The sequence below is a fragment of the Brachyistius frenatus genome, unplaced genomic scaffold (genome assembly GCF_029030835.1).
Source record: "Brachyistius frenatus isolate BFR_SWC_R1_liver_20210118 unplaced genomic scaffold, ASM2903083v1 Contig_70, whole genome shotgun sequence".
NCBI lineage: Eukaryota > Metazoa > Chordata > Actinopteri > Embiotocidae > Brachyistius > Brachyistius frenatus.
The window spans coordinates 1-129,262 of NW_027210669.1; the positions used below are offsets into that span (position 1 = coordinate 1).

A 129,262-nucleotide genomic window follows, 5' to 3' on the forward strand; every position below is an offset into this window, starting at 1 on the left:
CAGGTACAATTGTTTCAATGAAAACAATAAGTAATGCACTCAACCGCCACGGCCTGTATGCACGCTCACCACGCAAGACTCCATTGCTGAAGAAAAAGCATGTTGAAGCTTGTTTAAAGTTTGCTGCACAACATTTGGACAAGCCTGTGAAATACTGGAAATATAGCCTGGTCTGATGAGAGCAAAGTTTAACTCTTTGGATGCCATAATACACACCATGTTTGGAGGACAAATGTCACTGCACATCACCCTAAAAACACCAGACCAACAGTGAGGTTTGGAGGTGGGAACATCATGGTGTCGAGCTGCTCTTCAGCACACGGTACTGGCAAACTTCACATAACTGAAGGAAGGATGAATGGAAAAATGTACCTTGACATTCTTGATAAAAATCTGCTGCCATCTACCAGGAGGATGAAGATGAAACGAGGGTGGACATTTCAGCAGGACAATGATCCCGAACACACAGCCAAGGAAACCCTCAACTGGTTTCAGAGAAAGAAAATAAAGCTGCTAGAACAGCCCGGCCAATCACCTGAATCCAATTGAAAATCTAAGGAAAGAACTAAAGATCAGAGTTCATAGACGAGGCCCACGGAACCTTCAAGATTTGAAGGCTGTTTGTGTGGAAGAATCGGCCAAAATCACACCTGAGCAATGCATACGACTAGTTTCTCCATACAGGAGGCGTCTTGAAGCTGTCGTTACCAACAAAGGCTTTTGTACAAAGTATTAAAGAAATATCAGCAAGCGTGTTCAATACTTTTTCCCTGTGTCATTTCACATTATTACACATAACTTGATTTCTGAACGTATTTGTTTTGGTTTCTTTGTATGTATGGATTACTTGCGTTGTTACCAACATCTGGTGAAAATTTCAGGTCAATAGCAGCTTTAGAAATATATTTACTGAGAAAAATGGTGACATGTTCAATACTTATTTTACCCGCTATTTTGCCACGTCTTTTTTTTTTGTTTCTCAATCTACCCTGAAAATTTTTAGAAAGCTAAATGTTACAGAAAAAGGGAGACCAAGCGCTCTAGTGTACTCTGCACATATGGAAAAAAAATACATGTAAGGTGCGTTAATAATTCAATAGTTCAGAGCAACTATCAGATAGTATTTCTGCTTGAGAAGCCTTTTAGTTTTTCTGTTATCCTGCAACAAAAACATTACCTCCTTATGACCTTCGTTATTAGCTGGAAGTTAATAAATAAACTACAATGAGGCGGGTGTCGTGTTCCCTTCTTCTGGAGTTTCTCCACGCGTTGTGTCAAACATACTTAAAGTGACACTACTTGTTTCCAGTTCGCTGATTACAACTTACCTTTTTGTTGTATGGGTTGGTGATAACCAAAAAGGTGTCGTCCGACCCCGAAAGGATATATTCACCCGTGTCGTTCCAGGATATGGTGTTGACCTGCAGGGACACCAGACACACACACGGGAGGTATTTTGGGGGTTTACATAAAGGCTGAAACAAGTAGTTCAATAATGAATCTAACTGGCAAGTCATTTACTGAAGGAAAAATACTAAATATTTATTGCCTCTTCAAAGTGAGGACTCGCTGAACTTCTTCATTTTAGAAGAATGATACAAAACAGGCAGAAAGAGACGTCAGTGTGCAGGAAAAGAGTTACAAACATCTTCACCCTTTTTCTGACTTTATAACCAGTGACAGGTTGGAAGATAAATGTTTATTATTATCATCATCAGAGAAGAACAAAGGAAAACACAATATTTCCCTGCAAAAGGAATACATTTACTTGTATGCTTCGGCATTCTGTTTTCAGGTTTTCCTTCGTCTGTACTTAACAACGCAATATCTTAAAAACGCCTTGATGGAATTTCTTTGCAGTGGCACAAACTTTCACTTCGTCCCGAGGCAGAACTGATTACACTTTAGGGGCAAAGGTGAAAGGTCAAATGTCGAAGTGACAGTACGTCCTCCCATTCTCGTAAACGCAAAATCTCAGTAAAGTCTCACGGCACTTCCTGCAAATTTGGCACAAACGTTCAATTGGACTGCAAAGATATCCTGAAAAGACTTTTAGTTGAAGTAATGCAGAGCAAAACTGATCTAAAACCTTGAAAAACAACAATTAAAAAAAAAATTTGCCAAATTAAAGTCTTTTTTTAAATTTTTTTTTAGTACAAACGTAATGCATTAATTTACAAGAACATTCAAGTTTTATTCTCCAATTGAAACTACTTTCTTTAACACTTTCATTAGCTGAAATTAAGACTGAATTGCGGTCCCACAGTTACCAGTGGATCTCAAGATGAGCCCGAGAACAACGCATCAGCTCACCGGGCGGATCAATATTTCATCAACACCTGCAGCCTCGTTCGCCGTTTCTCCATCACACAGTCGCTCTGCTGCGATCAATGAGATTACACTGTGTGTGGGCGACTTCAATCCCACATGAGCAGCTACGACATCCTGCAAACTGAACTCGCACCCCAATCGTATAAAACCTTTCAACAGGTTTGATTTGATTTCTGAGAGATGAAACTATCTCTCATCTGATGACAGATTAACACACGGTGACGAGCAGATTGAGATGAGGCAGGGATGATGGGATTCATCATGATGACATGTTTTAAACACAGGTCTGAGTATCTTGTGTAATATGGTACAATGAAGACACACAACCGGCCAACGGATTCACAGTTTCCTGTTAATCGCTCATCGTTGGATCACTTACATAATCCAAATGTCTGTTCGCTTATTTTTGGTGCCAAAAAAATCAGATACTGATTCTGATCAATCATTTGGTCTGAAAGACATCTTCATATGTATTTTTTTTTAGTCCAGACAACAGTCTGTATTCATAACTATTCATACTCACTCATTCATTCATAATAATGTTGTAATCTCAAGGGAAAAGAGTCAAATCAACACATTTAGATGCTGCACACAGAAAATGATAAATGTTATTGTTCTATGATGAATGACTTGATTGATCAATGACTGAAGTAGTAATTCACTGGGTTTTTTTGTTGGTCAACTAATATTTAACAATCCACAATGTTAACAAAGGACATCGCAGCTTGTCTGTACATCACTTAAACAGATCACACACTCAGCAAATGCAATAACATCTTATTGTCGTATCAGCTGTGCTTATAGAGGGCAGTTATTAAAGTGCTCCTGCTTGCATGCTGTGGTTGATGTGGTGTTTTGGACGGACTGATGTCCTGGCTGATAGTGTGACAGAACGTGTGACCGTTGTGTCAGCCTCAGGTTTCTCAGAGGCACTAACCACCCGACCTGATGTCAAAGATCTGTCCGAGGCTGAGGAGACGCTACACGATGTACGTTTTCTTACGAGAGAACATGAACTCATAAAAAAAAAATGTATAAATAAATGAATAAAAGTGGGTCACTTACGCAGCCATCATGTACATTCAGTGTCGCTTCAAGTTTAAGCCTCTGGACAAATTCTCTTCTACCTGCGAAAACAGAAATATGCACATTTTAAACATCGTTTTCAATCCTCTTCATCTACCTACTGTTGATCTATCTTCACTTTAGTTAAGTGCAACAGGAGCGCGAGCTGGAATGAAATGTCACATTAAACATTAGTATCCGGTATTTTCGTAACCTGTTGTGTATTATTCATGCGCTGGAAGCCTGGTTTGCACCAACAAACAAAAACAGCAAAGTCCAGCAGAAACGATGCTCTAATCAGACTGTAAATACAAGAAAAGTGCTCTGGTAGTATTTTCTGTTGCGCAGCAGCAGTTCATGTCGGTCTTCAGTAACAAGACATTCAGATTTGATTTCAGTGGACATCTTCCTCTGAAGGTGCAAGTCAGTGAACAACAAGAGAAAACCTGCTGTTATATTATTACACAACTTCCTTTCTGTGTGAAGTGATCACTGAATCCAAATCAATTCAAGTCATTTCATAAAGAGGCCGGAGGCATCAGAGGGTTCGTCATATTATTAGAAATGATGAAAGCCTGGAAGCACCGACCGAAATGTGAGACACGTGGAAATAAATGAATGTTTATCATGTTATTCTTCAACTAGTTTGACTGTAAAAAAAAAAAAAATAAATAAAAGCTATCGAGATGAATTTCCTGCAGTTTTAAAAAGTATATTTGCTAAAGACGTGACAAATGTGAGCATTTAAAAAAGAAAAAAAAAACATTTGTGAGCAGTTCAATTTTGATCTTAGTGGGAATATTAAATTCATATTATTAGTCTATTTCATATGTGACATGACAATTAGGGACAGCTGGGAGAAGCTCTGACTGTTATTCACATGAATCACTCACAGACTTCCTGCAAATCTAATAAAAAACCTGCCGTTACAAGTCGAAGCTCTCGGTTGAACACACAGAACCGGAGTTTCACAACTGGCCTCCGAGACGTTAGGTTATACGTTTTCAAAACAGAAACGCAACATTTCCAGGTAGGACGAAGGAAGTCGGCTGCCGGTTTGGACGTTGATCATCGAGGACATTACTGCAGCGTTTCCATTCCAGCCGTCTTCAGGACGTGCTGTGCTCACAGCACGTCCTGAAGACAGCAGAGGACCGTTTTTGCGTTTCGTAAACAAGAAAACAAATATGTACTATTTTTGGGATGCAAGCTCTGATACCGATATCGTCCTGATACTATCTTAAATAGCTGGATCAGGTACCGGTCCAATACCGATGTCGTCTTACACATAAAAGAATGACTGCAGTCTCATTCACTCAGCGAGGCAAACGGTTCATTAATCAAACACCGGTACCGGATCAGCACATCTGTATCAGCCGGTACCCACAGAAAAAGATGCTTATTTATCTACTGATTAATTGTTTAGTCAATTAAGAACCAGAAGATGCTGAAAAATGGCCTTCACAGTTTTCACAGCCCAAAGTTCAATCTTCAGATATCTCAAGAAAATCAATCAGTTCTCGTTCATGGCATCAATTTACCTCGATGTAAAAACAGACAAAAGTAGCAGAACCACAAACAACTTAAACAATTCAATTGATTTAAAAAAAAAATAAAATATAAATAAATAAATAGATTAATCTAAATATGACAAGACAAATCCTGTGTTTGGCCTGTTTTAAATGGAAATTAGAAGATGATTTAATTCCGATATTCCAGATAAATCTCCACACAAAAAAAAAATCACCAAGATTTTACATTTCTACTTCTAAACCTGTCAAAACTCTCAGCTTCAACACATCTGTCCTACCTGTTTTATGTTTTACTTTGCTTCCTTTTGATTATTAATAGTTTTTTGAAGTCTTCTATCACCATGGAGACATCATCCAAATAAACAATAAACCATGCGCTACAGAGGAACTGCAACCCCCCCCCCCCAACCCCCACCACACCCCTCCACACACACACACACACACTTGTTACCTCCCAGCCCTCTCTGAGCTAAATATAACCTTAGAGAGCTGCGGCCCGCACATCACTGCATGTATCGTCTCCCTGCACACAATAACAGCTCCGACTATATCTCAGTCACGCTAAATACAGCACTGACTAAACCTCTGAGGAACCTGCTCCACCTCCGCTGCCTTATAAATCGTCATCAGCCGCTTGCGTGCTGCTGACTGTTTGACAGGACGTGGCGCAGACAACAAGTCGCTGTGATGAACCTCCCCGTCTTACAGCCCCGTTCTCCGTTTACGCTCACAACCAACGCACACACACGCAGAAAAATGACCACATCTGTGGTAAAAAAAAAAAAAAAACTCAGACCGGTCAGTCTGCAGCTCGGTTCCGGTTGAGCAACAAAGACTTATGAAACAAAAACCATCAAAATCCTTTTTTTTGGACCACATCGAACAGTCACTTTTACACATTCAACCCTGGACTGTGGATCTTTTAAGGCTTATTATCTGTGTGGAACATTTAAAAGGTGACACAAAGAGCTTCACACAAGACCAAAAAAAAAACAAAAAACAAAAACATAAATAGGTTTTAAAGAAGGAAATATAATTGAGCCCCAGCGATATATTAGCTGGGCGACTTCATTGGCCCATAGTGGCCTATTACAGATAAATCTGTATCGACTCATATGTGGCTGACATGAAGACTATTTTTACAGAATTATGCTGAAAAAGAGGCTTGAATTAGAAAGTCTTCTATTTGTGTATTTTTTATAGTTATTTATAATTATCAAACTCCCACTGAAGTTCACTGTTTCAGTGCACTGATGAATAAACTGTAAAATATCCGTCCTCCATTACCAGTCACAAGAGTCAAAAGTGTTTGATAACCACATTGAAGCAATCATTGAAGTGTTTATAAAGACTGTATATAAAAAGTTTATATATATATATATAAATAAAGCATATTAACAAACTTGTTTTGTTTTTTTTACTCCTTGGTATTGGCTCTGGCCCTTAAAATCCAATATCGGCAAGCCTCTTAAATATAAGATTAAAAAAAAACAAAAAAAACATCTAAATTAAGCATGAAAGTAAAAACAGCAGGGCAGCTAAAGTCTGGTGCAAACTATGAATAAATTAACCCAAATTTAAATTCATTAAAAGCAGCAGCAAACAGAAAAGACGTTAAATGTTTTCTGGGAGTTTGATCCTGCAGCAGAAACACTCGGCGCCGCTCCGGCATGTTTCGTTGTGACCGCGGAGACACCGAGCAGCAAAACACTCAGGATCTGGAAGCTGTGGGACCAATAATCAACACGCTTCCTGCTTTCGTGACAACTTTAGTGCCCTGCAGTGCTGTGACACAAATATTTTAATGAAGGGAACTCAAATGCTGCCGGTTTTACTTGCTGTAAATGTGTTTGACACAGCCGATGTCTGTGTTGAAGTTTAGAGCTGAAGCGTTCATTCAATGTGTGAATGTTGTGAAAAGTCTTTCCAGATATGTTGTTGCCTTTTTTTTTTTTTTTTACATGATTCTAGTCTTCTTACATTTTTTTTTAATCATTAATAGACTATTAAATTTTTTGTATGCGTCGTTCTATTAATACAGAAGTCAACGCTGGAAATCAGCCTTTTCTTTTTCTCTTGATAACGAGACAAATTCAAACCGTTATCAGGAGAAAACAAGCTTTTCTTTTCAGAAAAGAAAAAAAATAATCATAATTTCCTTGTGATTTCAACATTATGGAATTAAAATAAAATAATTGAGCCGTTCGTGGCTGCCGTACTTCAAGGTTGTGAAGCTCGTTTCCAGTTTAAACGCGAGGCCACAACTCAAACACAGGCTCTAAACCTGTCAATACACATACAGCGTGATCTTGTGTATACGTGATGGGATAAATAATCAATGCTAAAATATTGTGATCTTCTGTGACAGTGCTGTTATCAGTTCTGCGGATTCTTGTGGATTATACATATATATATATATTTACTTTTATTATCTCCTATTCTATTCATATTAATAAGCAGACTTTAGACAATATTTGAGTTCCTCTGCAACCATTTCTGCTAAATCAGCAAGTGTTTGACTTCTTTGTGGCTGTTTCACACGATGATGAGTCTGTTTATACCGTGAGCACTTTCTTGGGTGTCCTTTCTACTGTTCAAACATTGCTGCAGAACTGAAAGCACTTCATAAACACATTACACGACCGATCTCTGCTGTGATTACATTATATCTGTCCATTTCGTGGGCTATACTTCAGAGCTCAGCTGCATGTGCACCGCGTGATTGATTTGCAGCAAACTTGTGATTTTTTTTTCTTTTTCTACTGAAACTACATCTGTGCTGCAAAATAATAATAATAATATTTTAAAAAAAAAAAAAAAAAAAAAGAGAGAAATCTGCACGAGGAGATAAATATGACTTAACCCCCACAGAGAGCTGCTCCGTCCCGGGATTATACATAACCTTTAATCCGATCTATTTAGTGTTTGAGCTCTTGCAATCCGCACATCTCTCTCTCTCTTTTTTATTTGTTTATTTTTACATCATAAATTACACGTCGCCGGTGTGTTTACACCGCAGGAGAAGCTCGCAGCTCTTGTTATGGAGCAGGTAGTCTGACGGGGCCCCCCCCCCCCCTCCACCCCTCTACCCCTCCACCCCCGGTGGGATGATGGGAGGGTGGGGTGGTGGTGGTGGTGGTGGTGGGGGGGGGGCTCAGTCCAATCTGATTCAGCACCACAAACACACACAATGTTATATCAACACATGTTTTCTTTCTCTCGCATGTCATCGTTAGCATTTAATTTAAGAGGCTTGTTGTTGTTGTTGTTGTTGTTGTTGTTGTTGTTGTTCTTACCTAGATAGTTGGTCCTGATGGTGTTGGGCTCGTTGTATCCAATTAAGCGTTTATTAACGTCCCAAACCAGGTTGCCGGAGCAGGACATTGTGACCATATGTGGTGTTTAATTGACAATAACATTGAAACTAAGCTAACCCTTCTCCCGATGATGTCGCCGTTTATCTATCGTCGCTTCTGCTTTTCAAGCCTGATCAGATCAGTCCCCCCTTTTTCTCTCTTTTTTTTTTTTTTTGTGTGTTTTTTCTTTTTTCTTTTTTGCCTGTCGGGACGGCGACTGGCGTTAGCCGGCGGCGGCGCTCCTCGTTCGCATTGCTGGAGGTGAAAGACTCCGCTCCTGTCCGGTCTGCGCTGTCCTCCCGAGTTTACCCCGACTGTGTCCCTGCTCTCCGGGCTGCTAACTATCTGTCCTGCTAGCCTAGCCTGGTTTATTTCTGCTAGCGCACAGCGGTCAGCTGTGTCCAAACAACGCGATAAAATGCGTGTTTTGAAAAAAAAAAAAAAAAAAAAAAAGCGGAGGGGTGCATTCGTTTTGGTTACGGCCGGAAGCTGTCGGGAAGGAGTCTATCCGGGGAAGCTGGATTTTTTTTTTTTTTTTTTTTTTTTAGATTGTAATGCCCTTATTAGCCACAGTTTTGCCTTTTAATCAATTATTAATGATGAACAGCTGTGATGATAAACTAACCTTTACGTTGAGGGGATTTCAGGACATTTCTATTGCTGTGGAGCTTCTATTTCTTGTATATAATATATATAGATATATACTGTACTGTATATACTGTGCATTTTATATTTTATATTTTTTTACTGCTATTTTACTGCTATTTTATTGCTTTTTTATTATTCTATTATTATCTGTATCTATTATTGCTTCTGTATGCTGCTGTAGCGAAAAAATTTCCCCTCGGGGATTAATAAAGTAATTACCTACCTATTGCTGTTTCAACTAACAGGTCAGGTCAAGATCTAAGTCATGACAACACCATGTACGAAACACTGGAGAGCTTTTAATATGAAAATGTAAGCTTTTAATTTGAAAATGTCATGCAACCTCATCCTGTGATAGACTTTATAGTCAAAGGTCAGCGGTGGTTTGAGAAGGTTAGCCATATCAGTTCAGACAAAAAGAGGAAGAAGAGTTTCTAAATTTTTCGTCTTCTCATCGCATCAATTCTTTATGGAAGAATGCTAATTACTCAAACTACAATATGTGATATCTTGAGATCAGTATAGCAGAGGGATCTCGGAGGTGAGATTTTTGCCAGGATGTGATTTCCAGGGTTACAATAAGAGATGCAAGACATCCGTTCAAGCACCAGTGTGTGCACGTTTCTGCATGCTCTGTGGGAGTCTCCCATGATATTACCTTTTTTGGAAAGAGGAGCAAAAAAAAAATCTTTGAAGAGTGGCTCAGATAAACTCGACAAAATCCTAATTATGTCTGCTGGGGCGTGAAGCTCTCAGGCCACTGAAGCACAGTTTGGACTGGCAGTAAGAGGTTTTATTCGAGCTGCCATGCGTTATACCTAGAAGAGCCTACAGAGGAAAACAAAAAAAGGAGACCTTTGAAAGATTACTATGATTAAATGACACCCAAAGAATATCTGGTGATATATCCTGGTTTAACCTATTAAAGGTGTAAGATGGATAGATACGACTTTATTAATCCCCCAGTGGGGAAATTTAGTCGACACAGCAGCATAAAAACACAGTTAGGGGGAAAAAAGGTTGACACAATAAGAAAAAAATTACAAATACGTATACAATAACATAAGATAGATAAAAAGATTTTCTTAGAGAGGGAAACGGGTCTCAGGATATAATAGATTATTGGTTTTTTTTTAGGGTGGTTTCCTTTTCACTGTCTTTTTACCTGCGGGCCAAAACAAGCTGCTTCATTTTTATCCAACCCCTGTTTGTTTGTGCCGTATTTAGGCTACAGCTTTTGTTAGAATATTTCCAGGCTCTAGGTTTGTAGTGTGAAACACGTTTCTTCAGAATATGCAACGTTTAAGCACACATCTGAAACAATAAGCTCTCAAATTAAAACTAGATAGAGAAAAGGGAATCTCATCAGGCTCAACATCAGAGTTAGTGTGATCTCATGTGCATTAAATATTCTTCTGCAGCGGTGCATATGTGATAATAATGTTCTTCCACAGTCTTTTACTCATGCGGGAAAACTCATTATATCCCAATGACATACGGTACTGTTTAGAAAAGTAACACAATTTAATCTAATCGATAGCACTCGACATATTTCTTCCATAGTTTGTATTTTTTTTACTTTCATTGTAAAAAGCTGTAACATTGGTAAGAATTTCTGTTGTATTCTATATTCTATCAATATTATATATGTAATTTGCACTGCACATATTTAATATACGAAGGCCCTATTTACCATATAAAATACATAAGCATTGTTCCTCACAAATAATCTACTATATAAATCAAATAATCAACATTTAAAAAATAAAAAAAAATCTATTATTTTTAATATTTGTGGCGCCGCCTTTTTTTTTTTTTTTTCTTCTTCTCACTTTTGTCTCCACCCACTTGGTGCACCACCGGGCACGAAAGTAACGATCCCCACCTAAACCAATCACATCAGCGTTCAGACTAGGCCAGCCAATGAGAATAGTGCAAAAGCACGTAGCCCCGCCCCTCACGCGGTAGGTTGCGTGGTGCAGAAAGTCACCTCGTCGTTTCCGTCGGGGAGAAGCCACTGACGGCTAACGAGTGCTAACATGCTCACAGCACAGCCCGGAGAAGGTCGACAGTAGGACAGCGGCATCCTCCCCGAGCCTTAAAACCTCCCTGTAATTTATTCACACCATACCGAGGGACTAAAGCAAACTGTTTTTGTTGTTTGTTTGTTTTTTTAAAGTCTGTGTTTTTTTTTGTTTTTGTTTACGTTGAGCCAGCTGAGCTGTAAATTGCCGCTCTTCTCTTCGATCATCTCCAATCAATCATGGCTGCGCTGAGACTTTCCTACCACAGGATTTTGGACCGGATCGAGCACATGCTGCCCGCCAAGCTGAGACCTCTGTACAACCACCCGGCAGGTAATGCGCAGTTTTTAAAAAAATAAAAAAAAGACCCGAGCAGGCTGGGTCTTTGTTGTTGTTGTTGTTGTTGTTGTTGTTGTTGTGCTTTCGGGAGACCCTAATCTGGGGGGGTTAAAGCCCGCAAAAGCAGCTCAGTCTGTGAAGAGGAGCTGCAGAATTCACTCAATCTCAACCAACTCATTAAAAACAAACCCCACATGAAGGTCAGATTACAGATTATGTCCTTGTTGCGACTACAGCAACAAATACAACCAGCTCGAGGGGAGTCTTGACCCCCTGAACAGCAGGGATTAAGTTGAACGTGGTCATATCCATGATGTAGTTTTCTAATGACGTGTCATGTCACGGGTGACATTTCAAATGTCTTGTTTTGCCCCCCCCCCCCCCCCAAAAAAAATAAAAAAAATAAAATTGAAGGATATTCAATGTAAAATGGTGAGAAAATACTGCAAATACTCAGATATAAGGAGCTGAAAACAACATATGATATCTTGGCTTGACTTGGATATGATTCAGTTGTTAACTTATATACTGTATATACTGTGCATTTTATATTTTATAGTTTTTACTGCTATTTTAATACTTTTCTATTGTTCTTTTGCTTCTGTATGCTGCTGTAGCGAAAAAAATGTCCCCTCGGGGATTAATAAAGGAACTACCTAACCTAACCTAACGCCTGCCTTCCCCCATGGAGGGATATTTTGTCAACCTAATTTCAATCAATGATGGTATTGTAAATATAAGATACCTCCTAATAACATCAACTACAAACCGGTGAGAGAGCACCTCTGTAAAACTAAACATTATGACCTTCGCGACGTATTAGACTGCATCATTTTTTTTTTCCCCGTTTTGATTCACTTCATAAACTGAATGTTTATCTCCTGTTCGATAAGCACAACTTGCACCAGCCTTAAACTCTCCTCGATGCCGACATTAACCGGAGGGTGCCGAGACGATGGGAGCGCTCGGTCTTTTGTTTTGTCTGCGAAGGGGTCACGGGAGCTCACGAGGAGCTCTGGTTGTCAAGGACACAACTTTCTGAGCAGGTTTGAAGGGGCGGCGACAAAACAACCAACTTCCTCCAAAGGTGATTTGCGGTGACGGTCGTCCTAGTTTCTCTCTCGCCACCGGCATTGGTTTAGAAATCTGATTCCAGAGCAGCGGTTTTTCTTCTCGGTGTGGTCGCTAATTAAGTTTCTGTGATTCTTCTTCCAGGGACTTGGCAGCACTTAAAGTGTCTTTTGCACAAATAGTCTGGTTTTTTGTTGTTGTTGTTTTTACTGCCTGATAGGAATGTCAACTATCTCAGGGAGGAAAAACTCAGTGGATTCAGACGATATTAAAATTTCAAAGGGATGGGTTCATTTATTCATGTTCAGTGGTGTCCTGAGGATCTGATGTTTTTTGTGCCGTTGCATTGCAACACTGATGTCCTGATGTCGGGATTGCATCAACTTTACTGTGGTGTCGGGGGTTTAAGAGGAGTTCAAAGGTCTCGCCATAAAACATCCTATGTTTCAAACTAAATTCAAGCCACACATCACAAACACAACCGTCCTGTAGTGTTTTATAAATGTGTGTTAAAGGCTGCAGCTAACGGTTATTTTTTTATATTTGATTATTTGCTGACAACTTTCTCAGGCAACCAATTGATTTTTATTTTTTTTAGTATTAATGAAATGTTAGAAAAATGGTGAAACATTTTCACAATCATGTTTTTAAATGTCTTTTTTTTGTGTGTGTGTTACTAAGTGAGTTTAATTTTGATGTTTTCTCACATTTTCTTCCTTTCACTGTAAAGCCAATGACACAGACCTGATAGGTTTGAGGTATACAGGAAGTTTCTGTAGGTTTCATCCTCATACCAGCAGAAAGTCAGTTACCTCAAAGAGAAATCTTAAAAAGCTGTTGACGTTAAACGTAATGTTTTTATATCTACATAAGTGCCAAAAGTCATGCTTCTCATTTGTTTTTACTTCAGGTCCAAAAACCGTTTTCTTCTGGGCTCCCGTGTTTAAATGGGTAAGTGCGTTTTCACACAGTCCTAACTGTGAACTTTAAGGCCATTTCATGCTTTCTGTCCACGGGAGTCAGCGTGACGTGAATTTCATCATCTGGCCAAGTCTGCGAGGGTTTTTGAGGACTCCTCCACGTGGACTCTCTGCAGCCGTGTGCCAGCAAAACAAACACAAAAAAAAAAAAGGATCTTTTATTTTGTGGAAAAGCAATGTGAGCTTTCCCTCTCTGCCCTTTTATCAACGAACATGAACGTAAACAAGACTCACAGGCTCCTTTAACACTCCGCCATCGCTCTCACGCCCTGACGTCCACCGCTGTGAAGCAACGACGTGCGTCGCCGGTCCGTCTGTGAGTCAAGTAGTCGCTGCCGGACTTCGGAAGGGGCTTTGATTTGTAGATGGTTTCCTGCGATGTCGCCCAAACGTGCATCCGAATTGTGCCGAAATCCTGCGCTGGAAACGGGTCACTGTGGTCGGGACGAGAAAGTTCAGTCAGTGATGCAAAGGGGTGTTTTCTGGATACTTTTTAGGGGCCTGAAGATCCAAAAATGATCCGCAAGTAAAAAAAAAAAAAAAAAAAAATGAAGCGTAAGAAAGAATAAACATTACGCTTATGTGGAGGTAGAATAATATGAAGGACTAAACTCATCACCATTGTGTGATTATTGGTATTGTCAATTCAAATTGAAGCGTCAGCAGCTTTGACGGAGTAAAAACATGGCGGCCTCTTCTCCACAGGGTCTGGTTTTCGCCGGTTTGGCTGATATGACTCGACCACCAGATAAACTCAGCACCTCCCAGTCGGGTGTGTTGACGGCAACAGGTGAGACAAGATGATAATCGCTAACATCTGAAGGAAAGCTCATAAATGTGTGTTTGCTTCCAACAAAGGAAACGCTTGCGTATATAACTGTGTAACTCTGGATCACACAATTTCCCTTAGAAATGAAATAAATGTCCGTTTTAAATTGACACATGATGATGAATGCGTTGCTTTTTATTTCAAGAACTTAAATCATGTTAAATGGTAACTGGGGGCATATGCAAAAGTTTTAGTACTTGGTAACCAACGATTTGGCACTTTTTTTTTTTTTTTTTTTATAGCCGCGAATGAGTCTGTCTATTCTTTATTTAGGAGTTTTCTTCTTTGCCAATCACTTCAACTTCTGAGATATCTTAACTTGTAAACTTCGGACATTCCCGGAGAACAAAGTGTTCGTGAACTGCCTTGAAATTCTTTGTGCACGTTTTAAATTGGCGAGTTCATCTGTCCGGTGTTCGGCTAGAATCTGTAAATCTGTGCTAAAGGTGAGCAGCCGCATCGACTGTTTCAATATTGCTTCAAACAAATCTTATCTGTTGCTTTTCTGCCAAAACATCGACTCTGTTCTCGTGAATGACGGCGGTCTGCGTAACCTTCGGTCCTCCTGTCGTCCTCCTGCAGGGCTGATCTGGTCCAGATACTCGCTGGTCATCATCCCCAAGAACTGGAACCTGTTTGCTGTCAACTTCTTCGTCGGCAGCGCGGGAGCCTCCCAGCTTTACAGGATCTGGAGGTGTGTTGGGGGTTTCACTTACAGTAAAGACGGCTCGCTGGTGAATTTAGTGATCTTATCACCGTCGGAACCATTTCAATCATTTATAATTAGGAAATTCAAATTAAGTGGGCAGTAAACTTTAGTTAAGTATGTATTGGTTAGTCATTGCTGATATGAAATCATGGCAACCGGTTAATGTTTGACGAGGTGTTCTGGGTCTGTAGTAAATATAATATATAGTAGGTTTCACGTGTGCTTTGTTTTCCAATGTCAATAAATGAGTTGAGACATTTTGCCGCAAGGAGTAAAACCTGCTGAAGGACCATGAAGGCTTGAACAAGTCAGAGAAACACACACAGGTGTGGTGAATAAACTTAACTATGGGTGAATTATAATACATATGAGAAAAAGCTGTGGTCCTGTCTGGGCTCGGTAGCACCAGCTCACACTCGCTATGGCTATAAAGTATATGTTTTTATACATCACTGAGGTAACTAGTTGCTCAGTCTAGAGAGGTTATTACTAAAGATTTCTATGAGCTATCTGCGACGTTTTCTTGGCAAACTGATCCGACTGACAACACGGATTTCTCTCTTCTTTCCTCCCCGACAGACACAAACAGGATCTGAAGGCCGAGGCTAAAGAGGCTGCAGAGGCTGCAGAGTCCTGAGGGGCTCCTCTGCCGCCGACTCTCCACTGCAGTGGACTTAAAAGGAGACTCGTCATCATTTCATGTTGTCTCCGTAACATCCATGCCATAACCATTGTTCTACCACGTTAAGCCTGTTGTCCCTGTTGGAAATATTCACTTTTCCTTAAGATTTCAGATTTCCTCAGGGTGGAGAGAGAGAGAGAGAGAGGAGAGAAAACAAACAAACAAAAAAGCTTTTTTTTTTTTTTTTTTTTTTAAACTTGTTAACACACTCAAGAATGGTGGTCACTGACGCACAAGTACCGCTTTGTTCAGCAAGTTCTGTGATTGTACAGTGTTTAATTTAACGTCATGCTTTATTTCGCGTGCACTAGCTGGGAAGTTTTGCTGTTTCCATCGTCGTTTTTCAGGTGTAGCAATCAGTACCTCGAGCGAAAGTCTCCCACGACAACAACGTTACTCTGATTTGGTGTTTGAGCGAGGTTTAACGAATGTTTCCAAATGAAAGCAAAAAGGATGTCATCGCTTTTATGTTTTCATTTACTTATTTATAATTTGGTTATAGTCCAGGCGTGTGTACCTCAGCGATGATTAAATCATACCATGTAATGATTCCTTCCATTTTAACGGCTTTAAATCTTTTAATGTGTGAAAACAAATCCTAATTTATGAAACACTTTAAGATTTTAGCTTGTAGTCAAAACTGTATAGAAAATATTAACTTTTTAGTTCTATATCAGAAATACTTACACAAATGCCACATATTAAACATGTGCAGCTTTTTATTGATCATTACCAAGTCATTGAGCAAACACTGTTACTCGCATGCTAACGGTTCTTGATTCTCCAAACATTGATGTTAAAAGCCTTGTTGTTCTTCGGAAGGTGTTTTATATTTTTTTTCTGTGCAAGAAAAATGTTTTCTTTGACACGTTCCCACAGCATTTATACAGAATAATCTCCTGAGTAGTTTAGCAATAATTGGTATTATCACTTAATCTACTGACTGTTTGAACAAATGACACTTTGAAGGTTTGATCATTATGACTCTGTAATGCCAATAAATACTGTTTAACATTTACAGCTGATTTAAAGTACGAGCTTCCTAAAAGTATTTAACCGTTTGATTTTACACACCCAACATCAGTTTATTTAAAATAGTTCGTTTTACTTGGTTTGAAAACAGTTCATCAAGTCGGAAAAATGAGCATTTAAGATGTTTGGATCCAAGACATCTGGAGCATTTTGGGAGTTTGACCCAGATGAGAGACTAAAAAAAGTGGACATGGTGGACCCTTTTTTTAAAATATATATATCTATATATAAATGAATCTATCTCTCGGGTTCCCCAACTGTCTTAAAGGGCAATTATTACTTTGACAGGCAATTCATAGGCAACTGTTTTGATACGATTAATCACGAAGGTCATTTAACTGGCAGAAATGTTGAACATGAACTTGTTCCAGTTGTGCATTTCTCAACATTTTCTGCTTCCCTGTGTTTGTGATTCCACCGTTGGGTTTTTAGTGCGAATCAGTTCAAACAAGCAATTCGGGGTCATCAAGTTTTTTCTCTTAACTTTAAGAGTAAACATGAAATTCAACATCCCCCTTCCAGGCTGATGACAATAATGAGTTCGAGGCCTGAAAGGGTTGTTGGCAGCAGCAGCGTTTTATCAGTCAGTGTTATTTCTAGAACAGTCAACACTTAATGCAGGAGGCTTTGAACAGCTCTATTTGTGTCTCTGACTGCATAAAGATCCCATGAGCCAGTTTCCACTGGAAATAGTAAATATTTTCTCCACACAAGGTAAACTCTTGTTAGGAGACATGAAACTTGATCTTCCCCCATTTACACAGTGAACTACAAGGCAGACAAATCCATTTCAGCTGCACATGGAGTAATCTGCTCAAAGATTTAAAATGAAAAAGAAACAACTGTTACTTATTTAAAGATCAAAGGTACAGAAAACCCACCACTTCCATCTCAGACTGGATTTAGGATTATAGCCTCCGCGTCTAAAGACAGATTATGTTCAGTTTTTTCTGCTTCTGGGTTAAGTGGTTTGAAAACGAGATCACAATCACGGCACCTGGACCGGTGTTAGACCGAGCTCGGCTGCACAGGCGTTATGGATTCTGGTTTGATGGTGTTGTCACGGCGTCAAACTTTAAAATCAGGAGCCGGTGCGACAAATCTTAACAGGAGCCTGAGGTCACGATGTGTTTCAAACCGCAGTCCTCAGAAAACATCTAAATCATCCAAAACAACATCCTCATCTGAAGGGAGACGGCCAAACGAAACCCCGATGAACTCAAATCTTTTTAACTTGTTGAAGCACCAGTGTAAAATAAAATGACGTCAACAATGGCTCTGATCCGTTGAGGCATCAGTGAGCCCTAATCTTGCACACTGAAACCGACTGAAGTCATTGCTTTGGTTTTTTAACTACACGTGTGCTTTTCATGCTACAAACCGGTCTAAATGTTTGCTGTGAAAAAGCTTTAATTGGTATTGAACTCAACAATAAGGGCCAGTTTGTCAAAAATATCCACTGTAAACTAAAATAAAGATGTTTCTAAAAACAAAGAGGAAAGGATGGTTTACCACAAAATTTTATTCACAACCATAAACGCTGGGTCAGGTTTAGCGTTTTCCACCAACACGGGGTGCGCTGATCTTCATGGGCTTGGCGATCTTGGGTTTCTGTGCAGTCTTGGCAGAAGTCTACAAGAGGAGAAAGACAAAAGTATAATTTGAAAGTGACAATCAAGTTCCTGAAGAATGTGGTGAAAGTAATGCCATAATTTATGTGCAAGAAAACTCGATTACATGTTCAGAGAAAAAAAAAAAAAAGTCAAATTCAACTTTAGTGATTTGGTTAAAAAGTTGGAAGACATAAATGGACTTAACTAAACGGGACAAACACACAACGGTATATCTTACCTTTGCACTTGGGGCAGCGGGCTTCTTGGCTGCCTGCTTTGCCTTCTTGGCCTCCTTGGCAGCTCTGAAACAACAAAGAACAAAAATCAATCAAAACAAGCACAAGTAGGCGATACGGACGTAATCCTGTCGTGTTTTATATTACTGCAAAAAATGAACTCAGAAACTAAAAGAATAACTGCAGAAGTGCAGCCTCGAGCAATAAAGGAAATGAAATGGCTTTAAAAACAAAAAGGGACATCAGATTGATGACGAGCCTGAAATAATGTAATGTTCCTTTAACCAGTCAGACTTGCTGTGTGATACGGTGGCTCGTCCCCAAACTGCTGAAAATGTAATTTTTTTCTAAATTTACCACTTGGTTAAAAAAATTGAGATAAAGTGCAGATGTGTAAAATGTTCATTTAATTTATCATTTCAAAAATAAAAAAAATAAATAGTGGATGCACATGTTTTTAAACCAACAGTATCCGACTGGTTTCCAAGTTGACGTGTACCAAAATATTAGCTCACAGTAAAACAGGCTCATTATGGGCTGCAAACCACCAAGGAGTCGAACTAAAATAAGACTCGATGTCCACAACTGTAAGTTCATCATGTCGCTTCGGCGAACACTCTTTAAAACTCCCGAGTTTTATCGGATTTGGGAGGAATATCCCAAAGTAGCGGACACGGGGGAAGTCGGTCTCCTCACCTGATGGCCTGCTCCCTCTGGGCCTTGCGGACCTCGGGCTTCTGGTTCCTCTTGGCCATGATCTCAGCCAGGGAGGCCCCAGTGATGGCCCTCTGGAATTTCACTGCGCGGCGGGTACGCTTCTTTGTCACCTCTTCCTGTTAAAATACATCAGACGCTTGTTTCAATACACTTTTTCCCGTCTCTAGATGAATTATTCCTAAACATGAACTGAAATCTTGAGTTTTCGCACTTGTCAGTCTGAACCAGAGGTTCACGTCTTTGTCACATTGAACACTAAAGAATTGTGCACACGTACAATACGTTGCTCTACTTGAACTCTCCTGTGATACTTTGGTTCATTTTACTTTTAAGGATCTTTTTCTCCTTCTATTGTTTAATGAGCGATGATACTCGGCCTCAGTTTGCCGCGATTGGTCTGAAAGTCCGAACCATTTAAGAAGTGCTTTCACACCCTTAAACTACCTGAACCATGTTTCAGTTTGAGCCTGACCAGAACTTCCTGACTGTGGTCTGAAGGACCTTTAACACCTGCTAGTTTGGTTCTGACAAAACAGAAAAGTCAAGAGGTCCAGACCCAATAGGGTAGATGTGAAAGCACCCCAAATCTCCACAGTTACGGTTGAAACCATAAACTTCACAAGACTTGTTGTGAACCTTTGTTGTAACTACAATTTTCAGATATTGCCAAAAACCAACTAAAATTGTTCCTTAGCAACTTAAAATAAACAAATACAGATGCAACAGGATCAACATTTCTCAACAGCAGAGGAGTGTGTCTCAACCACCTTTAACACGTCAAGTGTTTTCTGATACCTTCTCATTCACATGGACATTAACAGTTTATTTACCCAAACAAACATCAAATATTTGATTTTACCAGCCACTAAGCAGGTGCCACAAATACAAAAACAAGTTACTGTTGAGTTACAATGATTAAAAGACAAGCTTGGCATAAAATGATGCCCTGCCGTACCCCTAAAATGCTGTATTTTACAAGTAGTGGCCGCAATGGAATACAATTACACAATACAGTAACGGGTGCGTCGGCATGTTGGAGAGTTTGGAGGCCGGCCGATGCCGAGATGTCAGTCAAGACGTCAAAGGCCAGTACTATGATCTCCAGTTTTTCTATGGCTGCAGGTGTGGCGTGAGCACTGCTGCCAAGCCTGCAAAACGCAGTCCAGCAGCAGCACATAACACGGACTAACACCGTGCACACCGTCCACCCGCAGCCAGGGGGGACATCGCGTTTAATTCAAGAACAGATCCAGCTAGGTTGTACTGCGGCGGTGCTTTTACAGAAGTTTACACTCGTTTAAACAACAAACTATGATGAGATATATCAAATGCCAGTTTTACAAATCAACCAAATATCGTCACGAGAAGTGGATATACCCTTAAAAAGGTCAAAGCGGCGTGTATATTTTCATTTTCACAGATATGTCCTCATCAACCATGTCAACAAAACCAGGCTGTTACTTACAGACTGGCCCTTCTTGTGCTTGCGTCTGTACAGCACAGTCCAGTTGATCTGTCTGGGGTTCCTCTTGGCCAGAAATGCAGACTCACACTTGGCGTTCAAGAACTGGAACACCTAAGAAACGCAGAAAACAACTAAATGACCTGCTGTACATTTATGTTGCGTACAAATCCCACGCTGACTCACACATTTGCTGCTCCCTTTAGACACCCGAGTTGTCTGTAAACAGATTTTTTTTTAACTTTAAAAAGGTTGCCGCATGTCTGTAATTTCTGCATTTACAATAACATTAAGTGTATTAGGTTAGGTAGTTACTTTATTCATCCCTGAGGGGAAAGTTTTTCCGCTACAGCAGCATACAGAAGCAATAAGATAATAGAAAAGCAATAAAATAGCAGTAAAAAATATAAAATATAAATATAAAATGCACAGTATATACAATACAGTATATATATCTCTATATATTACATACAAACAACCAAGAAACACAGTCAACAGTGTTATTGTTACTTGATGGATTTTGCCAGAGGTGAGTTGGGATTTGTTAACAGAAAGCAGCACGTGGCATTTAATTTGTGATCTGTGAAAGTCAAGCATTTAAAAAAAAAAAGTCTACAAATCAAACATGCATGTTATTTTCTTACATGTACTCAATGAAAAGACACATTTTTTTTCTTTTAACATCATATTTAAGGATCCTGCGTGGAGACAATTCAGCCAATACGCTTATTTAGTTATCTCTACGCCGACTTGGTAAAACAACAGCACCACAGTCATTGACTGCAGAGCGGCTGAGAAACAACAACAACAACAAAACTGTTGTTTTGTGGATGTTATCGTGTTTAGTTGCCAAATAGTGACGCTTAGCAGCTAACATTAGCAAGTTGAATAGGACTCGATGGAGCCGGCCGGGCCTACTCCTACTACATATACATATTAAACGGCAGACACAGTAAAATACGCGGCATTAAGTTCGAGGATTATAGTTCACACCGTACCTATCAAGACAGATTGCGTAAAAACCGTTGTGAGACTTTTTGTTGTTACCTTTCCGTCTATCCTGGCGTATCGGCGGCCATGGCCGGGGTATATTTTATACCCGCTGAAACTGCACAACTCGACCCTGAAAACGACAAATACGAAACATCAGCGAAAGAAAAGCGAACGCGTTCCCTCGTAGTGTCAGTAGCGTCTTCAGAAAGTTTGTTAAAGTGTTTAGATGGCATTTGATAGTATTCCGTACACTCACTTCATGATGGCTGCGAGAGGGCACAAAACCGGAAAGGAAGACGACGGAAGCGGAAACGGACTTAGAGACGACGCAATTCAATATTTAAGAACGAATAAACATTCAATATTTTTCAGTTACTTAAAATTTTGCTGGTTCTTAAAATTAACTATACCCGCTGAAGTTATTTTTTTTGAAATAGTAAAAATATTTTTTATTAAAATTAATACTTTGGCCAATCGTCACAACGTTGACGTCACTATCTGACGGTTGCCTAGCAAGTGTATTACTAAACTGATCGTCAAGCTACTTTCCGGCTTAATAAAAGGATAGTACAAATATGAAAAGACCCGGAAAATTAAATAATGAAATACAAAATAGTTAACATCACTTCCAGTACGTTTTTGTCGTTAACATTAGCTGGCTTTTTTTTTTTTTTTTTTTTTTACTCCAGCCTGGCTGGCGGGTTTGGGCAACGTTTGCGCGCTGTAGGAAAATTGTAGTCCTTTCAAGGCCCAAAGACACAGCACTTAAATGGGCGAGATAGTCTCTCTGAACTACATTTCCCAGAATGCCCTTCGGTTTCGCAGTTTGACAAGCGACAAGACGCTTCTCGTCTTTCCCACCGGAGCCTCTTTGGCTGACAAGAGTTGTCCGCTAACGTTTAGGTGGTGTCCGGGCCGACGAGGATGGGTGTGTCAGATTTACAATTTGACCCAAATGCTGGTAAGATGCCCGTCTGGTGGTTTTTTTTTTTTTTTCGGTCAGACAAGCCTGCTTTTGTTTAAACGTAGCTTGTTGTGAGGGTTCGTTATTACCGGCTGGCGTAAAGCTAGCTAACGTTACATGCAGATCAAAACATATAACGTGGTTCGTGCTTTTGTGTCGAGACTTACAGATTGTGTTCTTTGGGAGTTTAACAAAACTTCAATATCAAACCAAGTCTTTTTTTTTTTATTGTTTTTTTTTTTTAGGCGTGTTTATGTCCTTGCATGTCTCTGCAGATTGGAGCGAATATTAAACAGCATTTGTGCAGGATATCGATTCCTTTCTGTCCTTCTCGGTCCTCATTTGATAGTCTGCTTCCGTGCCTTTAGATCTCAAGATGTCAGCAATAACATGATGTGAAACGAAAGCACCGGTTAAAAGACTGGACATACTTTCTGGTGGATCTTCAGATGTGATTATCCAGAGCATGCTTGGAGCTTGTGTGCAGACTTCAACTAAAGTTGGTTGGACTCTAACTCTTAAAATAGATTAAAAAAAAAAAAAAAGGTCCTGCAGAATTAGATTGAGAATAAATCAAGCTTAAAACACACCGCAATTCCCAAAATGCAACTCGGTGCCCTTTCAAACTCCATACCAGCAGTTCATTATCCAACATAACCCCGTTACTGTACGTTATCAGGTTAAGTGTTTACCTAATGTGTGTTTCACTGATTTCAGATAAAAAAGACAATTATTGTGTTTTTTCCAGTCTGTTGACTGTCTTTTGTTCTTCATCCTACCAGGACCTGTGGCTGATCTCTCTGCTCGGGGCATGCAAAAGCTGGATCCCAGTTTTACCTGCTCTGAAGACACCCACACTCTCATCCTGGACCGCAACAACATCATGAAGCTGGACCACCTGGAAAGGAGCCCGGGCCTTCAGCAGGTACCGAGTGTCTCGGTGCCTAAATACGGGTTCCTGTTTCGATATGTTCACGTGACGTCTTTGTCTTTTCCTCCTCAGCTGTCTGTAGCCAGTAATCGTCTGGTGAGAATGATGGGGGTGTCTCGGCTGACAGAGTTGAGAGTCCTCAATCTTCCCAATAACAGCATTGGCTACATCGAGGGACTAAGAGATCTGCTTCATCTTCAATGGCTGAACCTGTCTGGGAACAATATTAAGGTGAGGACAAGAGAGATTCTCATACTTTACCCATATATTGTCATTTATTTACAAAATCAACTCGTATATAACACAAATATATCTTTTTTTTTCTTTTTTTTTTTTTGCAGGTCATTGAGCAACTTCACAACTGTGTCTCCCTTCAACACCTGGATCTGTCTGACAATAACATATCTACCATTGGTGATCTGACTAAACTGGTGGCATTAAAGGTCAGTGTTAAGAATGTGGGCTTAAAAATAATTGTGTTGGTTTTCTTTAACGTATCTTTAATTGATTTTTTTTGTTGTCATTTTCACAGACACTGCTGCTACATGGAAACAGCATCACAACACTTCGCACTGTTCCTGCTCACCTTCCTGCACATTTGTCCATTCTCTCCCTGGCAGAAAATGAGATAAGGGATCTTAATGAAGTAATAATTGTTTTCTCTTATTCAATACAACAGACTGATCTCCTAAGGATATTTATCTTTGACTGACTTCCTTAATCTGATTACTCTGTAGGTGTCATACCTGGCGTCTCTTCATGAACTAGAGCAGCTGTCCATCATGAGTAACCCTTGTGTTATGGCGACGCCCTCATTGCCAACTTTTGATTATCGGCCGTACATCATGAGTTGGTGCCTGAGCCTGAAGGTCCTGGATGGCTATGTGGTGTCACAGAAAGAAGGGTGGGTACATGCCTGTGATGTTCCAGTTTGGTAATTAAGATGAATTCAGGCGCATCATCAAAATGTTTTGATTGTGTGTAATTGTGCATATTTACAGTCTCAAAGCAGAGTGGCTCTACAGCCAGGGCAAAGGTCGCTCGTATCGGCCAGGACAGCATGTGCAGCTGGTTCAGTACTTGGCCACTGTTTGCCCTCTGACAGCCTCACCAGCCCTGGAGACAGCCGAGGATGCCAAACTGGAGAAGATACTCAGTAAACAGAGGTATAGAACGGAATTTTGCAGCACTGCTACATCACATGAACCTAAAAAAAAAAAAAAACACGACACCAACGATTATCATCATCCAGTACCCACTTCATAGCCACGGTAACATGCGTCATTTTTAATCCTTCGTAAAGGAAAGTATTCACTTGAATGTTGTTGACATTTTTGTCTCAGGTTCCATCAAAGGCAGCTGTTAGAGGAGACTCGGGGAGGCTGTCCCAGCCCTCCTCGTCCAACTCAACTAGATGTGGAGAGCCACAGTCCTTCACATGCAGCCCCACAAGGGGGAGCCAGAGAGGGGAAGAGAATCTCTGCACCTGGACCAGCTCCTGCTCAGTCAGTCCTAGAGAAGGGTAAGGAACTGCTTTGTCACTCAGTGGAGCAGTGCTATTTGTTTTTATTGTTTCTCTTTTCAGGTACTTGTAATGTAGAGCTTTCTTTTTCTGAACCTTCTGGCCCGTCTGCTTTGTGTAGAGCCGGTCGTGCAGTTCAACACCTGGGTGAGCTGTGATTCTTCTCATCCATCGCTGCCGGTAATTCGCAACTCGAGGCTCGGAGAGGAGCACATTTATTTGGAGGACGTACAGACAGATGAGGACAAACTCAACAGCAGCATGGTTTCCTCAGACTCCACCTTTGTCCCCTTCACATCTGATCTGGAGCCACAAACGACGCACTCCGACAGCGAGGACGAGACAGAGACGTTCGAACCTGATTCTCTGGCTCCAAAGAGGCCGGCGCAGCCCAAAAAGCACAACACGAGCAAGACGCATCCTTTGTCCCCAGCGGATAAGCACGAGAGGAAGACGATCACAGACGAAGAAGCTATTTCTGGTGTCGCCACAATAGCAGGATCGCTGGGAGTCCAAGTTAGCACGCCACAAAATATGGATCTGGAATCACCCTCAGACTTTGGTAAAGCAGAGATGAAAGAAGCTCCCGAGCAGGAAGAGGTCGGTGTGTGTGCCAGTAAATTAAGTTTGATGGAAGCCGACAGGGCTGCGATTAAAATACAGTCCTGGTGGAGGGGACAGTACACCCGAAGTTGTCACCCCGTGGCCAAAGAGGTGCGCAGTGAAATCCGCCTGCGCAGGATGCAAGAACACATCCTCTTCCTGTCTGACAAGCTGGACAGGTTAGTGACTGACCAACAATACCAAATACATCATTTCTGTCACAGCGTTGACTCGTTTTAGTTTTGGTTGTACTTCCACATTTGGTTGAAAATGTATAAATGTTAATTTAAAGAGCAATGTGGTGTGTTTGCAGTGTGCAGAAGCAGTTTGGGGAAGAGAGGTTACAACGGCTGGTTCAGGAGGAGGCTGTGAAGTTTCTGTGGAAAGAGGTCAGCATTATTTATTATTACCACACATTGACTATGCATATTTTACTATTCATAGTCAAAAATGTAGGTTATCTTTTGCATAATTTCCAGAGATAGACCCTGAAGCTCACAGTTTCCCTGTGCTCTCGCTGCAGCTCCAGTCTATGCAGCAGTGGAAGCAGTCTGTGGAGCAGCAGCTAGCAGCCGTCACTCAGACGGTCCCCCCGCCTCAGATCTCCTCTCCTGGACTTTGGAAGGAGCCCCCAACGGACGCTGCCAGCACCACCAACCCACCCAGCACAGATGTCTCCTTCCCAGACTCTGGCTTCCCGTCAACCAGCGATCATCAGGCAGCGCAGGAGGACAGCTTCCTGAGCAGCGGGACAGCGGACTCTCTGAAGACGGTGCGAGCGCTGAGCCCCGGTCGTAGCGGCTTCGCCGGGGCCAGCGACGGTGTGGACAGCGCAGACTGCAGCCTGCTGGAGCAGTACCTGTCCTCTGTGCAGCAGAGGGAGGAGGAGGCTGAGGACACGGTCAGCGATAGAATAGAAACTCCACAGCCGTCTTCACCTGGGTCACCCAGCAGGACAACACCGACCAACTCCCCCACGCAGAAGGCAGCAGAAACCACTCCGGGCCCCATTTCAAAGTCCTCACCTTAAAGGCACAGAAGAACCGAGTGTGTTATGGAGGTGTGGAGCTCCCTCTTGAGACTTAACAGCACTCATCTTGATTACTGACCCACATCTCGTATAACAGTGCTCTTAGTCTCTGCTGTTTATCAAGACTGAATCTAGAACAAGCTTGAAACAGTGAATTACTGTGAATGCAACTCAAGTTCTTTTATATTTCACTCCTTTGATCTGTTCTGTTACTAATGGACATGTTCCTCTCTCTATAGACAACGATTGTGACGTGGCTTCAGAAGGTACCAGTAATGCGAAACCAGGTATTTTATGCGAGTAGGTTACTACTGCTGCTGATAAATAAAGGCATTTTTTTTTTAACTTGTTTGTCAACATCCACTGTATCAAATGCTTGTTACAAACTACAAAAACTCACATTAGGAGTTGGTGTGTTTCACGCAGTGCACTTGTAACCACAGATATGCTATATTATACGTGTTGTGGCTCAACTTTAGGTTAACATTACGTGATGATGAACAGAAATGTTGTAGCATCCCTGTCTTTAAAAAAAAATGTAAATAAATCTGCAATTATACTTTTCTAAATCTTGTTTGGTTTAATGTGTTGAAGTTTTGTAAAAAAAAAAAAAAAGAAGGGCTGCAGCTAAAAGTTATTTTCACGGCAGGAGAAGCACAGTTGAGGGAAAACGTGTTAACGATGGCTCGGTTCCATTCAGTGTCCCGGTGGGTGAGACTGCACAATACAAAGATACTGGAAGAAGCGAAATGGAGTGCAGCCATTTCAATACGATGTCAGCTCTGTGCTGTTCCTACGACAACAAGCGAAAACATGTGCTGTAGAAGAGGTCGCACAGGCCGACCAGCAGCCAAACACACTTGTTTTCAATATACTTGTGAAAAAAAAAAAAAGAAATGCTGCGTTTAAATGGGATCGTATTTACTGGGTGCACGAGAACAGTTCATATGAATGGCCCTTTGTGGTATTCACAAGGACCCCAAGGGTGGGATGGCCTTCGAAAAAGCCTGCCTGTAATAAAAAAAATTAAAAAAAATTATTAGCTGAAGAAAATTGTTTGAGAGACTGAACTTTGTATTTAAGGACATTTTCTCATAGATACAGCAAATCTGCACTGTTATATTTTCAGGGTGGTGGTGGTGGTGGATGTTGGGGCCCTCAGTGATAGCTTGTCACGGGGCCGCAAAATCCCAGAGTGCGCCCCTGTATTACAGTCAACAACATCCATCTGCAGCCCGCACACTGTCCACTGACCACCAGAGGGCGCTGTGAGACTGAACTCCCCCCCTTCTATCCCACACACACACACACACACCCTTACGTTTCCTCCCATCATGATTACTAATCTGGCGGAGGATTCTCCAGATCACTACATCCTTCTCCGATGTGCTTCACCCGGCTTGGTGCCCCTCTTCTCCGGCACAGGCGCCTCGGTCCTCCTCAGCGTCACATCCCCCTGCACAAGCGGTCCGACATCACGCTACCGTGTAAGTCAAACCAGCATTATGTGCAGATGTGAGGTTGTTTTTGTTTTTTTTTCTTCTTCCAAAAGTGGGATTATAAATCTACAGTAATCTGCTGACGTGTATTAGACATTATGATCCACCATTTCTTTGTTGTTGGGCTCTTGCGTCATTGCAGCCGCTCATGTGACCGTCAGAAGGAAAGAAAGAAGGAGAAAAAAAAAAAGATCAATCACACGGTTACAAATATCTCAAGATGGAGATGAGCCGGAGCATCGGGGAGATGTTGACCGTCATCAGGGACATTTATCCGTGCAAGTACCTCAGAAACGCAGCGCTGTGGGAGAATTGAAACGCTGCTGGTCGTAGCATACAGAAATATCTGTGAATTTACAGGCTAAACAGCAGGTGCAACCACCTTGATTTGCACTTCCTTATAGGATTAGGCTGCAATGGTCGATCGAGAGATAACCGATTTTGTTAATGAGTCAAATGGAGGCAAAAACATCCTAAATTCACCGGTGCTGGCTCGTCAACGACATACAGTCCAGTGTCCTTCAAAAGTACAGAAAACACAGTACAGTAAAATGATGAGTTGAATAAGATCAAGCTTGAGCTTTTATTTTACTCTCTTTATATGCAAATTGCGTGTGAATCTCTTGGTTTACATATTTATTTATACTTCCCCCTCCTGGTTCAGCAGTGCAGTGAAATTTCAAGTTTTTTTTTTAACATGAATCTTGCTGACAATTCAGATATATATATATATCTATACTGTATATAGGTTGACAAGCTGCATGCAGTGTAAACTAATATATAGCTGACAAGTGTTAACTCACTAGGTACTTAAAGAGTACCAGGTTGGACCCCTTTTTTCTTCATCAGAACTGCTTTAACTTGTCTTGGCATGCTTTAACAAGGTGCTGGAAACAATCCAAGATTTTCATTCATAACAACACGATTGCGTCACACAGTTGCTGCAGATTTGTGTGCGGCGCCTTTGTGATGTGAATCTGTTGCAACACATCACAAAGGCGCTCTATTGGATGGAGATCTGGTGACTGTGGAGGGCAGTAAGGGAAGATGATAGGAGATTTATGATAGGAGATCAGCCAGAGTACAATTAATCCATAGTTGGTAGCGTGGAGGTTGGTAATAGTGAATGTGTTGTACATTCGGAGATGCTCTTCTGCTTACCTCGGATGTAACGACCGATTATTTGAGTTCCTGTTGCCTTTCTGTCTGCTTGGTCTGGCCATTCTTCTCCGACCGAATGAACCACGGCTCGCTGGATGTTTCGTCTTTCTTCGTACCCGTTCTCTGTAAACCTCGGAGATGGTTGTGCATGAAAATCCCAAAATGTCATCAGTTTGTGAAATACTGACCCCATCCTTTTTGGCAGCTCGTTCAACCAGCAGGTGAACAGTAACCCAATACACCAGCTCTGCCATAAATGAAACTTTTATGAAGCCGATGTATGATTTGTATTGTCACTGATTTGACTGTGGAGTTTAGATAGCCAAAACATTTAAATATTGTTGTCAGTGGTTGTTCATTTTCTGTTCCCAAAGCTTACATACATGTAAAAATAGCACATTTCTACCTCAGGTATTGAGGATTAAAAGTAAAACACTTTGCCAAATAGAAACACTTGAGTAAAATGTTTTTTATTTTATAATTACTGGGTCTTAGTGTCCAGCATACAATAACTTTAAAGGCACCAACAACACTTTTGCATTAGAATCAAAGAACTTTGTTTTCTCATAAGATCAAAAATCAAATCAAGCCACAAAAAGATGAAACACAACTGTTTTGCAATCTTCTAACTGGAGGAACAGCACAGATGACTGAACAGAATAAATCATGAACAGCTGAGCAATGAAACGTAAAATTTGCTTCAGTTTCATCTGAATTCCCTAATAAATTAAAAAAATTTCCATGTCATGTTTTTGTGATTGTAGTTGATATTTCTACAATTTATCATCAAATGGTCTCAATCTGCACTACAGTATGTGTCACAAGTATTATAATCCAACCGACTTTGAAAAAAGATTTAATCTGTTCTATAAATACACTTTTCGTCGCTTGTCTGACGACAACTCCTCTCAGAGATTTATCTGCTGGGATAAAAATATATTTGGGACGAAACGTTACTCCGAATTTTGGCATTATCTGAGATTTTTATGTATTTTTCACAAACATGAACAAAACAAATTGTAGTTTTCTTTTTTGTTCATCTTTCTTGATGACAGTGCTCATGGATTCAAATAAAATGATGCCATCATCGCCGTGGTGACAGCGGAGTGTAAAACAGGGCCTGATCATGGGAGACAGACGGAGGTCACCATGTGTCGATATTTGTCCAAATATGCCCTCATCTTCCTCTTCCTAGGACTGTCTGGCCTCATCTTCCTGCTGCGCAACATCCACACTGTAGAGGTGAGGACAGAACTGGGCTACTTGTGGCTTTTAATTGATGGATCTTCTAAAGGAAATCCAAAGTGAAATTGGATTTGATGGATTTTGGGCTTCAAATGATGTAAGGAGAGGTGAACCGGAGGGTTAGACGAGCAGCTTTTTATCCAGGATTTTCCACTGTTGAATCAGGTTTAATATCTGAAGGGACACACGTCTGCATTTTGTAGAACAGCCAATAGGATCGCCCTCTGTCTGAAATGACCTGTGATTGGCCTAAAGTCTAAGGGTAGATCTTCTAAAACCTGATTACGGTGCCAAGAGGAGGCGCAAAGGTGTAGTTTTCTCTCAGAAATATTGAAAATGCTGAACGTTTTTTTTAATGGAATTTTTGTCTAAAACAACCGTGCTTAGCTTTTAGCTTCTGTATAAAAGTAGCAGAAGACAAGATCAAAACCAAATCTGAAAATACTGGATCCTTTATTTCCCATAATGCAACACATAGTATCATTTTGTCAGAACCTGCCTAGTAAATGTCTTCAAAGCACCCCTGTTTAAAAACGTATGCTAACAAATGTGCACTTTCCGACCCTGACGTCATCAAACCTTTCAGACTTGATTTACAGAATAAGTGGATTTTTATATCTGTGGAGTTCTCCTTTAAGTAACATTAAACTGGTGTCACCAACCTCCTGTATTACAGTCAGTTACATTCAAAGGTTATTTCTCCTCAGAACTGGAACTGCCACACAGTTTCAGCCCTGTACCAGCTGCAGAGCAGGATCCAGTCCTCCTTCCTCCCCGTGAGTCTCCCGACTTTTCATCACAACCGCACCTTCTGTGCCCACCTGGGCCAGAAACCCTCCCGCGAAGATGAGCTGGAGGAGCGCTACCTGTTGGACTCTATCGCCTGGCCCGGCCCGCCGTCTCACTCTACGCCAACCACCCTGCGCCACACCAGCGACCCCGTGCACAGCCTGTTCGCCATCCTTCCCACCAAAGGAGGACGGGAGTGGCACCTGGGCGACCAGCTGGAGGCCCTCGTCCAAATGCACGACTTCCAGGGTCGTCCCAAGCGCTACGGCGGGGACTTCCTTCTGGCTAGACTCCACTCTCCGGAGCTTGGAGCGGGTGTAGCAGGGAGGGTGGTGGACCACAGGAACGGATTTTATTCAGCTCTCTTCCCACTCCTCTGGGTGGGGACTGCACAGGTGGAGATTACATTGGTGCACTCCAGCGAGGCCGTTGCTGTGCTGCGACGGCTGAGGGAGGAACGACCAGATCGGGTGTTTTTCAAGAGCCTGTTCCGCTTGGGCTTCCTGTCAGAAACTACTATGTGCAACATGTGCTTGCCGCCCGACCAGCAGCCTCTGTGCAACTACACTGACCTTTACACAGGTGAACCCTGGTACTGCTACAAGCCTAAGATGCTCAGCTGTGACACAAGAATCAACCACGCCAAAGGAGGCTACCTAAAACACCTCATCACCAACAAGGAGGCTCTGCTCTTCCAGAGGTTTGTACTGTCATACAGGAGGAACATACTGTGTGCTTATGCACATATATTTGTGTTTGACAACAAAAAAAATCAGTAGGTTGACATTTTGTATTTTTTCTTACTTTATCAAACCCCATGAAAACACCAAATACAAAGATAGAATTGATCCCACTAACAAGACTGCATTTAAAAAAATGGACGTGGCCTTTGTGGCGTCACACGAAGGCTTCCTGAAAAGCATGTTTTAAGGCTCAGCTGGTATCGCTGACCGTCGCCTTCTTGGCAGTGGCTGACTCCGCCTTACCTGGTTAGTCCAGTAATGGCCAATAAGGTGGTGTGCAGGTGGAGCTGAGGCCGGCCTAACAGAGCCCGGTTGCCGAAACCAGCAGGAAGTTTGCCGATCGTGATGTCACCGACCTGTAAAAGCAGCCTCACCCTTAACTATTAATGCCTTAATGCCGTTAAAACTGGCGAGTTGTATAAAAATGTATTCCCCATACAGTACAACACAGCGATCTGTTGGGATCGACTCACGCCTCAAGTGGACACTCAAAGAACTGCAGGATTTGGCGTTTATTGGCTTTATTTTCAGACCCGGATTGTTTGTTGGTTTTGGTCTTCATTGTTCGCAGTAACAAAAATATTGAATATTGTCATCGGTGTCAACTTTTATAACTTAATTTTTTGTTGTTGTTTTTTTTTGTATGTGTCAGTGGAGTCAACATCAAAGTTCACATACACGCCTCAGGACCTGACAGAATCAATGTGCTGCCACGGAGAGGTACCTGCACAGTAACGGCTTTAGTTTGTGCATCATTTCACAGTTTGTGCTTTCATTTATTCTATGAATTTTTTTTTTTTGTCTGCATCATTTCTCACTTTTTATCAGATAACACAGAGGAGGAAAGCAGCACAATAAAACCAGACTCTTTTACGCTCGCGCCATCTGGTTATTACTACGAGGACTCCTGGAGGCCGTTAGGTGGCGTTACAATGCGTCAGTTTAATCAATCGTGGGCCGTCGCTCAGTGTTTGAAGAACAAGGTGATCAACATGTACGGAGACTCTACTGTGCGACAGTGGTTCGAGTACCTCATTGCTTTTGTACCAGGTGAGCAGTTTTGTGTTTTTGTCTCATCTTGATTGAGTTTTACACTTAACTCGCGCGTCCAACTCACCATAACTTTAATGTCTCCCATCTTATCCAGAGTTAAAGGAGTTCAACCTGCACAGTCCTAAAAACGTCGGGCCTTTCATGGCGGTGGACAGCACCCATAATATCCTCCTGAAGTACCGCTGCCACGGCCCTCCCATCCGCTTCTCCACCGTCATGTCCAGTGAGTTGCGCTACATTTCAAATGAGCTGGACGGCCTCTCCGGGGGCCCCAACACCGTTGTGGTCCTCAGCATCTGGGCCCACTTCAGCACCTTTCCAGTGGAGGTATACATCCGGCGGCTTCGCCACATTCGACAGGCGCTGGTGAGGCTCACGGACCGAGCGCCGGGGACGCTGGTGGTGATCCGGTCGGCCAATCTCCAGGCCCTGGACCAGGAGGTGAGCCTGTACAACAGTGACTGGTACTCCCTGCAGCTCGATAAGGTGCTGCGGGCCATGTTCAAGGGACTGAACGCCCTGGTGGTGGACGCCTGGCAAATGAGCTCAGCACACCATCTCCCTCACGCCCTCCATCCTCCTCCAGCCATCGTCAAGAACATGATAGACACGCTTTTGTCTTACGTTTGCCCAGAGAATTAGAACAGGGATGATGTTGGTGAAGGAGACTTCATCCGTCAGTTCTACAGTTGGGCCTCTTTGAAAAGTGTTTTCCAAAGCTGCATTCCCTTTAACTACTTTCTCACAGAGGGACTTCTGGTACTCATCTCTTTGCTATCACGTTTCATTTCATCCCCACAGAACTTATTTTATTCCAGGAATGCCAAAGACTTTGGCCCAGAGATTGTTACTGCTCGTCTGTCATTGTTACCAAAGTGTTTTATTTTGTGAGTGTGTGCAGTATTTTTACTTTTATTTTTCTGCATATATTTGTATGTTTCGCCAAAGTTTAAACTCTCAACTATTTTTCTCAGGCTGTTCACCATTGAGGAAAAAAACAGGAGTTTTCCATGTTTTCCACATCGGACACGTGATCACAGGTTTACCACATTTACCACATTTATGATTACTGCAACATATAATAACATGGGAATTTCCATGGTCTTCACACATTACATCATGAAAATGTTCCAAAAACACATTTCCCATGTGCTCAATCACATGCGTTTTTGCACATTAAATTCACGTGTTTTTTTCTAAGAGCAGTGTTTTAATGTTTTTCAGCTTTTTTTTGTCTTGAACGACGTCTCTTTTTGCTGCTGTGTCACTTTATGTCAAATCAGGATTTTAAAAAGTTTTCTATCCATTTTCCAAACTATAGACATAAAAAAAAATATTCAAACAACCACGTGGTTAAATCTCACCCTTGTGTGCTTGTTTATGCTTATATTTCTAAATGTTTTCTACATGTTTACAGCACAAATTACGAATCACTGTAACTAATGTGATCATTATATCAACGGGAGAGTTTAAAAAACCAAACGAGCACCCTTAACAGATGATTTACAGAATAATTATCAACTCAATTGAAATTCTTGAGGAGAATCTTTTTCACCTTTTCCATCTGACGTGTACAAACCTGACTGTCCCTGCACAGTATTTAACTCGACTTTTATCTGATGGCTTCTCTCACTCGCAGCCTTTCAGCCTCTCCACCTTACAAATGTACACACATCAAACCACAGCAGAGATATGTGTTCATGTGAGGCGTGACCTTTACAGACATTTCTAATAATTCTTTATATTACAAAGAAAAAAAAGATTTTTATATATAAGATTTTAATTGTAGGTGTTTTATATTGATATTTTGAACCTGAAAAAATACTGTATGTTGTCACATGTTCATCATAAAAAAAATAAAAAAAAAATAAAATAAAGACTGGAGAAGAGAGTGAGGGGTCAGTGAGATTTATCAGGTCTGTAGGATACAAAGAGAAAATGTGCCTATTTGTGTATAATTCTGTTTGTCTCTGGCAGCGATCAGAGGCCGACATGTCAGACACTTGGTCATAATTTATACATATATATGTATGAGCCGAGTTGCTGTCATGTTTGCCAGTATTTGCTCTTGTCAAATGTGTGCTTTTCTAACTGTCATAAGGAGCAGTGTATGTGAAAGTCGTTTGTCATTTGCTTTCTCAGACTTGGGGTTAGCTAACAAAAAAAAAAAAGGTATAAGCAGGAGCTGGGCGACATGCCGTCATGATTTATATATTGTAATGAGGAACAATATCACCAGGACTTTTGGTTATTATGAGCTGGTGATACATTTGTTGTGATGCCTTTTCCTGATCTGATCATGTGGTGCAGCTCAAATAAACTAAACGGACAATATCTCCTGTTTCTCGTGTGTGTTGAATTAAAGCACAGGTACAATGAGAGATACAATCTTAACTTTTAGTTTGAGAAAAGGAAAAAGCAAACAAAATCTGCAGACTTCAATATCTGCGCGGCACAGGAGTCGCTGCTCAGACTGAGTGTCTGCAGCTTTCATTTTTGATCTGATCTGACGGTATCACAATCCTGAGTGCACCAAGTCATTTGGAAATATTTTGTTTAAAAAAATACAACTTTGCCAATAGCTGGCATTGACACGCTGATATTTATCAGCCTTATGTTGCAAATGTAGGAGATTTGATGGGAACTTTAAACAAGCTATTAAAGGAGATGTTCTGCACAAACACCATGACTACATTTTATTTGTCTGCTTACATAAAAATAACAAAATACATTCCTACATTTTTTTTTATATCTTTAAGAAACAGCTGATTTCAGATTCGTGCACAGTTCATAGTGGTAAGGCTCTGTGAGGGTATCTATTTCTATCATAACATTTTTATGGTCTAAATGTGAAATGGCCTGTAGCACCTTTTTTCTTTTTCATCTGCTTCCTGTCAGACCACGTGCAGGGTGAATTTTACATCCAGGATATACCTCACAGGTTTTGTCGTGGAAATATAACTATAAATCCACCAGCATGGAGCAGTCGATCCTCAGTGAACCCAAAAACACATGAGAGAGGGGAGGTTCAATTACACGACACAGGATGTTGATACGGAGTGTTCCAGCTTTAAGAAACCATAACATGAAACCATACACTACCGGTGTCAAATTGACAAAATGCCACCAATCACACACATTTTGTTAACAATTTTATTTAAAAAGTTTGCTGTTCTGGGCAGCACAGTGGTGCAGTGGTTAGCATTGTCACCCCACAGTAAAAAGGTTCCGGGTTTGAATCCGGACCTGGGCCTTTCTGTGCGGAGTTTGCATGTTCTCCCTGTGCTTGCATGGGTTCTCTCCGGATACTCCGGCTTCCTCCCATCATCCAAAGACATGTGTCTCAGGTTAATTGGTGGTTCTACAAATTGCCCTAAGGTGTGAATGGTTTTTGTTTCCGTCTGTCTCTATGTGTTGGCCCTGTGATGGACTGGCGATCTGTCCAGGGTGTACCCTGCCTTCGCCCAATGTGATCCTGTTCAGGATAAAGCGGGTATAGATAATGGATGGATGGAAGTTTGCTGTTCCCTTTGAAAACTTTAAGCAGCTCTCTAAAGCTTGCACAGCGTCATGTTCTCTAGGAGTGAAAGATACAGTTCATCAGTAACTTTGGCAAAAAACACAACAGGCAGTACAAGTACAAAACTAAACAGGAAAACACACCACTGAGTACAAAAACATCCAGATGGTGACTCTTAAATCCCCAGAAATGCCTCCACTGAACACATTCAACAACAAAAATAACCCATTTATTCAGGGAAGCAAAGCCAACAAGGCAGAAGTACAGGCCGATCCGACAATGTTTACGGTCCTCTGTGCAGATTTAAATACGTTGACACGAGTGTAAAGATTGAAGGAGCTTTCTACAGGGATGAGCTAGACGAGGCTTCTTTAACAGCCAGAGGTTTTAACTCGTAATACTGAGCAGCGCTGACCTGAGGTCACACAGAAAGAGGCACAGAGAGTTTTATATCTTAAGCTTTGAGATGAGTCCTCTGTTCATTTGTGTTGGGACACGAGAAATAACTGTGGGATATTGTGACAGTTTTGTTTTTTGAAAATCTGGTGAAAGGAGTGTAGTTAAAGTGTGCATGATGCCTGATATGCTTATTGTGAAGTTATACAATGTTTTTCTCAGGAAAAACACTTGGAGTATATAGAAAATCTTATGTTTGTTTGGCATTCAATCATAATGAGTAAAGTCCATCTAAAAGGCAGAGGGACAGAAATAAAAAAAAAAAACCTGAAAGGCAAGAATCAACTGGAAAATTTCTGAACGGAGGCATTGCAAAAAATTGTACGTGACATCACTGAAGCATATTAAGTTTAGACAGAGACAGAAGACGAAGATCACACGTCCTGGACGTTCATGGCGTCCTGCGGCCAGCTGTACGTGTCCAGAGTAAAGGAGTCGTAATCGGGACTGTAGATGTGAGACAACACGAACGCCTCCTTGTCTTTAGGCTCCGGGTACACTGAAGCGATGTTGTGTTTGTATGCATAGTTGACGACCTGGCAGAGGTGGGAAAAAAAAAGTGGTTATCAATCACTTTATTTGATACAAAACAGGCAGTGGAAATATCAGTGTTGTAATCTGTGTAAAGATCACCTACCTTCACTGCAATCTTGAAAGACACCTCTCTTATGGTGCTGAGAGGAGGATACAGTCTTCCCTCCGCCAGGTTCTCCTCTGTTACCATGTCAGCTATCGCCTGAGAGAGACAGGCAGAACAAATAAAACAAAGTTGATGGAAAAATAATGAACTCGTATAATCAGGCTTTTCAAATATGTGTCTATCTGTTGCAGAACATGTTTCTATTGTCTCAGTTACAACGTCTCTGTATCTCTTTCTTGTGATCTCTTGCCACATTCAGTACTAGCTACAAAACAGGATATAGAAGAGGAAGTGGGAGTGACTGTCAATTGTTTGTAACACCGTACGAAAGCTGAACTACAGAGGAGTGACTTTGAGCAATGATGGACACCTCTCTTTGAGTGTACATGTATTTGCTCCTTCTTGCAAGAATAAATGTCCGATACGTTTGATTTTGAATCCAGCCACGTGAGTAATTTTAGAGTAGACATAATTGCAGAGAGGAGGTCTGCCTTAAAATAACAGTGTATACAACAGGAGGGAAGTGCTTGTTAATTGACATTCATATAATTCTTACATATGGTCTGAATAACAGGGATATGTCTTTTTCACATCGAGGGATACACTTTATATTGACTAATGTACAAAAGCCAACAATTTATTGATCACACTGGTGTCATTTTTGTTGTTGAAAAGAAAATCCTCACGTGAATATACATTACTTTGCGACATACAAGCACTAATCCGTCACCGAGTGTAACGTACCTCTGCGGTGGTGAGGAAGATGTCTTCAGATATGTGGCGCACTCTGCAAGCTATAACGCCCAAAGCGACTCCGGGGAAGACGTAGGCGTTGTTTCCCTGCCCGGGGTAGAAGGTGCGTCCGTCAGTCAGCGTCACCTTGTTGAACGGACTTCCACTGGCAAAGATGCCCCGGCCCTGATCGAAGAGAGGAAGGGGGAGATAAGACTGTCACTTCTGCAGAGACAACAGAAAACAACTAGGAAATAAAGCTGATCATGTTTGCATGCTGAGCTTTTCGCAAGTGTTGAGACTATTTCATGAGCTCATAATGCTTAAATCGACCAATTCATTTAATTTCTGGAGGAAATTCTTGCTGAGTCTCTAAAAGTCTGAGCTGTAAACTTGACCTCAGTATAAAATTTGGGCGGCACGGTGGTGCAGTGGTTAGCACTGTCACCTCACAGCAAAAAGGTTCCGGGTTCAAATCCGGTCCTGGGCCTTTCTGTGAGGAGTTTGCATGTTCTCCCTGTGCTTGCGTGGGTTCTCTCCGGGTTCTCCGGCTTCCCCCATCATCCAAAAACATGCACCTCAGGTCAGGTTATCTGGCGCCGCGCTAAGTGGCAGCCTGCTGCAGCAGCTCCCCACTGAGAGCCCCCCTGCTGTAGTGAAGAAATTTCCCCTCGGGGATTAATAAAGTGTATAAAATCAAAATCAAATCAAAATTTCCCACCTTTAAATTGAGGCAGAATGAAATGGACTAAAACAGCTGAATTTGTGAATCAGTTGAGACGTTAATGGAGCGTAAAAGGCAGAAACATAAAAGAGCAGCGCCACGAAATAGTGGTGAATTAATGCAGACTTTTAAAACATTAAAAAACAATGTGGTAGTATTTACAGGATAGGAGTCCAGAAATATACACAACATATCTGTGTGAGAAACACAGATTTTAATAAATTAGAAACTTCGCAGTAACTCTAATGTGAACATTACCTCTGTGAGCTGGTAGCATTGCTCTGCCGTGCACTCTGCCTTGCTGGTGGGATTACTCAGGGCAAAGATGATCGGCCTCGCATTGAAGGACGCCATGTCTTTGATAATGTTCTCGGTGAACGCTCCTCCGATTGCAGCCACACCTTCAAATTCAGCAGATTTCAGAGGGAGAATCCATCAGTTTCCAAATAGCAGTGACTTAAAACTAAACCAGCTCCAATGAGAACAGTGTTTGTAGGATTCTACACCAGGTTTCATTAGTCTTCGAATTGTAGTTTTCCACCTGGATCTGTTTTTCCTATTAATTATATTGCATCAATTTTATTCTTCCATGTTAATCATCAGTGTTGCAACTGTTTGGATTAAAAGGCTGAAAAATGTCCCTGTTCATCGTACATGCAGATACATAAAAAAAAAAAAACTTCCTCTAAACGTTGAGGCATCGGATTAAATGAAAAGTGAGGATTAGTTGATTTGTAGCAAATTAACCGAGTTGTTACTGAGCTGACGAACGGTGGAGAGAAAAAAAATTCACCTTTAACAGATTTCTGTGTTTGTCCACAACTGGTCAGGGATAACCATGAATGGACGAAACAAACAATGTGGGTTATAAAAGTGTTTTATATGTATATATGAGACACTGACTGAAACAACGTGCTTTGGAAGCGTGTTCTTTACTGCACCGAGCCTCCCGCTCCACTCACCTATGATGGCGGTGGGTTTGATGGTGTGCACCACCTCCTCCAGCGTCTTCAGGTGGGGGTGATCGTGAGCAAACTCCTCCTTCTCGTGGTTCAGATGGCTTCTCCCCTGCGTTTGAGTATACATGTACATGTCCACACGGTGCTGTTTACATGTGGAGACCATGTGAGTGGACACGTTACCTTGACAATGAGGCCCTTTGAGTCCACCATCCAGATCCTCTTGGCTGCTTCTTCTTTAGTCAGTCCCTCTTTGGCCATGGCCATTATAAGCAGTTGGGCAATACCCAGAGCAGCCTGGGAAAAAAAAAGAAAAGGAAGTCTTAATTCTCTTAATAATTTAAGATGTGATTTTTTTTTTTTTACTTGATAACAGTATGAAATCGTAGAGAGCAGATGGTCTCACCTCGCCTGCCCCCTGGAAAACAAATGTGTGGTCTAACAGTTTGTTCTTGGTGATCTTCAAAGCAGCCAAAACCCCGGCGACAGCTACCGAGGCCGTGCCTGCAGGGAAAAAAAAACAAAACAGGCTTGTGATAACAGATCATGTGTGCCAGTCGTGACCAGCCTGACCAAAGAGCACTCTTATTCTTTCATTCTGGTGTACAGCAAAAAGGAAGACATTTGGAAGAAAAAAAAAAACAACACAACTTTGTGAAATGGATCATTTAGAAATGTAAACAACTGGTTTCAAAGTGAGTGAATCTTGAAATATTGAGTTAAAGTGAGAACATTTAACTTTTGAAAGAAGAAAAAACACAATCTTCCTTTGACATGAGGGGCAACGAGCAAAAAATACAACCCGGTGTGTGTGTGTGTGTGTCTCTGCTTCAGCTTTACTGATGCCTGATGTGATCTTAGCTCAAGTTAGAAAACTGTGGTGGCGGGGCGTGGTTTGGCAGGAGGGACAGATTGGGGGAGTGGTTCAGGGAACTATGCCTGGAAGAGGCTTAATTGGCACAGCTGCAGGCAATTATTGATTTGTCTCTCTCCAGACACAGAGCAGCAGGCTGGCTGCGGAGAGGACGTGTGCTGTATGCTCGGCAGGAGACCCCAAGTGTGACAAAACTGAGAACATCTTTTTACGCTGAATAAACACGGCTACCGACTGTACTGGGCTTATTGTTGTTCGTTTGGAACGGAAGAACCCACGGTGACGGCAACATGTCTGTCACAAAAACTTTCTGCAGCTATGTCTTTGTTAGACAGTACAAAGTATGGAGATGAGAGGAAGTAAATGGAGATTAAGAATAACGAGTCCAGTGGGTACCAAAGTACCTTGGATGTCGTCATTGAAGGTGCAGTAGCGATTCCTGTATTTGTTGAGGATGCGAAAGGCGTTGCTGTTGGCGAAGTCCTCAAACTGTATGAGGCAGTTCATCCCGTACCTGCAGAGCAACGGAGTGATCAGCAAGTCATCCGGATTGCCTCCATATGCTTCCGGTACACGTGTTACCTACTTGTCCGTCACGGCCTGCATGAACTCATCGACCAGCTCGTCATACTCCTTTCCTCTGATTCTCTTGTGCTTCAGTCCGATGTACAAAGGGTCATCGAGCAGCGTCTGGATAAAAGTACGACAATTAATTAGTCAATAAAAAAAAAAGAAGAGACATCTGCCAACTGTATTTCTGCTTTGTTAACCGTTACCAAGTCACATCAGGAATTCTCTGATCTCGTCCGATATGTAATCTACGATGACTGATAAGAGGCAGACATGAAGTGCTGCAGCAGCAGCTCATAAAACTTGCTTCCTGCAGCTGCGACGTCAAACTAACCTGGTTGTCAGTGCCGACGTCCAGCAGCACGGGGAGACACTGCTGCGGACGAACCCCGCCGCAGGCCGTGTAGAGCGCCAGCTTGCCCACGGGAATCCCCATCCCGTAGCTGCCCAGGTCACCCAGGCCCAGGATGCGCTCCCCGTCTGTCACCACGATGGCCTGGACGCACACAAACAGGTGTCAGCAATGTGTGCAACACGACCTGAACATCGGAGGAGCGAGCGGCTGCGTGTACCTTTATGTCTTCTTCAGGCCAGGAGTTGAGCATGGTGGCGATGTGGCCTCGGTCATGGATGGTGATGAAGAGTCCTCTGTGAACAAGTAGAGTGAAGTTTGATTGATCTATTTTCTACATGCCGCTGGCTTTTGTTTACAGCTGTCAGTCATGAAAATCAACCATCAGTAAAAAGTAGACTCACATGGACTATTTAGTAAACAAGTATATGACATTAAAACACAATTTTAAAAGATAGAAACTAGATTAGGAGTGCAATAGAAGTTTATTTGTATTTTTATTTTCCACGAACAAGAAATCATCATCATGCAGTACCAGACTTCAGTCTGTGATTTAAAAACAACAAATACCAGCAAAAAGGTTTCTCAATGGAGGCATTTTGTTTTAGAGTAGTCCATTAATCCTTCACACCAGCTGTCCTACTCTTTAGAGAAGATACAGTCGTGATGTAAAACGCGAATGAAACCAACACAAATAGCTTTAATCTCACCGTGGTCTCCTGAAGGCGAGTCCATACTGCTGGCAGGCCAGGCCCACGGTGGGAGTGTACACGATGGGCATGAACTCCTCGATGTCGGAGGTCAGCAGACGGTAGAACAACTTCTCGTTCCTGTCCTGCAGCGTCATCAACAGGATGTACCTGAGACGGAGAGAACCGTGAAAGGTTTTGTTTTAGAAAACATCGAGACATCCTCTGATTTAAATCAACTCTGAATGTTTTGGTTTAATGTTTCAGCATTTTATCATACGGTGCAACTAAAGACTGAAATACGGGGAGAAAAAGGATGCAACAAAGATTCCCACCAGGAGCTGAACCAGGGATGTTGCAGCTCCAGCATGTGGTGTGTGACTCGACTATGCCCCTGCTTCACAAGCCTTTTAATGTGATACTCAATAAACACTATGAATGGAAAAAACAAACAATAAATCATCCCGCGCTGGCAACAGACGTGGCACGCTGAAGAAGATTTGAGCCGACCACTGGCACGTGCCCAAAAAAACAACATTCTCAGTGGGATAAACTCATTGAACATCTGCAGCTGTTGTGTCGTAATCTCTAAGAGGGCTTTCGTATGTCTTATTGTGAACGTCTGCTTGTCTGTTCCCTCACTTGTCCAAAGGATTGACGCGCGTCTCGTAGCTCTTCATGACGCGCAGCACTTGCACATCCTGGGAGAGGAAGCAGGGGGGCAGCAGGCCGTGGATGCCTAGCTGTAAGCGCTCCTCCAGGGTGAAGGCCATTCCCTGCAGGGTGGGAGAGAGCGACCGTTATACAACACAGAAGAGTCTGCAGAGGGCAAAATCCCACGAACTAAACCAGGAAATTCAGGCCACAGTGACTCATGTGTTAGTCATCAGAGTGAGGTTAGCTGTGACTCATACCCGCGCCCAAATCCAGTGGTCTGTCTGAAGTTTTCTCCGAATTATGATTTACATAAAAAAACAAAAACCTGTTTGCATGAAAACTCTGGCAGGGAAAAACTAAATGAAGCACACTGGAAGATATGTTGGCAACTTGGAGCAGCAAAGAACAAGGGGCCCAGCTGTTATTCTGGTAAGCAGCCTCGTACCCGTCTGCCCTCCGGTTACGGTTACTGCTGCTGCTCCTCTGTCTCAGCGTTGGCAGACTTCCCAAAGAGTGATCGGAGGGGAGTGTGAGGTTTAATCTATTTATTCTGTCCAATAGTGACGGAGCCAAAAATGACTCCCCTGTCAGCTCGACTACTCTTCTCCTTAACTCTGCCTCATCGCTCTTCCTGTTCCCTCTTGACTCTCGCACGGCAGAGAAAACACTGACCTAGATGAGGAATAAACCGGCATCCTAGGGTCGGTTTGTTTTACCGTGGCTCTGTGTGCGCTCGTGTCCAGGTAAATTATTCATGTTGACAGAGTCGAGGCGGAAATGTGATAGTGGGTACTCACAACTCTTAGGTCTGCACAAGCTGCTTGCTTTAACATTAAAACAAGGTTTAAATGAAAAACGATCAACAGCTAAGGAGCAGTGTAGATTACAGTAAAGAGTTTCCCACTGGACAGTTTTCTGTAGCCGCAAACGATAGTCTGCACAACAAAAGATGTTGCAGCTGGAGGTCATTAAAAGGAGACACTGATGCATTAAATACCGAACCAGATTAGCACCAAACAGGGAGACATCAAGCCTACTCTCCGAAAATAACCTGAAGCCACCAGTGTGGATGGAGAATAAACGTTTTCACAGATCTGTGAACATGGACAAAGAGAAAGTCACAGATTAACAGAGTGAAGCTAAATTGATTAGATCGAGCAGGTAAAGAGGCGCTAAAGTAAACCCATTAAGGCGACACTCCTAACCAGCAGCTGTAGTTAATCCAGACTACACACACATTTTGTTAACACACAAAGCCAAGAGGAGAGAGTGAAACTAAAAACGTGGGTTGAAGTTCAAACTACTGTTAGATTAACCTTTATCTAGACTTATCATGGATTAATAGAAAGTTATAAAACATGTAATATAATTTAGAGCTAAATGCAATAAAGAGGAGAAAGGTTTTCATGGATATGGCTGTGACCTGATTCAGTTTGATGTTTGTGAAATTAGAGTGTCTTCAGTGTGAAACAACAGCACACACAGGAAACAAAACTGTCGTGACGACGGCGAAATATATGTAAAAAAACAACAACAACATTTCACTAGGAAGTTGTTTTTCTAAGTCTAAATAAGGCTCCACTTCCTGACTTTTCTCATTTAACTGACGTGTGAGTCAGCGTTTAACTGCTGACTAAGCATCAGCGGTGGAAGGAACTGTGACTGACCTCCTTAAAACTAAAATCAAAGCAATAAACTCACTATCTGTCCTTGTACAGCTGGTAACGCACAAAACAGTTTGGGAAAAAATGCAATACAAGCACTGCTGAGGCACCGGGTGGACTGGAAAATGCTGGGTTTTTTCCATGCTAGCAGTGCAAAAAGGAAGTCAATTTATCTGCAGGGAGACAATTCACACTGCTGTGGCATTTGTTTTGTACTCCTGTGCCGTTATCATCTGCTACTTATATGGTATTGCCTGTTTATAGTTGCTCCACCACCACTGTATGCATGTAGAAACAGTTGTTTGAACACAGTGTTAACTTTTGAGCCGCCTTGTTGCAAAAAAACTACACATTTTAATGTGATTTCAAATCCACTCATTAGTTATGTAACAGACTGAAGATGATTTTCTTTTTTCTTTTTCTTTTTTAAATAGCCTGTTTATGCAAAATGACGTAATAACCATAACTCTGTTAAAAGTGCCCCTGTTTAGATTTTTTTTTGGTTTTATATAATTTTTTAAAATAGAACACCATGTGTGCGTTTTGGCACAGCACCGTTTACCTTAAATGACCAGCAGGCCTCTGGAAGCCAATGCATTATCACCTCTTTGTGTGGAGGTGGGTGTACATGGGTAACACTAACAACACTGCCGGCAGCGTTACACTCACAAAAGCCACTAAAAATGACACAAAAATACCTTAAAGTGCAGTGGTTGTGCAGTATATGGTATATCTGTAATGACATGTCACATGTAAACTCCATTTCATTTCCACGTGCATTAAATGCTCAGCATTTTCCCCACACATTTCATACAATTTGTAGATGAAATGATTAAACTGATTAATTAAGAAAAGAATCAGTAGATTCAGTATATGACATGTAAAATCTAATCTTTAGTTGGAGCCCAAAAATGCAGACTACACAAGGAGACATGTAAACAGCCTGTTGTGACCTTTTGTGTTCACGTTTGACTGTTTTGGTGACAATATATTATTTAATTCATAGATGTGGGTTTGTAAATGTGGGTTTATTGATATACTTCGTGCTGACAGCTTAAAAAAAAAAAAAGGCACCAGACACCGTGGTGAGCTCACCTTGTTGAGGTAGGGGTTCCTGGTGATGTCGAAGCCCCTCTTCTTGGTGCTCACGCTGCCCTTGCGGCTCGCCCCGGAGTGGCAGACCCGTACAGCCTGGAGAGAGGCCCGGTCGGCCGGCGGACCCCCCGCAGGGTGACCCGGGGAGCCGGCCAGGACCCTCGCTCCGCCCGCGGCCGTGCGCCTGCACAGAGAGAGCGCGGCTCTTCCTGGGAGGGAGTTCATGCTGCCTGCACACATCCAGGCACAAAAGTGAGTGAATCTGAGGCTTTTTACTTGTTTGCTTTGAGCTGGATCACTTACAACAGGTGCCGCGGTCACAGTAGGACGTTCACGTCAACGCAAGCAAACTCCACAGATACAACGATAATAATGTAGGAATGACCCCGTGGTGGAGGTCAATCCACCAGCCGAAGTGTTCAGTGTGTTCATACAGATCTCCTGGGGTGTGCAGCTGCATCTGCTCCGCTGGCTTCAGTGAGCTGCCCGCCGCTTTTATGATAATTACCGATATTCTCTACGGAGCGACGTGCGTGCGTAGCCCGCTAATGCCGATGCGCTAATGCGCGTGGCTAATATTCAGTTAGCCTCACCTGGAATCAATGACAAGCCGCTGTGCACCTGGTTTCTATCTTCATATGAGGCACTTCTGTCTTCTCTGCTGCTTGTATTGACGGTCGGTGTTTTCAACAGACGTAACGGAGGACCGACAGCTGACAGCTGATCCGGGGATCCTTTGATATTTGCAGCACTTCCACTTCCCCAGTCAGCCCGTGGCCTCCCCCAGCTCCTCAGCCAATCAGAGAGCCGCTTCACGGCGGGCTCAGATTAGGCCCCGCCCCCCAACTCCTCCTGGAAACACAAGCCAACAACACAAAACCCCCATCTTCAGCATCTGCACTCAAAATGCAACACTTTGAAGACGTGTCGTCAAGGCAAAAACTCTTATAACTTTATTTAATTGTTGCTTGCTCATTAGTTTTATGCTCATGCTTGCTCTCACTCGTGCTTTATATTCTTTTATTTACGTTTCTTATGTTACAGCTGTTCTCATGTTCATGCCTTTATTTTTGATGTTGTTTATTTTAACAAGAAAGCACATGGAGCTTTTTTGAACAAAATTACACAAAGAGCCACAATAAACCAGAAAACATTTACTCAAACTTGACCGGTAAAGCTGATTCTGGTATGAATATTCTGCATTTTTGCGCAATAAAAATAATGATTTTTTTTTTTTTTTTTTTAATCTATTCAAACACTGACATCAACAACAAAAATAGACAAAAGACAAAAACCATCTGTACCACTATGGTCCCACTGCAGGTCATATTAGCAGCCAGTGGCGCCCTCTGCTGGATCTTCCACACCTCAAAAGACTTCATCTGATTGTAGTGAACAGTCCCCGTATGTTGAGGTGCAGTCTGGTTTAACTTGTGTGGTGACCTCGTGGGGCAAAACTGTCTCCAGGGGTTCAGGCTGGGGGTGCACATGTTAATGTGTCCCTTTTGCACATGTGTATGTGTTTACGTGCCCGGACACGTTAACGGGCTAGTGGACCATTCCCACTTTGAAAATTCAGCGTTAAGAGTTTAAATGTTCTGTTTGGGACCATCAGATCTAAGTAGAGAAATGACCCACTTCACACTTGCTGTATTTAATTTTTTTTAATTAAAAACACACTTTTAATAATGACACATCTGTATTTGTGTTTGTAACAAAAGAAATCACTTTTGAAAATCACAATATTTTGGTGCATCCAGTAGGAACTTCCAAAATGTCCACTAATTTGTCCATTTTCCAAAGCGTACTCTTATCACGGTATCATGGATAAATATTAAAAAATGTTTTAAATAGATTAAGAACTAATGTAAAAATATGAAATTACTGTAAAAAAATAAAACAAAGGGGAAATACATTGTATCTGCAAAAAGATATAACATGTTCACAATGACAAGCCTGTTTAACTCAAACTCTGACAGTATTCAACAATCTGCTTGTTGACGGTTTACTTACGTGAATCCATCACCAGCAGGATCACACATTCACAAATTACACAATTTAAGACAGCGAGGACAAGAATCACAAAGGTCGTCTCAATAAAAAGACACCAGACTGAACACGACTGCAGATTATCTGAAATATAACAGTCTTAACTGAACAGTTTCTCTTCACAAAAAATATTTTCTATTGCAATTACATACAGAAACCAAGTATATCCATACATCATATTTATATTTAACTATCAAACTTCACAACAACAACAACTGCATCCTTCTAGCTGACTGAACAGATTAATGTTCCTACTTTTTTTTTTTTCCTTCATTTTCACCATTCTGGAAACATTCAGGAAAAGTTCAAAAGATAAGAAATGTTTCAGATGACTACGCTGGTGCTGCTACGGGAGCTTCTATCCTAAAAGAGAGAAGTGACAAAGGTGAGGTTAGAATTAAAGCGACAGTTTTGATTATTCAGCACGCGCACACACAGGTGGAAGAAAAGAAAAGACCAAAAAGACAAAGACGCACAAAAATAGATGAAAAAAGATAGAAGTTACGACAAAACAAGACAAAGAGTCGACACCGTGCTGACAGCTCTGTGTGGCTGTATGTAGGCACGGTGGTGATTAAATGCTAACCTGCTCGCAATGTTAACATCAAGCAGGTGTTAAACGTAAAGAACCACAAAGGCTGAAGGATTTGCCATTAGTCATTTAAGACTTAAGTAGGAGATTAATTCTATTTTTTTAGTATATTGCTTGATGAAAAGTCATTCCAAAGTTATTCCAATTCCAAGTATTCCACTTGCTGTAATTAATGTACATTGTTAAGTCAGATTGTTTAAATTAAGTCTGCAATTTTGAGAGTTTGATAGTTTCCCTTTAGATACTATAATTCTTCGTGCAATTATTGTTTTTGCAGCATATGACATTATCAGTCTGGATCAACGTGGTGGCCATCTGAAGAGCCATGGTGCTAGCAGAGCTACAAAACCGTGCAAGAAAGAGTACAACACTACAAAAAAAGAGACAAAATGACAGATAAATCTCAGCTGGTTCAGAGTATGTCAGGAGTGTGTGGATCTTACAGAGAGAAGGTCGTAGCTCCTCCGGCCGTTACTGCGTCCGGGCTGGTTCTCGATGGAGGAGTAGCTGGGGGGCTTCTCTGGCCAATCCTTCCCTCGACCTCCTTTTCTTCTCCGGCTGTCGTCTTCATCCGAGCTCATGGGCTCTTTGCGGCGCTGAGGAGGAGAGTAGCTCCTCTCCCTCCGAGGTGCTCTGCTGTGCAGCTCGTCCATCAGGTCATCGCGGCTTCGTGTACGCGGCCTGGACCCACCTCTCCTCCTCCCGGCCGAGCCTCCCCTCTCATTCCTTGAACCCCCGTGTGGTGCTCTTCCTCGCCTGTTGTCCCGATCGGAGTCATCGCTGTAGTCGCGCAGGATCCCCCGTCTGGGAGGAGAGACGTCTCGGTCTCGGTACCCACGATTGTCGTGGTGGGGAGCTCCCCCAGAGCGGTTGGTGCTCCCGCTGGACTGGCTGGATATCCTGGGGCCGCCCCCGGATCCATGTCCACCACCAGGGCCCCTCTGTGAGGGGAAGCTGGGGACACGTTGGATGATGGGAGGCAGGGTGATCACCCTTCTCTCCAAGCCTCTCACCCCCATCTCATCCAGTGCTGATATCATACTCGGGGGCCCGAGTGTGTAGGGGAGTGCTGAAGGTCCTGAGGGCTGAGGCTGTAATGGGGGCATATTCTGGACAGTATATGGAGCCATTTGAAGAGGCCCGACATCCAGCCCTCTCACCTGGTTCTCCAGGTAGTCCAGCACCTGGTTGGGGTCTTGAATGCTGTGGCGCATGCTGTCGTAAACATGGTGGTGAGGAGGAGGGGGGGGCTGCTGCTGCTGCTGCAGGGCCATGGATGACAGTTGCATGGGAGCCATGGCAAAGTTTTGCTTGGTTGGGTAGTCTGCATACGTGCCTGGAACAAAAGAGTTAGGGAGATCAGTTTAAGACAAAATCCAGAGAGATATGCAACAACATTTAAACCGCCAAACTGATTTTTGTTTGGCCTTTTAGTGGCAGCAGAAATCACAACACTGGCAGCTTTTCACTTTACCAACGTAAAATGGGGAACTTGTTGGCAAACAGTTGTCAACTTATGCATCCCGCAATTATGAATTATTATTATCATTCAGATGGAGTCGTGTGTCTGGTCACATGATGAATGACAGTCTGACATTCGCTCTCTTTCTGATCTCTTATCAACTCCTGAAAAAAATATCTTTCATTTTAGCTGCTAAATGCTCCACTACGTTCACCAGCTAGTCGTTACCGTGTCCGCTGCCAGGTAGCAGACAGGTAGTGAACTATTAAAGTTGGCACAAGTAGCCCCTTTCATTACATTTTGGTCAGTCAATGCAAGAGCACTTTTATATCTCCAACCTTTACAGTTTTAAGTTTACTGGCTAAAATCTGCATTAATTGTAGCATCTTACCGTGCAGCCACTAAATTCCAGATAAAAGAAATCTGAATGAATGGTCTATCATTAAAAACACAAAAAGAGTTTTATCCGTACCCGTTATGTGTTTGATGCACATGTATATAAAAGCAGGAGTTCACAGAGTTTCATTTCCCATCACGGTGTCCTCTTGCACCGGAAACCAAACACATGCCCTCGGATGACTCAACAAAGCATTAAAGATAAGTCTTATTGTGCCTGTGTGTCACTCACCTGAATACAGGATTGGGACGCCCTGGGAGGACGCATGAGAGCTGATGGGAGCGTAAATGGGTTGACCATTCATCCAGGGAGCCATCGCCTTCTGAGCTTCTCGCATCATCTTATGCTGCATCACCGCTGAAATCAGAGCAGTCGAAGTGAGTGAAATCAGCATTAGCTTCTTAGATTTTGATATATTGGCTAATATTATTAATGTTTGTTAAGAGAAGGTGCAGGAACATTTGAGTCTCTGTGGGTTTAAAAATCATACTGGAAACATTTTTGACTTCATTTAAACTGAAGCAGCTCAGAGAGTTCAGCCTTCATTCATTTTATTAGGTCACATTGTATGTGGGTATTGTAAGTAAGGTCGAGTCTGAACGTGCAATACTGTATTTGAACTTTCTTTGTTTGTGTCATTCCACTGAAGGGATGACATTCAAAAGAAACATCTTTACTCTTTACCACATACAATAGCCGAGATGTTGTGAAGCAAAAGAAAAGGAAGTCAAACAAGTTTTACACATTCAGGTCTAAAGAATAAGAGCTTCCTGTCCAACACATTCTCTCTCAGTGTCTGCGTTTTGTCCAAAAGATCTGACAACGCACACCATCAACGAACAATCGTGGAAAAAGTCACTTTCATTTTAGTCGACTACTTTTTCAACTCTGGAAAAACACAGTAAATGTTAGTTTATTATATTTATTTGATAGCTAAAGTTCCTTGTTACTTCAAATATAAAACCTTTGATCAGCTTATGAATGTCAAGCATTCTTCTTGATTAAATGACTCAACTTTCTAAAAAAAAATGCATTGGAAATAATATGGACAATATAACACCAGCGGGGGTCATTCTTCTGTATAATGAACACTTCAAATTTGATACTTTCAGTACATTTTGCTGATCATACTCGTGTACTTTTACAGGGTAAGATCTTGAATGCAGTACTTTTACATTTGTATTTCTTCACTGTGGTATTGGTACTTTCACTTAAGAATGGGTTGGAATACTTTTTCCACCACTGGAGAGTCTGCCATTTCAACTCATTTCAATTTACAACTTTCAGCGTGTAAATAAAGAAAGAAAGAAAGAAAAAGAAAGTTTTCTACCTTTTTCCGGGCAGCAGCACGTTTGAGGACAACACGGGCAGCGGACGTAGCAGCAGCACTTCTGCGGGCAGCACTGACAGCAGCATATGCATAAGAGCATGATGAGCAGCAGAGCGCCGATGATGATGAACAGGACGGTCAGCCAGTCTGTAACAGGATATTACCGATACGTCAGTCTCTGCCACATTTTCTACAGAAGCGATTTGGTGTGTTCAATGTGAGCTTAACTGCAACGACCTCAGCTGACTTACGGTACACGACGAGTTTGACTTCACGATCCGAGTCTCCTGTTGTGTCACCAGCAGCATCGATGGTGCAGAAGTACACACCGTTATCCCACCACATCACCTCAGTGATGATCAGGTCGGCCTCTGTTGGCAGAAAATGGCATATTAGCATTAGCAAGCATATGAGGTCTAGATTCCTCTGAACTGGGTCAAAGCAGTAACAATACTTTTTTTTTACAAGCAAAAAGAACAGCATGTTTGAATATTCTGTTCATTGTCCTTACGTAGTATTTACTGTGTTTGCTTTAACTTAAAAAAACTGAAATTAGACCAGTAAATAGCTAAAGGAATGCATTGACTGGAGAACACATGTTCACGCATCACAATATTAATCCTGAGTGTTTTGCAGCATGCAAAGGTGTTTTCAAATGTAAATAAATCACTGATCAGTTGAATAAGTTCAGACTGGACTTATTAGGGCCCGTGCACGACGTGCAGCGTGCGAGGGCCCGCATATCACTGCTTGCAGTTTTAATTGAACTTACTGTTTTGAATGGTAATTTTGCGTTCCCTGTATTCGGCACCCAGTGTGGGCTCATTGATGCCCCTCTTCTGGATCACTGTGCGTACGGTGCGCTGGCGGTCCGGGCAGTCATTGGAGGGGTCCTGACCCAGCTGCAGAGACGCCTGATAGGCTTCAGAAACAAATAGTGAAATGTTCAATATATACAATTTTTTTTTTTATTTTAGATCACTGTCGACACTATGCTGCTCAAATCATAATTGATGTACATAAAATACTTTAATTAGTTTTGTATTTTAAATTCATTTTGAATTGTGGCTTTAGAGTTTTAAGGAATTAGCCTCTGTCACTCAAAAAAGGACATTAGTTTTAAAATGAGTGTGAAATAAATCAAAGAAAAAACTAAATTCTGAGAAATCTTTTTCAAATCCACTGTTTTCCTTTTGAACCACTGCATCTTTTGGGTGCCGTTTTGTCTAACAGATAGTCAATATTTGGTCACAGGCCAAAGACTCTCTTTGGAAATATATAAACGTAAACATTACTCAGTACTGGAAGCACACTATATGCATGCTCTTTATGCAACTGGTGGGTTTAATCATCGTTGTTTTTTGCCACCTGAGCACACAACGTGACTGCTCAACAGGAGTCTGACCAGTTTTTTGTATCACATCGTTTAGTTCAGCAACAGTACAGCCAAGTTATTATCACTCCATTATGCTTGCAGCCTCACCTGTGGAGTAGTACTCCAGCACGGGGTCCTTACAGAAGGATTTGAACCTCCAGGTGACCAGGACATCCTGAGGGTTCGCTGAAGTTGAGTAATCACAGCGCAGAATCACGCTGGCAAACAGCATCGTTCTCCTGTCTGTCTCTGGGACAATCACCTGAATGGACAGCAGCTCTGATACAAGCAGGGAGAACAGCGAGATGAGATGGAAGACTAAATGTGGAATAGCAGCCAACATGAAAAATAACTTCTCTGCATTTGTGTCACTGTTTTGCTCCTGAATGCCGGACTGACAAGAATCTGCCCAGACTGGTTAACAGTTTACTACAGTAGTCTTTAACTGTGAGCATATCGTATATCATTAAAAGTAATAACAGCTGTCAATCATGGCCTGTAATGTTGAGTTTAGAAAAAACAAGCTGATAAAAAGGGAAACCTCTGTTAATACAGACAAGTATCAGTTAAGGTTCAAGATGAAAGTGATACAAACCCAATTAATTTAAATGGGAGGGACAAAATAAGAGGAACACTTCTCGGTCTTACTCAGTGCAGTTCAACAGCAACATGAATTACTGTTTCCATAATGACCGTTTAAATAAATCAACACCTCCATCAATGTGACTAAATACCAGAGCACTATGATCCTTATGAAGGGAACATTTCTTACTGGTCTGCTGTATTATAATACTTAATGATGCACCTGTCAGTGGTTTTAATGTTGTGGCTGATCAGTGTTTATGGCCAATTCTGCAGATTGTCTTCCGTGAAACAGAAACATGCTACACAAGTTATTCCATATTTTTTATATTTTTTGTATAAAACCCCAAACTTCTACGCAGTCAAACATCTAAAACTGTCGTTATATTAAACGACCCCATCAGTTGGACATTAATATCACGACTCTGTCATAAACTGAAGCCCCCATGTAGGTCTGAAATTATGAGTAGAATAACTGATTCCTTGAAGGACAGAGGTTTTATCTGCAATAGTTTTTCTCATTAACAAATTGTTGAGGTGATTTATTTTTAAACAAAATGGTTCCAGCCTCTCAATGTGAAGATTTCCAGCTCATCTTTGTCTTATATGACAGTTAACATGAACATCTTTATATGAATCCAGGTTTGGACAAAACAAGAACTTTGAGGACAATAATTTGAGCTCTGGGATGTTGTGTTGAGTATTTTTCCGATACTTTGTAGACCAAACAATTAACTGACGAGTAGACAAAATAATCAATACAGAAAATTATTGTTAGCTGCAGCACGACTCAGCCAAGAAACTCATTGATTACCACAGAATATTTTCCTCTGTATATTATTGTGGGTAATGTTTGTATTAAATGAACATTTTGGCAGAATGTAGTAAATATATACAAGACATATCAGGTCAGTTACACAGTGGAAGATATTACACAGGTATGATCGTGCTTGTGGAATAATAATACATTTTATGTGTGCTGAAAAGGGAAGTGGACATTTTTCAACATTGTTCATGGAAAGTCGTCAGATATTCTCAGTGAAATGTATGAAGTGTTAAACTTGTGAAAGGTGGGTGGTTTAGTTCAGCTATATTCCTGTGAGTGCTGACTTATAGGTGACAGATCCCAAACATTAAATATATGAAAACATGCATTTCGTGCTGTTACAGGTAGTACTGACTACAGTGAAAAATATGCTTAATTAATTATTTTGCAACCTATGACCTTGAAATAATGGAAAGGATACATGCATTTGTAAATTAATGATGAAATATAGCCTATTTATCCTCACCCTCTAAAAAAAGCCACAAACAAAAAAAAAAAAAAAAAAAAAGAGTTATGTGACAAGAGAGCTCAAATTGTCAACTTTATTTGACAAAGAATCTATATTAACTGCTTGGATGTGATGTCTGCTATCTTAGAGAAAGTGAACCCACAGAAAACTAGTGGTGCAGTCACGTGACACCAGTCGGCCTCTTCCTGTTTTTTTTGGTGTTTTTTTTTACACCTGTCGATAATTAACTTGTAGACATTGGTTTCGACTTGTTTGCTTTAAAGGTTTCACTCGACTTTCTTCACCATAAACGGGAGGGAATTGTATCACAAATACAATTTTGGCAAAAAAAAAAAAAAAAAAAGGTGCCTTTACAATGACAAAAAAAAAACCAAAACAAAAAAACCTCACCTGTGGGTAGGTGTGCCAGCAGGAGAGCCATCAGTATCGTGTTTCCCATTTTATCCTTCCGCGGAAGCTTCACTCTCTATCCTGTAGGCGACTGAAAATCCTAAAGAAGAATCCTGAATATTTGTCGACAGTCGTCATGGAGGCGCTGCTCTGCATAGGAACCCGACTTTTCCACTCAGGACGACATGCGAGTCGGGCTGTGTTTATTGTCTGTGGTGAAAGACGAGCGTTTACAGCCGCGACGACGACCAGCTTCCCCCCCTCGGAGAATCCGAGCCAGAGAGGCCGATCCCCTCCCCCGTCCTCCTCCAGGTGACATCATTGGCCCCGCCCCCTTCGACAGGTGCAGCAGAAACAACACCGCGAAACAGTTGTTTAATCAAAAATACTACATTTCAGGTGCAAATATATGCTTTTAAGCGGAATCGCATGCTGTTTACGAGGCGGACGGATGCGTGAATGTTCAACATCCCCTCCGTGAGTCTCACGGCTGGTTGTAAAGCTGCATGATCTAACAGTGAAGGAAACCAGGTCAGCTTGGTGGTTTTCATCTATTCGTTTGTGGCGAGCTGCCAGAATGTAAAGTTCACTCTCAGGATGAATCATGTTGAACAAGTGTTGGAGCTCTTTGTGCGCGGATGTTTACATCTCCTGCCGAGGACGCGGACTCCAGTGAGTTTTATTGTAAAACAAAAAGCGAGCCCGCCTGAGCTGAACTTAAGTGCTGCTCTCAGCTCACTGAAGTGTGCTCGAAAAATCCGTGAAAAATGCTGCACAGATGAAAAGCTTTGCCATCACATCTGTGTCTGGTTCTGCTCTGAACCTGGGAGATGCCAGTACCTCAACTCCTTCTTTGTCAAGGCCCCTTTCACTGTGTCTGCTATCCAGTGTGTTCAAAAGATTTACGCTGTAACTTGCTGCTTATGTTTAAAAAAAAAAAAAAAAAGGAAATAAATAAAGGTTGTCCAAAAGATTGGACAACTTTCTGCCTAGCTCAGTTGCTTTTAGCCTGCATGGGCAACTTAAGAGTTGTTTTGAGTCGTTTGTTTTTTAACTTCAGTTAATTTTATTGACCATTTAAAGAGATTCTAGCCATAAAACGCTGTTCTATATTCAAATAAATCAGTTCCTCTGATTAGTTTGGTTGCCTCAGCGTTCAGGGGGCCGGGCTTGATATGCAGTGACTCATGATTGACCCAAAATCAGTGTTACAGGTAGGTTCAACCTCTTTTTATTATATAGTTTTAATTAGCCAGCTCTGGGTTTAAAGACTTGTAAGACTTTATAACTTGTTTTTGTGAAGACCTTTAATGGTAATGAGCCTTTTTATTATTCAAATGATAAAGTGATTGATCAAAAAAATAACAGCAATAACAAAAGTAACTGATAGTGTGAGTAATTTCAGTGTGTGTGCCTCGAGTTTCACAACAGAGAGCGGAGGCTTAGGCAGAGATTTTTATTTTTAATAAAAAGAGTATTTACGCAGTGCAATCACAGTCTGCAAAACAATTCAAGGTGCAGTATTTACAGTACAGTCACAAAATAAACAACAGACAAATGTAAAAATACATACTGAACCTGAGTTGTACTGAGGGAGAAGTATGAAGACTAGAGGCAAATATGAGGCTGCTCAGTTTTACACAAGATAATTCTGAAATTGGCAAATAATAATAGAAAAAAAAAGCATCTTGGCACAACTCATCAAATTCAACAAATAAAACACACACCGCATTCATACCGTCTGTAAAATACACAAGTACAAATACACTGATATAATTCAAGCACAGGTAAAATCCATGAAGTGTCCCGCGCTGACAGAAACAAATGATTTCCCGTCCACTACAGCTGTTTCAGTGAGAGGAGTCAGTCGAGTGGCTGATGGCGGTTCAGCTTAACTCCTCCTGCGTAGCTGCAGGACGGTTATAATGAACGGACTGGCTGTGGCTGTGGGCGCCGAGGCTGGGAAGCCTTGTCACACTATGAGAGAGTCCCTGCTCAGGGCAGTGCTCTGTTAGGGAAATACACCGAGAGCCACATGTTAGAGAGACATTCATGCTCATGCTCGGTTAGTGCAGCCTGGTGGTGCCTGAGCTTCATGGTGTTAGTGACTGATTCCATAAAGAAAATATTTTTGGGGATATTTGGTAAGACAGAAAGCCAGTAAGCATTAATAACACTGTGATGGTTGCAAAGCAAAGCAAGATTATACATATGAGCAATTAGCTCTCATTCATTGTAAATATATATATATTAAGTAATTGCTACCGCTACCTATATATATAAAACGTATAACGAGTCAGTGTTGAGACCTTAAATCTTGTCTGCACAAGGCACAACAGACAAACGCATTATGTGCACAATACTGTAAGACATCTTCAGGTATTAAAGGACTAAGAGGACCGTTCTGATTGTCAACAAATTTCATGTAAGGACCAAAAGTCAGCACTGTGTTAGTCTTACCCATACAACATCTGTGCTACTCAGCCCAGTCCAGTTGAAGATTTATGTAAAATGTAAACCTGCATTAACTGATTTTTCTTTTTTTGGCCACTTGGGGGCAGCTGAACAAACTGTAAACACGGACATATTATCAATTTATTACGTTGATATGTTGAACCACCTGAAGCAGCAGGTCAGACTATACCCGTCAGTTGGATCAATTCATGGTTGGTTTTGGTGCGTTAATAGGATTTGTAGACAATAAGAAAAATAAAGGCTGCCACCGGATGTATCCTGTAGCTATTTACAGTATTAAGAGGCTCTTTCCTGAAGAGCAGAGGAGGAAGGAAGTCCTTGTTCCTGCTACAAGTAACTCACCAGGTTTCGGCTCCTGTCCCTGTCCTCTCTGACCCCCTGTAAAGTCTGGGACATTCCCGGTTGGGGACGGGTGTGGCAGAAAGGCCTCGTGGCTGGTTCAGTGGTCCTGTATCTGTTTGATCGGGGTGGCTCTGTTGTGCGGTACCGGTCCGCAGTCAGGTCGGCCCTGCGGTACCGCTCTGCCTCCCGCTCGGAGTACGGAGGCAAAGGGTCCTCCTCTTCTGGACGGTTGCTAGGCGACCGGCTGTAGTAACTGTCGCTGCCCTTTCCTCTGGAGCTGCCTTTGGAGGGAGTGTCACTGTCCTCGTCCACCCTGCCTGCACCTCTGTCCCCGCCCCGCCCCCTCGTCTTGCTCTCCAGCACACTGTTGAGGTAGGCGTCGTCGTAGCCTCTGCTCTGGGGCGGGCGAGAAGGGCGGTCATTGTCCCATGTGTCCCTTCTCTTTTGCGGTATGGGTGAGGGACTGCGGCGACCCCAGCCGTCATCTTCATCTCTGTAGAAGCGCCTGGGAGGGCTGTAGTCCTGCTTATAGAGCCGGTCTGGAGGATCAGCCCGACGACCTCGGGAGCCGTAAGACTGAGCGAATTCCTCCAGCTCGTCCAGGGAGCCGGTGCGTCCTCTTCTGCTCAACGTCTTTCTCTGCAGGTGCTCCGAGCGGGAGTTCCACCTTCGGCAGTTGGGAGAGCACAGATCTTACACATGTTTATCACTGAACGTATAAAAGTGGATATTATTTCCAGGAATAGTCGGTTTGGCCAATAAGTTCACCAACTTTGTCCTGTTTAAAATGATGCAGCTGTATAAATTACCTGCGATCTAGTTCATCGTCTGAGTGGTTTCCTCTGTCTCGTCTCGGCCTTCGACTCTGCGTAAATGGAGCGGCTCTCAGCACCGACTGCTCATCGAGGTCTGAGATGGGCGGGAGCGCTTTCATCTGCACCGTCTGATAGGTGTGTCTGAAATCTGTGTTTCCTCCATCATGAAGAGAGCTCAGCTCTGACATGCTAGTGGCTGTTGGGACAGACACATCTCGACAATGACATTTGCTACCATACCATAAAGAAAACACAGTATGTATCATTAAAGCTTTGACTGTGTTGTCAATGTATCGACTCATGGCTGAGAGACAGACATATTGGGGAAGTATGTAGAGATGATTAAGGATGTGGGGTTTTCATTAAGTTTGTTGAAAAATGGTTTAAAGCCATGTATTTAAGATTTTTGCATCAATATAATGAAGCACTCTGGATTGATAGAATATATATATATATATATTATAAATTTACAATTTCACAAAATAAAATGATAAACACCACAATAAAGGACTTTGTCCATATTGCTCATCTTTATAATTCAACTTTTTTTTTATATGTCTTCAAACCTCATATTATTGATTATAAATTGTGCAAAAAAAGATGTAACCTACAAAATACTCATCCTGTGAGAAAGATCTGAGCGAGGATAGTTAGATATTACAATGATGGATTAGATGGAAACTAGTGTTAGTGAATTCACACAAAACCATGCACATAAAAACAGACGCAGACACACACTGGCACACAGATCACTGAAACTGTCCTGATCTACGCAGGCTTACGTTTGAGTGAAGCCATCTTGTCGGATGGAAGCTGAGCCAGCTCCTTCTCTATGTAGTACAGAACTTTCATTGAGTCCTGGTCTGGACTGGCTTTCAGTCTGTAACCACTGCGCACTGTGAATGTGGACACACACACACACACACCACCGTACGCACGTATACACACAAGGACACAACCATGCAATGAGACAAACACACACAGATGCATGTATGACATAAAATGATCATGTTAACTCTACATGAAATTCACAAACATGCATGAGGGCGACAGACACGTCTGTAGTTTCTGTTTGGATTAGTGACGGACTCGAAGGCGAGACATGACAGACGAGATGAGGGTTAGTCAGGTCGGTGTTTTAGAGAGACAAAAATGCAGAATGTCCCTGATCATTCTCGTATATCTCCACCTTTATGAGACCACAGCTGACATTTTTATTATGAGAATGACAATGTGTGACAATGAGTAAAGGGCAGTGATGAATCTACAGAGAATATAACTGTTACTCACTGCTATAATACTGTTGCTTTCAACTGAAGCAGGCAGCTGTTCCTATAGAAAAAGCTCTAAAAACTCACTGCACACTCTCCACTCAGCACCAAACCGCAGACAGACTAGATTATTGACTACACGGTGGAGCATTTAGCAAGTGAAGAGCCAGATTTTCCAGCGTTAATATGGACTCTGTATGACTGTATATTAAAAAATAAAATAAATAAATAAATAAAAAATCAGCTATTGAATAATTTGTTCAAATTTCCATTAAAATATAAATAATCGATTAGCATATGTGACTCTCATCCTTACTTAACTCCCCTGTTTTTGTAATCCTTTACTCCAGCCAGAAGGGGGCGGTAATGCACCTAACAGCTGTCTGACAGCCGCCATTCAACAACATCAGGAGAAAAAGAAGGCGTTACCACCAGGCTTTACAAGGTAAAATTGTGTGGCACCGTGAGATTAGATCCACAGGAGAAACATGGACAGACGACTACAGCCATCAAAAGGTTCTATGTGGAACTCATTCAAAAAACAAACGAGTCGTTGATTAATAATTGAATAGTTCAGAGCGATTATTAAATAGTATTTTTGCTTGAAATGCCAATGCCTATCGAAGGTTTAAAAACTGTAATGCTGACACTCACCTCCAGCCAGGTTATTCTCCACTGACGGGATGGAGGTGATGTTTGGGTCCATGGTCGATGACGGGGCGATTGGGACAACAGTGGGAACTCCAGGAATGTAGTAGGGATAAACAGGAACCTGAGGAGGGTGTCTCGCCTTTGCCATCTTCCCTGCCTCATACACTGCACGAGTAAACAACAAAACAATAAGCCTTCTATTGCAAAGTTATCGATAAAACACATGTTGTCAATAAAGCATTTTTTATTTTTTTTTAAGGAAGTCATGTTTTTCTTTGTTTTCCTCACAGTGTCGTGGGCAGCAGCAGGTGTCAGGACAGCAGCAGCAGCTGACGTAGCAGCAGCAGGAGTGTGGACAACACTGGCACCAGCAGATTCCCATCAGCAACAGGAACAGGACACTGCCCAGGACTACAGATCCCACAAAGGCCCATTCTGGTATACAGATACACATAAACACGTAAATATAGTAAATGATTAAATAGTGTTTCACCACTCACCTCAACAGATGCAAATTATTGCCTCCAAACAAACAACATTACGCTGGATTTACACTAAACTGAACTCTAGGATGACATCACTGCAGCAAGGTGAGAAGTTAAACCAGTTGAGGTCACCAAAAGCAAGATTTTCACTCAGTGGTACTTAAAATAGCTTTTACAACTTGGGCTTTATTTTAATGGTAATGTTACCTTTCATATTGATGATCAAAAATGGCAACATCAGTAAAAATTAGGTCAGATTGGGCCAAAAACACAAGCAATCATACAGGTTTCCAAAAATTCCCAGGCAAGCAAGAAACAAATAAATTTGGGGGAAATGGTTGAGATCAAATCAAAGTTTACAAGATAGCACCAAACCTTCCCTTAAATGTGAACACAGATTTTTTTGTTTGTTTTTAAGCACTCATTCCCCACATTTCAGCAGTGCCCTCTCATGGTATTGCTTTGAAGTATAATGCTCTTGACAATCTGGCCAACATGTCGGCTTGTTTACTTTGCACCAAATTTAGCTTTCCACAATGGTTTAACTTCTTTTTTGAAACTTCCTTGTGTGTTTCCAGCTTTCAGCAATTGCTTGGCTGAGTACAGGAGTATCATAACTGATAGAAAAGTTGACCAAAACTACACACAGGCTGCTATTTTCCTTTAAAACCATGTAGATAACTCGGCCCTCCTTCAATTATGTATCTAAAGACAACAGAGCTCTAAAAAGAGAAAACTTCAGCGGCTCTCAGGGGAACTTTGAGTGACTTTTATCCATCATAACAACTCTTAAGTGTCCAATTGCTAACAACACACTTCCTCAGGCTGCGCCAAGAAGCAAAATCCACTCAAAACCCCTTGCAAAGTCACCACATATCCCCTGTGGAATTTAAATCATGACCAGAGGTAAAGGATAAGACCTGCCAGCCAGAGATTTTTTTTCTTCATGAAGATTCAATAACCGACGAATAGAGTTCATTTTAAAGTTGGATTAGGCGTTGTTGCTGCAAAGCCTGTCAGCTTTTTCCATCAATTTTCCTCATCTGACAGTAACAAACATCAGATGAAAGTTCGGTGTTGACATGAACTCATTAATGTGCATTTTGTTAGTGAAAGAGAGTTTTGATTGGTCAGAGAGGATTAAACATTAAGAGGCATTAGGGAAGCTGGAAAGTGCCAGGCAGTGAGATGAAAGTGCAGCTGAGGGGCCGTACCTGGCATAATCTCCACATCAAACTCAGGTAGTAGGTCGTCCTGCACACCTTTTCTGCCTGCAGAGAGAGGGAGAGCACAGGTGAAGGCCAGCAGAGGAAGCAGGAAGCAGGAGTCAAAAGGTCAGGCAAATTTGGTAGCAAGGTTGATGATTATTGGTCATGCAGTAACAAAGCATTAATATTCCAGTACATGTACAAACAGATGCACCAGCCTGCAGGAATTAGAAGGTTATGCCTACATGCTGTAAAAGGTAATAATAAAGGAGAGCATTTTTTTGGGCAAGCCCTCAACGGGACCCCCTGCAGAACCCTCTTTATGTTATTGACTTAGTTCATGTCCACCGTTTCATTTTAGCTGGGTGTGAAAGTTGCTCATGTATTTTTCTGTCTCTGAGTGTTAATTTCTGTCCTGTTTGCAGACTCCATTTGTAAACTCTTTAATGTGACGTGTGTGGTGTGCACAATTCATGTTGCTAAAATATGATGCCAAAGTTTCTTAGAGGGGTTTTCAAAAATGCTAACCTATAAGTTTTGAATATAAATATAAGTTATGGAATTCATCGCTCTGAGTTCAAAAACCAAGCAAGACAGACATCGGAGGTGTTTCTGTGATAGGGTGCACACCAGACACCCAGACAAATTAACGAATGCACATGCTGTTATACAAGTTACATGCATACAGACAAATAGATGCAAACAACAATAGAGAAGTGCCAAAAAGAGAAGCAGGGCAAGAGGACAAACGGGGGTTTTGGAAACTGGGGCACATAATGATTCCAGGGCAACAATTTACCACGGGAGCTCATCAGAAAAACGGTCACACAAGTCGTGTTGTTGTGAAACAATGCGTGTTTTGTGCTTCGTATGCAAGATAATGAGGTAAAAAAAATTCAGGGCAGTTAGAAAACTTAACATACAGAAAAGAAAAAGGGACGGCAACAGGTGTGCTGCGACTGAGACACAACTGCAGGTGTTGATATATTTAATGTGTGATTATTATGAGGTCTGAAGTGACTGTGATTACAGTAAAGACCCGTCCCGGTCTGTTCTGTCTGACTACATGGGTCGACTAAACACCTACTGGCACTCAGGCTTCAGTTTGTGCTGAGTAAGCTGTTACTACTGAGCGAAAAAAAAAGAAGAAAAGAAGTAATCTCACTACCTTGGCCTGGCACACTCATCTACATACCATCTGTAACACGGAGTAACCTGAGAGAGCCGAGGAGCTATGCAGCTCTGAGAGGGAGGGAGAGCATGGACGCTCAAGATATGAGTAATGGAGGCGTACATGAGAAGATTTTGCAAGACGAAAGGGAGTGAGTGTGAGAGGAAGATGAATCCAAAAGGAAATTTAAACAAAGATTAGGACATCGGTGAGCAAAGCAATCTCAACTTGTTGATTGAAGAAAATTTTACATTTTGGGAAATACACTTATTCACTTTCAAGCTGACAATTCGATATAAGAATTGATTGTATGGCTGAAAATCCATAGCGATAGCGAACTGTTTTCTCCTGCTTCCTGTCCTTATGCTAAGCCAAGCTAAGATGTTTATCTCTGGTTCACTTTTCTATTAGATTCATTTTTCTTTCACAGACACGATGTTTTCTCATAAACAGCTAGATAACGTACTAAAAAGAAAATTTAAGTTTGACGGTTAGTGGTTTACTTTTAACGTAATAAAGTAAAACAAACAAGCAAAAACATGTTAATAAGTAACTTTACAGACTTCCTGATTTGAACGTCTTGTTATTCTCACAAGTTTAACGCCCCCTCTTGTCTCGCGTGAGCTGATTGTAATCAGATTAGTGCTCAGCGGAGGAGGGTGAATCAGCAGACTTTACGAGTGCATCAAGCCAGTCTAATTTCAGGAGAGAAAACCACCTTGAGTAAAAAACACGTTACACTGGTGCGAGAGTTGAGCCTGGTCCTGCCCCCCTTTCTACTCCCTCCATGTCTACACCAGCAACCCTCAACATGCTCCTGTCTCGCCTGAAAAGGCACGTTGGCATGGTAACGGCTTAAGGAGGGGGTTTGAAACCTACTGTCTCCACAATTTCTCTCAGTGAGTGGACGGTTATATCCAGTTTACAGTAGACGATGAGTCTCTGACCTTTACCAGAGAAATATTAGCTGTTCGGTGCAGGTTTGCAAGTTTTATATAATCATTAACCAGCAACAAAGACTCCCCAGTGAGCAAATATTACACACACAAACATGCACTGTTGTACAACTGAAGATTTTAACCCATGCAGTCTTTCAGGCCCCTGACGAAGTGCCTAACTGATTTAAGATGTACCAGTCCAGCCAAGTCCAAGTCAGTCGTCTAAAGTGCCCTACTGGACTGCTCAACTGAACAAAGGAGGCTGTCATGGAGGATGAGGGCCATGGAAAGAACCAAACACTACTTTGGCCGTCTCCTTGGAAGTTGATGTACGGACACTTGGGAACGCAGTGCAATAAAAAGACAATTTTTAATCCTTATATAACAAAATATGGCAAGAAACGTCACTGAGCTTATAATGCAAACAAACAAGCATAAATCTGAAAAGAACTGTAACCGGCTGGTTTGAACCTTCACGTCATTACTTTCGTAGAAAGGAAGTGTGTACATACCGAGCACCAGTAACTCTAGCTGGGCCTCGTTCTTCCCCTCCAGATCGTCAGCAATGACGACTTTACAGAAGTACACTCCACTGTCGCCCCACTGCAGCTCCCCGATACGCAGATCTGCTTCTGCACAAAGACAACAAACGAGGTTATATTTTAACATATGAAGATGTGGGAGGCCAAAATGCCCATCGTTTTCACAAAGCAGGTGACCAGCTGCAGTTGTAAAAATACTATGTATTCCACAGTTGTATTCCTTGTAGTAATTGTATCAGAACAGTAATTGTATGGTGTTCAATAGTATGTGTGCCCTGATCTTAGTGGTAACTGGTAAATGGCTTATTCTGACATTTATTTGATGCTGTTTCAGGCTTAAATACACTCAAATTTGGATTTTAATTTCATTTATAATCATACCGGAATGTGGGTGCAGATGATGTCTTCATCTTGCCTAAGATGATTTCTTCAAATTAGATGTTTTGTCCGATTGACAGTTCTTAAAGCTGGGGAAGGCAGTATTATTTTGGCATCATTGGGCTTAAATTTTATAATAATCTTTTACAATATTGTAATTCCAGAGGTCTGAGCGAACACGAGACATCTGCACCTCCTCTTGCTTCTGTATTCAGGTTTCAGAAAATCTACTTGTGATTGAGACTTGAGTCCAATCATGGGTCTTTTCAGGCAGAGAGCGCTCCTATTGGTTGTTCTACAAACGCACATGCATGTGCACGTCCCCTCAGATGTTAAGCCTGATTCAATAGAGGAAAATCCTGGAGAGAAATTTGCTATTCCAGCATTGGCAACAACTGCCTACACGGCAAGGCAACCCAAAAAACAGGAAGTCTGATTTATCAAAAAGAGCATCTAAAAGACAGTCTGACAATAAACGCAACCCGAGGCGTACTAGGAAAGAATATCAGCCATTGGACTCATCGTCTGGGACCGAACCACCTGCAGGGCGCTCTTATGTGAACCCTGATTAACAGGCGCACAGACGAGGTCGGGAAAAACTGTGGATTTTTTGACGGTCATGGTGGTCATAAAGTGCTTCATAGATGGAGAAAACTTTTGCAATTAAAGCTCATGAATATGCCCAAGATTGTCAGGTGGGAGGGGCTTAGGACAGAGAGTGGAGGGTTGAGACCTGCAAGAGGAGGGATGTCTATTACAATTCTGGTGGGTTTGTTCAGAACTACCTTCCCCTGCTTTAATTAACAGTGTGTGCGTTTACATGTCTGAAAGCGTCTCAGAGAAACCAGCTTAAAGAAGAAAATCTTACATGCATTAACAATACATCCAATATCAAGAGACGATCAGAAGAACATAGATTACTTGATTAATTATTTCATTTGTATTGTCATATGTTAGCTTTAGTAACACAGAGACAAAACCAAATGCATCGTGTTTTATGTGAATAACAGGAAAGATACAACCAAAGGTAAAGAAGGTGATCATCAACATAGATCAGTTGATCATGGCAACCTTTATTATCACTGTATTTAATGACAGCAGGAGGGCATTGTTGACACGTTTGGACAGAAGACGTGTTTTGTCGAGATAACACTCGAGGTTTAAAAGGGAATCCACACATGAATAGAAGCGAGAGCAGGGGGTTGTTATCGTGTGTGTGTGTGTGTGTGTGTGTGTGTGTGTGGCGCCCATGTTATTGTGAGAGTAAGACAAAGGTCTATTTAGAGCGTGCACCGTCACCTCTGATTCATGAGTGGCGGTCAAACAGCTGCAGCTGCTCTTTCTCCTTAATTCATAACATTTTTTCACCGAGGATAAGACTGATTTCCTTACTGTTTACGATGGCGATGTCTCTGCCTTTGTAGTGCTCGGCCAGCGTCATGGAGGCTCCCTGCGCCGAGGCCACAACCCGAACCGTGCGGCTGCTGTCGGAGCACTCCAGGTGGGACGTGGCTCCCAGCTCGGAGGCCTTCATGCCCAGAGTCTCCGGCACGGTGAAGGACTCTCGCGTGCGGTCTCGACAGTAGGACTTGTACCACCACTGCACCACTGGAGTCTGGATGGAGGCTGTTTGGTATTGACATGGGAGGACCACGGACTGGAAGAGCATCGCAAACTGCTGCTTGTCCCGCACTGTGACATGCACACCATCACACACGCACACTGTGACACACACATACAGACAACCAAAAAAAAAGGAGGTAGCAATGAGTGCTTTTGTGGTGAAAGTAAACATTTTAGACTCCTGAGATACAAACTGAAGGTTTTAGTATGAACTGGACGTTTTTATTTGACAGTTCAGTCATTCGAATGTTATTCTAGAAGATAAAAGCAGATAACTTAAGAGTAGTATCAGCACTGAAAAATACCGGGCTCATGTAACCTGCAGTAATGAAAACCAGACACCGACAGCTTACTGACTCATTTTTCACAACAAAGACTCTCCCAAGATGACCATCAGATCTGAAAAGTACTGTGCTTATTGTAAAAAAAAGTATTTGTAATTTACTTGCATCCATCTGTTTAAAGCTGTCCTTCAAGCTTTCTAAGGCTGTTTTAGGGAGGTGGTGATTCAAGTTCATGGTCATTTATGCTTTAGTTTTGTTGCTGACGAATGTTATTGTGTTATCATATCAGCAAACAGGAAACTGAGTGAAGACGAAGGCAGTTTAAAGAGGGGAAGCGAATCAAATTACGACTTTATTACTGAAGAAGCAGCTTTGTTTCCTCCTTATCTTACCTTATGATTCATGATGATTTTTCTACGCACGGAAACTACCAGGAACAGAGATTAGGTGTGTGGGGGCTTCTCTGCTGCTCAGTGCACAGGTCAGAAGGGTTAAATTCCTGGGTGCGTGGGGGGCTGGGGAGGCCTGTGGAGAGGCTGTGGTGGATGCTTTCTGCGAGTCATATTAGCTCTAGGTGGGGCAGGAACTCGCTCTAAACATTCCCCAGAAGACAGGAAATCAAAACAAAAGCAAACCCACCAGGCTGCCTCTCCTTATGACCAGTAAGAGGAGCATACACCCCGTTTTTAACACATTTATCTAAAATGGACAATTTCCCCTAGTTTCCTTCAGGGATGAGATCAAGCCTGATTATTACAGGCCACTCATGTACTCAGTGATTCAGTCAAGGAATCCTGGGAAAATAGGAAAAGGAAACATCACAGTTTCGCAGAATACAAAGTGAAGATTTCAGATGATGTGTTTTGTCTGACGGAATACTTTAAAACTCAAAGATATTCCATCAGCTGTGATATAAAACAGACAACAGAAGCAAAGACTGGCTGATATTTTTGTAAAGCTGAATTAATCAGCAACAATCGTGGCAATCAATAAATCCCTGAAGCAAAAATGTGCTGCTTCCAGCCTCTCAAAGGTTGCATTTGATGTGTTTTTTTTTTTTTTGTGCCTTTTCCAATAGTAAAATTTCAGTGTTTGAGAACAAGCATTTTGAAGACGATTTAAAAAAATTTTTTTTACATTTATTAATGTTTTATTGACCAAACAATAACGTAGATCAACAAATGAACTGATGATGACAGTGCAGCCTGATATTTTTGCTTGAAAAATGTTTTAAAATAGCTGCAGATTACCTCTCAATCAGTTGACCAATCAATTCATCAACTGGTCATTTCAGCCCAAGTTTCAAACGGTATTAATGTTTGCCCTTTTAATATCAAACCAGTACAGTTGGTTGAGCATCCTCACATCTCTTCTTCCTCTGCTACATTTTAACTGCACATTTTTACATCAAGGACAAACAGGAGGGGTGACAGAACTCCTAAATTCCTCCCACAAGGAGCTGTGGTCTTCCCTTTGTTTCTGTTTTCCATGGACCAGTCCATTGTTCAGACTTCCCCCTCCTGTCCCACTTGAGGAGCTGAGAGGGGGAGGAGGTCACACACTCCCAGCCAATGGGAGTGTCTGGTCTTGTCCAGCTGGATGTGAACAGACCAATTAACCGCAAGAGATTTAAACCGAAACCGTTACTCCATGAACTCCATGAATGCAATGAGTTTGAGGTGAGAGGTTGTTCACAGAAACTAACACCTGCTGGATGCATCAGGAGCACACCTTGTTTACTGTGACTCACTGTATGTTAATGACCAGGTGATAGAGGCAGCAGACAGTCTCTTCCTCACCACCTGCACTCAGGCCTCATTTCAGGATTAGATTCCCCTTCAAAAAAAACAGTGTGGTCACAAGTGTTTCCCAGGTCAGAGCTGTGCTGCACCATGTTTCCTGTGCTCGCTCAGACTTTTCCTCTCTGAAGCTGTCACATTTCCTGCCTTTACTTTGGAGTACATTCCTTCACATTGACTCATGAGCCCAACAAAAGCGACTGATAAGCCTGAATAAAGAGTCTCCATGTTTGATAAAGGATTTCACTGCAATTTCACAAAAAAAATAATTAATATTCAGAGTAGATTGCTCACAGGTACATTTCCAGCCTTCTTGGGACCTGATGTGCACTTACCTGCTGCGATTTTAAAGATACAAATTATAGTGTCGTAATTATAGTGTATAATGGTTAATCTGACAATTATATTCTTGATTAATTGATAGTTTTGACTACAAAACAGCAAAGCTTTAACCTCGTGAGTAATAAAATACACCATCAAATACAATCGACCCAGTACTGAACACCAAACTTTAAATCCCACAAGGATTACTTGGATTGTCCCGCGAACTGTGTTAATAAGTAGTTAAAGTGGGGCAAACCATCATTGTGATGCGGAATCTATCTTTAATCACAACAAATAAACATCCAAACAAAACAAAAAAAAGATCATTGCTGAGTCTTGCAATGTTGCCTGAAGGTCTGAGATAAGCGGAGAGTTTACATGGGATCAACCTGTTGCGCTGTTGTCGTAAAGGTCTACACATTTGTAACGTTTTAGTGGAGGGCTTAAGACTCACCTGATGCTCCCAGTAAGATAGCCAGCTGGTAAAAGTTCATTATATAGTCCGTTTTTTTTATAGTAAAGTGCAGTTTATCCGCATGTGAGGCATCTCGCTGTGCGCCGACTGTGTCTGCTGCAAACCGGACGGTGGCTGCGTCTAACGGGACTGTACCACTTCACGGAGAGGTGAGTCCCAGCAGCACCGCGCCGCTCTCAAAATCAAATCCTGACAACTTCCCGAGCTGACCTCCGATTTATGTCCAACAGGACGGCGAGTAGAAGTGTCACGTTATTGTACGTGTTGCAGGATGATTTTTAGTTTTCTGCAGAGTAGAGAGGTCTGTGCATGTGTAGGTGGGGAGGGGAGGTGAGGTGAGGTGAGGAACGGGGGGGGGGGGGGGTCACCGATCTTCCCAGGAATTAGAGAGCATTATGACATATCTTTGGCTCACTGCAACCTATATCTCCACCATCCACAAATATATTCATTCAAATGCGACCAAAATTGCAGCAGACATTCTTTGGATAGTAGATGTTTTCAAGGGGGTCTGCAGTGATATTAAATATCTTCCTGTAATGTGTAGTATATGCAAAACTTTTTCAATTTCTCCAAAAGTTTCAACTTCACTAAAAGTTGAATCACTATCAACAGGCCAAGGTGGAATCTGGACCATTAATAGCAACCTGGGTGAAGGAGAATCTTTTACCTGTTACCAGACTGTCCACTGACCCGCTGGAAGCTCTGAGTGAACTCCGTGAAAGACTTCATGCTGCCGTGTCTCATCCTCCGAAGGTAGTCCAACGGTCTACGACACCCGACTGGAAATTACCTCACGTAGGACACGGGTTCGAGCCCCGCTCAGGTATCACACAAGGTTCACGGTTTTACCCGCCAAGGTAACACACACGGTACATGGTGTTCACAGAGAGCGAATCCCTCTAAGGGTAAGCTCACAGAGGCTGAGACCTCCTAAAGCAAATCCCTGTAAGGGTAAGCTACATGATTCACAGAGGGCAAGTCCCTCTAAGGGTAAGCCAAACATGTTTGTGTACATGCAATAATAATACTCAATACTTAACAGGGATACTTTAAAAAAAAAATTAAAAAAAAAAACCCTCCAAAAGAGACTTTTTTTTTTCTTTTCTTTTCATTTCATTTTCATTAGAGTTGCCTCCTCACAGTAACTTGAGGCATGCATGTAGGCATTCATATAGAGTATATAGAATAGCCAGGGCGATGTGGCTAAGTTTGATGTTTCGCTGTGACACAGGAAGTTGATGTTTAAGGTCAAACGATGCTCCAAACCTCATGAAAGATGCGCCAGGCATCAACTTTTTGAACTTTTGAAGATGTTAAAGCCGCCAAAAAAAAGGCTTTTTTTTTTTTTTTTTTAATTTAATTTAATTTATTTTTTTTATAAAGAAGAACAAGAACCAAGATCGAGAAAAAAAGCCAGCGGCTCCAACCCGCTGGATCCCCGACGTGCAGCATATCACTGCTTACAGTTTTAATCTTGATTTGGTCTTCAAACCGCAAAGATATAAAGTTTAGAATAATCAAAGACTAGGACAAACAGTAAAATATCACAGAGAAGTAGCTGATATTTTGAGCAATTTTGCTTGGAAAAATGATTTACAAAATAAACATTAATCAAACTATTAAAAGGTATTTTTAAAAGGCTTAAGAACAATTTCAATAATTGTTGTGACCATATAAACGCAGAGACAGAAGAATGACATTTAAAAAAAAATGCTCAGATTGGGCAGTCTGAATACGTGAGCTATAAATATATTTATGATTGCATGGTATTGTTCTATTACCACCTGATTTATTGAAATGTTGGGACAGTCTGAGGGTTAATCAAACAAACAGTACAAATGATACATACAGAAGGCTATGACAGCACCGCCACTTCTTTTGAGCAAAATTGATCAACTTGTAATCAAAGATGTTGGTAAAATTGGTGCGTTGAAACCATTTGTATACATTTTGATTAAATACTGCGGACATTAACACAAAATCATGGCATAATCATTGTTATCTCGATTGGAATATCCCATTAAAAGAAGGAATAGTTATCAATAAGGCCTTAAATTCCAGTTTATACACCAAGCATAATTATACATAAGGGAGGGGACTACAATCAGTTTTACACAAGAGTCACAGAAAATTATTGTCCTTGATTTACCGACAGGTTACTATTTAGGGGCCTCTGGAAGGTAACCATAGCAACAACATGTATTGCTTTCAATAAGCAATGAACTCGTGAGCTCGTAGTTACAACATGGGAAGTCGTGTTAACTGTATGCGACACATAAATCAATTTTGCTGTCTCACTTTCCAGTGTGAGACCACACAATTAACCCAGTTAAATGTTTTTTGCATTAGAAAAAAAAAAGAAAGATAAAGATTTCAGTAACACAAGATTATTCATATCAGTTTCTGTGTTGACCGTAACTGTATTCACCACGGTTGTCAAGATCACGACTACCGCCATATTGGTCGCGCCGATTATCGAGGTGATCGCGACTGCCACGATCGCGTTGATCGTCAAGGCGGTCACGACTGCCACGATCGCGTTGATCGTCAAGGCGGTCACGACTTCCACGGTCACGTTGATCGTCAAGGCGGTCACGACTTCCACGGTCACGTTGATCGTCAAGGCGGTCACGACTGCCACGGTCACGTTGATCGTCAAGGCGGTCACGACTTCCACGACTGTCACCATAACGATCGCGTTTATCGTCAAGGCGGTCACGACTGCCACCATAACAATCGTGTTGATCGCGTTGATCGTCAAGGCGATCACGGCTTCCACCGCAACGTTCACTTTGATCGTCAAGCCGATCACGACTTCGCCGATAGGTGTCATGCACGTCGTTCCGGTGATGCTGGGATTCAGTGTCACTGCCACCGCCATTGTACCTTTCTTTACCACTCTTATGACTGTGCTGATCACCGTCAAACTGCTGTCCAGCTGCTACTTTGCCGTAGTTGTTATGAGGAACAATGTCTTTGTCTTCGTCCTGGTTGACCTGCTTTTTCTCGCTGTCATCCCTGTACTGCTCTCCAGCTTCAGGACCCTCTCTGTCATAAAACACCTCCTCTCCAGGAGTACTAAGACACAAACAAGGACACAAAAGGGTGGTTGGATGACTTCGATCCTAACACTCAATACACTACCAGAGTTGTTTATGGTGGCTTACAGTGACAGAAACTTCCAGGACATTCAATAATTACCCTTCAGCTTGTTTGGCCTTTTTGGCCTTTTTCCGGTAGCAATAGAAAATGAGAACCCCCACAAACAGGAGACCTGCGAGGACTCCTCCAATTATAATTGCAGTGGCTCCAGTATTCATGCTGCCTAAGAAAAGAAGAAGGAAAATATACTTAGTCCAGGGCTAAGATCCCCTTTCAGTCATCCTCTACAGCTTTATTGCCCATTTAGAGCTGTTTTTAGTTGTCAAAAGTTTCTTGGGGGCAGATGAATTTCAATTGGATGTCAGGAACCACTTGGTTTGGGTTGAAGATCATGCTCATGGTAAAAATGTCCACATTGAGTTATACCAAATTGGACATACCCATCAGGTGACAGGCCAGTTTGTCCTTCACTATGATGAATAATTTGGCCTATTTGTAGATGACACTCTATAAAACCTTATTCTTTTACAATAAGCATCGCCCTTACATTAACTAGTGTGAACAACAGTTGGAACATAAGCAATGTAACATTTGTTGTTAATTGCTATGAGCACTGAACAACTTGTCCATCATGTCAGTCTTCAAATTATGCATATGCGTCCTAACCAGTGGTGGTTCTAAAATTTAACGGCGGGGTATTTATTATTTAGTTGTGTTTCTGGCCGCCTGATGACTATAAATTCAAGCCTCATTCTGTTCTAGCTCTGTTTTGGGCTCCACCAACTCCTGAGAAGAAATATTTAGTTTTTTAGTGGTTAAAAACTCCACTATGTTTACTAGTTAGTTGCTAACTTTATATGCCATTTGGTGCTCAAAATGTACTGCAGTGTAAAATAAGTTTTAGAGCTTTTACGCCTCCAACAGCCACCTGCTGCTGCTGGAAAATATAGAGAAGTGAATTATGTGAAGCACACAAACTAAAAGAAGCTCAGAGGAGCTGAGGGGAACTACAGAGCTGAGTGGTATTCACATGTGGGCTCACTGTGAAGAGCTGAGCAGGTAAATCATTTTTAAAGACTCACCGGGCATCACAGCTAAGGTAAAGTTGCAGCTGAGTGAATCAATGCGGTTGCTTGATGTGCAAATGAAGAACCCTGACGTCTCTCTTGTAATATTGAGAAGAGAGAGAGCTCCATCCTCTGCAACATAATGACACAAATTAGGCTATACATTGCTGAGAATGACAGGAAAGCACAACCCTGCAGCAGCCTGAGAAATACGTGTTCACATGTATGGTTAAAATGCGTACTTTGACTTGCTCTAGGTGGAAGTTGTCTGGGAAGGTTTTCGACACTGTAGCTCTCCCAATTATAGACGGGTGATGGGGATCCCTCCTCAGACATGCAGGTTAGTGTGATGTTTTGAAAATACTCTGCTGCTCCCTGAAGCCTGCAGATGGGTGCAGAGGGAGGCACTGGGAGATAAAGATTGAACATAAAAATTCACATCATCACAAGACAGCTGAGTGCAGTATTGGTTTTACATCATCAAGATAAAAAGATACCATTATACTGTATGCTGGCCTCCAATAGACTTAAATAATCATCTGTTAGTTCTCACCCAGGACCAAAAGGGAAGTGGTAACAGCTGTTGTTCCCTCGTCATCATTAGGGATCTTTACACTGCATTGGAAACGGCGGTTGTCCTGCATGGTCACCTTTGTTAAGCGGAGCGTGCTCACTCGCTTCTCAATGTCAACTTCCAGGAAGGCTCTGCCTTCGTAACCAGGTGCAATGTCGATTGGATTGTTCATAAAGTAGGTGGCCACGGATTTCTAAAAAGGTAAACACAAACACAAGATATCTGCTTATTGCAATGCAGGCTCAATATGCAAGTAAAATCAATACCATGCCTCAAGTGATACCAGGTGTTCCCTGCTCTACAGACTCTGAAGCTCTTTCAGGCAAATTTTTAATTTTGTGCTAGATAAAGATAATGGACTGTAAGGTAGTCAGAGTTATAGCTGCTAAAAACATGACTTATTTTTTACAGTCATTCTAATTATTAATTTCATTTCGAGCCTTGCCTCATTGATGCTTATTTTATCTGACATTCATCACAACCAATTATCAAATTACATAACTATATAATAAAATCTCCACTTCTGCTTCTGCATCTGATACGTGCAGCTTTGAGAAATGATTAATTCACTTATTTATTATTCAGTTTTTATAGTTTTTATAAATGTTTTAAATATTGTAAGGTGGGCAATCATATGTATATAAAATAGATAACCTTAGTCTTGTTGTTTATTAAAGGGTATTCCAGCAATTTAATGTGGCACTACCATTCAACTGGTAGACTTACAGACAGACCGATTTATAACAAATCTGAAGCAGCAGAGGAATCTGTAGATGCTTGATCCTACATTTCCCATAATGCAGCGGGCATGCAGCTCTTTCATCAGATCTCTTGTCTGGTAAATACCACATCTTTCTCACTCCATTTCAACAAATTTACTTTGTGTTATCGATTTTGTAGTTTCACAGACCAGGCCAAACAATGTCCTGATGATATCAGTGATGATCTTTGTGTAAAATCAGTTGTACATTCAAACACATTGTGCATTCAGCTCTTCTCACCAGTGGACCACCATCAGTGTCGGGGTAAGCCTCCCATGTGAGGACAAAAATGGTCAACTCTGGTCTGGCTGGGGTGAAGGAACAGGTCAGGATAATTTCACCTCCTCGTGCAACCTCATATTCGGCCTCTGGAATAGAAACTTCGATACTCCTGCAGCAGTGAAGCACTGGAATAAACAGAAATACATAGTCGCCCATTAACAATCTTTCTCCCGATCATTATATTTTTATAACCATCATCTATTTGTGTAATGTGATACAGAGAAAAATGATTAATTTGATCAACTCAAATACAGTTGTACATCATATTTCTCTGCAGGTAATTGCACAAGATGGTTCCTTGAATTAAACATAATTTTGCTTCCTGTTGAGTATAGCAAGGAGACCGGTTAATGATTAACACTGGTAATTATACCATGAAGGTGTGGCAACGTGTTTTACCAAAGAGAAAGAATAAAAGCACAAAGCCTACCTGTGAGAAACAGAAATAGCTTTTGCCATCTGAGCAGCTTTTCTGTTGTCATTTCTAAAAGAGGATAAAAACACCCAACCAACAAAAACTGATGTTCTCAGTCCAGGAGCAGGAGCCTGCCTAACCTTCACGATGAACTCCCAGGTATGGAAACGTTGACTCTTCCAGGTAATAAGTCAATGGCTGTAGGTCACATGTCACCAGAGGTCCAATCATCGACTGTCTATCTGTTTTCACTTTGATTGAAACTGCAAATGAAGGTTGATAAGATGTTGTACAGGAAAAGCGTGATTAAATATTAAGTTATTAGATAGATAGATAGACAGACAGACAGACAGACAGACAGATAGATAGATAGATAGATAGATAGATAGATAGATAGATAGATAGATAGATAGATAGATAGATAGATAGATAGATAGATAGATAGATAGATAGATAGATAGATAGATAGATAGATAGATAGATAGATAGATAGATAGATAGATAGATAGATAGATAGATAGATAGATAGATAGATAGATAGATAGATATTATATCATATATGTTGTTTGTAGGCAGATGTGGTTGTGCTTACTTTGACCTGCAGGCTGCAGTGTTGCACTGGCAATGATGCAGCATATGTTTAACTACTGTTGCTGCACACTCAGTTTAAAAAGCTCATGCATGTATTTGAACATATATACTGACCTTTGACCCTCTTTTTGTAACTTGCTGCTGTGTCTCATTTAGAGCTGCCACAGAGAGATGAAAAACAGAACCAGTGAACTGAGCTGGGGTTTGAAAAAGTGGCAGACCGTTGCACATTCAGACTCAATCCTCCGCAATGATGAAATCTTAAATGCTGTCATACTGCCGAACCAAAGGTCAAGAATAATACAAACAAAAACAAAAGTCAATAACAAAAAATAAAGGGTGTGTAGTTCTGTCCAAACTTCCACAAACTCTATCCCCCAAAATTCCATTAATACATTATAATACATAGTATGACTTTTTAATTTTTTTTTTTTTTATCATATTTCGGACGACATGCTGTGGTATGACAGTGGTGCAGTGGTTATAACAGTTGCCTCACAGTGAGAAGTAACTGGGTTTGATCCCCACTTGAGGCAAGTCAGTTCAGAAAAAGGTCATATTCCAAAAGGTGATACAAAATTCATTCTGTATGTTGCCTGAAATATTCAAAAAAAGTCATACATGTAGTCCAAAAAGTGACCCAAAATTCATTTCTGTATAGAGTATAGAGTATAGCCATGGCAATGCGGCTAAGTTTGATGATTCACTGTGACACAGGAAGTTGATGTTTAAGGTCAAACGATGCTCCAAACCTCACGAAACTTGCGTCAGGCACCAACTTTCATGAGTTTTTGAAGATGTTAAAGCCGCCAAAAAAAGGCCTTTTTTTAAAAAAAAAGAAGAATAAGAAACGAGATCGAGAAAAAAATTAAAACTGCAAGCGGGAATAGGCGGACCCTCGCGTGCTGCACCTTGGGGAGCCGGTGGCCCCGACCCCCTGGATCCCTGACTTGCAGCGTGCGAGGGCTTGCCGTTTTAATTTTTGTATATATAATTTTAATTGATTCATCAAAATTCCTGTTGGTACTGTTGGTGCCTGATTGTGGTTGGGTAGTTATTGGAGAGTTTAGTTTATTGTCATGACATCTAAATATTAATTGGAATGAAATTGAAAGACTCAAGTAAAGTAAAAGTACAATAAAAGAATTTTTAATTTCAAACTTCCCCCCGGCACTATCAAATCCTTGTTTAAGTCAGGAAAACAAGATGAATTTGAAAAAATGAGGGACATGTTCTTTGAAGTGACCTCAATATCGTATTAAAACTTTCAACACAGATAACTAAAGGAATTGTTCCTTAACCTGCAGCAGGAAATGTGAATGATGGAGTTTCTCACATATTTCTGTCATATATTAAAACCTTATAGTGCTAACAGACATCAAAAACCCCATGGGTTACCTTTTAAAGAGACACACCGGTAAACATGATTAAAGTTCGAGCTTTTTATTTCATGTTCAATTTACTTAGGCTCAACGTTTCACATATTTTCAGCTCCAAGAAGTTCTGCATGGTCTGTAAATGTTTTTGCAGACTATGTGGAACTATGCGTTGCCAGATTAACCTGTTGAGAGGCCTCAGGGCAGATATTATCAGTTGAGCCCCTATTAACTCCTTCATCACCACCCTCTGTGAATTGTATGCACCCTGTTGCTACCAGGTTCTCATCAAATACAGTACACACAGCAGACTAGAGTTAAATCTGTCATCCATCACAGTCCAAAATACATTTAAGCAGGATGTAGACAAAGACATGTACACATGCATTAAACCACTAACAATATGTTTATTGTAACAACTAATTAGCTGACACAACCCATTAGAAATGACTTTAGTCACTCCCTGCACTCTTACATATCTTTATACTTCTCTTTTTACAATCTACATAAACTGTTCAACCTGTTGTTTTTATAGTGTGTGTATATCTGGAAGTCACATATTTATGTATCTGTATTCACCTTTGTTGTCCTTGTTTTGTATGTCTACCTTCCTGAACAGTGAGCAACAGTACATTCCTTAATGCGCGAACATGTATTGGCTAGTAACAATTTATTTAAATGCAATTAAAATAATATGGGTTTTAAGACTAAAACCTGACGCAGGGCCAGATCTGTAGGTAATAATGCAGGATCCGCTTCAGTTGTAATTGTGGGTTAGTCAAGTTGACATGCAGTGAATGTGGGACTTCCCCAGAGCTCCATTTAGCAGTTGGTAATCAAACCTTGGAGTTGTGTAATCAACCGTATGAAAGATAAGGTCTGCATTAATTGTCATCTGTGTTTTGCATTCGTGTTGCATCATCTAATAACACTTTAACAAAATGAATGCAGACTCAATGTTCACTGAGATGTGAACAAACCTTTATTGACACTTTGTAGGGAAATTTTTACACTTGTTATGTGTGTCCATTCAGTGTTGATATTAAATGTGGTCAACTTAAGTGGCTCCTCTATTGATTGAGGAAGCTGGGTCTTTCACAGTTTACCTGCCAGCAAAGCTGTGCCTACATGTACCAGGATGCACTGCATGCTGCGTTTCACCCATAAACTGTATATAAAAGTGGCCGTAGGTTCTGGGTCTGATAATTGAGGCCCATGTCGAAGTACCTTAAACTGCAATGCCACCAGGGGCCACTAGGGGTTGGCTCCAAAAAGGTTCTGGCTCCATACACTCCCATTAAACTTCACTCATGAAATACAAAGTCAATTCATTTTGGTGGCATTCGCTAAAATCACTACTTCTTATTAGTTTTCTATCTAAATATCTATCTAAATAAATATCTAAATATCTATCTAAATAATCCCATCATTTATTAAAAATAAGGCCTCCAACAGCTGTGTTTTTGGGGGGAGTGTATGTTTGATTGAGCGGCCAGTGTTACAGTCAGGTTTTTGCTATCGGTGGGCGGGACGTAGTTTCCTCAGGTTCTCAATCGGATCGAGTCAGATCCATCGCGACAACCAAAATACGAACTCGAGGCCTCATATTGGCAGTTCACAAACCAATGGCTAAGGTCATGCCTGGTTTCACGACCCTTACCCGCTTTCTCTGGCCAAAGACAGTCAGTGATCATCTGCCCTCTGCTGCTGGTTTTGGTTGTCTTTTCCAGTTCATCTTCAGTAACCTGAAGAAAGTCTCCAGCACACCTCTGTCCAAATGAAGAGGAAAACGTTCATGCTGATGCACACACACACAGACTTTTTGCATCTGTATCGGTGACAGCATTAACAAAAACTGCCCATGACGACATTCATCGCAGCAGAATAATTCCCTTTCTGTTGGCATTTTGAACAAAGGCTGTCCGAGTCGCTGTTTGTGCAGCAGCTCAGTTTCTGGATGGTCCCTGATGGCATTATCTTCTTACACGGCTAATGCAGCCGCAGCCCGGGCCTTTCTTTGCAACATTTCCTCCTCAGCCGTTTACTCTGACTCGAAACCGTAAAATGCATCCTCGTCTGTAATCTCGTCTCGGCACTCATATTTTGGGATGCCGTTTTTGCTGTTGGAAACATAATTCTCTGCAAAAAAAAAGAAAAGGAAAGAGATCAAGGATTTGTTTTGTTTTTAAAAGTCATCGAAAGAGCCCCCTGGTGACCTGAAAAGCTTAGTTAACTTTTTGTTCTACTGGCCACCAACTACGTCACTGGACACCGCAAATGATGGAGCCAGTGCTGAAAGTATAATTGCTTTGGCAAGTCATGGTACACAATATTGTGAGGTTTCAGGACACCTCCTGTTTTGTTTATTTAGCAATAAATAAATAGATATGATAAAGGTATTAGAGAGGACAAATTTAAACGTGTAACCAATATATATATATTAAAAAAAGAAAACCTCAACTTGCATCAGGCTACATCAAAACAAATGTCAACAAATGAATACTATATCTTAATAATAATTCCTCTGCTATTTCAGATAAAGATAATACTAACTGTCACGTTACAGCTCACCAGAGACAGGTTTGTTTGCGTTGTGAATAAATTTGACTTTAAACAGTTTTAAGCAGGGCTGTGTTGTTGATGTTTACAGAGATAATGGCCTTTTTTTTTTTTTTTTTTTTTAAATCCAAAGTCAAAACATAAGAAAAACGAAATGATTATTTAAGTATGTAAATAAACAACACCCGGAAAACACTCCACTCTCCGGTGCCCAGGTGCGCGCGTGCCTGTACATGTTTTTTTTTCCCCCCATTTATTTATTATTATTATTATTATGTGTGTGTGTGTGTGCGCGTGCGCGTCAGCGCTCAGGGCTGGGATTTCGGGTTAAATATTCAAAATGGCGGACGGAGGAGCAGCGAGTCAAGATGAGAGTTCAGGACCAGGTAATGATTACGGCGTTTTTACATATTCATACTTCATATTCAAACTGTTGTTACTCGCACATTTTTTTTTTTTTTTTTTTTTGGACGATTAGCGGGGATACCGGACGAAAAAAAAAAAAAAAAAAACGCAGATCGGTAAAAACAAAAACAAAAACAAAAAACCCCCCCCCCCAAAAAAAAAAGAACCGGACGAGGACGGCGCGGAGCCCGTCGGCTGGTAGTTTAACGCACCGCGGAGCCGACTGTAACGTGACAGAGGAGGAAACGAGCTACTGCGGCGCGACGGCGAAATTACATGGAAACATGCTTCTTCTCTTCTTCTTCTCCCCCCCCCCCTTTTGTGTGATTACACGGCCGTACGCCGCTACATATTCATACCTCCGCCGACAAAATACAGTTTAGCATATTTTATTAGTAATCGCGACTCGGTATATTTAGCCTCCCCTCCCTCTCCCTCTGCCTCCCCTCCCCCTTCTCCTCCCCCCCCGTCTCTTTCTTTCTCTCTCTCTCTCCCGGCGGGCGCAGTTTGATTGAAAATTGAGGATGCTAACGTGCTAGCGTTAGCTCGGCTGCTAAGCGCCTCGGCTTTGTGTTGATGCTCAACACCGGAGCTTTTTTTTTTTTTTGAAAGAGGTTTGCATATTCATTTTTTTTTTTTTTTTTTGGACGCGCCTTGCAGCGGCTGCACATCTTTAATTTTTCGACTTTTTCCCGAGGAGGGGGGCGGATTTATTAAAAATAAATAAATATATATATATATATATATATATACAGCCCTCGGTGGAAAAGACACTGGTTGGCTCAGTGTGGATTTTTTTTTTTTTTTTTTTGTATTTGACCCAGCCTTTTGTGCTCGGCGCAGCGGAGCCACAGCAGCCTGTTGTGTTATTCATGCGGGCCTGCCTGAAGCAGAGTGCGGACTTCAGCATATTCCAGCAGCCGACGAGGAGCTTGGAGCTCTCTCTCTTTCTGTCTTTCTGTCTTTCTGTCCCCCCCCCTTTGCGTCGCACAATAAACGCACGTCAAACACAACAACGTTGTCACGACACGGACCGAGGAGCGTTTGTTGTAAAAAAAAAAAAAAAAAGCTGGCCTCGTCTGTTTAACACGACTGTCCCAACGAGGGGAGGGGAGGGGGGGCTAACTGGCTGCAACTTAGTCCCGAGCGTTTGGACGCTAACTTTATTAATTTACAACAAATACAGATGTTTACGTGATCAGCTGCTGAAGATGAGATCGGCAGGCGTGCGTAACGATGTTCATCGCCTGTTAAAAAGTACAGTTGTGATTGAAGTTGGGCCGACTACTTTCTTTTTTTTTTTTTTTTTGAACTGGAGGTGGGAGTAGTCTGGCATCGAGTTGGTGCTGGTCTGCAAATCTTTATCTCATTACAATATCTTATTTATTTTTGAACCTCCTCTTGGTCCAAACAGGGGAGGTTTTGAAAACGTGGTCTTTACCTAAACCTGTCTTTTGTTGCACGAGTTTTAACTTCAGCCAGGGCTGTGCTGCATTCAGAGGTTGTACCTGTGTGTGTCCCCCCCCCCACCCGTCCTGTGGTGAGGCCCACTTCCGGAAGGCCACAGTAATAACAGGCAGGGCAGTCTTATTATTCACTCGGCCTATTTCATGGCCGGGCAAGACACAGCTTGATGGCCCCATTTTTTTCCCGTTTTTTTTTTAGTGTTTTTTTTACTTGTGGTTAGGTTTGCCATTTAGGTTTTTTTTGTTTTATTAAAGACTTCTGCTTCAGAGAGGTGTATTATCTCTCAGACAGAATTATCTACAGCGATTAGGTTATATTGATATTTTATCCTGTCGTGATATGAGACTAAATATTGTCTCAGATTTTGGATATCAAGATATGGGAGGAGTGTTGCATTTTCCTGATTTTACAGGCTGCATTACATTAAAGTTATGTTATTTTGTAAACTTAGCAAAATGTTTTAGCTGTTCTATAGTTTGCCTTTAACCCCTTTGTCACCACATTCACATTACTGATTATTATTTATCTAAAATCACTTTGTTAGTAGTCGTCCCTATAATATGGCTGCAATATCAAAATTGAGGTCTTTGGTCAAAGATATAGTGATATTTGATTTTGTCCGTATCACTTTTTGTAGTTCAAGCTGATGAGCATGTAAACACAACTTTCGTTTATAATGAAACCTTTTATCTTTCAGGGTCTACTATAGGGAATTTGAGTGTTGTTTCACTAACTTTATTCCTTGCCTGCAGTGTTAGCGTGAGAATCACAGGCTTCCCTCAGCATCACTATCTTATTACAGGCATCTTTGTGATATGCAAGACAGTTGTGGTGCTAATTATATCCTTTGTTTTACAGAAAGTATTTAAATAGCAATATCTTACGAATATTAATATCCCTAAATTTTAAGTTCTCAATTGTTTTTGTTTGTTGTCATTTTGTGACTGTCTGGAAATAGGCTCACTTATGTAAAAAAAATAATTAGCTTATTAAACTGGGCTACTTAAAGAACAGATGAGAAATAATTTAGTTTTCCTCTTTCTCAGGCTACTTTTCTCATTTAATCAGTTTTACAGTTCCACCCTCGTTCCTCCCTTGTAGTTCCATCATGAATATTCATTGATGTAAACACAGTTGTTATGAATAATGCATCATTCGCAGTAATAAATTCAGGACATGCCATCTCAAAGTACTAAGAAGGCCTCCATGAAGACTCCAGTTAGACAAGCTTTTTCACTGTGGAGGAAGAAAAATCTGAACTAATAAGAGCTGTGGACTGTCCTCAGGACGATAACTACTTGTTTCTGGTGATCTCTCGTAGCGAGAGTCACTCCTGACTACACGATGGAAAGCGGGAATACTTTATTATAAACACAGCAAAGTAAAGCAGGCACATGTCCAAAACACCGGCCTTTATCTATAAAAGCAGAGTTTTGACGGTTGTACCTTTGTCAGTTAAATTGGATTTGACTGTTCAACTGTTTGTTCCTCTTTTTTTGTTTATTGCTTAAATATAGACTATTAAGTAGTCAGAAAATCCTCAATGTGCTCTCCTTTGTGTTCGGATTGCTGAGGATCTCTCGCCCGGCCTGCTTTTGGCAGCACAGGGTGGAAGTGTGGCCCTCCCTTGCTTTCCCTGTTGATTTAATGGGAGTTTGCCGCCACCTGGGCTTCTTGTAGCCCCTGTCCACGCCTGCTGACCTACCCTGTTGGAAGCTGTGTCCGCTGGTGACTGGCAAGGTCAACCGCACTCCCTGGTGTGGGCCTGGCTCCTGACCGGACCACGCTGTGTCCCCCTCCACCTCCAGGGTCCCTGTCCACTGACACCTGGCCCATGTCCCGCCACTTTGAACCTTAACTTCTGCTTCACCTCGCTCCCTGTCTCTTAGGTTCAATATCTGCGTAAAATAAGCATAAATATTTTTAGAAAAAAATTATCCTCTACTTTAAAAAATAGCGGTCGATTAAGGGGTTTCAAACTCATCATTAGGCGGATCGTTTTTTTTATGGAGCAGCTCTATCGGGCTCCATATGCAAAGCATTTGGAAGAAGATCTGAAAACTTTTTTGAGAAATACCCAAGTGTACTGAAGAGATGCTACAATATAAGACTGGTGGATGAACTCCAAGTTGTTGCATTTGCCAAGCAACAACTACCACGTTGTTCTTGATGACTGTCACGTGTCTGACTTGATTAGGATCACCAGTAAACATTTGCCAGCATTTCATTTCATATTTTTAAGTGACAAAGAGGGTATAACAGTTATAAAACGCCACAGACATAGTGAAAACAGAGGCTTTTGCATGAAAATATTCAGGCTAATCCAAGATATTGCGATGCAGTTGCAATGGTGTGCCTCATTTAAATAGATGAGACTAAAATGTTGTGTAGTCAACGGTCAGTAACCTGAATGAAAGCTGACTAAAGGGCAATATTTTACTATCGCATGATAGTAAAGTACACACCACATGAATAATCAGAGTTAATGCAAATATCATGTCCTAGTTGGTGAATGTATCTGTGTATTCATTGTCTGCTTCCAACTCTAGTAGAGACTCGTGCAGCTTATCTCGGCATGTGCTGATTGGAAGTAGTTGGTTTTTCATCATTGCTATCCCTGAGAAACTTCACTTTAATTTGGTTAGATTGAATTTCCTACCTAGCCTATAGACAGCGTGCTAATGACCACCCGAGAGAGATACCACAGTAGCTTACAGTGGCGTTAGCCCCATTACGGTTCATCAGATTACACTGCATCCTGCATTTTGCTCATTTGTGTGCTCAGTCCAGTGTTGCTGCTTCTGCTTGCTGTCCTCGGGCTCTTTTGGTTCGACGCTCTGACTGGTTTTAAAATCTATTTTAAGTTGTGTCATGTTGATGCTGCATTAAACCGGGAAGCTTTAGGCCACCTTTGTTATTAATCACCTCCAAATTGAGTGATTATCTGCACATCCAGACCGTTCCAAAATCGGCCTTGTCCTCAAATTTTGGAAAGTCGTCTTGATGTATTCTCTGTTTTAAGATGAACAATGTAGGGACTAGGCCAGAATGTGGATGTGCTAATTAAGTTTTGCTTTGTCTCCCGTTGAATCTCTCCGCTCACATTAACGGCTCCGCGGTACTCAGCCAGCTTTCCCATATTACGGTGCTAATGAGAAAGCTATTTAAAATTCTCTTCGCGGGATATTTGTATAATGCATCGTTCCACAGCAAGGTTTTGCAAACCAGTCAGCCAAGTAGCTGTACATGTGTCGTAGCGCGCTGCTGATAACGGCCTATGCATTCACTTGTTTTCTCATTTGGTTGCATGAAGGCAGGAAGAGGGGACTAATGTCTTCATCGCTTTCTCGCCTTGTTGGGATGACCTCTTTCAGACTTTTTACACTGGTGTGGCATCTGTATGTACCCTGCCATAGTCACTTTGGTAAACAGTAGGCTGGGCTGGGCTGGGGGACGGAGGGGGATGGAGGGGTGTTCACATATTTGTGGCTAGGAGGAAAATAGATACACAAACTGGATTACAAATTGGCGTGATGCCGATCATGAGTATATTTACTGTCATATCAATCAATAGACTGTGATGTACAAGGTTGCACACATGCAGAGAAGTAGTAACAGACATCTAAAAGTAGAAGAAGAAAAGAAAAACGTGTGGCTCCATCCCCTGTAAATGTTAATAGTAGTAATTTTGAACAACGTAGCGTTGCTGGCAGCCAGCAAAAAAATAAAATAAATACCAAATAACTTTTTGTTCCAGACTGAATTGTTTGGATTTAAATCACAATAATCTTCTAATCTTTCGATGTTGAAATGTTGGTCAGACAAACAAAGCGACCGAATGATTAATCGAGAAAATAATTGGCATATTGAATGTTAATAAAATAATTCTTAGTTGCAGTATTAAAAAAAGAAAAAACACATCCGGTTTATAGTCAGTTCGAATGACTGCAATAGAAACCACTTTTTTGCATTTGCATAAAAAAAAAATCATGGATATAACGTACAGGTTTTGGTTGTCTGCAGTTCAAAGACAGCCGCCTTCATTGCTTTGTGATTGAAGACGGTTCCCTTCCACGGCCGTACGGTCTGTTTGCGTTCAGTAGATACTGTGTTGGCGCCATCGGCCCCTCTTGGCATTGTTTGAACTGGTCAACTGGTATGTAAATGCCTTTTGTCAGGCAGTGGGATAAGTGAAGAAGTTGATTAGAGCTTTAGCCAGGAGCAGTTGTTGTGGATTTAGTTGGTAAGCCCATTCCCCTCCAGACCACAATATAGCCATGCATTCCAGTCCAGTCACTCTGATTCACTGGACACCTGTGCAGCCCCACAACCGGTCTCTTTCCCCCCCCCACTGCATTAACTCTCAGCGCACGCTGAAAATGAATTTAAAAGGGCCCCAGAATGAAATACTAATGGAATGTAAAGCTAATCTAAATATGCTAATCCCCAAACACTTCATAAACATAGTCAGCAACAGCCCGCCACCCACTTTCTGTAGTCACTCGCTGTGGAATGCTTTAGCCACAGGGGGTCTTGCAGTAATGACAAGGTTGTGGTGGATTAATGTGGAGTTATTTATTTCCGATTGAGCGAGTCCCCCCCCCCCCCCCCCTTTTTTTTTTTTTTTTTTAAAGCAGTTGGGCCGGGCCTCAATGACTCCTAGAGATGTCCTGAACGAGCGGCCGTAGATGCTCTCTTAATGCATCTTTGCTCTCAGTCCGCCTTGCTAACATGCCCAGACCACCGCTGACAGACCTCGTACTGCATTCTGGGATATCTTCAGCCCTTTACCTGCTCTTAGCTAATTACTTTTTAGGCCTGCGCTCGCACAGTAATTGGTCTTGTGCTGCTGCCTCCCCTCCCTCTGCTGCGCCAAGTGCTAGTTTGAGCACTTTTTTTTTTCCCCCTGCTCTCTGTCGTCCTTATTCCCCTGTTTTTTATCGTCCTCCAAAAGCCATCCAATTAATATGCTAATGAGCTGATAAATATTTATAGGGGTTTAAATTATGCAGAAAGCTTTCAGAGCCCGGTGTGAAATGCGTCGCTCGCAGGACTTCAAAGCCTTGCATTGCTAACGAGGCAGGGGTAGATTTGCATACGGCTTTAATCAGCTGAATACTGATTATGCTTCATTATAGAGTTGGGGAGGTAAAGGGGGGGAGGGAGAGAGGAGGGATGGAGGGGGGTGGGGGGGTGGTGCAGAGTTTGAGGAGGCCGCCAGCTGCACTTGTCGTTTGTTTCATTCCAGCAAGAGAGGGAGAGGGTGAACTTTTTCAGAAGTACAGACAATCTTGGAGAGAGAGAGAGAGAAAGAGAGAGAGCGAGAACAGTAAAAGAGAGAGGGGCAGAGCAATAAGAAAAGAAAGGAGAGGCGAGGAGAGCTGTTTGCCGAAACCCTGTTGGCTTTCCCAGTGTGCGTATCCCAGTGTTGTTCAGTGAACCGTGTGGTGGACACTGCCACTGTGTCTGTGTGTAACTCTGGTTGTATTGAACTCTGCTTGCTGCTGACCAGTGGAGAGTGAAGAGAGGGAGGAGAGGGAGGAGAGGGAGGAGGAAGAGAGCTCCGGACACCCTGTCGGTGGGTTTGCCCGGCCGAGGCAATTTTCCTTGATAGGTTCAGCCGCCATGCTGGAAAATACAGGTGGAGCAGGAGCGGGTGAGTTTTTAATGAGGTTGTGACGGAGCTGAATGGGGTTTTGTTGTTGGGTGGTTGGTGTCATTTGTGAGCCTTTTTTAAAAAAAAAATTATTATTATTATTATTATTAGTAGTATTAGTGTGACACCACTTTGCTGTTTCTTAGCAGCCGTTGACAGTAGGGGAAGTTTATCTTTGTCGGTGATTAATAGCGTTCTGTGATGTCGTTTGCTTTGAATGGTGAATGTGATTGAAATGCAGCTACAGAGCAGGAATATAATTAAATCGTGGTATTTTTAGGTGATTAAAGTGAGAGCACTCCTCAGATCATTCGGCCGGCGGTTGTTGTGTTTTAGCAGCTGTGGGCGCGAGTGTGTCACACTATGTCTCTGTCTGACTCTTTCAGATGCTAAAGTGAATAATCAGTCAGAAACTACTAAATGTGCAATGGAAAGTGGTGACGGGAACACCGGTGAGTGACTTTGTTTTTTGTTTTTTTTACCTGGGTTAAATCAGAATATGTTGAGTTTTTACCTCCTCATTCAACAGGTTTCAAATTCACAGCCAGCAATTCTTTCATCATTCTTGCAGCTCAGATCAGTCATCCTTGTCAAGTGAAGTGTTTACCTCACAGAATAGTTTTCCCTCGCTTGTGTCTACTGAATATTACACTGTTTTGTTGTGTTTCAATGTTTCATTAACTCTGTGATGCAAATGCTGTAGATTCGCTGCACAGATTTATATTCCTAGTCTGTAATGACAAATAAGTTGATATTGTTAAAGATGTATGCTTCAATTTTTTTGAATAGCTTTTCATGTAAATGATAAATTATGTGTTGATTCATCAGCCTGTGTTTGAACAGATTACTGCAGCTGTATGCTGCCACTTTTAAATATATGATTTTACCCAGTTTTTCTTCACCTGAAAACTGTTTGTTTTTCTGGATGTTAAGTATTATGTTCCTAATTTTTTTTCTTCTGTCTGTTGGCAGTTAAACCTCCCTGAAAACACCTTTGAATTCCTCTGACAACACCTTTCATGATCTTTATTTCTCCCTTCAGGAATCCAAATCAATGGATTGGACTTTCAGAGGCAGACGGTGCCAACCACAAGTGCAATCACTAATGCACATGCACAAGCCCTCCTCCAACAGGTACCACATCATGCACGCATGGACGACATCACACACTTTCAGTAACTTTTTGTTTTCCTGTTTTCGTGGCGGGAACAGATGTCTAACCGATCATTTTTGGGCGTAATGACACAGATTTCTTGTAGCTTTACAATTAAATATGAAGTTTGAACAGAGGTATGCTCATCTGTGCTCAAATATGCACGAGCAGAGAAGTTCATTTAAATGAGCCAGGCTCTCCTAGTGTCGCCTAGCAACAAGGCAGATTAATCAACCCTGTATGCTAATTAGCTGCTCTGCGGTTGCTCGGAAACAGATGGCCGAGAATATGCAAATCTATGCAGAATTTACATGCACTGCATAACAGTTATTTTAATTAGCATCTCAACTCTCCCCTCCCTTCACTTCACTTCACTTTCCTTGTCTCTGAAGGCTGCAGCACATTTTAAATATCCACTTTATCGCTGTCTTTTTCATTCAAATTCCACTCGCTGCTTAAAGCCCAAAGGCTCATTCTCAGAAAGCCACTCAGGAAGCACAGAAATGTGATGTTTTGTCAGCTTTATGGTATATCATTTTATGTATAACAACTGAATTGGATATTCATTTAATTGCTTTTAATCACAACATTTAGTATCTTGTTCTTATTTAAATGATAACAAGTATGACAGGAAATTAAGACTCCGTTATACCTCTAGGAAGATTACCTCTAAGCCCCCTTCTCTGCTTCACCTCCACTAGTCTAAGTCGGAAGACTCGGGTGCTCTTCCGACCTCCGTCCAGCAGAGCGTATTGCCTCAAACCCAGCTAATGTTGGCCGGGGGACAGATTGCTGGAGTAAGTGGCCTCATTGCTCTGACTTAAAACCTGGTCGTAGCCATGTATCCTGGGGTGGCACCTCAACAAGCTCACCCCCGGCTGAGAGACTGGGCGGTGAAACGACGGCTTGCCCCGACTCTGTGGCTAAAGCTGGTGTCTCTCCTCTGCCTGCGTGCCTGTTCATCGTTGTGTTTGTCAGTCTATGTCCAAATTCCTCCATCGCAGAAAATGGAGGGACGCGTTTGGACATAGCCTGTGTGTCTGTGCACTCATTGTCGGGCCAGCCACACGACACATTTCATATCCATGTTCTCGCCGAGGCCTCACTGTAGTGGAGAAGACCAGACGGTTGAATGGTGGCTGCTGCTCTGCTATGTTGGAGTGACTGTTTCACTGTGCATGTGGATCTGAGTTTGAACACGACATCAACATGCTCATTTGCACTTGTGCCTGGCTCAGCTGCATGAGTCTTCTCTCCATGTGCCTGTGAAGGCTCATGTTTGTGTTGCCACGACCACCCGAGTTCAGATAATGCTTTGATACCTTTGTCCAGAGTTATACACAATAGATGAATGTACATGAGCAGGCAGTGCTTTGACATGAAAAATCTGGTTGGGTATCATTAGTAAAGTGTGTGTGTGCGCACAAGTAGGAAGAATATACAAGGAGGAATTGGACTAGACAGCGCTGCAGTCTAGTTCAGTGAACTGGAGCAGCCACAGCAACAATTGTTGGCAAAAGCATCAAACAATCCCATCAACCTGTTGTTCTTGATAAAAGTAGAGCAGAGTAATTAAAGTGTCTGACGTGTGGTAATAAAGTCAGATCCCCTGCCAATACGGCAAGACTGTTGTGTAATCATCACGCAACACATGCATATTTCTTTAATATTCCGCTGCAGTATTGTCGTAACCATCGTTATGTTGGATGTTAAACTTTGCTGCATTGGTATCGAAGCGGAAACTCCAGTATCGTGACAACACGTGCTTACTTACTGGTCTGTATGATGACAATCAACAGTTAATTATATTAACACTTCTATCTCTCTCTCTCTCTCTCTCTCTCTCTCTCTCTCTCTCTCTCTGTCTGTGTCTGTCTGTGACCCCCCCGCCCCCTCTACCACCACCACCACCATGTCTGTGTTCCCGTCCGTTTCTCTCTCTCTTCAGTTGAACCTGATCCCGGTGCAGCAACAGCTGTTGTTCCAGCAGGCCCAAGCTCAGCTCCTGGCTGCAGCCGTGCAGCATTCAGCCAGCCAGCAGAACAGCACCACTGGGGCCAACATCTCAGCCTCTGCAGCCACACCCATTACCCAGCTGCCCCTCTCACAGCCCATCCAGATCGCCTCTGTAAGCGATAAATCCTGAAAACTGTTTTCATACAACATGTAAACTTTAAGCTCTAAAATAATTGGAGGTGAAACTACGTTTTAGTAAAATTACCTCCACAGTTAGTTTGTCTTCAGCATGATCATTTGAATCCGTTTCCAAATCAAGAGAGTTTACAACTGACTTTAAATGGTCAAATAAGCATTTCAATTTGGGCATTATTACGATGAGAAACATGTGCACTGAAGCAGACCTGCGGGATTGGGTTAATTTAGGTGTGAAAGGCACTTTTATTTTTAGTCTGATGAAAACTGGTTAACATATGAATGAATGATGGCTCCAAACAGAAAATACAGACGTTATAGCTGAGGAGTCTGTAGCAGATCAACATACAGCTGATGTTCTTTTCCAATTAGTTTGAAGGTCTGACAAATATTTGAAACTGTCTGTTGAAACAAGGCAGCACTTTATTAATAAAAATGAGGACAATACGTAAATGTAAAAAGTTACTGGAGTACTAATTAAAAGTCTTGACTCTGTGGTAATGACTTAGACCAGGAGAATTGCTTCAGGTACAGCAGACTACTTGAGGATTGTGTTTTAATTTAAATAATACAAAAAACCCACTCCTCTAAATTAATACAGACAGCAGCATAAACTGTTTAACTGCACATGGCTAAATACAAATTCAACAATGATTGATATGTCTTCCATTGGCTTGATTGCCATTCCTCATTCATTATAATAAGTGACGGAGACAATATTGCAATTCATAGTGTAAATCTGTGACAAATGGAGCCTGACAATTTTTTTGAGTCATGAGAGTTCATAGTTGCAATACAGTATTATGTAATTTACTTTGAGCTGGGGGGCTGCATGAACTCCATAGATCATTTATAGATTTTCGTGATTCGACTCATGTTCTTTTTATTGTCTCGCAGCAGCTACAGCAGCATAATCAAAGTCTGCCACAGTTTGTTCTGGTTCAGCCCGGTCCGATCGCCACACCGCTCACTCACCACACGCAGTTCATCATCTCACAGCCACCGCAGGTCCCACAGGGTGAGTGAAACACTCCCACTGTTTGGTTTTCATGAAAAATTAAGAAGAGAAATGCATTCCAAGTATTCGATTGTTACTGAAACTTTTTTTTATTTTTTTTTATTTTTTTTATCTCATCTCCACATCTGGTCACTCCTCAGGCTTAATGCAAACCCAGAGTCTTCTAACTCAACTACCTCCTCAAAGCCAAGCTAACCTCCTGCCGACTCAACCAAGCATCACCCTTTCAACCCAGGTTGGTAATGATGCAAGCGCCCGGGCTTCAGTTAGATCACACTCAAAATCCAAAAAGACAATATTTATAGATTCTTTTTATTCCTCTTCATTTGCTGTGATTCTGTTTTTACTCCTGTGTGTACACTAACTTTTCCTTTTTTCTTTTCTTTTTTTTTTGCTTTCTATAGCCTGCAACTCCAACCCGCACAACAACAGCCACACCTATTCAGTCCCTGCCCCACAGTCAGACACCACCTAAACGGTTGGATACTCCCACTCTTGAGGAGCCCAGTGATCTGGAGGAGCTGGAGCAGTTTGCCAAGACCTTCAAACAGAGAAGAATCAAACTGGGCTTCACGCAGGTGTGTGCGGGACTGAGAGGACTCCATTGATCCTCACAGCTTCATTTACATGTGCAATTGTTTGTGTTTTTCTTTTGACGCCTGTGGATGTTTTCCTCCTCAGATTTTTTGTAGATATAATGTGTACAATAAATAACTCGTAATTGAATAGACTTGATTTATATATCTCCGTCTTTGTTTCCTTCCCTACTCACAGGGGGATGTTGGCCTGGCCATGGGGAAGCTGTATGGAAATGACTTTAGCCAAACGACCATCTCTCGCTTCGAGGCCTTGAATCTGAGCTTTAAGAACATGTGCAAACTCAAGCCATTGCTGGAGAAGTGGCTCAATGATGCAGGTTTGTCCTTGAACCCACCTGAAAGATCAGTTGACCCTTCTTCGTTACCTGTACTTGTCTCTGGGAACAGGCTGAGGGTGGGTTTGTGTGTCCTTACAACGCGTGCCTTGCCTTTACCTCCCTGCCCTTCCTTTGTGTCCGTGCTGTTTGTGCAGAGAACCTGACATCTGACCAGGGCCTGTCCAGCCCCAGCGCCCTGGGCTCCCCGGGCATGGGCATAGAGGGGATCAACCGCAGACGGAAGAAAAGGACCAGTATTGAGACCAACATCCGAGTGGCCTTAGAAAAGAGCTTTCTGGAGGTGAGAAACTCGCATTCCTGTAGTTACTCGTATTGATTTCGGCAGAGAAAGTTTTGGCTTATAGGTGTTTAGTTGCATTTTTTTGGGTCATGGTGCCGAGACGCATCACACATGTTGTGGACCAGGAATATAATACAGCACAGTAGTTTCCTCAATACTGACAGGGAATCCCTGGCTTCTTTGCCCTCTTCAAGCAGAACCAAAAACCTACCTCTGAGGAGATCACCATGATCGCTGACCAGCTCAACATGGAGAAGGAGGTGATTCGGGTCTGGTTCTGCAATCGCCGACAGAAAGAGAAGAGGATCAACCCCCCCAGCAGTGGCAACAATGGAGGTGGCAGCACCCCCATTAAAACCATCTTTACCCCCAGCAGCCCTTTGGTAAGGACCGGTCACGCCTGTACCAACGCGTTGAATCTCAGCTTTCTTTTCATTTTGTTCTTGAATGTTTATGTCCTGAGTGGATATTAGTTCATCAAATTCCAAGTTTCTAATATTTAATCTGTGTGTTAAGCCACAATGTCAGAAGGTTCATCATAATGTGTGTTCGTAGCTGTTGTTAAATGATGTGTTAAAAACACAGCGGCTCATTCAACCCTCCCGATTATTCTCTCACCCAGGTGGCCAGCACAGCAAGCCTTGTGAGCAGTCCAACTATTAACACACCCACCACTCTGACTGTAAACCCAGTGATGCCTCTCACCAGCACCAGCGTCTCCAGTTTGCCTTTCACAGGTCTGTGTGTGTGTGTGTGTGTGTGTGTGTGTGTGTTTGTGTTTGTGTTTGTGTTTGTGTTTGTCTTCAAGGAAGTGTGTATTTAATTTCACAAAATGAGAGACTCCAAGACTAACTTTCAAATCTGTTTTCTCTCTAACCAGGCACGACGGTCGGAGCCACGAACACTGCATCCGTCATCTCCACTGCACCTATGGTTTCCACAGCAACCAGCTCTCCATCTTTAAGCCCATCCCCGACAAATATTCATTACACGACTGCGGAGAGCAAGGCTGCCACTCAGGTGCAAACGGTATTCACCCAGGCCCCGGCGTCCATAGCTGCCACTCTAGGGGCGGGTCAGGTGATGGTGTCAGCTCAGGGGCTGTCTGCGGCGCTGAATGCCGCCCAGTTACCCACCAGTGCCAGCATCGCGGCGATGGCTGCTGCTACAGGGTTCAACCCAGGACTGATGGCGTCCTCCCAGTTTGCTCAAGGGTTCGTATGTGCTACGTTCAAACAAAGCCTCTGATTATTATTTCTAAGGAGTTCTTTCAGTTGTTCAGGTGTCCTCTGTGTTGATTATGTTCTGTGTGTCTGTGTGTCCAGGGGCGCCCTCCTCAGTCTGGCTCCTGGTGGCCTCGGCGGTGCATTGAGTCCTGCTCTCTTGAGTAACAGTACCCTAGCAACCATTCAAGGTGTGTACTAGTTCCATGACAAAACACTGAATACTTATTGTGCAAACACTTTATAGTCTGCAACAATACATAAATACAGTTATGTAGGTTGTTGGTTAGCTTTTCTAGGTACATATTGTTTTTTATGTTTTGCTGAGGTTCATGTGACAAGGGCTGGTTTGAAAGAAAAAATTCAAAAAGTACAGATAGATGTTTTAGGGATTGTCCTTTCAATGATATTTTTGTCTGATGAAACTCGGTTATAACTGATAATCTGATATAAAGCAGTTAAAAATGTGGTAAGTTTAACTACATTTTATTGCAAAATATCCTAAAAATGTATTTTGATATTATTTTTGGCTTTGTATTTTTTTTTTTTTTACTAATAGTATTCATATCGTTTATTTGAGGCATGGTACCGGTCAGCGACACCTCTCAGAGCAAATCTGGATGAATCAATGAATGAATAAATTAATTAATAAATGTTGGTGTGATTTGTATAATGAACGCAATGAGTGAATGTGGACACATTCATTTGCATAGTAAGAGAAAAATCTCTCTGGCCACACCCACAAGGTTTAACCTTGCTGAGAGGAAATTACATCCGTGACCAGATCAATTAATCCTAATGAGCAACTGTACATTTTGGTGGTCAGCTGCAAAGACAGGAAATTTTTTCGTAATTCAGTTTTTCCTCACGAGGCAGGTTTGGTTTTTAAAACGGATCCTCTCTGTCGTCCCCAAGTACACCAACCGCCTCTTTATCTTCTCCACAGCACTGGCATCGGGCGGCTCAATCCCCATCACCTCCCTGGATGGCAGCAACCTGCTGTTTGCCAACACCTCTGCTGGTGGCACACCCAACCTGGTGACCACGCCGCTCTTCCTGAGCCCCCAGAACCTGTCGCTGTTCACCAGCCCCGTCAGCCTGATGTCGGCCGCAGCGGGGGGGCTGCAGGGCGCCATCGATGCTCATCACCAAGCCACCACAACTGCTGTGCCTGTGCAAGCCTCGACCATTACCACTGCCTCCAAGGCTCAGTGAAGCCAGTCGGGCTGCATCCCGAAATTAACGCCCTATTTCTCGTGTCGAGCACTACTCCTCTCACATCATGTAGGGGATAGGGTGGCTGTTTGAAATAGGCTCCGTGCTTCACTAACCACCCCACACTCTTTCCATTGTATCTACCATTATTTAATCCTTTTGCTGCCACCAAAAAGAAAACCTAAAACAAGGTTGACCTTTTTTTCTGTTTTTTCCTCCTATCTTTTTCTTTATGACTCTTTGAGTTATATATATATTTTTTTCATAAACAGTAGCCAGTTGGACACTGTTGATGGCCTGCCGCTCCTCATAAATCTTGACAAGTGTCCAGGGAGAAAACAATCCTCGGCACCTTCAAGCTGTTCACATTTTGTACATATATCCTCCTATTTCCAGGTCAGAATTTTCTCTGAACTACTTCTAACCAAAAACAAAAAAACTTTTCTCTTTTAACATTCAAATTTAACTGATTTACTACTAATCTCACAATGTTCATCATCACTAATGGGGGTTTGTGTGTCACCCTATCTTTAATTATCTTCTAGTTTTTTTTTTTTTTTTTTTGGACAGGCCTTGACGTAAATCATATCAAAGTTATATTTTAGAGAATTTTTTTTTCCTTTATCTTTACTGTCTTTATTTTTTTTGACATTTTCAGAACTTTGTAAGTCTAATATTAAGTTAAGATTTAACTATCACTTTGTAATCGTGGTTATAAGGCTTTAAAAACAAGTAATAAGTGGCCGATATAAAGGTTATCATTGCTTTAAGGGTCAGAGGGACCGGGTGTGTCTCTCTGAGTCTCTCTTCTGGAAACACTGAGTTTTACATTTCGCTACGGTGGCGAGAGTTGCCGCCAAGCTTTTGTAAAATGACGGTCTTGGTGTGGACGTAGACACTGACAGAAAATGACTGAAAACGTTACTTTAAGAGCTTTAAAATGAGCTGCAGACCTGCAGTCCTGCAGTCCTGCGTCTGATTTAAGGGTGATTTGTTTTGGTATGTGATCAATTTGGAAAACTGTACATGATGTTTGAATTCAGAGGTAGACGTTTGCATGTGTTGTTGACAGCTCACGCAGATGCTGAGAGTTCAGCAGCTGCACGATCCACACAGCTCTGCAGTCTGTTTTCTTGGGAGGACTCGTCACGGGACGTGGTCATCATACCAAACGTATGGTGGCGTTGGCTAGTTGGGGTTGTTGTGTTGTGTTATTTTGTTTCTTTTTCTTTTAATAGTAGTACCGTCGTATCTACTTGTGCACAGTATCTGTACCAAAAAACTGGATTGATGAGCTGCAGTCTGCCTGTTTTGGGAGGAATGAAAATCTTTCTTTTCACTTAGTCTGCAGTCATGTGACTGGCTTACCTACTTTAAGATATACCAAAAATATTTGTTAAAATAATTGCTGTGTGTAGTTGGTGTAGCTTAGTCTAGTCAAAGTATTTATGAGTACAGAATCTCTCTTCATTGTCAACAGAATATAGAAATGCAATATTTTAATGATCATTTTCCAAAGATGAATTTTTTTTTATTTGACCAAGTGTCTCATAGCTCGACTTTTAATTGGCTGCACAACTGACCAAAAAGAAAGGGGTTGGTGGGTTGGGGCTTGAGAATGAAGTTTCTTTTCTTTCTTTTTTTTTTCCTTTTAAACCTTTTTATTTTATGTTTTTCCCACCGGGGCCTCGCCCTGATGCTTAATCTGGTTTTCTGGGAGCCATTTGATGGCTTGTTTTCCTTTCTGATCTGCTGTGGTAGACGTTTTGAACTTTTCTGAACCATATTGGGAAAGGGTCTGTTATTTAATTTTTTTTGGTTTTGTGCTAATATTCAGCCATAAAACAACAGCTTGAACCAAAGTGGTTTTCCTCAGTAGCTGCTGTGCCTGTCTGAGCACACAAGTTGCCGTTCACACGATCTCCTACTGTCCAAAAAAATATTTTTCTCCTCTCTCTCCTCGGTCAATTCTCCCTGATTTGGTGCTGCTGGATTAGGATCACAGAAACTTAGCTTTAACAACGTGCTGCTGAAGCTCCCGGTGGAGTCGAGCTGTCGAGAGGCCTGCATGCTTTCTTATAGCTTTACGACTACACCCTGTGTGAAAAGTCAGGGTTTAGTAGCTCCGACCCTCCCGGCCGGAGGGCTCACGTCTGTAAATTTCTATATCTTATCATCAAATAACTTCACCTCCTCACAGCGCCGCCCTTTTTTTTTTTTTTTTTTTTTTTTTTTAAATAAACCAGCATGTTCGTAAACAACGTGCTGCTCCCCGAAATGTTTCTGAGTAAAAACCTGCCAAACTATCTTGCCCAACACAGCGGTGGGAAGCGTACTGTTATGTGCTACACATTCAGCTAAACCCCACACAACAAGTAGCATTGTTCTGCTTCAGAAGGACAAAATGAATGAACCCAGTGATTACTGAATCACTGAGGCTGTAAGGAGCGAAATGTGTCCATGTTATCCTCTCGTGTACTTCTGTTCTGTTGAATTATTTTTGACTGAATATACCTCAGCAGCACTACAACATAAGGTTCACCCGTAGACATTTCTGTGTATAGAACATTGTAGAATGTATAATTACTGTCTGGCTCGCCATTCAAAGTTTATACTGATACATAGGAACCGTACATAAAAGGACAACCTACTACTGCTATTTTCTAGTACTACTATTTATGGGGTATTTCCAGGTTTGAATATTATTTTGAGATCCTTCTTGCCAAAGTAAAAGCCTTTCTCTTTGCAGCTTGGTGGGTGCTCGGCTGCTCGCGTTGCTGGTTTCCCTGTATTTGAGGCCACGAGGGCCCTGAAGAACTCAGTCCTGTTCCAGTGCTGTTTGTAGGTACTTAAGATGAACCAGTGGCCACTGGCACCATAGGATGTTACTGAAATATTTATCTGAGGAAAGACTTAAGAATTAGAGAAACGATCTTTTCTTAACTCTATACATATAAATATATATATAAACACTTGTAAGATATTCATATTTTATATTTGAACCAGTATGTTATCAAGACTGAATGTAGTGTTTATCATGCTTACTCAACAAAACAAACAAAAAAAAATCTCCCCTAAAACATTCAGTTTTTTTGTTTTTGTTTTTGCTAAATAGCAATTTTTTTACTGACAAGACCAAAAAATATGAGATGAAATCTACGAGCGCGTCTCGCGGGAGCGCGACTCGACGACTTGACGACTCGTGTGTCGGCGGATCTTTTCAACAGGAGGGGGCTCGTTCGGGCGCTCCTGGCAGACCAGTCCTGTGGTTGGTAGGAAACTCTGAAGCATCTTAATCTTTGAATAGATATTTTATTTTGTTTTGGTTGAGTCAATGTGGACTTGATTTGCTGTGCTGTCTTTAACAATCATTTGATTTTTTTTAATTTTTTTTTTTTTATATTACTTCATGCCTTTAATTGTTTTGTATAGTTTGAGAGGGCAAGATCACTGGCTTTCTTAGTTTGACAAAGAAGATTAACATTATCATTTATGCCTTATTGTTACGTAGAAGACATAAGCATTGTAGCATTGTTGTTGTTGTGTGTGTGTGTGTGTGTGTGTGTGTGTGTGTGTGTGTGTGTGTGTGTGTGTGTGTGTGTGTGTGTGTGTGTGTGTGTGTGTGTGTGTGTGTGTGTGTGTGAGAGAGAGGGACTGAGCGTCGAGCTCACCTGGTGCATTGTCTTCACTGAAACAATACATTGTGCTTTGGGCATTTTGGAGCGTGGGATGGTTACGTTGCAGCCTGTTTTTTAGGTGTGACTTGGACAGGTCCAGGATACCTGTGAGAAAAGCTTTACTAATAATTCCAGCAGGTGTGTGTGTGTGTGTGTGTGTGTGTGTGTGTGTGTGTGTGTGTGTGTGTGTGTGTGTGTGTGTGTGTGTGTGTGTGTGTGAGCGAGCGAGCGAGAGAGTGTGTGTCTTATAAAGAGAGAATAGGGAGGGCAGTCTGCAAACCATTATGGTGCATTTTTCCCATCTTCCAGCAGGTGTTTAGAGGGATTTTTAAAGAGGCTAAGACAAGAGAGTTTGTATTTTTGTTGCTGTGTGGAGGTTCTCTACTGACGCTTTAAGCGAACCATCGCCAAGCCAGCTTTCAGTTTGTTTTGGTAAAACTACAGTTTGTGGTCAGCTCATATTATCTACTTGGCACTGACTTGGCTTTTACTGCTTCAGTTTCAGTAGGTGATCCTGAGATTTGAGACACTCTTGTGCTTCAAGTTAAAGTATGTTTGACCCACCACACTGGTTTGCTGTTTTTTTTTTTTTTTTTTTTTTTTTTTTTTATATGTTGAAAAAGGACTTCTGGAGCACCAGTAAGGCAAAAGGAGCTGTTGTATACCTCATTTCTAACTCAAGACTGAGTGAAACCTGCTTTAATCTACTTAACAAATAAGGAAAATATTTAAAAAAAAATACAAAAAAAAATACAAAAAAAGATGAAAATAGTCAAACTTGTGTCGGTGGAGAAGCCTGTTCATACCTGTACTTAGTGAAAGGTGGTGGAAAGAGCCGCCACAAGGGGGAGACAGAGTACATACCAGTACTCATGAATGTCTGCCGTTTTTCTTTCACATCTTTGTGTTCTTATGCTGCACACTAATGCCTTTCAGCATTGAGCAGAAATTACATGTTGATCAAAGTTCATTTTAGGGAATTGTATTAGTTATTTTGTTTTATAACAAAACTTACCCCTCCATCTTTTAAAACACTTCTTTAAGTTTGACAATCCTGTGTTTTTTGTAAACATCTTTCTAAATTATTCTTTTCACTGACCAGGTACAGGTATGTGCTTGTCTTCCCACATGACGGTGCGCTGTCGCAGCCCGCTCTCATGTGTCCCTGTGGTACCAACATTAACCAAAGACTTCTAACTTGATTGTATATGAACGACACCATCTCTCACCCATCCCCGCCTCACTGCTCAGCATCAAATCCCGGCTGCAACGCTCTCACCTCGAGTCTCCTCGGTTCGTCTGTATAGAGTTTCTTTTTTCTTCTTCTTTTTTTTGGGTTGCATGCGAATATGCGTCCGCCTGGTAACCCTCGGGCGTCCTGCCGGTGCAGCGGTTTCAGTGCCTGTGGGCGGGGATCGGAGGGGGGAGGTGGAGCAGGGGCTGAGCGGGCTTCTCCGACAGACACGAACCAATGTGGTGGTAGCTGGGTGATGTTTGTTAATACACACTGAGGGTTAAATCCTGTGCACACTGTACCTGCTCAGGACTCTTTATGTTTGTCTGTCTTGATCGCTGTTGCTAGGATGTCCCCCCCCCTTCCCCTCCCCTCCCCTCCTGCCTCCCCCCCCTCCTCCCCTCCCTCCACTGTTTCTCTCAAGAACTGTGGTGAAAAAGCTGTTCCTGCCTCTCACAGTGCGTCCGTCTCTCCCTCCCCATCATCTATACACTGTTGTCCCAGGACAGAACCCTGTTGTCTCCAGGAATACACATCCTGCGGTCCTTCAAACTCACTGCTGTGTCCCCGCCCCCTCTTCCTCCTCTTCTTCCTCCTCCTCCTCCTTTTCCCTCCTCTGCTCTCTCCTTTGACATCTTCACTACAGACTCTGATCAGCTGTGACACTATGCATCATGGTCCTTCACTCTGCATGGACTGTGTCCCTCCGGCTCAGACCTCTGGCCGCCAGGGCTTCAGTGACACTTTGTTCAATGCTTTATTCCAAGTGAGGTTGTAGGGCCTCACAAGCGCTATCCCAAAGCAAAAATCCAAATATTTAACTTTTGACAAATGCAGATACCAAAGATATCTCTCTGTCCTGTGTGTCTCTGTCTGTTTTTTCTCTCCCTTCCACCCTGCAGCATGTGTATTAAGAGACAAACCCAGCACTGGCTTTAGTCCTAGCCTCAGTAATTCCAAAGCTTAGATGTATATTTTGGTATATTTCTGAGAAAAACTTAGGTGAAAACCGTCTGTTTCTCGTTTGTTTGTTGTAATCTCTTTTCTCTGTCACAGCATGGAACTAATTGCAGAACTGTCTTACTCTTGGTAGGTTTAAGATATAGTATTTTTGTATGTTTTTGGGGTGCGTCATGTGTGTGATTTATTCAGTTCACAGCCCAAGCGACCATGGCTTTTGACAAGAGAGGACAAAAAAAACAAAACAAAAACAAACAAAAAAAACAACAACAGCCAACCATGTACATATTATGTCTGTGTATCTCAAGAAATGCATTCTGTAAAACATTTCACGTTGGAAGCTTGGGCTCATCTAAAGGAATGTGTCCCCGTTTTATTTCCCCTTTTTCTTATTCTGCAGTCTGATATTAAAATGACTTTTCAGGACTCGAATGTAAAGAGTTTTGGTTTCCATCGTGGAATACAACACTGAGGGACACTGCTCCGATCTGACTACAACAAAAAAATAACAACAAAAAAAACCACAAAAAAAAAAAAAAAGGCCTCCAGTCATGGCGGCATAGAACTGAAAGATTGTGTAGGAGTTTCAAGTATGTGAATCAGGATACATAGTAGATTTTGATGCATTTGTCTGCTGTATTTTTATTTGTTTTGTTTTTATACACATATAAAGATAATCTTTTACTGTAAATGTACAGTTCTCTTTTGTTGTAAACATCATTAAACCATTTTCCAAGTGTTTTGACATGTGCTTTGTATTTTTATTGGGATTCAGGGTACACAATGGCGCTTGATTACAGAGTCACTATGGGGTAAACATTTAAATACGAATCACATTCTAGCACTTCATAATGCAATCTGTATTATTAGGATATCAAAAAAAAGCTTAACATGATAAATATAGCAATAAATGTCATGTGTAGCGTTAGCATGTCAGCAAATGTTATATATATATATATATATATAAACTTTATTTTCTGTAGCTGGCAGACTTCAAGAGCTGGTTAACTATTTCAATTATAGATTGTTTTTATTTATTTAAAATGTAAGAAAACTGGGGGAAAAAAACATCAGAATAGAGGCAGAAACACAGTGACATTATAAAAATTGTGTGACATCTGACGAGCATATTGTTTGCTTAAAAAAAATGACAAACCAATGACTGATCAAGTAATCGGTTAATTGTTTCACCCCCATTTAGCGCTGCAGTGTCTTGAGACATTTGGAGATCAGGGAGAAGTCGGATCTGCAGGCTTGGTGCTGACACTCGAAAACCCGTTCTTGTCCTTTTCCTTCTGCTCGGATGAATTCAGCTGTGAAGAGAGACAAAGTTGAAGCTTCGCACTGAGGAGACCTGCAGATAACCAAGTACCTTCAATCCAGTACTGTTTACCAGTAAATTTAGATCCTCGCATTTATGTGTTTCCATTTGATGTGGTTTCATACTTCAAGGAAATATTGTTCTTTCTGCTCTTATGTATTTGCCAGCTTCGGCTTTATTTGGACACAAATGATGATGTAACAAGCTTTTAAAATACAACACGAGATCAAACCGGTGGTTTCCAAAATCTTTTGGGCTTCTGACGTCTTAAAAGATATCGCGTAGTCGAGGTCATATCTCAGATGTCTTGAGTTGGTAACGGCTCCAACAAATGATGTGACCGTGTGAGTAAGAAAATCCCTTTACCTGCGATTTCTTCTTCTTTGCATCTTTTTTCTGAAGATAAAATACAACATAATGGCAATTTAGGTGCCAGAGCAGGTGAGAAAAGGACCATTAAAAAGTCTTTATTAAGAAAGGAAGTGTCCTACCACTTTCTTTACTGGTTCAAGCACTTGGTAAAGATCAGTATCCTTCGGTCGCTCCAGTTCCTAGAAAAAAAAAGAAAGTAGTAATAATAAATAAAAACATCACAGCAGATTAAACAGCATTATTAAGTGATGGGAGAGTCGTCCTTACCTGATAAATGTCGGGCTTCTTTTGCTTTATCTTCAATGAGAAAAATACAAACATTAAATGAAACTTATTAGACATACTGTACTTGTCCTCACATATATGTATTGATATCATTCAATAAACAGATGACAGCAATACTGTCGAATATACTCACTGCCGCTTTATAAGCTCTAAAGTTGATAATCTACAACGAGGAAAAAGAACAAATCCTTAGCAGATCAATACAGCATATAATAAATTGTTTATTTCAGGACTGTTCAAGCTACTGGCTGCTTTTTTAAAGTACAAATAATGTATTCAATTTTATTGTCAAAAACAAAAAATGTTCATCACAAATTAGATGCAACCACACTTAAAGCTTAAACTATTAGTCAATTAATTTATTAATTTATTGACAAATTAGTGCTCAATTGTCTTGTCTTCTCATGTGAGAAGTTTTTTTTTCTTTATTTTAAATTATTGTAGTTTATTACATTTTATACACAACATTTTCATTTTCCACTGCTATAGAGGCGGCAACCAGAAAATAACAGGATTTTTATTTGACTTAAATTACAGTTATTAATTGATGATAAAAACTGTAAGTCAAGTAAGTTTCTATGAGTAAAATACCATAAAAAAAAAAATGAGTGGACTAAATGTCTCTGGCAAGCTTGAATCCTGTTCTAGCCATGCTATAGCTCACCTTTTCTCTGCTGAACAATATAGTGCCAACGATACACCAGAACATCAGAAACGCATCCAGAAAGTAGCAGTTGACCGTGTCTGTGAAGAAGACCTCTGCAGAGCAAACAGAAAGAGAGAAGACAGAAATATTCATCTGAAGGCTGTTGAATGCAACTAAATACATTTACCTCATTTTAGTATATCCTGGAGTGGTCTCAGTTTTTCTGTTTCCTCCGTTGCATTTAATTTAAGAGCCCACTTTCTGTTTAATGAATGTAAACACCAGTAAGTTTAAAGGGGAGACCGGGGCTGGTTGTCACACTTTTCACTCTCTCTTATATATCTATGGGATCCATAAATCATATAGTTATACGTGATATGCCAAATGAAAGAGAAAGGTTTTTGGCATATTTTCTGTATTCAACACATTTTAAGATCGTACTTCAGAACAGAGTTATAGGCAGTCAAATAGCGGATGTGCACTTGTGTCAATTTGCCCCATCAGTGGGAAAGTTGTCACACTGGATATTGTAATACATAAACCTATGACAAGTACAAATTCAAGATTTCTTTCTTAATAACAGAACGTCTGAACTAAAACAGTTGAAGATTCATCTCAAACAACCTTCCCTCCCCTACAACAGGACAACTTTTTTTTTTTTTAAATGTAATTGTGAGGATTTGAAGTTGTGTATATAAAATGATTGGAGCACATCACTTATGTCTCTGCTGGTAGAAACTACGAAAGGATATGTTTGTCTGTGACTCAACATGGAATGGAAAATATCAGCAGTTTGAAGTACAGAAGAAAATTGCGTAAGACCCTTGAAACGGGAAATAAGAAAGTAGATATCTGGAGAAACTACATATCTGCATCCTGTTGGGCTGCTCTGAGGTTTTGGTGATGCTTGTTTATCTCTGTGTGCGGTTGGAACAGAAGAAGCAGCTTTGAGGATCTCATCAAACTTAGATTTTCTAAAGATGCTTCAGGATGCAACATTTCTTCTACGCTTAGATTATGTTCACACTTCTAAAAGGAGAATTGTGTAATTACTGTTGAGTGAACGGATGAACTAAGACGAGCAGATGACAGTTGTCAAAACTCTCCAAACAGAAGCAACTCATCTTTCTGTTTTATTTCATCTTGTTTTTTTTTAGCTATACATATGGTAATTTTTCATATGTTTTTAAAAAAATGTGTTGGAAACCCTTTTTTTTAATTAAAAAAAAAATGCTTACATGTTTTCTTACAGAGAGTAAGATAAGAAGATTGACACCAGTCTTATGTCTGATCATTAGATATGAAGTTATGGCAAAAAGCTCATTTGCTTACATATTTTGTGTTTCACTGTTAATAACAGAGCCAGTATTACCATTTAAACAGTGAAAACTAGGCAATTAAAACAAAATCCAGTGGTTACCTTATTTAAGTTGGTTAAATTGGAACAACAAAATATAGTTTAGTTAAGTCTTACTAGTTGAGTAATATGTGTCCAACAGTTTTATTGACATAATTACGTACAGTCAGTTTAACGAGATATGTTTAATTTGATTGTATTACAATTCAGTTACTGCCATATTAATGATATCATTAAATTACAACACATTTTGGAGGCAATTATTGACAAACTGGAAATTATATTATAATAATTAAATCATAATTTGCATGTGGACCCAAGTCTTACAGCACCATTTAGAGGACAAAAAGAAAAAAAGCACGTGTTGTTGTTTAATCTGAAAGATTTTTTTTTGTTTTTCCTGATCGAAACGGCAAATGAGGAGTTGGGATGTTATACACTGTATAGATTAATTACTCCCTTCATTGTTAAACCTTTACACATTTCTGATATTTCTCCATATCAAACAAAACATAATCAGCAAGTGAGAAATAAAGCAGCCCTGCTATTTACAGGGTCACACAGGGAGACAATATATGAATATGTTGATTTAGTAAGTCTCCTTTACATTGTAGAGGGTTTTACTGCTGTGGGAGTTTTGATCGCAAAATTGAACAACAAAAATCAACCTTTTGTGTTTTCACACTCAGTAAAGTGACTGCAGGGAAATTATTTATTTATGCAGGCTTTCTTTCTCTAATCCTCTCACCACAATGAATCTGACTGACATACATGGCAGGACTTGAAAGTGTTTTTTTGATCATTTTTAAAATATTTTTTCATCCCACTCTCACCACGACATAAAAGAGAAAATCTGAGAAACATCAAATGCAGACACACACACATCCGCTCGTAAAAACTTAAAATTCTCAAATTAAACCCAAAGAACAGAAAGAGGAACATTTTATTTGATACTTTATACAAATTTATATATACTGTAGATGTATTTATACAGATGTAAATATGTGAGCCTACGTGCCTCTGAAATACGAGATAAATAAACTTGTTTTACTTCTGTATCAGATTTAACCCTCCTGTTGTCCTCGGGTCAAAATGACCCGCAGCTGTGTTCAACCAAGTTCTGTTTTATTTCTATATTTTTATATTTTTTTGGGATCATTGGTCATCATTCTTTAAAGAAACCCTCACAGCCTCCTTGTCACCAATGATCCCAAAAAATATGAAAATAAACTGGAAGTTGGTTGAACGCCGCTGTGGGTCATTTTGAACCGAGGACAACAGGAGAGTTAAATTTTGGGTCATCAAGAGACAAAAAGCTTTGTAACTCTTTGTTTCCTGCTTTCAAATGACAGATTTAAGATTTAATTTCCTGACTATGTAACAGAACCTCAACTACTTTTTCCATAAGATAAAACAGTTTTGAAAAAAAAGATCTCTAATCTTGCCTGGGACTCTTTTGCTGTTTTGCAATATAGACATCTGAGAGATTATTACAAGTTTACTCTTTCCCAGTGACACGTCTCAGATCCTGTGCCCAAATAAAAGTAGCATCACCACAGTGTAGAAATGCTCTACATTAATGGTTCAATCATTTAAAGGTTGCAGATTGTACATTTTCGAAGTTTGTTGATTGAATTTTGTATTAATTATCAGAATATGAAAAATAACCAACAACTAAAAACTTATATTTTAAAATGTGAGTACTTAAGTAGAACACTATACAGCATTTGAGTAAAAGTACTCATATGAAATAAAGTTTTTTTTTATATTAGGGCATTAATAAAACTCAGTTGGAGTTTTATTCAGTTGGTTTTTCTAAGTAAATTGATGAATTACACCTTTTTAACACCAGCGGTTGATGTGGGTCTCTTCAATCCTATTTACAAACATTTTAGGACTTTTTTTCATCTCCGTAAAGTCAATTAGAAGCGAGTTGTTTTGTATTTGTGTCGCCTACCTTCACAGGAAACAGACTCCAGCAGCACAAACAGCACAAACACACCTGTCCTCAGTGAGGCCATGGCTCTCCCTCTATATGTATGTAAAAATAAGGTTTTATTTCTTGCTCGCTTTCTTTCCTGGTTGCTTCTTGCTGCTTCGCTCTACGTTTCGGCTCCCTTTGATGAGAGGAAGTGGCTGAACAGTCGACCTGCCGATGGAGACTTGAGTTGTGTGTGCGCTTCAAAGCGTCGCGCCACCTTCAACGCCCACTGCAGGTCTCATCGACTGTGTTTTGTTCAACTGTCTTTCTCAAGGTCTGTTCTTCCCGACTGATCACTGACGGGCTCATCTGCTGCTGACTTTCTCCCTGATCGTATAATGTTCACTTTTTCTTAAACACACCTCCATACACAGGTGACATAATAATATGGGGGTTGAATTCTTTTAAGAGAAGTCACAATTGACTGAAAATAAATGTGTATCTTTCATTTTCAGAAATGTGGGAACCGCTTTATTTGAACTCCCTCTCAGTATACAAAATCATTAATGGTTTGTCCTCCGTTATACACAAAATGTTGTTGTCAGCATTTAAAAGACTACAAGTGTTTCCCAAAATAATTTTTTAATGTTTGTTGTCTTTTGTTTGTGTCTAATTATAATAGACACAGATGCCTTACAGGAAGGGTTATAGTTGGGAAACTCAATCATTAATCTGCTTTAATATCTACTTTCTACAATATCCTTGTGTTATAAACAACATATTCAATGTTTATATGCTGCTTATACAGTGAATGCTGTATTAAGTGTTATATGATGATATATTTTGCTGGATTCTCCTGAAAAAAAATATGTGGTACGTTTATGTATATAATATTGCAGATTATCAAATTATCGGAGTACTAGTGTACAGTTATAGTTGAAATGCATACATTTTTTTTGCGAAGGAATATATGAGTAATCTGAATTTTATGTCTTCATCACCCTGGATCTCTGCAGATACTTAACGGGTAAAACTCCGTCTGTGATCACAACATGTATCTAAAAACGTGGTATAAAGACCAAACCACAGATGCAGGGAGTAGTTCACAACATGACGCACAAAATGTGCCTGTTGTTAAACAGTAAAAAAGAGAAACGTGAACAGCAGGATGCAGAAAGATTGATTCGACACCTGTTGCTGGTTACAGCCTGTTTAAGTAACTGTATGTTCGAAAGGTCAAACAGGTTCCTTCTATGAGACTTAAATGTTAAGAGTGACTGTGTGTCACGGACCTCTGCATCCTTTAAAAGCTTTGTGTTGTTTCAAGTTGCATAATCACACTGATCTGCAACAAAAAGTACTGAAGTGGCAGGCAGACAAGCGAGGCCAGCTTAGGTTGCACGGAGAGGAGATTTTATTTCGACACCAGTGTGTAAAATGTTTGAGACCTAAGACTGAGGCCTGACCTCAGGGGCCCGGACTCATCCAAAGCTCCAGGACTCATCCAAGCTCCCGGGCCTCTACGATGCAGCAAGCACAACGTCTTTATTTTCAATGAAATCTAAACAGAAACACGAAATACAACAAATTAAAAACGAATTCATAGCTCGTTTACAAAAAAAATAAATAATAATAATAATAAATAAAAAAAAAAAATCAAATAAGCTGTTTGTGTGCAGCGGCTGCTTGTTTACCACGTGACCTTTCTGGGTGTTTCTTAACGCGTGTGTGTGTGTGTGTGTGTGTCACATGATTGTGACGTCACTGCTCGCAGCGGTGGCGGTGATAAACAGTTAAAGGCGAGCACAAATTAACCTCACAGCCAGCAGAAATAAACGGTACAAAAAAACAACAACAAGAAAGACAAAAGTTTAAACCCGCTACCACAAACGTGAGCTGGTTTTTGTTGTTGTTGTTGTTGTCAAGAACGAGGCTTCATCACCGCGTTTGACTTTCGCTGCTTCTCAGCCGAGCTAGCGCAGCAGCATCAGCTAACCCTCGCCTGCCGAGGAGAGAAACGGGAGAAACATGACGCGGATCCTCGGCGGTGTTCAGTCATGGAGCCTGGGAGTTACGTTACCGCTCCTCTTAGGTGAGTAGTTGTCCGGTTCATCTTGCATTTTACCTGTCGGGGGAGGGGACGGCAACGAGATGATCTGTCCTCCAGCACCGGGACCGCGTCGTTAAAACATTTACACCGACCCTGATAACAACCACGGGCTCTCTAAAGACAAGATGTCACTGTAGTTCCTCAGGCCGAAACATGTACTGAGTGTTGTTGTTTGTAAACAAACACACATCTGAGATTAAAGGGAGCGGAATCTCTAATGCAGTTGATTGTATCAAAATTCCCCGAACTCTTGAAACATTGTTGCCTGTTTGTGCTTTCGTCACCTGGTGCCTATTGTGACGTCACTACAAATAAACATTTATCAGCGTGGAAGAGAGTTTAGGAAGAATGAAGTATATGAGTCCGTTTCTTTAGTTATCCGTAATTATAATGGAGGTGTGCTATGAATATTAGTGGAAAGTAACAAATACATAAAGCTCACGTGACTTGCTTAAATATAGTTTTGAAATAACCTCACGGTACCTCGGTATTTATATAATCTTGGATAGTTATTTGTGTCTGATTTCAGGTTTACATACTAAATTGAGAGAGAGAGAGAGAGAGAGAGAAAAAAAAAGTCTCCAGAATTTTTTTAAATTTGCAAACATCGTTCATTTTAAAGTAAAACTGCTCAACACTCTGCTGCTGGAGGTCCAACCTTCCACATCACACTTTGGACCACACTAGTTGTGAAGTCACATGCTTGTTAAACTCAGATTTGAGGTAAACTCAGAGAAACCTTTAGCAGAGGAATGTGAAAACGGCTTTCTGGAGTCGACCTCAGCTCGGGTCAAACAGCCAAGTGAAGTAACGATAAGCTAAACACTTGTAGGTTTTTTTTTTTATTATTGTACTTTCTAAAGATTGAATCATCAATTTGATAGATTGATTTATTGACCAAAAAAAAAGGTGCTCATATCGGAACATGTGCTGTGTTTCAGATCAAAGTTCACAGACTGTTCTGAACAGAACAAACAACTTAAAGTAAACATGGCAAACTGGACTCTTAAGAATTTTGACAATCTTCCCACATTTTTGGAACCAAAGATTAGTTGTAAAACTAATCAGTACATTAATTGACAATGAAAATGACTGTTATCTGCAGCCTCACACATCTAACAACAACACGTATCTGACGGCTGCGGTTACTAATTGATCACTGGCCATTTAGCAAAATGTGTAGATAGTACCTGGTACTATATTGGTGTCACTTCTGTCGAGATTCCAAGCGAGTTAAGCCGATACTAAAAGGTGACGTGGAAACACTGCCGACTCCTGATTGGCCAGAGAAAAACATCACAATCCCTGCGCATGCGAAAAGGAACAGCCCGCAATAACCTGCTGTTGTTAATTAGCTGTGCTGGTATTGCAGCCATAATATTTATTTATTATTTTTTTTATTCACTGGACTACTTGATTAATGGCAACCTTTTTAAAATCACACCCTGATCAGTTAAGGAGGAACAGCATCGCCCTCCTGTTCTCCATTGTCGCGTTGAGGATGACGTCACGGCAGCTTCATTCCACATCGCTATAGTAACAAAGTCACATTTGAAGGGGGTACTATCTGAGCTGGAAAATTTGATTCAAAAAAAAGTACCTGCTACCAAAGATGAGTCGAGCCAAGCCGCTACCGGCAGAGAGGAAAGAGGCTCTTGATGGTAAATGTCTGAGTTGAATGTAAGCAATGAAAATGTATTATTGGTTCTTTATTTTCTATGTACTTCGTGTAATTTCTGTCCTGTCGTATTTACCCGTTGATTTATCGTCGACCGTCTTGAACCTCTGTCGTACTTGACTTACAAGCGAGCATGTTTTGCAGCTGCTGCCCTGCACCAGGGTTTTGCCACCGTTGCCCCGCCCACGGACGCCCAAACCACTGCTGCGCCGGACAAAGAACCCGAGAGACCTGAAAGGGGAAACTACACAGTCAGCGGCACTAATGGCACGGCCTGTTTACTGGCGTACATGGGCCTCCAGCTCAACTTCTCCTACAGCTCGGTCTCCCAGAATAAGGTGCCTGAATAAAGCCACTTATTCACAAATTATATGCACATATTCGCAGGTGTTCGAACGCTAAATTTCCCCTCATTTTATTCACAGACTGTGCAAGTTGTCGTGAACCTTAAGCCTAATGTGACGAAGACCTCCGGGTCGTGTGACCCAGACAGCGCCTCCCTGCGGCTCACGACAGATGCAGAGAAAACCAACCTCACCTTCGTCTTCTTTTTGGTGAGTTACTCCGTCATGTGACATTTATCCTTGAACACGAGAACTTTAGTAGCACTTAAAATGACACTTACTTTTAGCACTTTGTAGTTTGGCTTTCTGGAAGAAATTGTATTTTCTTGATTCCTGTTCTTCTGGGTTTTGTACCCTCATGGTTGAAATGCACTTATTGTAAGTCACTTTGGATAAAAGCGTCAGCTAAATGAAATGTAATGTAATGTAATCCTTTCTTCATCTTGTGCTCCCTGAAAAAGCCTCTAGAGGGCGTCAGGAGCTCGAAGTCAAGCAGCTTGATTTGCAGTGGTAATGACTCGGAGGTCTCCCTGTTTGTTTCCAGAATACTACGTCCAATAAGTACCACTTGAGTGAAGTGTCTCTGTCAGCTGCCTGGCCAGACATGAAAGGTGAGTGCGCTTCACTCATGCTAGCAACCTTGTTTCTGATTGATACGCACGAGTCCTATTCTGTTATCCCAGTATTGTGTTTGTGGTGTCATCAGGGGTTGTTGCTGACTGAAAGGAGTGTGACTGTGATCTTATGAACTCATAACAAAGTAAATATATGCCCATGAACGGATGTGTAGGGCCCCACACCTGCTCTGCCTTTGAGTAAATCCATAATTGATGATGATTTGGTGTTAACGTATTTGTAAATTGTACAGTGAAAGTATATCCACGTGTATTTTAAACTGAAAATAGAAACAGCTGTTTGAAATGTGATCCAAATCAGCCACCTTGCAATAAATCCTGTATTTGTGAAGTATGAAGTTTTGATGTCAGAAGTGATCTAATATTTTGTCCATCATGGACAAAATCTTATTCATCTTTAATGATTTAAAAAGGCTAGGTGTTGCAAATATATAGATAGGATTTTCTAAAGTTTATCTGGCTTTATTATTTACATAAGACTGCAGTACACAAACAGCATCACTACAATGAGAAGTTGTTTGGTGGTGAACTGGATCAGTATTTTGGAAAGTAATCCGCTTTTTTTTAATTTTTTAATTTTTTTAACAAAGGTGTTGTTTCAGATCCTGTTGTAAAAGATCCTTGATCCTCCTCAGATCTTCGTTCGTAAAAGTTACTGTTTTGGGCAAAGAGTGAGGACGATCACATAAACGAAACAAGCATGCAGCTCGGTTCCACATCAAACTAGGCTCGTTTTACAAGTTCAAGTTGTGTTATTGCAGACGCTGTCAGGTTTTGGTACGGGTGGAATAAAAGGCAAAAACACAGCTTTTTTTTGCCGTTGTTGTCTTTCAAGCAAAACAGAAATGATTGTGTTTTCCATCATGTTTCCTGGTAATATAGATACATAGGTTTAGTTATGCGTGTTCAGCCAGTGGCTCCAAACCACATCTGATTAGCTGACTTGGCTCTAAAGATGAGTAACACAAATATTTTTACCAGAAGGGTAAAGACGGGAAGTTTGATCAAAACTAAAAAAAAACGATTTATGGATTTAGATTTGGCAAATACAAGTGATAATTCAACAATCAAGACATGGACCCACGGTTTGAACTCGGACGGTGTGTTTATTCGATCCCTTTCTCCTTTCATATGAATCTGTTTTCCACGTTGAACACCGGACACCACCCCGACCACGGTTTCACTCCTCACTCTTGTCTTCTGCCGTAGCGCCCTTCTCGGCCAGTAACCGCAGTCTGGACTACCTGCAAGGAACCCTGGGATTCTCCTACATGTGCCACGATGAGCAAACGCTGAACGTGGTCAACGATTTGTCCATCAACACCTTCCAGCTGCAGGTGCAGCCGTTCGGTATCACGGGAAATCAGTTTGGATTGGGTAAACACTTTCACCAGAAACAACCTGCTAAAATTCAAAACCACTTCTTTGCTCTAATTCGTCCCCCCTCACATGTCTCTGTCTGTCTGTCTCTCTCTCTCTCTGTCAGCTGAGGAATGCCAGCTGGATGAAGATGACATGTTGATCCCCATCATCGTCGGAGCGGCTTTAGCAGGTCTCGTCCTCGTCGTGCTCTTGGCCTACCTCATTGGCAGGAAGAGGAGCCACGCTGGCTACCAAACCATCTGAGGTCACTTGCCACTCACGTGTTCGTCGAGGCCGGAGCGCGCCACCCCGCCCTTAAAATTAACCACTGTTTGACGAGACGTAACGCTCCGCCCGTCCTCCCCTTCTGTCCCTCCGTCCTCCGTCTCCCCCCCCCCCCCCCCCCCCCCCGCCTCAGTGTGTGTGTGTGTGTGCCGTTCTTCGCCCTCATCAGTAACACTAGTCATTATCACTTTGTGGAGGTTGATATGCGCTTTTTAAACTGACCCGCTCTCTCATAAAAAAAAGGGACTGCTGGGAGATCGTAATGGAGAGTTTGACTGGTGCCGTGTAAAAGTCGGGGGGTGCATGTTGATCAGAGGGTCGACGAGAGTTCTCATGCTGTGTTGATACAATTTACGATTTCTGTGAAAGGAATTTTGAGGGATTTGTGGGGATTGCTACTATAGATTTTCTTGTTTGTTTTTTTTGGGCGACCATTTTTGATGGTCTCGCCCCAAACAGGTTTGTTGTTATAAAGGGAATATTTCTGCCTGTTACATTTAATCCCACTCCGACAGTAAACAGCTGACATTTTTGTTATTGCAAGTTGTTTGGGCATTTTAAGGACTCCTTTAGTAGCGAAGATGTTTTTTTTTTTTTTTGACTTGGGTTAGTGATGAAATTCCCTTCACTCCCTCTTAGAGGTACGCTTTATGTTTTGTTTGAATACTCTAGATAGTTGTCAGCTTTATGAGATTGGAGACAATTTCATCTTTTATTCACTGCACTGAAAAGAATAGTTTGGAATTCAGGGGGAATTCGCTTTCTCTACAAGATGTGATGCTCACCCTCACATCGGCTAAATATCAAGCAACAGCCAGTGTTAGCTTAGCTTAGACATCTTAGCCTTGCTTAGCTCCACCTAAACCAGCGGAATAAGCTTCTTTAGTGTGAACAATAACAAATTGATACTCGACACACGTTTTCTATCACAACGGCTTAAATTCAACAGCATGTTCAAGCTTTTTCTCTATGCATTTCTTTACGTTTTCAATTGATAAAGTTCACACTTCTGAGCAGCGATCTACTCAGAACTGGGTCGTGTTCTGCGGGTTGGAGACCCCGGCCTTGGTCTGACTCCTCGGATGTTTAACAATGGTATAACCCAGCTGACTATTTCAGTCGATATTCTCCCTGCCATCTGATATCGGTGCGATACCATTTTTTAATAATCCCTGTCACCGTAACCCCCGGCAGCCACCTACACACTGAAAATATCAAGTTTTTAAGAACATTTGGATCATACAATAACACTGGCCTGCTTTTGCAGGGATTTAATCATTTTAGTGCCAAAGCTGGCTTCCTCATGTGCAAATGTTTCACCACAACAAGTTTGCAAGCAACACTATTTTGCACTGTCGCTCCAGTTTAGCGCTGCCCAAGACGATTATGATTGGTTTAAAGAAAAGGCCTGGATGTTTTTTTGTTTCCCCCTTTAGCAGAATGATATATGGGTGCAACCAGACTACTCTCCAGGGCCGGCACGGCGCGGTGGAGATAGGTCAGGCTTTGAAAGACAAATAATCGTCTACAGAACCACAACTTCTTATCTTATCCTTTGGTTTTTGTATTGATTGAATAAATTAGGGTTAATTCATGAGCTTCGCAGAAGCTGATAGGTGGATTTTGTTAACTTTGGTTAGAGACAGTTTAACTTCCCTCCTTCTGCCTTCAGTCTTTATGCTAAGCTAATTTTATTTTGGCTATAGCTTTATATTCACTGTATAGACATAGGAATGGTCCAAATATTCTTCTCGTGTAACTCAGCACAAAAGCAAAAACGTGTGTATCCCACAGTGATGATACATGTGGATTTTGCTGTTACACACACACACACACACACACACACACACACGCACGCACGCACGCACGCACACACACACACACACCAGGATTTGCTTAAACAATCTATTTAATCGGTTTAAGTGGATGCAGAAGCTCAGGACATCTCTGTCTGAACTCAACACTGTTGATTCCTTACAGTCCACTGGGTGTTGATTGGTTTGAATTTGGGCCCTCTTGGGATTTTTGGTTGCTGAAGGAGAAAGAAGTTGCACTGAAGTCCTGAGGAAAAAAGCCCTGTGTAATTATTACAAAAGCCAAAATGCTCTGGTCAATGTTCGTCAGTGCCTTCCCAGTTGTAACGTGGATGGGATCCAAGTAAAGCCAATATTACAGAGGTACTCACTCACTCACTGACACTGTGTGCTGCCATGTATGGGACATTTTCTTTGTGTCTCACATAGCCTTCATTGTACTGTTACTAGATATGCATTGTTTGATGTAGTAGGAGAAAGTAGTTATTTATGTTTTTTTGTGTTTTCCCCTCCCTCATCCTAATATCCTTATAGTGATTTAATAAGGTTTTAATGAATTAAGGATTTTGTTTGAACTGTTTTTTAATGGACAGATTGATTAAAGTGAAAGAACGACGCTGTTTGACTTTTGGTTTTGCCTCCATGCTGTTCACCAGCAGTCAAACCTGTTCCTGGTTGGTTCTATTTGTTTGGAGTCTCTTGCAGTGTAGGTAATTGTGGTATTGAATAACATGAAAGACTATATTCCATCATTATTGACTAAAGAATCTGAACAAATATTCACTTTTATGAAGAGTTAAACCACAGTTTTAGTTTTGAGGTTTGGATAAAGTTGAACAAATAACTCAAAAAACAGAAGTGCAGAGACTGACTCGTACCTGTCAAACATCCTCAGGCACAAGGGCCTCTTACAGGAAGATCATCTGAATAAAGTCAGGAAAAGGTACATTTACTTTCAGGCTTTGTTGTGGATTTGCATGGGTGTGGCCAGAAAAAAAATTACTTAGTCAAGATGCAAAACGATGTCAGAGATGCAAAATATCCACAAAGAAATGCATAACAATTCCAAACGGACACAAAACAACTAAAAAGTCATTCAGTCTTGCTTCTATATAGAAGAGGAACAGGGCCCATCGTCTCATAATCTGTCCATGGGTGTTTGGAGTTCAAAATAGCAGCTTTTTATTGATATTATTTGATATAATGTTAATGAGTTTGTTTATCTTCATAACTAATGAGAGGGTGCAGTTTATTATTGCCAAGAACCAGGAATTTAAAGATGGATTTTCTGTGCAGATTTGAAGTGGTTTATAAATTTAGCTAACAAAGGAATACAGCCTCCAATTCTCATTTATAGTCAATAATTACCTGTTTACTGTACAACAGGGACAAAAAGCTTAACAAGCATTTTGTCAGGGCTCAGTATTCGACAGCTTGATTTGCTGTTGCAGAAACGTAATTCATACAGGTCAGTCCATTTGTTTGTGACTCAGCAGTCGCAGATTTCTTACTTTATTACGCAGCTACAGGTTTAGAGTTACTTAATTAACTATTGTTTAAGGCAGCCACAAAAGGAATACCTCTTACCTTTGTTTGGCTTTGAAGTTGAGTTCTGTAAATTTGGACAGTAATCACAACACCAAAGTCTGTGATCGATTGTACTTCTTCATGTCGCTTTGACAGTCATTCAGAGACGGAACAGAAACTACCGTTCTCCACAGTAACAAAGCAAAGCTGATCAGAATGGCAAAAGTGTAAGTAATTAAAAGATATTACAGATTTAAAGACTTTGTGCAAAGCATCAGGTGTGATCACCTTGAAGTATTGACTGTATTTATAGCAGGCAAAAGAAAGGGCTAAAAAAACGTGAGCACACCCTTGATATTTGGATATCTAGTCTGCTGGATTAGAGTTTAATACATGGACTCATCACAGAGGTATCCAGAACCAGACATCAGTTTGTCCATTTGGTAAGAGTTCAAAGTTCCTGATTGTAGCGTTTGTCGGACTGAAAGTCTTATAGTTTTAGAAATCCAGTCAAAGATGGGAAACGGGGGATCTTCAATGCTTGTCTGGATTCGATTCCTCCTCCAGTATTTGCTGTCTGCATTTCTCTCTCAGTTTATCAATAGTTGCCATTGACAAGGTCCCAGGTTCTGTAAAGATCTTCTGCAAAAAACAAAAAGTTTGACAGAAGGTCATGATTTACAATGAGCCCTTCATTCCTCTAATGATCAGTTTAAAAACAGGTTTAAACTGTCATAATCTGTAAAAAACCCTTTTCTCTTTTGTTTGTCTTCTAGTACAAGAACCTAATACAGGTCAACCTTTTTTTTTTTGTCAAAGGCCAGTGAAGGAAAGCGAGCCTAACTCCGGCAGACTAATCCTCACAGCTTCAGCACGTTGTTGTTGAAGAGTTGGTAGTTTTGTCGCATTTAGTGTTCAATCCCGACTGGTTAAATGCTGCTCAAATAGTTTCAAAATTAACCCGAGGTCATTACCCAGTAGGATGCAATGACTGTAAAGGATTCACTGTGGAGCATATCCAGACCCATATAATTAGGGAGTGAATTTGGGTCTGGCAACACCTGGCTTTAGGAATCGGCGCTCGTGTGAGAACTGTTGTAAACACGGCGTCTTATCCATTATTTTTGGTAACGCAGTCTAAATACGTAAAGGAGAATAGTTAAAGAACCAAGATGCCCATGTAACAGCCACTGGCTCCTCACTAGTATACGTGACTGTCCGCCATCTCACCTGCATGAAGGTGTGGCAGTCCAGAGTGAAAGCTCCACAGGTGATCTGTTTGAAACACTCACACACATCAGGCAAAGAGCGCGCTCTCAGGATCTCTGTCTGGTGGTGAATCACGAGTGTCAGAGCAACGCGGAAAAGGACCTTGGAGCCCTCGTAGAAGAGACAATCCCAGACCCGCAGAACTGTCTGTAAGTACGGGAAACCAGAGGGAAGTCTGTTAGATATTCACCATGATGTCCTGGATTTTCTCTTCTAATAAAATCATGCCCACTCTCACCTCAATCGGGAGTATGTCAATGAAGAGGCAGATGAACCAGCGCGACACCACCAGCGTCCATATGCCGGGATACTGGTCCATGAGCTGTCCTACTGCTGGGGCTTTGGCCTTCACCAGCTCCCCAAGGACCTCCTGGTCAGTCTTCAGCCCCAACATGGCCTGGCTGTAGTAGTCTACAATATACCACATTTAGATGAGCTCACTTTTTCTTTTTTTTTTCAATGTGGAGCACCACAAGGTTCAAATCTGGGTCCACAACAGTTTTTGATCTCACAACTAGGAGTTGTAATGTAAATACATTAAAAAAAATTTTAAAAAAAAATCGATTTCTGACATAATCAGCCCATCTTGTACAGATCTTTTGCTGCAGGTCGGATTACTGTCAAGCTTTGCTCTCAGATCTCCCCATAAATCTTGCAAAGTTTAAAGTGTGCTTGAGAATGTTGCAGCATTAGCTTTAACTGCAACATCTGCTGTCTATAGGTCTCCACACTCTTTAACTCAATTACATTTTAAGATCCTCAACACTTTTCTCGCAAGATTTGACTGGGTTTGCAATTAGTAACTGTGTGCTTTTATAGGTCACCCATAAACTTGTATTCTTCACTTCTGTAAACGGGGACTGCCACATTAACTGACTATGTTGATCATTTATTTTGTGAACAGTAGTTTTGAAGCTCTGGCCGTCGCCAGTTTAGCAGTGCTTGACTCCACCTAACAGCTCATCCAAAAAAGAGGCGAAGCCGTTAACAGTGTGTGTGGACGTTCAAGAAACTACCTGGGAGTATTCTTCCCAACAACGCATCCATAAGCCAGAAGGATTTCTCTTCATCTTTGGTGATGATGATGAGGTAGCCCCCAATGAAGTTCATACCCTGGAATAGACAGAGCCTCTTGGATTACTAATTTTATGGACCAAAACACTCGTTTTTATGCTGGATTTTTGAAGGTAGCACAGAAAGTTGAGAAAAGCTCCATGTTGGGAACATCCTACACATGAATGAACAAGGAAGTAGCCAGTCCTGTTCTTTAGATAAATAGATGTTAGGCTACGTTAAGTGAGAGGAGAGTCAACACTTGTTCGTGACAGTGTTTTCTTCACCTGACAGTACCCTACTGTCTGATTATGGTGTCCGTAGGCCAGCAGCACGTTGTACAGAGCCCTCTGCAGGCTCGGCTCGGCTCTGCTCCGGAAGAGGATGTTGTCAGGAAAGGTCCTGTGCATATCTGCCAAAAACATAGAATATGATCATGCTATCACTTAAACCTAATAATTAATAGAAGTTGAGATTCATGTGTTTTTTGTTTTTTTTAATTTCAGTGAGAGTGAAACATGTATTGAAGTGGGGTGAAAGTTTTGTCGCACCTATGTGAATGGTTTCCTTCAGCTTGGTGTCGTGCTCCGTGGCCAGCAGCGACTGGTAATAACCCGGCCTCCTCTCCAGTTGTTCCTGCGCACCGCTAGCTGCCATCCAGATCATGGCCCGGTGCTCGTTGGGAACACCTTTACGCACATATCTCTTCACTTCCAAGACAGATTTCACAGTTACGTCACACAACCAAAGAGCACCTAAAAACAATGCAGCGGTGCGTTTGATTTTGTACCTGTCAGGTTCTTCTCCACCTGAGGTTTCTCTTGAAGGAGCTTCGACCATCTCGTTGACCTTCTGTTGAGGACAGCCACGTACTCGTTCATCATCTCCTTGTAAGATTCGAAATCGTGACGTCTCTCGAAGCCATAGGGGTCAATCCTGCGGGGACAAAATACAGATGGATGACGACGCATACAGCGGATAAAAACTGGAAAAAAATGAGCGACAGGAGGGCCACATCATTCCCCACCCCGCTTTCTCTCTCCGACTCCCTGATGACTGACTCTACAACTGCCTCCACTGGGTAAGGTTTCTGCAGGAGATCAAATGCCCCAGCTGGATAATTCATATATATTAAATTACCTCTAAAGTAGGGTTTGGCGCAAGGAGCAAAATTCAAGCTCAAAAATAACTTTAGAGATGTTTCTATATTTTTCTCTAAACAATCAAGCCTGGCAGCTTCACCAGTAAAACATTGAGTGCAAATACAATTAAATGGAGAAGTAGAAAGCTGATGTAAATATGAACGATATAATGACAGGTGTAAACATTATTTTCTGTCACAGAAAAATATGCTGTGTATACACACTCAGTAAGAAGTCAGTAAAACTGACGAAAGATGCACTTTAAGAACACTAGAGTCAACGTAAAACCTACCTGTCACTGTCATTATAACATGTTGGAGGCTGAGTAGCACTTCCTTTCATTTCGCTCTCCATTGCGCGTCATGTGCTGCAGGTACAGTAGTCCACCGCGGTTGTTGAACAATCTGCAACAACAGGGTTATTTCATTTTCATGCCTTGGAAAAGAACTGGCTGCTGTCAAGGTAAATAACAAAGCAGTCAAGAGTTTCAAGTGTCTCACCTTACAGCCCTCAGTGGGAGGCGGGGCTAGCGGAGGAAACACCCCGGCGACATCCATAGGCGTGTGCTTTATTTGCAGGCCAAACATTTGGAACAAGAGAAACATTATGTACTCTTGTATACAGGTGGAAGTGGTCATGATAGTACTGATGGAAGTAGTTTCACAGATATTGAGATAACGTTTGGTAGATGGAGATGGTATAATATTATTTGAGTTGAGTTTGGAGTCATGCATGCGTCATATTATCATTGAGAAAGAATAAATGTATTTTAAGAGGCAATAATTGATATCTTTTTTTTTTTCTTTAATCGAACAATGCATCTACTAAAATGTGGAACTCAAAGTAATGAATCATCTCCCCCTCAGCTCAGACAGTTTCAGCATCTTTCAGCATTTTGTTTTAGTTGTGGTTGTCAGTGTTTTGGTTCATTCTTAGCAGCATCATTTTCAGAGAAAAAAAAGCTGGTGAGTATTATTCAGCCGCTGGCCACCAGCACGACTAACAATGAATGACGAGGTTTCCCCCTTGTCTGCCGCATCTGCAAATAGGCAACTGTTCTCAAACAAAGTTCACCATAACAGAACTATAAAAGTGAAATGTTGGGTTTACAGCTTACAGATCTGGTTGAAGTCTTGTGGAACAACAATCACATTTGACACTACTGAAGTTAAAAGTAAAAACTCAGTAGCTCAATAAAATAAGAACAACATCGATTTGTGCATTGATAAGTTACATGTTATTGTGTGACTTTGGTTGTGTTTGAACACTTTTAACTCAGACTCCCCACAAATGCTTAAATCACAAAATAACTGTGTTGACCTATAAATCTCATTTTGCCTCATCATTTAATTTCAATAAGTTTTTTTCAACAAGTCGAAGGAACAACGAAGCTCATGTTAAACACATCTAGTTGTTTTCTATGTAAACAAGCAGTTCTTTAAAGATAGCCTGTAACGTGTCAGTGAATACTGCGTTTTCTATAAATAATGCTCATGGCAGAATATTTTGCAAAGTTTCAGTTCCCTTGCCATCGTTCTAATTCTGCCGCCTAAAATCTCTTCAGCACCTGTACTGTGGCTACAACAAAACAAAAGAGCTAAATACGCATATGATTATGGAAAAACTCATGCTTTATTCATCTTTCTCAAATGAACAATATACTTAGGCTACTTACATGATGTATCAACAATATATTCTAATTTTCACTACCTTCAGTAACACTGAACAGATGGGGTTGAACAGGAACATAAATACTGAACAGACAGGTATTTATTCTTAAGGCTTACTTTGTCGTCCTGTCCATGCCGTCTCTAGTGTCCTGACTTCTGAAGTAAGGGCTCCGCGCTGCCGTAACATACAGATATGTGCCATGCAATTGTAAGGTTCGGTCATCTCTTAACTTTAAATTTCACTGAAATGCTGCTGAATTTTAGCCTCAAAGTGTCTCAGAGGGATAAAATGAAACGAAAACAAGAAATGATCTTGTGGATTCTTGAAGAAAGAACTGACTATGTGACATTTAGGATTCAAGAACCCACTTCCAACTGAGAGTATTCAGACAGATGAATGCCACGAACCAATATCAATTATCTAAATTAAAGCACTGCCTTTACTTTAGTGAAAATTTATTTGTGAAACCAGCCCGAGGTGATGTAAAATGTGTTTAACATGCTTTCAATGAGAAGCTCACAATTCCATGACTTGACAGATCCACCTAACAATTAAACCAACAGCATATCATCCACAATATTGAGGCATCCCGTTAGAGATCTTAGCATTTACTGTACATAAAACAATCATCTTTTGCATTTATAAATTGAACATATTTATATTATTCTTCATATAGCTCTCTTTGTAAACTGTCCCAATAGATACAGTATGTACAGTAAAAACTGCAACAGTTCTGTTTGTGCTGGTGTCGTGAGCACTCTGTCCCAACGTTAGAGTAAGACATGGGAACTTTGCAGTCACGCAGAGCTTCATATAACAAAACAAAGCTGACAAGGAAGAATCTTAAAACACGCAGCTTTCTCCTCCAGAGTCCATTTAGAGTACACGCAGCCAGTGAGCCTCCTCTCAGAGCTTTGTCCGTGATGCCCGCGGACGGGGCCGTAGTGCTCCTCCTGGAGCAGAGCAGAGGGGCGTCCAGGATACTGAGAATCTGGCCGTGTCCATATGACGCCTCAGTCTCGAGAGGACAGAAAATGTGGCCAGTAGTTCTCATAGTTTTTTCTACTCAGCTCCCTGAAAGGTGGTTTCCTGACAGTTTCAAGTGCTTCTGTTTTCTCTCTGAAGTCTACAATATTTTTTTTTTTTTTTTTTTTTTGTACAAGTCTTAAAAAAAAACTATGAAGTCACTGTAAAAGAAACAATGTTCTGGTTTTCCAGAGTTGGGGTTTGGATTTAGAGAGTTTTACGTTTTGATCCCGTTACAATCGGTCGAGCGAATTCCACAAAATCATCTATAAGGACCGGCCATGCACCTGAGAGAGAAAGAAACACCAAGAAATCATTAGTGTCCCAGTGATGCACCGGCAGAGATGTGAAGGGAGTTTAATCGATTTATTTTTTAATTTATTCCAGACTCACCTTCCTCATCGTAGTTTGCCATGTCGTCTGCGATCATGTTCCCAAAGTCCAACAATAAGTTCCATGTGTCCTTTGGGATAGATCGTTTATGGTGTTCCTGTAATGAAAAACTACTGGTGAACATACAGGTACAGAAATTGGTTCATACACAATTTGTTTTATCCTCGTTCTTATAGTTAGACAGACATTTTAGTGTTTGCGTGTCCTTCACTCCACGTTCCTCCAATCCTCAGCGGGCCGGCCGCTGCGTATGGCGTAGTTTGGTCTGTGTTTTATAATATTTAATGTTAAATGAGCTTTTAAATGTTAAATAAATACTCTGCAATTTTACTTTTTTAGTTTCAATTCATTTATTTGGGAATCTGTAACTAGTCACACAGAACTACTTTTTTCACTACCAACTGTGTGTCCTGTAAAAAATCTCTACAGAAAGTGACTTTAAACACATTTCTCTTTAAAGTTTTTTTTTTTTTTCCCCCAATAGTTAAGAATGGAAAACTTGTTCGTGAGCACTTCGTTGTAGCAAATCCACTGTTCATTTTAGTTTCAACGTGGTTGTGTTTTCATTAGCATTTACCTCATAGTTCACAATGTAATGATGCTCAAAGCCTTTTCATGCTTCGTCTCAGCTTTAGGGATATGTTACAATTTGTTCCAGGAGGTAGGAAAAGTGTGTACGTGAGAAATATTTACTTTGGTCGTTAAAAAAAACAAATAGGCAATATTATTATAATGGCACTAGAACATGAGAGTTGGGTGTGTCTGCCTGGGCTTATTCAAATATGAGTCATGCACCTTTTGTCCCATCTCCGAGGATGCAGCCCTACTTTGACTCACCAAAAGGAATCTGTTCCAGAGATCGAGGAACTTAAATCGTCCTGACAGAACCAGGTTCCAGTAGGCTACGGCCATTTCCAAATCTGCACACAGACACCAAGAAGACGCTCATGTTCAACTGTTCGTGAGGCAGAAATATCACTTGGCAGATTGTTGTTATGAATGTCACTCTACTCACCCAGACCCTTCTGTCCGGGATTTTTGGCAAAGTTAAAGGTGAACTGGTAGAAGTCCTTAAACTTCCCGCTGTCTTTTAGCTCCTGCTCTAATCTTGGCAAAAGGGCCTTCAGTTTTTCAGGGCTGTCACACCTGAAGAAGAGACGAGACGTATAATCACACATGGACCCCCGGCCTGTTGTAACATGACGGTCTTGAAGCTGATGACAAACAGGCTGCAGTTGCCTCTGACACATGAACCTCAACAGTCAAAACACTGCAACTCTTTCATTGAGTCGTTCCACGAAGACACAGAATACTCCGGCTGTGGGTGCATCTATATATAGACAGCTTTCCCTGCCTGCAGCTGCACTAAGAAAACCGCTAAGTGTATAGAGTTCAGGAGCAGCTTTTACGTCCCACTTCGGAGCGTTTCACACGCCGTTGACGTCGACACTCACCCCAACTCTGTCATTCCATCCAGAAACTCCTTCTTCGTGAACTCGCACTGAGTGGCGGCGCGAAACTTCCACGCGACGACCAGCACGGTGATGCTGGCCGGATCCAGAGTGAGGTCATCACAAAACTGCTGAATCCCATCAATACCAATTTTATTCTCATCCTGGGGATCTAGTAAGAAAAAGAAGAAAGAAAAAAAAAACCAAAACAAAAACGACCTCCAATCACATGTTCTGCATACAAGTGGCGTCGGTAACTTTTACAGAATACAGGTCTTTTTTGGAAAAAAAAAAACTGTCCTTGAAAATATTTCAAGTTCCAGCGCGAAACACAGATTTGCAAGTTGTTGTACTTGCCTTTGTAACGGTTGTAGAGCTGCTCCAGCTTTTTCCGGTCTACTGAGGTTTTCATGGATTCCTTGCAGTAAAGCTCTGGATTCTGAAAGTAGTTGTCCGTTGCGACTTCTAGTTTCCAGTCATTCTGCGTGAGGCAGTACACGGCTGTCTTCTCGCCAGCCTGTGTGAAGGACATGAACTGCCGTACCTTGTCCCTCTGCGAAGACTTCAGCTTATGCTGTGTGAGTACAGGACAGGGGCTGTCAGACACCGGCGCGATCAGACCGGGGAGCGCAGACAACAACGCGCAAACACAGAGCGAGACGCAGACGAAAACACACAGCGAAACAAAAAACATCTAAAGGCATTCAGGCCAACGGTGAGGAGCGACGACTCGGACGACGACTCGGAGACACTCTCGGACACGTGGACGCATATCTCTGGAGGTTAGTCAGTCACACGGACAAACACGCATTGTAAAAGGTGAGCCGAGTAGCCGGTGGTGGCAATTATGTCCTGCCCGAGAGCAACATGGTCTTTTCTGAAAGGGGGGAGGGGGGGGGGGATGTTGTGGCTTCTCAAAGCACATGCTGTACCTCTGAGGGCCCCTCAGATAACTACAGTCATAGATGTAACATGAGCAGGGAAATGGGATGCCATCGCAAGGGACCTGGAGGTGCAACAAGTCTGGAGTGTAACACAAGCACCCTGCCAGAAATACTTGGGAATATAAAAAAAAAAAAAAGAAGAAGTGTGTGTGGGGGTAAAGAAATATCAAACGACACAATGCGGTCAGAATAAACAGTTCTTCTGTAAATGCGTTGTTTACCTTCATTACTTGTGCACATAAGATGTTTTGAACACACCGGTTATGAACGCAAGCACGAAGAAAGAGTCGCTCAGTATTTGTTCCGCTCAAGTAAGTCCAGAATATCGTCTCATTAAATTGTAACGCGGTCCGTTAAAAAGCAGTAACAGGCAGCAGAGAAGCTTCAAGCCAAATTGATCAAGAGATGATATCTGGCTTTCCACACACTCCACTGATGTTATCATCAGTTACAAATGTTGATGATCAATTAATCAAAGAAAATAGTTTGGGTTTTTTTTTAGAAAGAAAACATGCAGAAAGTTGATTTAACAGCTCCAAAGTGTGGATTTGTTTATTTTCTCATTCCTCCGTGAAATGAAATGAACCTGGGACTCTTGTGAAATTTGATCCGACATGATTACAAAGCAAACTATTAACCCCCCCCCACCCCCCCAGCATTTACAAAGAGCAGATGATCTGGTCTAGTACAGAGACATCCTGCATGTCCTCCTCCCTCCAGCTGCAGCACCTGATCACTTCACTTGAAGAGCAGCAGCAGCATTTCCTGAAACCGGAGACCTAAAACTGTTTGGGGGGAGTTCACATGATTTCTGATCACAACGAAGACGTCTGATTATTATTGTTTGTGGGGGGGGGGGGGGGGGGAAGAGGAGGAGGGAGGGAGGGGGGGGGGCAGACACACACACACACACACGTTAGGTTAGCATTGCCCCCCCCCCCCCCCCCCCACACACACACACCAGCAGCTACCGTTAGCTCGAGTTAGCCAGAATCACTGGTATTGCCGACGGGGGGGGGGACAATAACACGGGAGTGGACTGTCAAGTGTCCTTATGGATAAATCGGGATGTCCCCCCTGTCCTCCCCACGTCCCCCCCCCCCCCCCCTTCAAACGACCCCGAGGCTCTCTCTCTCTCTCTCTCTTCCTGTGTGTGTTCGTCTCCGAGGTTCAGCGGCTGAACCTGCTCCCGGAACGAAGTTAACCAAGACTGCCCCAAAAAAAAAAGAAAGAAGAAGAAGAAGAAGAAGAAGAAGAAGAAGAAGAAGAAGAAGAAGAAGAAGAAGAAGAAGAAGAAGAAGAAGAAGAAGAAGAAGGGACGTGTAGCTAATGCTAGCTGCTCTCAAAATATCAACTGACCTTCCCCTTGTAACACCACAACTGAGCACTGTACGCGCACCAAACCGCGACACAGCGTGTACTTTAATAATACGACAATAGCCTGGAAGGAAAGCGCCACTGGCACTAAAGCCAATGCCTGGGTTTGTGTTTATTTTGGTTACCTACCATTTTTACACCCGCTGTTTGACCAGTTTGGTAGCCCGACTGTCGCTCATTGTGCGCCTGCGCGGAAGTAGCCCAACAAGCTATTATTGGCTTTCAGAGGAAAAGATGGGGTTGGCAGCAACTGCTCTGTTGATATTTGCATTATTTACGATTGTTTGCTCAAATGTACCCCCGTGCACGTATTTGTGAAAGAGAGAGAGAGGGGGAAAAAAAAAGAAAAAAAAAAGAGATTTTTTTTTTTTTTTAAACTTGTTTTCCTGAACAAAATATAACCCCCCCCCAAAAAAAAACAACTCTCAAAAGTACATGCAGCAGTGTTAAAAAATATAACTGAACCCCACCTTTCACCCCCCTCCATCCCCACACACACACTCTCTTTACTGCCGACAACACTATAAAGCACAACATCTGTAATCCTCCTTCACTGCACGTCACACCTGTAATGACCTAATGAGACATGTGGTTGGGTGACGTGCAGCAGGCCAACGTTTATTTTGTCAAACAGTTTCGTTCAAATTAAATAGGAAGAGCTAGATTACTAAATACAACTAAATGCCAAAGAAAAATCAGATGAATTAATGTTCTAACTTCAGGAGTAAACACAGTGTACGAATGAATACTGTGAATAAAATTGTTTATACTTATACTTACAAACGTAGAGATATGTTATATAGCTGCAGCCAGTCATTGCAGGCGGGTT

The 129,262-nt window shown here is 41.5% G+C and overlaps 11 protein-coding genes, 1 long non-coding RNA gene, 1 other non-coding gene and 1 pseudogene across 22 annotated transcripts; 5 read left to right on the forward strand and 9 right to left on the reverse strand.

Moving 5' to 3' along the window:
* Nucleotides 1-1,309: 1,309 nt before the first annotated feature.
* LOC138626108 (uncharacterized) lies at nucleotides 1,310-8,674 on the reverse strand. The gene is made up of 3 exons (XR_011311268.1): nucleotides 8,225-8,674; nucleotides 3,397-3,458; nucleotides 1,310-1,421 (listed from the first exon to the last, which is right to left on the reverse strand). It is a non-coding gene; the product is annotated as an uncharacterized lncRNA (long non-coding RNA).
* Nucleotides 8,675-10,928: 2,254 nt separating this feature from the next.
* mpc2b (mitochondrial pyruvate carrier 2b) lies at nucleotides 10,929-16,584 on the forward strand. Of its 2 annotated transcripts, XM_069707544.1 has the most exons (6): nucleotides 10,931-11,043; nucleotides 11,149-11,289; nucleotides 13,277-13,317; nucleotides 14,052-14,136; nucleotides 14,758-14,869; nucleotides 15,464-16,584. In XM_069707544.1, exons 2-6 carry the CDS (start codon nucleotides 11,196-11,198, stop codon nucleotides 15,519-15,521), a joined length of 390 nt encoding a protein of 129 aa, XP_069563645.1. In that variant the 5' UTR covers nucleotides 10,931-11,043; nucleotides 11,149-11,195; the 3' UTR covers nucleotides 15,522-16,584. The 2 variants fall into 2 exon arrangements, with proteins under 2 accessions (XP_069563644.1, XP_069563645.1); XM_069707543.1 differs by having other exon boundaries at nucleotides 10,929-11,289.
* Nucleotides 16,585-18,102: 1,518 nt separating this feature from the next.
* rpl24 (ribosomal protein L24) lies at nucleotides 18,103-21,921 on the reverse strand. The gene is made up of 6 exons (XM_069707542.1): nucleotides 21,876-21,921; nucleotides 21,674-21,749; nucleotides 20,630-20,740; nucleotides 19,144-19,280; nucleotides 18,450-18,513; nucleotides 18,103-18,230 (listed from the first exon to the last, which is right to left on the reverse strand). The coding sequence occupies exons 1-6, from the start codon at nucleotides 21,878-21,880 to the stop codon at nucleotides 18,150-18,152; spliced, it is 474 nt and encodes a 157-aa protein (XP_069563643.1). The 5' UTR covers nucleotides 21,881-21,921; the 3' UTR covers nucleotides 18,103-18,149.
* On the reverse strand, nucleotides 20,193-20,373 carry LOC138626191 (small nucleolar RNA SNORA23). The gene has a single exon (XR_011311279.1). It is a non-coding gene; the product is annotated as a small nucleolar RNA SNORA23 (small nucleolar RNA).
* Nucleotides 21,922-22,458: 537 nt separating the features above from the next.
* On the forward strand, nucleotides 22,459-27,238 carry cep97 (centrosomal protein 97). Of its 2 annotated transcripts, XM_069707548.1 has the most exons (12): nucleotides 22,459-22,580; nucleotides 23,366-23,508; nucleotides 23,587-23,745; nucleotides 23,856-23,957; nucleotides 24,047-24,160; nucleotides 24,252-24,418; nucleotides 24,516-24,680; nucleotides 24,858-25,036; nucleotides 25,158-25,818; nucleotides 25,953-26,028; nucleotides 26,163-26,699; nucleotides 26,909-27,238. In XM_069707548.1, the coding sequence occupies exons 1-11, from the start codon at nucleotides 22,544-22,546 to the stop codon at nucleotides 26,667-26,669; spliced, it is 2,310 nt and encodes a 769-aa protein (XP_069563649.1). In that variant the 5' UTR covers nucleotides 22,459-22,543; the 3' UTR covers nucleotides 26,670-26,699; nucleotides 26,909-27,238. The 2 variants fall into 2 exon arrangements, with proteins under 2 accessions (XP_069563649.1, XP_069563648.1); XM_069707547.1 differs by having other exon boundaries at nucleotides 26,163-27,238.
* A 743-nt stretch (nucleotides 27,239-27,981) lies between these two features.
* nxpe3 (neurexophilin and PC-esterase domain family, member 3) lies at nucleotides 27,982-35,493 on the forward strand. 3 transcript variants are annotated; one of them, XM_069707551.1, is made up of 6 exons: nucleotides 28,068-28,156; nucleotides 30,385-30,571; nucleotides 31,282-32,063; nucleotides 32,759-32,826; nucleotides 32,935-33,156; nucleotides 33,254-35,493. In XM_069707551.1, the coding sequence occupies exons 2-6, from the start codon at nucleotides 30,479-30,481 to the stop codon at nucleotides 33,799-33,801; spliced, it is 1,713 nt and encodes a 570-aa protein (XP_069563652.1). In that variant the 5' UTR covers nucleotides 28,068-28,156; nucleotides 30,385-30,478; the 3' UTR covers nucleotides 33,802-35,493. The 3 variants fall into 3 exon arrangements, with proteins under 3 accessions (XP_069563651.1, XP_069563652.1, XP_069563653.1); XM_069707552.1 differs by lacking the exon at nucleotides 28,068-28,156 and adding an exon at nucleotides 29,388-29,550; XM_069707550.1 differs by lacking the exon at nucleotides 30,385-30,571 and having other exon boundaries at nucleotides 27,982-28,156.
* A 1,814-nt stretch (nucleotides 35,494-37,307) lies between these two features.
* On the reverse strand, nucleotides 37,308-46,870 carry me3 (malic enzyme 3, NADP(+)-dependent, mitochondrial). The gene is made up of 15 exons (XM_069707549.1): nucleotides 46,685-46,870; nucleotides 46,092-46,321; nucleotides 43,318-43,451; nucleotides 42,697-42,846; nucleotides 42,207-42,282; nucleotides 41,969-42,130; nucleotides 41,651-41,754; nucleotides 41,469-41,578; nucleotides 40,597-40,694; nucleotides 40,374-40,487; nucleotides 40,194-40,299; nucleotides 39,490-39,632; nucleotides 38,520-38,693; nucleotides 37,773-37,871; nucleotides 37,308-37,671 (listed from the first exon to the last, which is right to left on the reverse strand). Exons 2-15 carry the CDS (start codon nucleotides 46,314-46,316, stop codon nucleotides 37,510-37,512), a joined length of 1,857 nt encoding a protein of 618 aa, XP_069563650.1. The 5' UTR covers nucleotides 46,317-46,321; nucleotides 46,685-46,870; the 3' UTR covers nucleotides 37,308-37,509.
* An 887-nt stretch (nucleotides 46,871-47,757) lies between these two features.
* LOC138626114 (immunoglobulin-like domain-containing receptor 1) lies at nucleotides 47,758-55,798 on the reverse strand. Its single transcript, XM_069707553.1, has 8 exons — nucleotides 55,564-55,798; nucleotides 53,405-53,575; nucleotides 52,694-52,843; nucleotides 52,173-52,292; nucleotides 51,922-52,068; nucleotides 50,823-50,948; nucleotides 49,176-50,068; nucleotides 47,758-48,503 (listed from the first exon to the last, which is right to left on the reverse strand). Exons 1-8 carry the CDS (start codon nucleotides 55,610-55,612, stop codon nucleotides 48,465-48,467), a joined length of 1,695 nt encoding a protein of 564 aa, XP_069563654.1. The 5' UTR covers nucleotides 55,613-55,798; the 3' UTR covers nucleotides 47,758-48,464.
* A 1,207-nt stretch (nucleotides 55,799-57,005) lies between these two features.
* On the reverse strand, nucleotides 57,006-70,447 carry LOC138626115 (immunoglobulin-like domain-containing receptor 2). Of its 3 annotated transcripts, XM_069707556.1 has the most exons (10): nucleotides 70,324-70,447; nucleotides 67,232-67,561; nucleotides 65,432-65,551; nucleotides 62,817-62,873; nucleotides 61,406-61,552; nucleotides 61,121-61,282; nucleotides 59,978-60,091; nucleotides 59,190-59,391; nucleotides 58,381-59,047; nucleotides 57,006-57,571 (listed from the first exon to the last, which is right to left on the reverse strand). In XM_069707556.1, the coding sequence occupies exons 1-10, from the start codon at nucleotides 70,361-70,363 to the stop codon at nucleotides 57,536-57,538; spliced, it is 1,875 nt and encodes a 624-aa protein (XP_069563657.1). In that variant the 5' UTR covers nucleotides 70,364-70,447; the 3' UTR covers nucleotides 57,006-57,535. The 3 variants fall into 3 exon arrangements, with proteins under 3 accessions (XP_069563657.1, XP_069563655.1, XP_069563656.1); XM_069707554.1 differs by lacking the exon at nucleotides 59,978-60,091; XM_069707555.1 differs by lacking the exons at nucleotides 59,978-60,091; nucleotides 62,817-62,873.
* A 1,582-nt stretch (nucleotides 70,448-72,029) lies between these two features.
* On the reverse strand, nucleotides 72,030-79,664 carry LOC138626101 (cell surface A33 antigen-like). The gene is made up of 7 exons (XM_069707533.1): nucleotides 79,622-79,664; nucleotides 76,092-76,258; nucleotides 75,070-75,283; nucleotides 74,759-74,923; nucleotides 74,532-74,648; nucleotides 73,549-73,672; nucleotides 72,030-73,425 (listed from the first exon to the last, which is right to left on the reverse strand). The coding sequence occupies exons 1-7, from the start codon at nucleotides 79,662-79,664 to the stop codon at nucleotides 72,744-72,746; spliced, it is 1,512 nt and encodes a 503-aa protein (XP_069563634.1). The 3' UTR covers nucleotides 72,030-72,743.
* A 1,750-nt stretch (nucleotides 79,665-81,414) lies between these two features.
* pou2f1b (POU class 2 homeobox 1b) lies at nucleotides 81,415-103,189 on the forward strand. 4 transcript variants are annotated; one of them, XM_069707557.1, is made up of 15 exons: nucleotides 81,415-81,460; nucleotides 88,989-89,054; nucleotides 89,645-89,736; nucleotides 90,457-90,552; nucleotides 91,704-91,883; nucleotides 92,804-92,924; nucleotides 93,065-93,159; nucleotides 93,329-93,502; nucleotides 93,699-93,840; nucleotides 93,996-94,141; nucleotides 94,336-94,524; nucleotides 94,764-94,878; nucleotides 95,022-95,355; nucleotides 95,467-95,555; nucleotides 96,311-103,189. In XM_069707557.1, exons 1-15 carry the CDS (start codon nucleotides 81,415-81,417, stop codon nucleotides 96,577-96,579), a joined length of 2,154 nt encoding a protein of 717 aa, XP_069563658.1. In that variant the 3' UTR covers nucleotides 96,580-103,189. The 4 variants fall into 4 exon arrangements, with proteins under 4 accessions (XP_069563658.1, XP_069563662.1, XP_069563659.1 ...); XM_069707558.1 differs by lacking the exon at nucleotides 81,415-81,460 and adding an exon at nucleotides 88,157-88,602; XM_069707559.1 differs by lacking the exon at nucleotides 81,415-81,460 and adding an exon at nucleotides 88,157-88,602 and having other exon boundaries at nucleotides 92,807-92,924.
* Nucleotides 103,190-110,097: 6,908 nt separating this feature from the next.
* lamp1b (lysosomal associated membrane protein 1b) lies at nucleotides 110,098-117,196 on the forward strand. The gene is made up of 6 exons (XM_069707563.1): nucleotides 110,098-110,444; nucleotides 112,285-112,478; nucleotides 112,566-112,694; nucleotides 113,029-113,095; nucleotides 114,329-114,496; nucleotides 114,606-117,196. The coding sequence occupies exons 1-6, from the start codon at nucleotides 110,381-110,383 to the stop codon at nucleotides 114,743-114,745; spliced, it is 762 nt and encodes a 253-aa protein (XP_069563664.1). The 5' UTR covers nucleotides 110,098-110,380; the 3' UTR covers nucleotides 114,746-117,196.
* Nucleotides 117,197-117,852: 656 nt separating this feature from the next.
* LOC138626118 (growth hormone-regulated TBC protein 1-A-like) lies at nucleotides 117,853-122,021 on the reverse strand. Its single transcript, XM_069707562.1, has 8 exons — nucleotides 121,864-122,021; nucleotides 121,220-121,365; nucleotides 120,981-121,139; nucleotides 120,717-120,841; nucleotides 120,393-120,489; nucleotides 119,615-119,787; nucleotides 119,338-119,523; nucleotides 117,853-118,749 (listed from the first exon to the last, which is right to left on the reverse strand). Exons 1-8 carry the CDS (start codon nucleotides 121,923-121,925, stop codon nucleotides 118,642-118,644), a joined length of 1,056 nt encoding a protein of 351 aa, XP_069563663.1. The 5' UTR covers nucleotides 121,926-122,021; the 3' UTR covers nucleotides 117,853-118,641.
* A 1,163-nt stretch (nucleotides 122,022-123,184) lies between these two features.
* On the reverse strand, nucleotides 123,185-126,816 carry LOC138626122 (DCN1-like protein 1; annotated as a pseudogene).
* Nucleotides 126,817-129,262: the final 2,446 nt, after the last annotated feature.

Bases quoted from the DNA above. Each gene is read 5' to 3' on its own strand.
- pou2f1b (XM_069707557.1), top strand. From the start codon at position 81,415: ATGGCGGACGGAGGAGCAGCGAGTCAAGATGAGAGTTCAGGACCAG. The intron at 93,503-93,698 runs GTGTGTGCGGGA...CCCTACTCACAG, and splicing joins TCAAACTGGGCTTCACGCAG to GGGGATGTTGGCCTGGCCAT. The intron at 93,841-93,995 runs GTTTGTCCTTGA...CTGTTTGTGCAG, and splicing joins GAAGTGGCTCAATGATGCAG to AGAACCTGACATCTGACCAG.
- LOC138626114 (XM_069707553.1), bottom strand. From the start codon at position 55,612: ATGGGAAACACGATACTGATGGCTCTCCTGCTGGCACACCTACCCACA. The intron at 52,844-53,404 runs GTGAGGCTGCAA...TTGTTTCTGAAG, and splicing joins GCTGGAGTACTACTCCACAG to CCTATCAGGCGTCTCTGCAG. The intron at 52,293-52,693 runs GTAAGTTCAATT...TTCTGCCAACAG, and splicing joins CAAAATTACCATTCAAAACA to AGGCCGACCTGATCATCACT.
- me3 (XM_069707549.1), bottom strand. From the start codon at position 46,316: ATGAACTCCCTCCCAGGAAGAGCCGCGCTCTCTCTGTGCAGGCGCACG. The intron at 42,847-43,317 runs GTGAGGGAACAG...TCTCCGTCTCAG, and splicing joins CGCGTCAATCCTTTGGACAA to GTACATCCTGTTGATGACGC. The intron at 40,300-40,373 runs GTAACGTGTCCA...ACTCAAACGCAG, and splicing joins CAAAGGGCCTCATTGTCAAG to GGGAGAAGCCATCTGAACCA.
- mpc2b (XM_069707543.1), top strand. From the start codon at position 11,196: ATGGCTGCGCTGAGACTTTCCTACCACAGGATTTTGGACCGGATCGAG. The intron at 11,290-13,276 runs GTAATGCGCAGT...TTTTTACTTCAG, and splicing joins TCTGTACAACCACCCGGCAG to GTCCAAAAACCGTTTTCTTC. The intron at 14,870-15,463 runs GTGTGTTGGGGG...CCTCCCCGACAG, and splicing joins CAGCTTTACAGGATCTGGAG to ACACAAACAGGATCTGAAGG.
- cep97 (XM_069707547.1), top strand. From the start codon at position 22,544: ATGGGTGTGTCAGATTTACAATTTGACCCAAATGCTG. The intron at 22,581-23,365 runs GTAAGATGCCCG...TCATCCTACCAG, and splicing joins ACAATTTGACCCAAATGCTG to GACCTGTGGCTGATCTCTCT. The intron at 24,161-24,251 runs GTAATAATTGTT...ATTACTCTGTAG, and splicing joins AGATAAGGGATCTTAATGAA to GTGTCATACCTGGCGTCTCT.
- rpl24 (XM_069707542.1), bottom strand. The intron at 20,741-21,673 runs GTAACAACAAAA...TGCGTTTCTTAG, and splicing joins ACGCCAGGATAGACGGAAAG to GTGTTCCAGTTCTTGAACGC. The intron at 19,281-20,629 runs GTAAGTAACAGC...GTATTTTAACAG, and splicing joins AGCACAAGAAGGGCCAGTCT to GAAGAGGTGACAAAGAAGCG.
- LOC138626101 (XM_069707533.1), bottom strand. From the start codon at position 79,664: ATGCAGTGCATCCTGGTACATGTAGGCACAGCTTTGCTGGCAG. The intron at 74,924-75,069 runs GTGAGAACTAAC...TTTATCTCCCAG, and splicing joins CACTTCCCTTTTGGTCCTGG to TGCCTCCCTCTGCACCCATC. The intron at 73,673-74,531 runs GTGAGTCTTTAA...TTCTTTTCTTAG, and splicing joins TACCTTAGCTGTGATGCCCG to GCAGCATGAATACTGGAGCC.
- lamp1b (XM_069707563.1), top strand. From the start codon at position 110,381: ATGACGCGGATCCTCGGCGGTGTTCAGTCATGGAGCCTGGGAGTTACG. The intron at 113,096-114,328 runs GTGAGTGCGCTT...CTTCTGCCGTAG, and splicing joins TGCCTGGCCAGACATGAAAG to CGCCCTTCTCGGCCAGTAAC. The intron at 114,497-114,605 runs GTAAACACTTTC...TCTCTCTGTCAG, and splicing joins GGGAAATCAGTTTGGATTGG to CTGAGGAATGCCAGCTGGAT.
- LOC138626118 (XM_069707562.1), bottom strand. From the start codon at position 121,925: ATGGAGAGCGAAATGAAAGGAAGTGCTACTCAGCCTCCAACATGTTAT. The intron at 121,366-121,863 runs GTAGGTTTTACG...TTGTCCCCGCAG, and splicing joins TGTTATAATGACAGTGACAG to GATTGACCCCTATGGCTTCG. The intron at 119,524-119,614 runs GTGAGAGTGGGC...CCGTACTTACAG, and splicing joins TTGACATACTCCCGATTGAG to ACAGTTCTGCGGGTCTGGGA.
- LOC138626115 (XM_069707556.1), bottom strand. From the start codon at position 70,363: ATGAACTTTTACCAGCTGGCTATCTTACTGGGAGCATCAG. The intron at 59,392-59,977 runs GTAAGCCTGCGT...CTGTCCCAACAG, and splicing joins CAAGATGGCTTCACTCAAAC to CCACTAGCATGTCAGAGCTG. The intron at 59,048-59,189 runs GTAATTTATACA...CAACTGCCGAAG, and splicing joins GACGATGAACTAGATCGCAG to GTGGAACTCCCGCTCGGAGC.
- nxpe3 (XM_069707550.1), top strand. From the start codon at position 28,004: ATGATTACTAATCTGGCGGAGGATTCTCCAGATCACTACATCCTTCTC. The intron at 32,064-32,758 runs GTTTGTACTGTC...TGTATGTGTCAG, and splicing joins GAGGCTCTGCTCTTCCAGAG to TGGAGTCAACATCAAAGTTC. The intron at 33,157-33,253 runs GTGAGCAGTTTT...CATCTTATCCAG, and splicing joins CCTCATTGCTTTTGTACCAG to AGTTAAAGGAGTTCAACCTG.